General features: G+C 46.8%; 2 protein-coding genes and 2 long non-coding RNA genes across 11 annotated transcripts; 1 reads left to right on the top strand and 3 right to left on the bottom strand.

Moving 5' to 3' along the window:
• Positions 1-3,648: 3,648 nt before the first annotated feature.
• LOC142871890 (uncharacterized) lies at positions 3,649-6,690 on the bottom strand. Its single transcript, XR_012920062.1, has 2 exons — positions 6,420-6,690; positions 3,649-5,753 (listed from the first exon to the last, which is right to left on the bottom strand). It is a non-coding gene; the product is annotated as an uncharacterized LOC142871890 (long non-coding RNA).
• Positions 6,691-13,620: 6,930 nt separating this feature from the next.
• FAH (fumarylacetoacetate hydrolase) lies at positions 13,621-33,894 on the bottom strand. Of its 2 annotated transcripts, XM_012752198.3 has the most exons (14): positions 33,751-33,894; positions 29,277-29,387; positions 27,673-27,794; positions 27,382-27,431; positions 24,910-25,000; positions 23,407-23,504; positions 23,268-23,320; positions 20,913-21,012; positions 20,152-20,282; positions 17,961-18,036; positions 15,672-15,718; positions 15,271-15,372; positions 14,461-14,578; positions 13,621-13,831 (listed from the first exon to the last, which is right to left on the bottom strand). In XM_012752198.3, exons 1-14 carry the CDS (start codon positions 33,829-33,831, stop codon positions 13,752-13,754), a joined length of 1,260 nt encoding a protein of 419 aa, XP_012607652.2. In that variant the 5' UTR covers positions 33,832-33,894; the 3' UTR covers positions 13,621-13,751. The 2 variants fall into 2 exon arrangements, with proteins under 2 accessions (XP_012607652.2, XP_075860802.1); XM_076004687.1 differs by lacking the exons at positions 20,152-20,282; positions 20,913-21,012.
• A 796-nt stretch (positions 33,895-34,690) lies between these two features.
• On the top strand, positions 34,691-69,903 carry LOC105864352 (uncharacterized). 2 transcript variants are annotated; one of them, XR_012920063.1, is made up of 11 exons: positions 34,691-34,945; positions 35,862-36,079; positions 36,394-36,571; positions 38,352-38,478; positions 39,481-39,577; positions 40,000-40,135; positions 42,640-42,720; positions 51,475-51,566; positions 52,877-52,952; positions 61,407-61,556; positions 62,961-64,515. It is a non-coding gene; the product is annotated as an uncharacterized LOC105864352 (long non-coding RNA). The 2 variants fall into 2 exon arrangements; XR_012920064.1 differs by lacking the exons at positions 35,862-36,079; positions 36,394-36,571; positions 38,352-38,478; positions 62,961-64,515 and adding an exon at positions 69,670-69,903.
• On the bottom strand, positions 46,767-116,726 carry ZFAND6 (zinc finger AN1-type containing 6). Of its 6 annotated transcripts, none has more exons than XM_076004688.1 (8): positions 116,624-116,726; positions 89,856-90,001; positions 64,344-64,514; positions 62,994-63,162; positions 62,010-62,110; positions 56,426-56,470; positions 53,014-53,127; positions 46,767-47,692 (listed from the first exon to the last, which is right to left on the bottom strand). In XM_076004688.1, exons 2-8 carry the CDS (start codon positions 89,914-89,916, stop codon positions 47,544-47,546), a joined length of 810 nt encoding a protein of 269 aa, XP_075860803.1. In that variant the 5' UTR covers positions 89,917-90,001; positions 116,624-116,726; the 3' UTR covers positions 46,767-47,543. The 6 variants fall into 6 exon arrangements, with proteins under 6 accessions (XP_075860803.1, XP_075860805.1, XP_075860804.1 ...); XM_076004690.1 differs by having other exon boundaries at positions 62,994-63,102; XM_076004689.1 differs by lacking the exon at positions 56,426-56,470.
• Positions 116,727-123,565: the final 6,839 nt, after the last annotated feature.

Below are 123,565 nucleotides of genomic sequence, written 5' to 3'. Positions count from 1 at the left end.
GTTTCCAAGGCAACGCCCCCCCCCCAGATGTCCAGCCAGAGCCCCGGGCAGAGGAAGGCTCACGGCAGCCTCCCTGACACCTGACCGCCAGGAATGTGTGTCTCCAACCCACATGACTGTCACTGCCGCCACTTTGCTCCCCAAGTCCCCTCCCTGCGCCCATTCCTCCCTCCCTCCAGGGCGCGGCCGCCTTCCCCATCCCTGGAGACTCGCAGCTGTGCAGGCACAGGGCTGCCTTCCCGTCACCTGCCCCCAGACACGGGCCCCTCCCCGCCTCGGCCACCGGGGAACTGGGTTTCCAGAGCACCGTCCCCATCGGTGACCCCCGAGGGCGGACAAGGCAGGAGCTGCCCAGGCAGCGCTGGAGCGTGCGGCCGCCTCCCCTCCGCCCCGCCCACCGCGCGGACACACAGGGACGGCCGGCGAGGGCCAGGACGGCTCGGGACAGGCGGGAGGCTGCAGCCCAGAGCCCGGGCGCGGCCCGGAGCCCACCTGGGCAGCCAGGGGCCTCCGTGAGGAGCCGGACAGGGGGCCGGCAGAACAGCTCAGAACCGACCCGGGTCAGCGGGCAACAGCCCAGGGACGTGGAAGAGGCCAGCGGCCTCCCCTGTGGGACTCGGGAGGGAGGAACGGCACCTGCCACGCGCGGGGCTTGTAACACCTGGGGCTTGTGGGCCGCCCAGAACCCCCTCCGGACCAGGGTTGGAATCTCCGGGACGGAGCCAGGAACCCTCGTTAGCAGCAGCAGCCCCAGGTGTGTCGTGTGCTCAAGAAAGTTCCAGAAGCTCTGCCTGGGGCTCCGCAGGTCCCAGTTACTTCCTTTCCACGCGGGGATTTGCCAGTGTTTCCTATTTTTACCTCTTGGCTCTTTTGGACAGCGAGGGGGAAACAACGACGCCCCAGAAAAATACAGACGTGGCGCCCAGCCCAGGCCTCCCCCGACAAGACACGGCGACTTTCACTCTGTGTCCGCGCTCCCTTCCGACCACCGTCCCCGTGCAAGGTGTGGTTCTCGCGGAGGCCGCCGCCCGAGACTCGACCTCAAGGTCTCCGTCCCCTCGGTGCGCCCCAAGCGTCCCCACGCGCGTCATGCCCACGGCCACAGAGGGCGACGCCCGGCACGCAGGGGACTGTATGGCAGACTCCTGCGACCGAGCGCTGGGACCTTGGTCATTCTCCCCGAGGCACGCGGACCGCGCAGACACGGACAGGCGGGGACGCTCTGGTGCCCTGGGGGCCGCTCGGGCCGGGGAGAAACAACATTTACTGCACCCCTCCCCCAAGAGACGGGAGGGAGGCTGCCCAGGATCCCAGCCCGGTCAGGGGAAGGGGCCGCTGCAGTTTGGGCTAGCGCAGTCGCGTGACGCTGCGGACCGCGCAGGACGCGCAGCACACGTGGCCCTCTGTGGCCAGGCGCCCTGCCGGGTCTCTGGCCGAGATGGGCTTTGGGGCCGCAGACCGGGATTCAACTGCTGCTTAGAGAAAGAAACGGACAGGGGAGGGGAGGCGGGCGGCGGGAGGCCGGGAGGGCTGCCAGCGCCCTGCGCCTAGCAGGAAGGGGATGCGCACTCCACGCTTTGACTGGAGGGAGTTTTGTTGGTTTTTTTTGAGACAGTCTCACTCTGTTGCCCAGGCTAGAGTGAATGCCGTGGCATCAGCCTAGCTCACAGCAACTTCAGACTCCTGGGCTCAAGCAATCCTCCTGCCTCAGCCTCCCAAGTAGCTGGGACTACAGGCATGCGCCACCATGTCTGGCTGAATTTTTCTATGTATTTTTTTAGTTGGCCAATTAATTTCTTTCTATTTATAGTAGAGACAGGGTCTCGGTCTTGCTCAGGCTGGTCTTGAACTCCTGACCTTGAGGAATCCTCCCGCCTCGGCCTCCCAGAGTGCTGGGATGACAGGAGTGAGCCACCGTGCCCGGCCGACTGGAGGGAGTTTGATGAGAGAGGATTTGATTGGGCGAAGTTAAGGGGAACAACAGGGAACAGCAAACACCCGGGACGGGCCCAGGTGGAGCCATTACCACCTCTACAGAGAAGGCAGGGCGTTTCAGGGCACAGGGAGAGGATCAAAACCCCCCTAAACCGCACCCAGTAGGAAGGGAGGCAGGGAATAAATGCCTTGACCCTTGACCTCTCACCTCCTGCCCTGCAGTGTCCCGTCTGGGTCCCCACTGGTCCCAAACTACAGAAGCTGCAGCCCAGGGGACGCCGGGCGGCCCCCACACGTCAGCACCCTGGAGCAAAACCGGAGTAACCGGGCGACCCCCCCGTTACCATTTAGTGTCTGTTCACGAACTTTGCTTAGATGGGTGGGGGGATCTGTCCCCAGGAAAGGGGAAACAAAGCCCCACCAGCCACCGTGTTGTCTGGGGGTGATGCCTGCTTAGTCCTAGCCCACCTGGAGCTGAGTCGTCATGCAGCCCCCACCAGGGACGGGACTCACTTTGTGGAACGCACACTGGGTCTCGGGGCCCAGGGAGGTGGCCTGGCCTGCGCTGCCCCACCGTCCCACACCCCTCGCCCTTCCAGCCGCGCCTCGGCTGACCCAGAGCTCCATCCCCAGAGGGTCCAGGTTCCTGGTGCACTGTCCTCACTGAGTCGCCGGAGGGCCCCCAGATCCCCAGAGAACATGGAGAAGCCTCGAGGGGCACACCTGGACGCCAGGTGCTCTCGGGCGGAGCCACCCAAACCGGCGTCCGACACGGACACCTCGGCATCTCTCGGAGGTCTGCTGGGAGTCTGGACGCACGTCCCCGCCCCAGACCGCAGACCGGAGCAGGGGACCGAGGTTAGAGAGAGCGCTGGTCCTCTCGCCCCCACTGCCCAGCAGAAACCCCACTCCCCGTGGACGTGGGGTGAACCGCCTGACAGCACAGCGGCCCCTCTCTGCCCCCTGGTTCCGCACGGGGAGCCCCACACGGCACAGGACCCCATCAGCCTCTAATCCAACAGACCTTAACTGCGTTCCCCGGGGGCAGCATTTCCCCCTGGTCACCAGGGGCTCCCAAACCCACCACACCTAAGGCTATAGAAGAAGAGAACACAAAATCCCGCAGGCGGGTCACTGGGTACGACGGTGAGAAGAGTCCCTCCCGCCGCCGTCCCGTGGGTCCCAGACTAGGGTCTCCCAGCGAGGGGCAAGATGGCGCGTGGCCTCCACGTGGGCCTCCGGGCTAAGACCAGCGCCGCCCCCTGCAGGGCAGCCCCCAGCTCCGAGCCTCCAGAGGCCTTTCCAGATCTCGGCCACCCAGCCGGCTCCGTGGCACACGAGTGGGTTTCGTGGGTATGAGCCGCCGCTGCCGCACAGGGGGGTCCCTTGATTAAAAGCCACGTGTGTGGGACGCTGAGATGGTTTGAACGAGTCGCCCGAAGTTCACGTGTTGGAAACCCGACCCCCCCCCAAGCAACAACATCGGGGGGTGGGACCTCACGAGATTAGGCCACGAGGGCGGAGCGAACGGATTAGTGCTGTTATCTCGGGAGCGGGCTGTCACAAAAGGGGGAGGGGGTGGCCCCATCTTCTCTCTCTCTTGCTCGCGTGGTGCCTCCCACGAAGTCACCACGCTGCACCGAGGCCTCACCAGGTGCCGGCCCTCAGTCTGGGCTTCGTGGCGCCCGCCACCGTGAGCCAAGAAAACCCCAGTTCACTGTAAATCACGAGGTCTGCGGTGTTCTGTCACAGCACACAAAACACACCAAAGACCACGGACGGGGGCGAGGATAGGGACGGCACGTCCACGCCTAGAACGGGGGTCTGTCCCTGCCACCCCCCAGTAGGGAAAGGGACCCGACGTCACACCTGCCCCCCGGCGGCTGGCCCGTGTCCCCACCTGCCTGACAGGTGCCGTGCCCGGGCAGCGGCAGACACAGTGCACTGCAGCCCAGTGAGGGCAGGCCTGCGCTGCTGAGCCCACGGACGGCCTCTGTCCCCTCCACTATTGCCACTGTGCTCGCGGTGACACCGAGCAGACGGCAGGGTGGACCGGCTGGGCCATCCGGCCCCCCTGATCATCAGAGCCTCGGCTGCGGTGGGCGCCTCTGGCAGGGGCGTCCGTGGCCCCTTGAGTACTTGCGAGCATGGGGCCCTTCAAAGACGTCCTTTGACACGCGGCTCCCAAGCCCGCCCTGAGCCTGCGCGGCCGGGCGGCGCCACTATGGGGGGCGGCGGGTTCTACGCAGCAGCGTCTCCGTCTGCAGTAGGCGCCCAGGACCCCAGCGCCTGCTGGTCTGAGGCCCGACTGGCAGGCGGCTCTCCCCAGACCTGTCCACAGCCCTTCACTATTCCGGGCGCCGCTCAAACCAGCAGCCTGTGGTGTCCGCAGGAAATGCACCAGAGAGCCGCACAGACGTCCCGCGCGGGCCTCGGAAATCAGAGTCCCGTCCAGCCCTGGGCCTCTCTTCACGGTTGACGATGCCAGGTGAAGCAATGTGCTTGTCACGTTAGAGTACGATGTCAGCCCCGGCCCCAGATTGCTAGAACCCAAGAAACCTCGCCAACGTGGCAGGTCCCTGGACTTACACACGAGCGGGCTTTCTCTCCCCTTCTAGCAAGCACGAGTCATTTACAGCACTTGCTAGCTCCCTCCCACCAGATCCCATCAGCACAACGCCATAAATGCAACAGGAGGTCATGAAGTTCTGCAGGCTGTCCGGATCATGGGGTCCCACATCACCTGGCAGACAGCAGGAGAATCCACAAATCCCCGCGGCAACGCAATTAGGGTGCACCGCGCTCTCCCGGCAGCTGGAGCGAACTCCTTCCGATCACCTGTATTGACTGTGGTGCAGTAGAAAGTACTTGCTGGCGCAGTGGTTGTCGGGCTTTAGCTTGCGCCAGAATCACCTGGGCAGCTTGCTCTGACACGACCTCTGGCCCAGCCCCAGATTTAACTCAGGTGGTCTCGGATGTTTAGCAGGTTCCACGGCGAGGCTGATGCTGCTGGTCCAGGACCACTCTGTGAGTTCCGCTGTCTAGTCAGTCACCAGGTGCACGCCAGGTGCAGGCCAGGTACATGTCAGGTATGTGGCAGGTGCATGGCAGGTGCAGGCCAGGTGTGTGGCAGGTGCATGGCAGGTGCATGCCAGGTGCAGGCCAGGTGTGTGGCAGGTGCGTGGCAGGTGCATGCCAGGTGCAGGCCAGGTGTGTGGCAGGTGCGTGGCAGGTGCAGGGGCTGAACAGGTCTTCTCTAGCACAGATCCCAGATGCAGAACCACCTCTGGGATTGGCGTCCATTCCCGATGGTGCTCGTGAAAACATGGTCATGCTCTAGGACCCAGCCAGACAGGGGACTTGCACGCTGACGGTGAGCCACTTGCCCCACACCCCTCAAGTCCCTGTTGGGGGCCCAGCCCCATGCCCTGAAGACGCAGTGTCGCCTCTGGCCCACTGCTCTGGCACAAGGAGGCAGCTCCAGGCACTTCCAGGGGCCCCTTCTGCAGTGGCAGCCGTCACCCCACGGGTCGAAACCCCCGCGTGGCGATTCCACCAGTCACTGAGCACAGCTCTGCCCACGGCACATTCCGGAACCAGGGAAGGAACCACAGCGGTGATCCCGCTGGACCCATTAGGAGGCACTGTCGCTCCCTGACTCTGATAAGCCCCTCTGACCAGTGAGTCCAGGTGGCACGTTGGGTCTCCGGGAATTAGCTTTAGTCCTGACCGTTTGCAAGGACCGCTGCGAAGCCTTGGTATTTCCTTCCAAGGGCACGATCTCCCCGGCAGACGGCCACGGGTCCCTCCGCGAGATGCTTAGAGGAAAGTTAAAATATAAACTTACGGCCAAATCAGAAGGCCTTCCTCACAGGCTCCACGCCAATCGAGGGACCCAAGTCTGCACATGCGGTCAGGTGTGGGCACGAAGTGGTCACGAGGGCTCGCTAGGACGACTCAAGTCACATTTTGGGCCACAAGACCTAGACTTTTTCGATTTCATTCCTAGATACTCCTTGTTAATCCTCGGAGTATCCCGAGGTCCAGTAATCCCGGTGGTCCCACTAATCCCAGTGGTCCAGAACTTTCTTTTTTTTTTTTTTTTTTGAGACAGAGTCTCACTTTTTTGTCCAGGCTAGAGTGAGTGCCGTGGCGTCAGCCTAGCTCACAGCAACCTCAAACTCCTGGGCTCAAGCGATCCTCCTGCCTCAGCCTCCCGAGTAGCTGGGACTACAGGCATGCGCCACCATGCCCGGCTGATTTTTTTTTTTATATATATATCAGTTGGCCAATTAATTTCTTTCTATTTATAGTAGAGACGGGGTCTCGCTCTTGCTCAGGCTGGTTTTGAACTCCTGACCTTGAGCAATCCGCCCGCCTCAGCCTCCCAAGAGCTAGGATTACAGGCGTGAGCCACCGCGCCCGGCCTCCAGAACTTTCTGACTGCCGCTCTGCTCATGCCGATGTCGTGGGAGTTTACCCACCTGTCTCGTACGATTAAGCGCCAGCTGCCCCGTTCCAGGCGCCGGGGGCCCGCGTGACGGCTGGAACACGGGAACCAGACACTGTGGCACCATCTCCCGCCGTTACCCCAACCTACGGAGCATCACACTTCAAGGACGTTGGGAGCCCCCCTCTAGGCCGGGCACGGTGGCTCACGCCTGTAATCCTGGCACTCCGGGAGGCCGAGGCGGGCGGATCTCTTCAGCTCAGGAGTTCGAGACCAGCCTGAGCAAGAGCGAGATCCCGTCTCTACTATAAATAGAAAGAAATGAATTGGACAACTAAAAATATATAGAAAAAAATTAGCCGGGCGTGGTGGTGCATGCCTATAGTCCCAGCTACTCGGGAGGCTGAGGCAGGAGGATCGCTTGAGCCCAGGAGTTTGAGGTTGCTGTGAGCGAGGCTGACGCCACGGCACTCTAGCCCGGGCGACAGAGTAAGACTCTGTCTCAAAAAAAAAAGAAAAAGAAAGAGGGTTGGGAGCCCGCTCTCCAATACGCTTCTCAGTGAAGAAATTGTTCTCGGAGTTCTCCAGATGCACGTACTAGACCCCCCGACCTTTCCCGCCCCCTGGGCCGTCAGACTCCTGCTCAGTTCCAGGGAAATCCCAGGCACCCCAACCTCGCTGACCGAAGGCCACTTACTCAGTTTGGATTTGGACTAAGCAGGTCAACCGAGTAGACAACTTACACCACTCCCAGGTGCTCATGCCAGCGTGTAAAATCCAGAACCTTCCACGAGCGCACGCACATCAGCATATGACTTCCCTGGATTTTATCCTCCCCGGTCTGCCTCTCTTGGGACCCGTCCCCACACGTGCACCCGGCCCACCAGACTCCTGGCGTCGCGAGCTGGCAGCGTTCAGCAATCTCTTGTGTCTGGCCCTCCTGCCTGCAGCCAGCGTAGGATCTAACCCTAGTTACGGTCAGTCCCTGGGGACGACCGGGCTGTGCGGGAGGGAGGGTGGGCACCTGCCCCGGGAGAAGTCACAGAAAGGTCTTCTGCAGAGAGAGGCAGACGGAGACCTGCCCCGGGAGAAGTCACAGAAAGGTCTTCTGCAGAGAGAGGCAGATGGAGACCTGCCCCGGGAGAAGTCACGGAAAGATCTTCTGCAGAGAGAGGCAGATCTTCTGCAGAGAGAGGCAGACCTGCCCCGGGAGAAGCCACGGAAAGATCTTCTGCAGAGAGAGGCAGACGGAGACCTGCCCCGGGAGAAGTCACGGAAAGATCTTCTGCAGAGAGAGGCAGACGGAGACCTGCCCCAGGAGAAGCCACAGAAAGATCTTCTGCAGGGAGAGGCAGATGGAGACCTGCCCCGGGAGAAGCCACAGAAAGATCTTCTGCAGACAGAGGCAGACGGAGACCTGCCCCGGGAGAAGTCACGGAAAGATCTTCTGCAGAGAGAGGCAGACAGAGACCTGCCCCGGGAGAAGTCACAGAAAGATCTTCTGCAGAGAGAGGCAGACGGAGACCTGCCCCGGGAGAAGTCACGGAAAGGTCTTCTGCAGAGAGAGGCAGACGGAGACCTGCCCCGGGAGAAGTCACGGAAAGGTCTTCTGCAGAGAGAGGCAGACGGAGACCTGCCCCGGGAGAAGTCATGGAAAGATCTTCTGCAGACAGGCAGACGGAGACCTGCCCCGGGAGAAGCCACGGAAAGATCTTCTGCAGACAGAGGCAGACGGAGACCTGTCCCGGGAGAAGCCACGGAAAGATCTTCTGCAGACAGAGGCAGACGGAGACCTGCCCCGGGAGAAGCCATGGAAAGATCTTCTGCAGAGAGAGGCAGACGGAGACCTGCCCCGGGAGAAGTCACGGAAAGGTCTTCTGCAGAGAGAGGCAGACGGAGACCTGCCCCGGGAGAAGTCACGGAAAGATCTTCTGCAGAGAGAGGCAGACGGAGACCTGCCCCGGGAGAAGCCACAGAAAGATCTTCTGCAGACAGAGGCAGGTTCCCCAGACGGAGGGGAAGGGGCTGCTTCCCCTGACAAGGAACGTTCCGGGGAATCTGGGGGCCAAAGTGCTCAGCCCCATCTGTGTCTGCCCACGTGTCCCCGCCCCACGTCTCAGGCCCCTCCTTAGCTGTCCCCGCCCGTGACGAGAGACCTGGGAGGCTCGCACCCGTCACGGACCGCGGCTCTGCAGCCCAGACCTCGGGCCAGGTCCTGGGCCACGGCTGTCCCGTGGCCACGTGCAGTAGGAGGCTCCTCTGCTGCAGCCCGGGTGCGGTCCAACGCCCAGCGCAGCTCGGATAGCGAGCTCACGGTTTGGAGCCGGCTTTCTCTCTGTCTGTGCGACTTCTCCCGGGCGATGGTGAGCAGTCGGCCCACCCTGCGCTCCTCGTAACCCACGGCGATATTCTCTCTGTCCCACTGCCCCGCCTTATGCCACCACCACCGGGGAAGCTTTGATGACTGTGACATCGCCACATCCACAGGCTACTGGCGCCCCACTTCCCGAGCAAGGGGGCCAGCCCTTCGCCCATCAGACCGGCAGGGACTCCTTTCCAAACCCCCACTGCCCGTCTGTGGCCTGTGGCCACTGCTGGCGCCGACGGCTGTGTCAGCCAGGAGACGGGCGGCACATGCAGAAGGCTGAGTAACGAGGGTTTAACGGGGGGACTGTTTTCGGAGGTGCAGGCAGGGCTAAGAGGATGGGCAGGGGCTGGCGGAGAAAGAACCCGGGGTTCACAACTACAAGACGCTGTTTCCACCTCTCACCTGGGGAGAAAACGGCGGCACCTGGAGCCGGCGAGGGTTGTGGCCGTGCTGCCCACGGGCGCAGTGGCCATGGGTCGAGGGACACAGAGGGGCACAGCCAGCCGCTGCCCAAAGCACAGCTCGCAGGGGCGGGGGGTAAGGAGAATCCCCCCAGCCTCTCTCCCCCTCTGCAATCCGGTCTGTGCCACGCCTCCATTGCCCAACCCCAAGGAGAAGCCAGAGGGCAGGGGCCTGGTGGAGCCGCCCGCCCAGGTCAGCCTCCCAGGGCACCAGGGCGGGGAGGACGGAGGATGGGCCTGCAGGGACGGGGGGAGCCCAGGCCTCAGAGAGCCCTGGGCATTGTCCCCCCTAGCTGGGAGCAGCGGGTGACACCCACGGTCCCAGCTACGTGGGAGGATCGCTCGGGCCCCAGAGTTCAAGGCTGGCCCGGACAACACAGGGAGGCCCTGTCTCAAAAAAATAAAAAAATAAAAAAAAATTTAAGAACAAACAGATTTAATTAAATCTTCAAAAACTAAATTTAAACATTTCATCTTGATTTAAATAGTTTTGATATCAAATGTTAGAAAGCTCTTTAATTATAATTTGTACCTTGCCTTTTCATCTCAATAGACACTTTTGAATCTTTTAAAAAAAAATAACTGAAAATGCATATAAAATAAATTTGATGTTTACCGTTTAGAGTTTTAATGAAAATATTTACATTTTGTACACCGAGTATAGTTCAATGTACTCTTTAATCTTTTATACCGGCAGACCCCAACCTTTTTGGCAATACACACCAGTTTCATGGAAGACAATTTTTACAGGGCTGGGGACGGGCCGTAAATGCAGGTGGAGTTGCGTCCCTGGCTGGGCCGCTCACCCCTGGGTCCTAAGTTTCGTGGAGGACAGTTTTTCCGCCAGAGAGGCAAGCTCAGGGGGTGATGCCCGGCCAGGTTCCCAACAGGCCACGGCCCCGTACTGGGCCATAGACGGGGCTTGGGGACCTCAGCTTTATATGGTCGATAAAACACAAATTATGTGAAAGTTTGGGACAGCACAATTTGCCATTTTAGAGAAATTAAGGCAAGAAAAATTAATTTCATTTATTTATTTTATCATTTTTTTCAGAGACAGGGGCTTGCTCTGTTGCTGCCCAGGCTGGCCTGGAACCCCTGGCCTCAAGCCATCCTCCTGCCTGGGCCTCCCAAAGTGCCGGGATTGCAGGTGTGAGCCGACGGGCCGGGCAAGAAAAATTAATTTTAAAAAATAAAAATTTTAAAAAATAAAATTTTGTTTAAAAAATGTATAAAGTCTATAACGCATGAATTACATATGTCTAATGCTCACATGAACATTGCCCTCCCCTCAACATTCAAGTGCAATTATAATTAAGTTTGGCTGTATATTCTAACAATGTTCAATCATATAAACACCCCAGTGCTGCACATATTTTTTTGTAGCTATGAAAGCACATACGTCAAGCAGGAGAATAGAAAGCACCGTGTTTCCCTGAAAATAAGCCCTCCCCATAAAACAAGCCCCAGCAGGATGTCTAAGCATGTGCGCCATAGAAGCCCCACCCCGAAAATCAGCCCTAGTGGCGGGCGTGGCTGCGCAGCGCGTCTGCACAACCCGTGCGTGTCGTCGAGGAGCGGGACAGAACACGAGCAGCCCTTCTCGTCCGCCCCGTCGTGACAGCTGCTGTCCCAGAGGTGACCGGAAAGGTGCGGGCAGCCCCACCAGCAAGGTCGGCTCCCCCTGTCGGGTCCCGGCCGCCCTGTGCGTGCTGCGAGCTGAGGCTTTGAGGGGAAAATGACACATCCCCTGAAAATAAGCCCCAGGGTGTCTTCTTGAGGGAAAATAAATAGAAGACCCTGTCTTATTTGCAGGGAAACACGGTATCCCATTTAACAGTTTGCAGGTTGATGCAATACAGTTCTCAAGTACCGAGACACGGCGGGTCCCCCTGCCCACTCTCGGCTCAGCACGAACGTCACAGTGGACCTGTGAGTGAGACACGCTTCCTGCCCAGGTTGGCCCCGCACTCCTCACCCAGCCAAAATGCACCGGAGACCCTCGGTGAGCTGAGCACGCTGTCCTCAGAGCGCAAAGTCAAGGCTGGCAGACCTGAGCAGGGCCTGCCCACTGCTGGGACCACGTCCCTGGGGGGGGGGGGGCGCCGATGTCCCGGGCTCCACCCCACCCCCGCCAGGAAAGGACCGGCGGCTCCAGCTCTGGGCTATGCAATCAGCAACGGTCTTGAAATAAGACCGGCCCCGGCCTCGCTTAGTCTCCTAGCGCAGAAAAAAGCAACGACAGACAGACATAGGCTCTGCAAACCAGCACCGGATCCCGGCTCATGCCCGTGGTCAGGGGCGTCTCCGGGTCCTTTACTCCGAGTCCGTCCTCTGCAGGGGGGCGAGCAAAGACCTCCGGCCTTGGGGTCCTGAGGAGGGACGGAGCCAGGAGGCAGCACAGAGAACCGGCCAGCACTCCGCGCACAGCCTGCCACGGCCGCTGCTCCGGGGCTGCCGAAAGGGACACGCTTCCAACCTACAGAGAGGAAAAGCAGCTTCCAACGCAGCCACTTTTGAGGCTGACTTTGGTGTCAGAAATCTTCGAGACGATTTAATTACGACGCTTCAGGTCCCCTTGTCCTGGAAAACATGCCCGGCTCAAGTCTCCCCTCACTCTCCCGAGAGCTCCGTCCAGCAGGTGTCTCCAGGTGAACCGACAGGTGCGGACGGGTCCCCGCTGGGAGCAGGGAGGCTTCTCTTCCCCCTGCCCCTCCGTAGCGGGGACAGGGGCTCCCGCGTCCAGCCGCTGCCTGTCACCCTGCACCGAAACCCCAGCAGGCCCCGTCCTGCCAGAAACGCCCCTGACCTCCCTCCTCCAGGCCAGGTCAAGTTCAAAGTGGGTTCTTTATTCTCAGCCACAGTCACATCCCCGCCCACACGGCTGATGGGCCGACGGTGGAAAGCAGGAAACATCAGTGAAACAGGAATTTAACAGGAAACACACAGTCATAATTAGGCCAGCTGGCCTCGGACGCTCATTCCAGATCTGAAAGCTCCATCCACCTGGGCAAGACGCCCCTAGCTCTTAAGACGCCGCTGCTGAAAAGAGGAAGTTTGGGGCCGGGCGCGGTGGCTCTACACCTGTAATCCCGGCACTCTGGGAGGCCGAGGTGGGAGGATCGCTCGAGGTCAGGAGTTCGAGACCAGCCTGAGCAAGAGTGAGACCCCATCTCTACTAAAAATAGAAAGAAATTAATTGGCCAACTAAAAATATACAGAAAAAATTAGCCCCTCCTGCCCCCCCCCCAGCTCAGGTGTGACGGCCACGCGGGCTGGGGCCCAGCTCGGAGATGTGGCAGGGTGGCCGTGCAGCCACAGGGCCGTGAACCCAGGCCGCACCCCGTGTGCGCCCGTCAGTGCCCCCAAAGTGCCGGCGAGTGGGGCGCCGTGCCAGGCAGCCTCCTGCTCGCGCGTGGCTGGACCAGGGCGCCCAGGTAATCGACCAGACACCCTTCTAGATGTCTCTGTGTCTCCAAAGGCGAGAGCAGCATCCGAACCAGCAGGCGCTGAGTGAAGCGGATCAGCCTCCATGGAGGACTCATTCCAGCCGCCCGGCCCCCGGGAGGAAGGGGAGGGAGTTCGGGCGGCCGCGGCCTTCAGACCCCGGCTGGGCCTTCCCGGGTCCACCGCGGCCGACCTGGCACCAGCCACCCCCAGGGTCACAGGAGACAGCGTGTGCGACCTTTCTCCCGCTGTTCCTCCCACCCCCGCCGCACACACAGACAGACGCAGACACGCAAACACACGCAGACACACACAGACACGCAGACACACACACAGAGATACACACAGAGACACACACACACGCAGACACACATACACACAGACACACACGCAGACACACACAGACACACACACAGACACACGCAGACACACATACACACACAGACACACGCAGACACACACACAGAGACACACACAGAGACACAGACACACACGCAGACACACGCAGACACATACACACACGCAGACACACGCAGACACACATACACACACAGACACACGCAGACACACACAGAGACACGCAGACACAGGCAGACACACACACAGAAACATGGAGACACATGCAGACACACGCAGACACAGACACACAGAGACATGCAGACACGCAGACAGACACACGCAGACACACACACACAGACTCGCAGACACGCAGACACATAGACACACACACAGAGACAGACGCAGACACGCAGACACACACACAGAGACGCTGACACCCCCCACACGGGCTCCGTGTCTCTGAGCGCGACTCACGGTCGGGCGTCCTGGGACGCCGGCAGCAACTCCGCAGCGCCCCGGCCCCGCTGGCTGGGGAAACGGGAGACAGGCGCACGGGCGCCCGCCACCCAGGTACGCCCGCCTCCGCCCAGGGGTCAAGGGTCAGATCAAGGACACAGGTGGACACAGCGGCGGCCCCGGCAGGGCACGGCGGGCGTTTATTGGGCGCCGAGGAGGGACGAGGCTCGCAGCAGAGGGAGGCCCCGGGCGGGGCGAGGCTCCAGCCTTCGCTTCCGGAAGGGTCCGGAGAGCCTCACGCTGGCGCGAGCGCGGGCAGCACTTTTCCGGCGCACTGGCCAAAGCCGACGCGGTACCCGTCTCCCTGACAGTGTCCTGCAACGGAGAGGGACGGGTCAGCCGTGAGGATACCCCGCCCACGGGGACTCTCAGGGACGCCGTCCCCACGCAGAGGGACAGGAGGACGGGTCAGCCGTGAGGACACCCCGCCCACGGGGACTCTCAGGGACGCCGTCCCCACGCAGAGGGACAGGAGGACGGGTCAGTATGAGGACACCCCGCCCACGGGGACTCTCAGGGACGATGTCCCCACGCAGAGGGACAGGAGACAGGTCAGCGTGAGGACACCCCGCCCACGGGGACTCTCAGGGATGACGTCCCCACGCAGAGGGACAGGGGGACGGGTCAGCCGTGAGGACACCCCGCCCACGGGGACTCTCAGGGACGACGTCCCCACGCAGAGGGACAGGAGGACGGGTCAGTATGAGGACACCCCGCCCACGGGGACTCTCAGGGATGACGTCCCCACGCAGAGGGACAGGGGGACGGGTCAGCCGTGAGGACACGCCGCCCACGGGGACTCTCAGGGACGACGTCCCCACGCAGAGGGACAGGAGACAGGTCAGCGTGAGGACACCCCGCCCACGGGGACTCTCAGGGACGACGTCCCCACGCAGAGGAGCAGCCCCCCGGGGGAGGAGGTGGCACCTGCCCGCAGCCCTCACCTGTGATGACGACCTCATCCCCGTCCAGCAGGAACCTCCGCGTCTGCCCCTCGCCCAGCTCGATGGCTTTCGTGCCCCGCCAGGACAGCTCCAGCATGGAGCCGAAGCTCTCGGGCTCCTTCGCGAAGGAGGGGAAAGGTCACCGGTGCTCACGTCTGGGTGGCGGGCACGTCAACCCCGGCGCGGACAGCACTCGGCGAGGCCTGTGCCCCCGGCCTCAGTGGCGCCCCCGGCCTCAGTGGCACCCCCGTGGTGGAAGTGCCCCCCCCCCCCGGGCCGGGCACCCGGCACCCCGTCCCTCCCTCCGGCAGCCAGGGCGGCTGCCCACCGAGGGCTCCCGCCTTCGGGACCCTAAACCCTGGCCGGCTGGGGGGCCTGACGCCGCCAGGCCCTTGCTGGGAGTGACGGACGCTTGCCCCGACCCAAGGCCATCGTCCCTGAGGCTCTGTGACTCCCCCCTGGGTCACCCCGGCTTGGGGGAGGGCGGGAGGGACCACCCCGTCCTGGGAGGGGCAGGGGGAGGTGGTGACAACCAAGGCACTGTCAGTTCCTGACTTTGTCCACCTGTCGCCCTGACTCTCCCTGTGGAGGCCGAGACCGGCCTCCGGCCTCACGCCAGCCTCCCCCGGCTGGACTTGAGGGGAGGGGCACCCCTCCTGCACCCCGACAAGGGTGAGGCTGGGGGGAAGACGGAGGGGTAGGTGCGCCCCCCGCCCAGGCCTGAGACCCCTCTGGAGGGCGAGCGGGGCCCCCGGCCTGAGTGGGGATGAGTAGGCCCCCCCCCCCCCCGCAAGGCCGCGGGACACTCACCGGGCCGCTGATGGTTCCGGAAGCCAGCAGGTCCCCGGGCCGCAGGTTGCAGCCGTTGACCGAGTGATGCGTGAGCTGCTGTAGCATCGTCCAGTACATGTGCTGGGGGCAGGGGGGCGGCTGGGCGAGACCTGCCTGTGCACCCCACGCAGGCGCCGGCCCTCCCCCGCCCGGCCGGCTCACAGCAGCGGCAGCCGTGCCCCTGCACCCCGCCTCTCTCCACCCGCTCCAGGACCCCGACCTCCGACCTCCCCACCGCGGCCTGCCCCACCACCCCCTCCAGGAAGCATAAGGAGCGCCCACGGCTCCCCTGGCTGGCTGCGCGGGACCCACACGCGACGCCCTTCCCTGCCCCCGACAGGGAGGACGACCCCCCTCCCCCGCCCAGCCCCAGAGCCCACCTTGAAGTTGGACCTGCATATGGTGGCCGCGCGGCTCATGCCTTCCCCTGTGGGACGGAGGAGAGCCGGCTGTGAAGCCGCCACCCCGCCCGCCAGGGAGGAGGAGGGGACGGGCGGAATTGTCCCGGGTCCAACGCGGTTTCACTTAGTCCGTGGAGCTGACAGCCCCTCGGACGTCCGAGCCCAGAGGCTTCCACGAGGCGGCCGGGCCTGGGAGTGGCCGTCCACGCTCACAGCCACGCCTCCTGCCCCCACCCCTGGTAGGCGGCGTCAGCCCATCAGGGCACGTGTCCTCTGAGTCCACGTGCAGCCTCGGAATCCTTCTTAACACCGTGCTCCCGGCAGCCACGAACCGGCTGGAGAGAGTGTGGCCCGCGGACACCTGCCCGCCACCTGTGACCGAGGACAGCCACCACCCCCTCGGAGGCCCTCTGGGTGGCTGGGCCATGTGTCCCCTACCCAGCCCCTCCTGTGATGGGTGGTGTGCTATTTACTAATTCAAGGTCTTTTTTTTTTTTTTTTGAGACAGAATCTGGCTTTGTTGCCCAGGCTAGAGTGAGTGCTGTGGCGTCAGCCTCGCTCACAGCAACCTCAAACTCCTGAGCTCAAGCGATCCTCCTGCCTCAGCCTCCCGAGTGACTGGGACTATAGGCATGCGCCACCATGCCCGGCTAATTTTTTCTATGTATATTAGTTGCCCAATTAATTTATTTCTATTTATAGTAGAGACGGGGGTCTCGCTCTTGCTCAGGCTGGTTTCGAACTCCTGACCTCGAGTGATCCTCCTGCCTCGGCCTCCCAGATTGCCAGGATTACAGGCGTGGCTTAGGGCCACCGCGCCCGGCCCTAATTCGCAGTCTTTGCTGAGCACCTAGCACATGCGAGGGCACTGGGCGCCGTTCCAGGCCTGAGCGGCTCTGATAAGGAGAAGGGTCCTCCCCTCCCTCAACACCAGGCGCCCCCTGGCCCCGCCCGCCTCTGAGGGGCTCGGAGCCAGCTGCTGCTCAGCCAGGGAAGTCTGGGTCCCCGCTGCCCCCCCCAGGCCCTTTCACCCGCCCCGACTCGGAGCTCCGGACTGCAAATTCGGGGCTGCGGCCCTGGGTCATCTGGTCCTCCCCACAGTGGCCTCTGGGCGTGTCACCCCCAAAGGCGGGAGCCATGCCCAGGAGGGCACCATGGCAACGAGGCTGTGGGTGCAGGGGGAGCCCGGAACCCGTGACACTCGGACTCAGTCCCCACCTTGCCTCTAGCTGGCCAAGCGACTCGGTGGACCCTTCCCTCTCTGGGCCTCCCTCTCTCTGGGCCTCACTCTCTGGGCCTCCCTCTCTCTGGGCCTCGCTCTCTGGGCCTCCCTCTCTCTGGGCCTCGCTCTCTGGGCCTCCCTCTCTCTGGGCCTTGCTCTCTGGGCCTCCCTCTCTCTGGGCCTTGCTCTCTGGGCCTCCCTCTCTCTGGGCCTTGCTCTCTGGGCCTCCCTCTCTCTGGGCCTCCCTCTCTGGGCCTCCCTCTCTCTGGGCCTTGGTCTCTGGGCCTCACTCTCTCTGGGCCTCCTTCTCTAGGCCTCCCTCTCTCTGGGCCTCCCTCTCTGGGCCTCCCTCTCTCTGGGCCTCGCTCTCTGGGCCTCCCTCTCTCTGGGCCTCCCTCTCTCTGGGCCTCCCTCTCTGGGCCTCCCTCTCTCTGGGCCTTGCTCTCTGGGCCTCCCTCTCTCTGGGCCTTGCTCTCTGGGCCTCCCTCTCTGGGCCTGGCTCTCCTGACTCGGCGCTGGGAGGGGCCGGCACAGGCTCCAGGCAGGCACTGAGGCCGCTGCCAGGCTCCCTCGGACGGCCCCTCCCTCCCAGAGCCTCCCGACCCCCCCAGACAGCTCTTCCCCTCCTGGGGGGCTCCGAGCCTCCCGCTGGGAACCTCCCCCACGGAGGGCCGAGGCCCAGCAGTGAGAAAGACGCAGACAAAGGAGGCGAGAAACCGAGGAAGGAAGGAGGCGTGGCCCCGCAGGTCTGCGTGTGGCCACCGGGCACCGGTGGGCCCCCAGGGGACGGAAGGTGGCACCTGACTGTCCCTACCACAAGCACCGCGCTGGACCTCCACGGGAGCTGCCATGCTCAAGGTCGACGCCACACAGCTCAAGGTCGACGCCATTGTCACCCCGTTTCGCAGGGACAAACCGGGGCAGGGACAGGTTGGGGACCCGGCCCACGGCCCTGCAGCCGGGCAGCAGCAGGGGAGGCGGCCCCCCACCTCGCCGAGGCCCAGGTGCCTGCGGGGCCCTGGGCACGCCCCTCCCCCACAGCGTACCTTTCAGGGCCACGGAGAGGTGGATGTCAAACGCGTAGGGCCGGTCGTGGCGCAGGTACGGCAGGGGCTGGGGGTCCTGGGGGGGACACGGCACAGAGGTCACCGGAGCCCCACCCCTGGCAGGAGCGTGGGGTGGGGGTGGCCTCGAGTCCCAGACTCCAGGAAAAGCGGCTGAGAGAGGGGACCAGCAGGTCAAAGGTCGAGGGGCCAAACCAGGAAGTCCCAGAAAGCCGGGGAAGGGGAGGGCTGGGGAAGGGGTCGGTGGGGGCGGAGACGGGAGCACCTGAGGCCTGTGGGGGTGGGGTGGGGGGCGAGGCGCTGTGGGCCCTGGGGGCGGGTGGCCCCGCCTGGAGCCCCAGCCCTCCAGATGAACGTCTGCACCTCGGCCCAAGGCTGTGTTTTCCTAAAGAGTGACGCGAGTCGCCAGGGGGACAGGACGTCGTTTTTTGGCGAGTTTGGTAGTTGCGTGTTTCTTTGTGTGATCAGAGGTGCAGCTGGTGACACTGGACACAGAGCTGCTCTTCTTGACACGTGGTTTAAGTGTTTTTTTGGTTTTTTTTTTTCAGACAGAGTCTAAATTAGCCTCCCAAGTAGCTGGGACTACAGGCATGCAAAACCATGCCTAGCTAATTTTTTCTATATATATTAGTTGGTCAATTAATTTCTATTTTTCTTTTTTTTTTTGAGATAGTCTCGCTTTGTTGCCCAGGCTAGAGTGAGTGCCGTGGCGTCAGCCTCGCTCACAGCAACCTCAATCTCCTGGGCTCAAGCGATCCTCCTGCCTCAGCCTCCGGAGTAGCTGGGACTACAGGCATGCGCCACCATGCCCTGTTATTTTCTTCTATATATATTAGTTGGCCAATTAATTTCTTTCTATTTATAGTAGAGACGGGGTCTTGCTCTTGCTCAGGCTGGTCTCGAACTCATGACCTCGAGCAATCCGCCCGCCTCGGCCTCCCAGAGTGCTGGGATGACAGGCGTGAGCCACCGCACCCGGCCATGATTTAAGCTTTAACATGAAACAAGTAACAGTTCCGAAGGGGCAGGAGGCGGCGCACAATCAGCGTTTGGGAAGGGCCGGAGCGGGGGAGGCGGAGCCCAGACCCATCTGTCTGTTTGGGGCCGGGGAGGAAGTGATGCGCGGGGTCTGGGTGACTAGGCAGGCGTGGTGGGGGGAGCAGGGAGCAGCGTGAGAGCCCGGGCGTTCCCGGGAGCTGCCTGCAGGGAAAGCCCCCGCGTGTCTGCAGCCCAACGGGGTGACCTGACCCCAGAGGGGGGTCCAGGTGGCAGAGGGGCCCCAAGGGCAGGGCGTGGAGACGGGCAGGGAGGACGTGCAAAGGCCCGGAGCCCTGCCTGGGCCCCACAGGCGGGACGGGGTTGGGGACGGGGTTGGAGGCACTGCAGGACTCAGGGACAGGGGAGAAGCAGGGAGCTCTGGGGACAGAAAGGCAAGAAGAGCATGCCAGCTGGGAAGAGTGGGGAGGGGACACAGGACGTCAGGGTGCAGGGGGCTCTGGCTAGTGGCTTCTGCTGATGGGGGTGGGGCTGGGGCCCAGCACTGAGAAGGGGGGATCCCAGCAAGAGGCCGGGCCTGCTGCAGGGAGCTGGGGGGCTGCCGGGCAGGGACCCCTGCCGCTGGGCTGCAGGCTGCATTCTGGGAGCTGGGCTCCAGGGGGCGCCCTGCACAGACGCAGTCTGATGGCGCCTGGGATTCATGCCACTTGGTGTATTGGGGACCCCTCCTCCTGCCAGCCCCGGCCACAGAGAGTCTCCTGGCGTTTACACAGGTCTGTGCTTTCCCCGAGAGCTGTGCTGGGGGCGAGGACACCAGGGAGCAAGAGGGACCTCACAGCTGCCTGGCAGTCACTGCACCCAGAATGCCCCAGGGCCCCCCACGTGCAGGAGGGACCCCACAGCTGCCAGGTGGCAGTCACTGCACTCAAAATGCCCCAGGGCCCCCCACGTGCAGGAGGGACCCCACAGCTGCCAGGTGGCAGTCACTGCACCCAGAATGCCCCAGGGCCCCCCTCGTGCAGGCCAGGTGGCAGTCACTGCACCCAGAATGCCCCAGGGCCCCCCTCGTGCAGGAGGGACCCCACAGCTGCCAGGTGGCAGTCACTGCACCCAGAATGCCCCAGGGCCCCCTTGTGGGCAGGCGTGGGTTTCCCCTCCCCCGCAGAGGTGCGCTCACCTGCTGGGGACCGGGCACGGCGAAGGGCAGGAGGGCGTCCATGGGCACCACCCAGGGCGAGATGGTGGTGGCAAAGCTCTTCCCCAGGAAGGGCCCCAGGGGCACGTACTCCCACCTCTGGATGTCCCGGGCTGCGGGGAGGCGGGCGCTCGCTGAGGCTGGCGGGGCCCCGGGGTCGTGCCCAGCCGGGCTGCCAGGGCCGAGGGGCAAAGCAGTGGATGCCAGGGGGGACAGGGGTCCTCTGAGGGCGCCAGAGGCTCAGAAGCAGGACAGCAAGGTGGGGTCAGGACGGCCTCAAGGAGGGGACCATCTTCAGATGGGGAGAGGGACGGTCCCTGGGAGCTTGGGCACCAGAATCCTGTCCCACATGTGGCCATCTCGGGCTCAGGAGCTGGGCTGCTCAGCTTCTAGGCTTAGCAACTAACTGAAATCTCTCTGTGCCTCAGTTTCTCATCTGCAAAATGGGAATACTAATAACATCATTGGGGCCAGCAGGAGAATGCACATGGGCGTTAAGCACAGGGACCGACACATAGTAGGTGCTCGATAAACGTTAGTTATGACGTCGGCCACGGCCTGTCCCCTACGAGAAAACCGGAGCGCAGAGAGGTGAAGGGGCTGGCCCAGCTCTCCAAGCCAGAGTCTGTTTGATGCGGGGACCGGCACTCTCTGTCACCGCACCAACGGCCGCCGCTGTCCGTGACCGCCCACGGCTTCCCAGGGCCCCGCCCGCCCCGCCGCCGCCCCACCACCGCGGTTACCGCTCCAGTCGTTCATCAGCACCATCCCAAAGATGTGCTCGTGGGCCCTGGAGATGGGGACCGGCTCCCCGAGTCTGTTCCCGGGGCCGACGAAGAAAGCCTGCCGCGGGGGGCGGGAGAGCGGTCAGGGTCTGAGGCTCACCTGCAGTCCCAGGTCACCTGTCGCCTGGAGGGCAAAGGTCGGGGGCTTCCAAAGCCCGGCCGGGGAGCGGGGCGGCCGCAGGGGCCTGGCCGGAGCCCGCCGTACGTCCAAGTCACAGCCCACGCTCGAGCTGTGCGGCGTGGCCTCGGGGGGCAGGGCCCCCTCTGCACACCCAGGGCCACCTCGGCCCTCCCTCCTGCAGGGCGTCCCATCCCTGGCCGCCCCCCACACACACTCGCTTTGCCTCTTAAGCCCTGACAGCTACACCAGGTTCACGAGAAGGACAGCGCTGGGACTCACGCCACCACACACCAAAGGGCCTCGTCACTCCGCAAAGAGGGAAGAGCCCCTGGCGGGCAACCCCACAGCCCGGCCCGCGCCCCAGACCCTGCTCCGCCGCCCCACCCCCACGTCTGACGAAGCTGCACCGACGTCAAGTCCGGGAACCAACAGGACACCCAGAGGCGTCAGGGAAAAACCTGGGACCTCTCTCTCCAAAGCACCAAAGCACGCAGACTTGGCTAGGACATTTGGGGAACTTTAGTCGCCGTTTCATGTGTTCCGTGGCAGACTCCAAACATCGCACATTCTTCGTTAAGATAAAAACAGAATCCCCAAGGGCCCCGTCTCACAGAGGAGCCACCTGCCAGGATTCGGACCACGCGTGTCCTCTGCCCAACCCCCCTGACGGGAAGGCACAGGGGAAGCACCTGCCTGCAGAGTCCTTCGTCCCCCAGAGCGACGACCCCAGCCCCGAGCAGGGCCCCAGGGGCACCCTCGGAAGGCAGAGGAGGAGGAGGGGGGCTGGCAGGGACGCCCCCTCCCCAGGACTGTGCGGAAGAGCCCCCGACTCCCTCCTCTGCCGGTCTGGAGAAATCACAGGGCAGCCAAGGGTGACAGGCGGCTCTGGACAAGCCAGCTGGGTCCCCAGCCTCCCTCGGCCACCCTGATCCCACTGCCACAGCCGACGTGGCCCCACAGCCAATGTGGCCCCACAGCCGACGTGGCCCCAGGCCCTTCTCCTGCACCTGCGGTGACGGGACCCTCAGAGCGTCCCCAGGCACCTCCACCTGCGCCCCCCACCCGGCCCCGCCCACCACCAGGTGCGGCCTGCCAGGTGCCAGAGCCCTCCCCTCCCGCTCAGCCCCTCCTCTGTCCCCGTCCCCTCTCTCCCCCAGCTGCCCGGACGTCAGCGTCCCTCTTAAAACCGGCAGTCCTGGGCACGCGGGACCGCCGGGGGGGACGGGCCGACGGCAGAGCGTCCACACCCTGTTGTGCCGTCGCCCCGGCCACGCGGGACGTTACGCCGGACAGGAGGCCGCGAGGAGGGTGTCGGCACCTCTCGGCAACACGGCTCACGTCCGCGTGCCAGTCTCTCACGGCCTCAGAATGAAAACTTCAATTTAAAAAAGCCTGCGGCCCTGAAGTGCCCACGGATCTGTGGTCGCGTGGGCCCAGCCACGGTGCCACGGGGCGGGTCCCGTGGACTCTGTGGCTCAGGCAGCCACGCTCTACAGAGCGGCCACAAGGGCGGCGCCGTTGCCTCCTGGGGGAACGCCAGGCCAGGTGGGTAGTTACCAGCCCCCATCAGCGCACGGCCACCAGCCGGCCCACCTAACCGCGCAGCCCGGCTTCCGGCGTCTCTGCTTGAAGAGCCTCAGCTAGCGCACCTCGTCAGCCTGTGCTCGAGAACAGCGAACTGAGCTCGCGCCCACACGGAGCTGTCTGACACGCGTGCGTCCTCCGTGAGGCACGCCGGCCCTGCTGCACCGAGAGGCACCGTCAGCACCCAGCCCTGCACTGGGGGCCGTCAGGAACAGCGAAGCGCCCACGAAGCACAGAGACGGAAAGCGTGGCGCCAGGCAGGCACGGAAAGGCCGCGTGCGCACAGCGTGAGGGCCGAGGCCAGATGGCAGCGTTTGGTGCCTGGTTTGGTGTCGGCCGGGAACGCGCCCGCCGCCCGCCCGAGGCTCGGGTTTTCCCTGCCCGGCACACCCAGGAGCGCCCCGAAGCCCTGCGGAAGCTAACTGGAGGTCGCAGGAAAATGCTAATAAGCAAGAAGCGAACTTGCAAGGACAGAGTCTGCGGCAGCGAGGAAGGGGGACTGCGCTCCCCGCGGCGGGCGGGAGGGGCGCAGAGCCCGGGGATGTGGCTGGAGGGGTGGCCGCCACGGAGCTGTCCGGGGAAGACGCGCGGTGGGCGGCGGGGCTCACCATCTCCAGCTCCAGGTCCAGGAGTCGGCAGGGGCCGTACACGGGCGGCTGCGCTGCGGGGACAGCAGGGAGGGGGCTGCCGTGAGGCCGCGGCCGCGGGACGCAGAGCTGGCGCCAGCAGGCACGCGGGGCCACTCACCGTCGTCGGGCCTCGTCTGTCCCATGGGCCTGCGGACCGGGGTGCCGGACACCACGACGGAGGAGGCGCGGCCGTGGTAGCCCACGGGCAGGTGCAGCCTGTGCAGGCAGGGAGGACCACAGGGCATCAGAGCCGGCGAACGTCGCGACACGCAACACGTGAAAGGTAGAAACTGAGTCAGCACGGACGCTCGGCTCCGAAATCGGCAGGTGCTCCTGAGTGCCCGCCCACGCGTGAACGGACAGCTAACTCGTGTGCCTGCACGCGGCGGAATGTCACGGAAGGATAACATGCCGGGTGACATCGGCCAGTCACGGAAGGACAACATGCTGGGTGACATCGGCCGGTCGGGGAAGGACAACATGCCAGGTGACATCGGCCGGTCGTGGAAGGACAACATGCCGGGTGACATCGGCCGGTCGGGGAAGGACAACGTGCCGGGTGACATCGGCCGGTCGTGGAAGGACAACATGCCGGGTGACATCGGCCAGTCGTGGAAGGATAACATGCCGGGTGACATCGGCCAGTCACGGAAGGACAACATGCCAGGTGACATCGGCCAGTCGGGGAAGGACAACGTGCCGGGTGACATTGGCCGGTCGTGGAAGGACAACATGCCGGGTGACATCGGCCGGTCGGGGAAGGACAAACATTGAAGGACTCCTCCTCTGTGAGGCCCAGAGTGGCCCGAGTCGCAGAGGCAGAGCGACTTGTGGCTGCCGGGCACGGGAGGGACAGAGCTGCAGTCTGCAAGACGGAATGTTCTGGAACAGGAGGGCGGTGGCGGCTGCACAGTGCCAACTGCACTTACCGTTGTCACTAAGCGCTTAAAGATGGGGACGGCGGTAAATCTTGTGTTTATGTGTGCACCCTGCCACAATGTCTTAAAAATCAAAAGGCAGGTAGGGGTGAAGCCTGACTGCCCCGCACCCCGAGGGCCAGCACTGGGAGGACACTGGGGGGACAGCGGGCGGTGACGGTCACCACGCACATGGCACCACCCAAGAGGTGGTCTCCTCGCTGTTTCCCTTCGCGCCGGCCTGGGCACCCTCACAGAGCACACTGAGCTCAGACGGGCGACCACGCAGACCACGCCCTGGGGGAGGGACAGCCCCGAGCACGCTGGGGACCCCTACTCGCCGGACAGTTGGGCACGGAGAACCCGGGGTCTAGGACTCGCCGACGGGACGTGCCCCACGGCGTGCCAATGAAGGGCTCCCACGGGGCGTAGGGCGCGGGGACTCTAGTTCCCACCCCGTTCTCTGGATGAAGGAGCTCAGGGGACCCGCCTGTGACCCCACAGCTGCGAGACCAGGGCTGGGGCCACTGTTTCCAGGGGCTGCAGCCTCCTGTCCTTACGGGTCCCCCAGGTCGCCCTTACGGGGTCCCCCCCTACCCGACCGCCACCCCAGAGGGGCCTGGCGCCCCCCCCCAGCAGACATGCTTTGCAGGTGGGAAGACGGACCCTGACCCCGCCCAGGCGCCTGGCCCCTCGCGACATACCAGTTGGGCATCAGCGCGCTGTCCTTGCCCCTGAACATGATGCCCACGTTGGTGGCGTGCTGCCGGGACGAGTAGAAGTCCGTGTAGTCTCCTGGGGAAAACCGGGGAGCCCGTCAGTGACCCAGACGCCCGGGCAGGAGCAAGGATCGGGGCGTGGGACTTGCTTCCAGGGCCCACAGCCGGGACACCAGATACGGAATCCGGAGCCAAGAGTTTCTGAGGCCCACGGCGGGACCTGCATGTGAGTGGCAGCCGCCGCGCCCCCCGGGCATGGCCGTCCCAGGGCAGCCCGCCCGCGCGCCCAGTGCCAGGACAAGGCCTCGCCATGCTGGGCGGGCGGCGTGCAGGCCGGGGCCCTGTCTTCCGCAGGAAGAACCAGCTGGGGCAGTCTGTCCGTTCATCTTCCCAAACCTCCCCTCTGGGGGAAGACACCTGGGCACGCCCAGTGCCCGCGGCCCACACTGGGGCGCAGGTGGCGAAGGACGGGAGAGGACGGGTCAGAGCCACAGGTGGACCGGCCGGCCGCGCTCCCCCGCTCCGCACAGGGCAACAGCCGAGACATTTGCGGAAGACGAGATCCGAGACACAGCACAGGCGCGAGGAGGAATCCCCGAGACGACTGGCCCCCAGCGTGCGGGGACGGAGGGGACAGGCTGGGGCAGGGGACTCCGCCCCGCCCCACCCCACCTGGCCCGGCCCACCCTCTGGCGAGCTTTGTCCACGCAGCGGCGGCGGCCGAGGACCCAGCCCAGGCTCGAGCGCCGACCCAGGGCGCCCAGACGTCCCCGAGCAGGGCGGCCGGCTCCTGGGCACACGGTGCCAGGCCCGGCCGGGGAGGTGGCCTCACGGGCAGACGGACGGACAAGGGGACAAGGAGGGAGGCCACAGGCCGCTTCGGCCTCTCTCTGCTTCAGGCTGGGAGAGTTTCCACAGCTCCAGCTTCCTGCCTGACACTCGTCCAGACTCCCCGGCTCGCTCCACGGCCCGCACGGCGGCCGAGCCCCTCAGAACTGCAGACTCACAGCTTGGGGGAGCCGGGAGGGGGGATGGGGGTGGGGGGGAGAGAGAGATACAGACAGAGGGAGGGAAATATATATATACACACACACAGAGAGGGGGGAAGAGAAAGAGAGAGATAGAGGGAAAGAGAGAGAGATACAGAGAGAGGGAGAGAGAAACAGAGAGGGATATATATATCCACACACACACACAGAAGGAGACAGAGACATACAGAGAGAGGGATATGCATATATATAGAGAGAGATACAGAGAGAGAGGGAGACAAACATACAGAGAGAGGGAGAGAGACAGAGAGATACAGAGAGAGACATACAGAGAGAGGGAGATATATATATATAGAGAGAGAGAGATACATATATACACAGAGGGAGAGAAACAGAGAGAGGGAGAGGCACAGAGAGAGGGAGAGACAAAGAGAGGGAGAGAGACACAGAGAGGGAGAGACACAGCGGGAGAGAGACAGAGAGAGGGAGAGACAGAGAGAGGGAGAGACACAGAGAGGGAGAGACAAAGAGGGAAAGAGACAGAGAGAGGGAGAAACACAGAGGGAGAGACACAGAGAGGGAGAGACACAAAGAGAGGGAGAGACACAGAGGGAGAGACAGAGAGAGGGACAGACACAGAGGGAGAGAGACAGAGAGAGGGAGAGAGACAGAGGGAGAGAGACAGAGAGAGGGAGAGACACAGAGAGGGAGAGACAAAGAGGGAGAGAGACACAGAGAGGGAGAGACAGAGAGAGGGAGAGACACAGAGAGGGGGAGAGACACAGAGAGGGAGAGACACAGAGAAGGAGAGACACAGAGAGGGAGAGACACAGAGAGGGAGAGACAGAGAGAGGGAGAGACACAGAGAGGGGGAGAGACACAGAGAGGGAGAGACACAGAGAAGGAGAGACACAGAGAGGGAGAGACACAGAGAGGGAGAGACACAGAGGGAGGGAGAGAGACAGAGAGAGGGAGAGACACAGAGGGAGAGACACAGAGAGGGAGAGACACAGAGGGAGAGACACAGAGGGAGGGAGAGAGAGAGAGAGAGGGAGAGACACAGAGAGGGGGAGAGACAGAGAGAGGGGAAGAGACAGAGAGGGGGAGAGACACAGAGAGGGAGAGACACAGAGAGGGAGAGACACAGAGAAGGGGAGAGACAGAGAGAGGGAGAGACACAGAGAAGGGGAGAGACAGAGAGAGGGGAAGAGACAGAGAGAGGGAGAGACACAGAGGGAGAGACACAGAGAGGGAGAGACACAGAGCCGGCGAGTGCCGGGCAGGCAGCCGTGTGCAGCACCCGCAACCCGAGCCGTGGCACAGGCCGCGTTAGCTCTGGGCCTGGGTGCTGAGGGCGGGCAGTGACGGGCAGGGGACGGTCCCGGGCCCTCCATTCCCGCTGCCCGCATGGACTGGCCGCCCCCTGGGCCCCGGCCCCCCGCCCCTGTCCCGGAGGACACGCACTCACCGATGGTGGCCGGAAGGTGCATGGTGGCGGAGGCCTGGGGGGTGAAGGCGCTGCAACAGAGCGGGCGCCGGGTCAGGCGGGGGCAGCGCGGCTCCCGGCTCTGCCCGCCCACCGCAGGCTCAGCCCAGACCCCGACCCAGGCCCGCTCCAGTCTCCGGGGTGGGCACGGGCCGTGCGGGGAGGGTTTGCGCCCAGCGGGGCCGCAGCGCCTCCTTCCCGCCTCTGTGCCCACCCGGGCGGGCAGCAGGACCCCCCACCGTGCCCCCACCCGCCAGCGCCCCTGCTCCTCACCGCCTGCGCAGCTCCGCGTCATCCCTGAGCCGGGCCTGGCCGGCGGACAGCAGGTCCTGCAGGAGCGCCCTCGCCTCCGTCCAGGCGGCCTGCCCCAGGCCCATGAAGCTGTTGAGCACAGGCTGGACACACGGGGGGAGGGCAGCGTCACCCCCAGGGAAGCCCCGGGACCCTCCTGCTGACCGACCGAGGCCAGGCGCCCGGCCCGGCCCCGCCGCCTCCCTCCCGGTCACACCCACCCCAGGACCTCCGCTCCCAGTTTTGCGATCTCTCTCTCCACCAAGCCGGAGAGAACGGCGTCACCTCTCTCCACGGTGCCTCGGCCCCTCACGGACACGCGCCCACCGCCCAGGCCCAGGAGCTGCGCCCGGGGACCGCGACCGGCAAGCCCTGCCCGGCCTGCGGCTGCAGGCGGCGCCTATCACACGGGGCGGCCACAGGCCCTGCAGCAGGGGTGCCGCAGCCCGAGCCGCCCTGGAGGATCGCTGGGAAGTGGTGTCGCAGCCGGCGAGGCGCGGCAGAGAAAGCGCTTGCCGGTCCTGAGCTGCCGCACGCGAGGCCCGGGAGAGTCATGTCTCGTCCCGGAGGCTCGGGGCCCCGCCCGGCTGGTGACCCCCTACGGCAGGGGGTCCTTGGAGGGGGCCCCAAGGAAAGGGTGTGTGTGCTGCTCCTGGCATGCGGCAGTGCCCGGTGGAGCCACCCGCCTTCCAAGGGAGCCCACGTCTAAGGACGTGCGGTCACTCCATCCCGAGGGTGCACGGGCTCCGGGCCGACCCCTCCCGGCTGTGTCTGCAGACCCGGGGGCAGGGCTCGTAACCCCCTCCCCCCCGCCTTGTCCCTGCGCACCCCCAGGCCTTGGGCGCTGGCGGGGGCTCAGGCGGCCCGGTGCGGAAAGGAGCCGGGCCGCTGGAGAGCTTCGTCTCAGAGACGGCGGCTGGAGGGACCCAGCACTGCAGACACTGAGCTCTTTTCCCCTGGGAACCCCCCTGCGTGAGAAGCCACCCCGGGGAGCCCCGAGGCCACCTCCTGCCAGCCTGTCTGTTCCAGAACAGCCCCAGCCATACGTGCCGTGTTCCCCCGAAAATAAGCCCTCCCCATAAAATAAGCCCCAGTGGGATGTCTGAGCATTTGCACCATAGAAGCCCCACCCCGAAAATCAGCCCTAGTGACGGGCGTGGCCGCGCGTCGCGTCTGCACAACCCGTGCGTGTCATCTCGGAGCGGTAAAGAACACGAGCAGCCCTTCCCATCCGCCCGTGAGAGCTCTGTGGCTCCACAGGAGAGATCGGGGCCGGTGGTTCTAAAGGAAACAGAGTCACAAGACATTCAGGACGGGATTCGGGGTCTGGAGAGTGAGGATGATGTTCTCACGGAAGACGGCTTCACTCTATTTGAATCAATGTAGATGGCTGTCCCGTACTTAAATAAAATAACACATCCCCTGAAAACAAGCCCTGGGGTGTCTTCTTGAGAAGAAGTAAATATAAGGCCCCGTCTTTTTTTCGGGGAAACGCGGTAAGTAAAACCTCCAAGACCTCAGAGAGGGTTTCCAGGTGGCGTTTGCAGTAAGTGAGATCGGGGACGGGTCATCTCACAGTGTCCTACCTGATCGAAGACATCCTGGTGTCGGGAGAGGACAGGCCCGGTGAAGAGGTGTTTGATGACGCTGAGGTCCAGGATCTGGTCGCCGATGGCCACGCCGATCCTCGGTCTGGGCTGGGAGGGAGACGGCGCGGTCAGCACTAGGCAGAGCCTCCGACCGGGCTTGGCCCACCCGCTAGAAAGCCGGTCTCCCGAGCAGCCCGTGGCTGCCCCTGTGGACGGCGCTTCCTGCAGAGGGGACCAGGAAACTGGACCCACAGACCCTGTGCCACCCTTTGTCTCCGCTTCCGAGACAAAAGGGAAAAAGAGGCTGTGTCCCTTGAATGGGAAATAAATCAAACACCCCTTGGAGTGGGGGAAGAGCAGGCAGCCCGGCCCGAGCCCCTTGTCTAGGCAAAGTCCCCTGCAAAGTTCCCCAGGCATTGCTTAAATGCCTCCAGTGATGAGGAGCTCACTACCTTAACTGGGAAGCCGGGTTAATTTTTGGGTTGAACCCAGGCCTTCGCTCAGGGCAATTCATTTGCGCAGCCTGGCAGCGAGTGCCCCAGGCACAGCGCTGAGGGTCAGGTGGCCGGGGCCGGAGGGCCCTGCTGCAGCTCCGGGGGAGGAGGGCTCAGGTGTGAAGGAACCAGGCTGATCAGAAAATGGGGGGCACAGGGGGGTCCTTTCTGCTCCATCAAATCCCAGTGAAGTAGATAGACTAAAGATGGCTCCTGTAAATCTAAAGTGGAGTCGGTCTTGCTCTAACTATTAGTAAAAGTTCCCAGAGGAAGTTCCCAGGAGAGGGAAGGGGGAGTTGAGCAGGCCTGTTCCCAAAAAGAATAGAGAGGTCCTTGTTCCAGGAAAAGCCCCTTGTCCCTCAATGAACCTCTCCACTGTTCGCTTGATTAACGACTAACGTCAAAGTTCTGCTTCTGTGATTGCGCGCTTGCTTAGCCGCCAGCCCCAAAGGTATCAGAAAGCCGCAAGGGCCTTGTTCGGGGCTGCTTCTCCCTCCTTGCATGTAGTGGTGGCAGCCCCTGCGCAGGTAGAAATAAACTAATTTGGCTGATTGGATTCTGGTGTCCGAGTCCCCTTGATCCGCTGGCTTACAACACCAGCAGCAATGCTGACTAATACAACGTCCTAAACATCCGGCAAAGCGTGGCCTTTGTCCCCAGGCCCCTGAGCTCTGCTCTCAAGGAGGAACCAGAGAGCGTGTTTGCAGAGCCCCCGCCGGGCCGTCCCGAGCCAAGATCCGGGCTCTCCTGAACCGCCCGCTTTGCCACGGCAGTCCCAGGAGCACAGGGGTGGGCTGTGGCCACTTTGGTGGGCTGAGAGAAGACGGCCACCTCCCCATGCGTGTCAGCTCCCGGGGGCAGGCCGACCGGAGCTGTAACCTCGAAGCGCCGAGGCCCCGGCAGAGTCTGCCCTGGAGGAGGCTGCCCCCGAGAGCCCAGCTACCCACCCTGGAAAATGGCACAGCTACTGCAGGGGACAGGGCTGACCCACCAGGCCCCACGTGGCCGTGCACTCAGGGGACAGGCAGAGCAGACACCGGGCCCATCTCCGACCCTGGCCCCACACCCAGCTGGAGCCGGGAAACAGCCACTGAGCAAACTGCAGGGTCTGCTCACAGCGGCCGCCTGCTTCCTCCGCTACAAACCAAGCCTAGAAGCACCGGGTGGCCAGTCACCGCCCTTGTGCTTCGAACTGCAACCCCAGGACCTGGAAAACCAGTTTGAGGGAGTGAGTCCCTCCACCTGCAGCCTTGGGAGTGATTTTCTTCCGTGCTAGGCTAGAAGGGGCTCCCCGGGTGAAATACAGGATCCCGGGGGACGCCGGCCTGCTCCCACCATCCTATCCCTTCCAACAAGTCCCCGGTCCTCTCTGAGCCTCAGTTTCCCATCCGTAACTTGAGGGAGGAGACAAAGTAGGGAGAGATAGCCCACGTGTGTAACTTTAAGGACCGAATGGGCATTGCCTCTGTTTTGCAATGTTTGGCCGTATCTAATGCACGATTGCCCAAAGCAAAGCTTTCCCTAAGCCCCCGCCTGACAAGGACAGTGTGGGGTGGGGAGGCTGGCAGATGTGGGGGGTCCAACCCCAAACACACACGTTGCTGGCTGCGAGAACTGGAGCCTGACGCTTAGCCTCTCTGAGCCTCAGTTCCCCATCTGTAAAATGGGGACAGTAACACAATGGTAGGTTTGTTGCGAGAATTCAATGAATGTCTGTACGTAGACACCGGTCATACCATAAACTCTTACAGGGCCTCCTCTCAGCGCCAGCCCTGCGCGGAGGCTGCGGGAGGCTCTGGGGACAGAGGAGTGACTTGGTTTCCGCCCTCCAAAAGCAACAGGAGGAGACAGTGCGGGGCGAGAGACAGCCAGGGCCGGGCGTGGAGGGAGCTCATTCTGAGCGGTGCCGAGGGGACGCCTCTCTGTGGAGATGACATTTGCACCGAGTCCTCAAGAGTGAGAAGGACCCAGGCTTGCAGAGACAGAAGGAAGAGGATCCCGGCCAGAAGGAACAGAGAGTGCGTGGGCCCTGAGGCGGGAAACCACGTGTCTCAGAGCCCGGCTGGAGTGGGCAGAGGCCAGGAGGCCGGGCAGGGCCGGGTCACAGGTATGTGCCAAGGCACTCAGCAGATCAGCCCCAGACCACACAGTCCGTCCTCGGGGGGCCCCCAAACCTGCCTCCACAGAGAGCACTGTGCACGCCCTGCCCGTCCCGAGTCGGCGGGAGGGAGTCCCCTGTGTCTTTGGTGCCCAACTCCCAGCCCAGAGTCCCGCCCAGAGTCGGGGTTTGTGAGCATTCATGGAGTAGAGGAATGAATGAGGTGACGGCCGCATTAAGTCACTGTTGTCCCACCCCACGGAGGACGGCCCAGCTGCCGACAGGGGTGAGGGGGTTTTGCCTCGGCAACTAGGCCGGCCTGGAGAGGCAGCCGAACCGCCGGAACGTGGAGCACCGCAGTGACAGCTTTGGTCGAGGCCTGTTCAGCCGGATGGCCCTGAGCCTCTGGGAGGCCAAGGGCCCCTCTGCCTCCCCGGCACTTCCCCAGGGCCTCGTGCTCCTGGACTTCCCCCAGGGCTGCTCCCCATGCTGCAATGTCAAGAAAGCAGGCCCTGGCAGGCGGCTCACGCCTGTGATCCTAGCACTCTGGGAGGCCGGGGTGGGCGGATAGATTAAGGTCAGGAGTTCAAGACCAGCCTGAGCAAGAGCGAGACCCTGTCTCTACTAAAAATAGAAAGAAATTATATGGACAACTAAAATATATATGTAGAAAAAATGAGCCAGGTGTGGTGGCGCATGCCTGTAATCCCAGCTACTTGGGAGGCTGAGGCAGTACGACTGCTTGAGCCCAGGAGTTTGAGGTTGCTGTGAGCTAGGCTGACGCCCCAGCATTCATTCTAGCCCAGGCAACATAATGAGACTGTCAAAAAAAAACACAACAAAAAAGACAGCAGGACGCGCTGTCTGAAGGCCCCTAGCTGCACTCCGAGAGACAATAAATTGATTCCCCTGGGAAAGCAAGTCAGGGCGCCCTACGTGTGTGTGGGGGGGTGCACCCACCTCCCCCCAGCGCTTCTGTCCAGGGGTTTTGCTCCCAGCAGGGGTGAGGCCAAGGACCCGCCTGCTGAGGGCAAAGTGTGAGGAGGCGGCAGAGGGCGGCCCTGCCTGCAGAGGGGTGGTTGGCCAGCCGGGTTAAGGTTTAACGGCCTCTGGTTTGTGTCCTCCGGGATTGAATGTTAACTTTCTGAGTCCTTGCGACATCTGGCCGGGTCTGCCAGTTGTGAAACCACGAGTTGGCCCTTGCAGAGGGAGGCAGTGCCACAGGCGGGCCACGGAAGGCGGGCCACTGCGGGCCGGTGGCCAGCCAGGGCGGAGGGGCCTCCCTGCCCAGGACGGGGCCTCCCTCCGGCCAGGCACCGGTCAGCCAGCCGGCGCCCCCTGCACACTGGTGGGGTCAGGCAGATCCTGGGGCGCTGCGGCTCACAGGCCGAGTCAGGACCGTGCCTTGAAAGCTGGGAGCCAAATACCATAAAGGAATCCAAGGGAACCTGCCTTTCTCGCCCAGGGCCCCCGTTTTTATCTACCCGCTAAGAGCCCCCCGTTTCCAAAGGTTTCTTTCTACCGACCAGACCGCACCTGGCCAAGCCCGAGCTCCGTTCCTCTCCCTCTGACGGGCGGGGGAAGCCAGGCGCCCGCAGGCGACAGGACCGCGCCGACACCTGCTCTGGGCAGGAGCCGCGCCCCTGAGCCGCCCAAGTGCGGGCTCTGGGTCGGGACCGACCAGAGACAACCAGCAGCCCGGCCTGGGCCGCGCGGGCGCACGAGAGGGACCCGCCCGGCCACGGCGCCCGCCCCGCGCCCCGCGGCTGCGGCGTGTCCGGTGTCGCGGGCCGCGGCCACACGACGTGCACAGCCGGACGCCGCGCGGGACTCGAACCCGCGGCCCCGGGCCCGGCCGCCCCACCCCCCGCTCGCTCACGTTGCCTGCGGTGCTGAACACGCCGTACGGCAGGTTCTGGATGGGGAAGTCGCAGTCCTCGGCCACCGGGATGAACGACATGCTGGCGGCGCGGCGGGCGGCGGGCGGACTGCTCTCGCCCCGGCCGGCGGCCGGCAGGCCCCGCCCACTGCCCCGGGCCCGCCCACTGCCCGCCCCTTGCCCCGCCCACAAGCAGCTCATTGCCCGGGCCCACCCACTGCCCCGGACCGCCCCTTGCCCCGCCCACTACCCCGTTCACTGCCCCCTGCCCCTCCCACTGCCCCAGACCGCCTGCCCCGCCCACTGTCCGCCCCTTGCCCCGCCCACTGCCCCGGACCGCCTGCCCGCCCATTGCCCCGCCCATTGCCCCCGGCCCCGCCCCGCCCCGCCAGGCCCGCCCACTGCCCCGCCCATGCGCAGCTCACTGCCCCGTCGCGCCCACTGCCCCGGCCCGCCTGTCCCGCCCATTGCCCCGCCATTACCCCTGTCCCGCAGCCGCCCGGCCCCGCCCATTTCCCCGCCCACGACAGTTCATTGCCGCGGTCCCGCCCACTGCCCTCGGCCACGCCCATTTCCAGGCCCCGCCCACAGCCAGTTCATTGCACCGCCCCAGCCTGGGGCCGGCCCCGCCCACTGCTCCAGCCCGCCCATTTCCCCGCCCCGCCCACGGCCCCGCCCCCCGCAGGTCCCAGATTCCCCGCCTGTCACTCTGTCGGCCCCTCCCCAACCCGCCCCTTCTCGGCTCCGCCCACAGTCCCGCCCCGCCCATCGCCCGGTCCCGCCCGTCGCCCCGCCCCCACAGGTCCCAGATTCCCCGCCTGTCACTGCCAGCCCCGTCAACCCGCCCCTCCCCGGCCCCGCCCCCCGCCCGGCCCCGCCCCCGCCCCGCCCCTCCCCGGCCCGGCCCCGCCCCCCGCCCCGCCCCGCGGGTCCCAGCCCCGCCCGTCACTCACGCCCGCTGGAGCGCCGTCCCGCCGTGCAGGCCCGAGGCGCGGGCTCGCGTCCCCAGCGCAGCGCCGCCCCGTGCCGCGGGGCTCTGTCCGCACGGCCGTGCCCGCAGGAGAGGAGCGCGGCGGCCGGGCCTCCTGAGCGCGGACGGGCCGGAAGCCGCGCCCAGCCCTGCGGCCTAGCAACGGCGCCCTTGAAGAACCAGCGGAAGGCACAGGCTGCAAGATAGACCCCGACATAGAAACCGGTATTTGAAACTCTTCTTTTTTATTTTTTTATTTGTTTTTTGAGACACAGTCCCACTCTGTCACCCAGGCCGGAGTGCAGTGGGGTCATCACAGCTCACTGCAGCCTCGAACCCTGGGCTCAAGCGATCCTCCTGCCTCAGCCTCCCAGGTACCTGGGACGACAGGTTGCATCCTCACACCCGGCTAATTTTTTTGTATATTTAGTAGAGACGGCGTCTCACTCTTGCTCAGGCTGGTCTCGAACTCCTGGTCCCGAGCGGTCCTCCCGCGTCGGCCTCCCAGAGTGCTGGGATCACAGGCGTGAGCCACCACGCCCGGCCCTGAAACCCTTACTCTCCATTAATTTGCTTTGGACATTCTCAAAAATGCAATGAATTAATTAGAGTCAAAAGTTAATGGATTAATGGACACATCAGAGCTGCCTGAAAGTAAAAAAATGAAAAAAAAAAAAAAAATCAAGCCGAAATCCTACATATTGATTTTAAGGAACATTTTAAAGGTTGAATGACCACCCCAGGATTTGTAAAGATAACTTCTTCCTTTATGGGCGTTTTTAGATGATTAATAATGATAAACAGGCGGACGACTTTCAGGTAAGTAAGAAATGTCATGCAACTCCTCTGCCCGCAGCGTCTGGTCCCGCTTCTCCTCTCATCCACTGTCCTGCCCCAAGTCACTGTAAATCGTCCCCCTTCTTGGGAGCACACGTGCCAACAGCCCCTCACGTCTCCCAGCAGTTCCTGTCTTCCTTCCCTTGTGGTCACCTCTAGGACAACTCCAGTGTGTGCCGAACAACTTGTCCTTTGAATAAAGCACCGTGTTTCCCCGAAAACAGGACAGGGCCTTATAATTATTTTTTCCTCGAGAACACACCTGGGGCTTATGTTCAAGGGATGTGTTGTTTTCCCCTCAAAGCCTCAGATCGCAGCACGCACAGGACGGCCGGGACCCGACGGGGGAGCCGACCTTGCTGGTGGGGCTGCCCGCACCTTTCCGGTCACCTCTGGGACAGCAGCTGTCACGACGGGGCGGATGAGAAGGGCTGCTCGTGTTCTTTCCCGCTCCGCGACGACACGCACGGGTTGTGCAGACGCGCTGCGCAGCCACGCCCGCCACTAGGGCTGATTTTCAAGGTGGGGCTTCTATGGCGCTCATGCTTAGACATCTTGCTGGGGCTGGTTTTATGGGGAGGGCTTATTTTCGGGGAAACACGGTATTATGACTGTGAACAGTTTGCGTTAAAAAAAAAAAAGGAAGAGGAGGCAGAAGAGACAGGAGAAGAAGGGAGGAAGTGAAGGGAGGCGGCTGTCCTGGGCTGCACAGGTCTTGCCTAATCGCCTGCCTGCGGCCAAGCACCCTCTGCTGGGCCGCGTCTCAGCTGGGCCGCGGGCGCACGCCTGAGACTGTCCGACTGCACGGATGACCCGGGCGCACCTCTGATCAGTAGGACGCCGCCAGGTGCCGAAGATGAAGACGGCAGCTTGGACGAGGGGCCCCTGAGGACCCCTCAGGGGTGACACGGTGACTGCTGAGTTGGAGGGTGCTGGGCAGTGCAGCACAGACGGCAGGACAACGTGACCCAAGCAGGCCTTGAAACCAGAAGGCCCGAGACGGGCGTATTTCAGGTAAAGCTGGCCGCCCAGCCCCCCCAGTCCTGAGATGGCCCGGTGCCAGCCTGCCGGGCCTGACCAGCGGGCAGCGGTCGAGGAGCTCACTCTGGGCACAGCTCTCGGCTTCTGTCCCCTGCCCCGGGCGGACCCCAGTTCTTGTGTGGCTGACGTGACTTGTTCCCATAGGTTCCCGAAAGGGGAAAAGGAAGAGGAGAGTGTCCCAGCTCTGTTCTGTGGCCTCAAAAGGAGGCAACCCCAGGCAGCACTCGGCACCTACCGTGTTTCCCCGAAAACAAGAGGGGGCCTTATGTTTATTTTTCCTCAAGAAGACACCCTAGGGCTTATTTTCAGGGGATGTGTTGTTTGTTTAAAGCACAGTACAGCCATCTACATTGATTCAAATAGAGTGAAGTCGTCTTCTTCTGGAACATCACCCTCACTCTCCAGACCCCGAATCCCGTCCTGAATGTCTTGCGACTCTGTTTCCCTTAGAGCCACCGGCCCCGATCTCTCCTGTGGAGCCACAGAGCTCTCACGGGCGGATGGGAAGGGCTGCTCGTGTTCCTTCCCGCTCCGCGACGACACGCACGGGTTGTGCAGACGCTGCGCAGCCACGCCCGTCACTAGGGCTGATTTTCAGGGTAGGGCTTCTATGGCACACGTGCTTAGACATCCTGCTGGGACTTGTGTTATGGGTAGGGCTTATTTTCGGGGAAACACAGTACCTGACTCTACTCCTCAGCCACCAGGCAACGAACCGCTCACGTGTCCCGCGGTGGCCCTGCGTCTCCCCTGAAAGGCGGGGTAGGGCCTGTCTTTCTGACTCTGGGTGCCGTTTTGTCAACACCCAGCAAAACACCTGGGGCGGAACAGAGTCTCCTTCCTCTTCGGGTAACGGAGAGGAAGCCGTTGATGAGAGGCAAAGCCGTGGGTAAGCAGCGGCCCTGCTCCACGCCAGCAGCTCGGCCCCTCCAGCCCCGGTCACGGAGCACGCGTGTGTGGGGCGTCGGGGCCTCCCAGAGCACACGCGAGTTGGGGTGGGCCTGGAGGATCCCGGCCGCGTCGTGAGAAAACCGAAACCCGCTCCGGGGGCAGGGGTGGGGCAGACGTGTTGGGGAGGGGTGTGGGGAAGAGGTGGCTGAAGGGGAACTATGATGTCACAGCCTTAAAACAGGTTTGCCGCCCGCTAAGCACGCGCAGAGTCCGGAAGCGCGAACGAGAAAGCTGTTCTGTTTGGAAAACGGCGTGTGAAGTGGCTCGAGGGCGCGCACACTGCGTTTCCTTCTCCTCTTTTGGGAGGGGGCATGTCGGGCATTAGGACGGTTACAGGAAAGAATTTTAGGCCGGGGAGGTGGCTCACGCCTGTCATCCCAGCACTCTGGGAGGCCGAGGCGGGAGGATCGCTCAAGGTCAGGAGTTCAAAACCAGCCTGAGCAAGAGCGAGACCCCGTCTCTACTATAAATAGAAAGAAATTAATTGGACAACTAATATATATAGAAAAAATTAGCCAGGCATGGTGGCGCATGCCTGTAGTCCCAGCTACTCGGGAGGAGGCTGAGGCAGGAGGATCGCTTGAGCCCAGGAGTCTGAGGTTGCTGTGAGCTAGGCTGATGCCATGGCACTCACTCTAGCCTGGGCAACAGAGTGAGACTCTGTCTCAAAAAAAAAAAAAAAAAAGAATTTTAAGGAAAAATATTGCCCCTAATCCCACCAACTTGCAGTCTTCCCGTTCCCGTGGTTTTTCTCATCCTCTTGGTGTGCATGTGATTTCCTGCCTTTGCAAACGCCGCGTAGACGCAGTTTCCGTGTTTCTCCTCGTCGTTCTCCCGGCATTTCTCCGTGTGGCCCAGCAGGCCTCCTCGGTACCATTTTCATCGGCTGCGGAAGTTGCCATGTTCTCGCTGGTGATTATAGTGGGGCGGTGAGTAGGCGCTGGCTGTTTTCCTTTCTCTAGAGTAGGGGTCCTCAAACTTTTTACACAGGGGCCAATTCACCGTCCCCCAGTCCGCTGGAGGGCCGTTGGAGAGAGCGGGCACATTCCACACGTGCGTGCGCACTGTGGGGCCGGGACGAGCCGGCTGCTGAGCAGGACAGGCAGCGGCGGCAAAAACACCCGGCGGGCCGGGTAAATGTGCTCGGCGGGCCGCACGTGGCCCTAGGGCCGTAGTTTGAGGACGCCTGCTCCAGACTGTTGTCTGGGGTAGATTCTCAGTCTCAGGGGCCAAGGGCTGTGAAGACCAGACCCGGAGTGGGTGTCAGCACCTCCACACGGCGGGCCGGCGCGGGTCTCCCTGGTGCCATGCACGCCGGCCCTCTGACGCCTGCGCCCAGCTCGCTGCCTGCAGGCCTCGGCCCGCAAGCTGCCCTGCACCCCCTTGCAAGACAGCCGGGGGTGGGGGGTTGGGGGGCAGCTTTCCCGACCCCAGACGCCCATGTCATGGGAAGGCTCCTAGAAACCGATAAGCAGGGCGAGGAGGACAAGGCCTGCACGGGGAGGCAGCCCGGTGGCCTTTCTACCAAACCTCAGAGTCACCCTTCTCCCCCGCCCCTACAACACGCACTTGAACTTGAAGTGCTTAAGGTCAGTCCTGAGGTCCTCTGACTTTTGAGCTCCTTTGAGCAAAGAGAATGTCACATGTTCTCGCAGGACAGATGGCCCTCTGATGCCAACACGCACAGGGCACACGCCAAGCACAGGGCGTCCGCTGCAAAGTATCTGCAGGGACCACTACTGAGCTCGGAACTCAGGGAGAAAAGGCATCGCCTTCCTCGGCACGCCTGGCCTCGAACACAGTTCCCGCGTTTTCTCCACGGCCGGGAAGCGGAACTCAGCGAACCGAACCGGCTGGGGCAGAGCTAGTTTTTTTGCAGATTCTCTTCTTCCTGCATCCTTTGATTCTGCCCTCGGTGTGCTTTGCCGCAGGCTCCTCGCGTCCACGTCCTGAGTTCCGAGGGGCGCTGCGCAGACACGCTTCTTATTTAAGCTGCAGCCGAAAGACTCACAGACAACAAGGAGCGTGGTGAGTAGAGAGTGTCACTGACGTTTGACCTCGTGACCACGTGCACCGCGCACAAGCTCCCGCTTTCTGCTATGGAAGCACCAGCAACGTTTCAGAGTCCCCCTCACTGTGATTTCAGCCAGACACTTCCAACTGTGCTTTGGTCTCTTGTAAATGACCACACAGTCAAGAGTTTTCCCACCCAAATTTTTCCTGTTTTCCCACCCAAATGCTCAGTGCCTTTTTGAGGGTTCCGTTCTGCTCCCAGAAATGCAGAGAAGTGTTGACACAGCTGTACCCCGCATGCCACCTGTATGGTGCAGCTGCAAAGATAATTTTCAGCGCCCTCTCGTGCACCGTGTTTTACTCTGTCCGTGGTAACCGCGCACGGAAATCCCTCTCTCGCTCTCCCTCTGTCTCTCTCCCTCTCTCCCTCTCTCAAGGTTGGCCGGGCATGATTTTTCCTTGTGGTCCCTGGATGCTGAACAAAAGGAGACTCTGTGTTACGATGTCAAACAAGGAGCACGTCAATTCTCTCCAGAACATCTCCGGCTCCAGAACACACATGCCTGAGTTTGGGTAGGTTAGTGTACCTCACTCCCCCCATCTTAATTTCATGCATTGTGAAAATGAAATAATAAAAATGATTATCAGCCTTGTTACTGTTTTCCATAATGGCTGTGCTACTTTACATTCCCACCAACAGCGAGTAAAGGTTCCCCTTTCTCCACGTCTAACATTTGCCTTTCATCTTTCTAACAACAGCCATCCTAACAAGTGTAAAGTGGCATCTCGTTGTGGTTTTAATTTGCATTTTTCTGATAATTAATGATGTTGAATGTTTTTTTGTATGCCTGTTGACCATGTGTATGTCTTTTGAGAAATATCTATTCAGATCCTCTGCCCATTTTTTAATTGGATTGTTTTCTTACTATTTATTGAGTTGTTTGAGTTCCCTATACATTTCGGATTTTAACCCCTTACCAGATGTGTGGTTTACTAACATTTCTTCCCATTCTGTGTGTTGTCTCTTCAATCTTTTGATTGTTTCCTTGGCTATACAGGTTTTTAGCTTGACTGTAATCTTATTTGTCTATATTTGATACAAAAAATCATTGCCCAGGCCAATGTCATGGAGCTTTTCCACTAGTAGTTTTATAGTTTCAGGTCTTATGTGTAAGTCTTTAATCCGTTTTGAGTTGATTTTTGTATATGGTGTGAGATAACGGTGATAAGGGCCTAAATTAATTCTTCTGCATGTGGATACCCAGTTTCCCTAACACCATTTATTGAAGAGACTGACCTTTCCCTATTACGTATTCCTGGCACCTTTGTCAAAAATCAATTGACCATAGCATGGATTTCTTCCTGGGCTATGTTGTTCTTCATGCTGTTTTGATTACTATAGCTTTGTAGTAGATTTTGAAGTTAGGTAGCATGATGCCTCCAGATTTGTTCATTCTTTTTGCTTGAGATTGCTTGGCTATTTAGGGTCCTTTGTGGTTCCATACAAATTTTAGGATTGCTTTTTCTATTTCTGTGAAAAATGTCATTGGAATCTTGATAGGGATTGCATTGAATCTGTAGATCACTTTGGGTAGTATGGACATTTTAACAATATTGATTCTTCCAATTCATGAACATGGGATATCTTTACATTTATTTCTGTCTTCTTAATTTCATTGATATTTCAGTTTCCAGTGTTTTTCACCTCCTTGGTTAAATTTATTTCCAAGTTTTTTGTTTGGTTGGGTTTTTGGTAGCTGTTGTAAGTGGGATTGTTTTTTGATTTTTTTTTTTTTTTAATGGAGAGCAAACACTGAGAATGTTTTTTGATTTCTAAAGATTCCCTGTGCTTCCCCTATTCATTCCCTGACCAATGGCAGCCACTGATATTTTTACTATCTCTATAGTTTTGCCTGTTCCAGAAAATCATATAATTGGAATCATACAGTATATAGCGTTTTTGGACTGGCTTATTTCACTTGCCATATGCATTTAAGTTTCTTCCATGTCTTTTCCTGCCTTGAAAGTTCATTTCTATTCTCACTGAATGTTGTTCCATTATATAGATGTGCCATAGTTTTAAACATTTACCTATGGAAAGACATCTTGGTTGCTTCCAATTTTTTGGCAATTAAAAATAAAGCTGCTAAAAACATCTCTGTGCAGGTTTTTTGTGTGGACTTTTTTTTTTTTAACCAAGTATACTTTATTAAATTCTTAAACAAACAAACAAAACTATTTTAGTGGGGTCTCGCTATTTGCCCAGGCTGGACTCCGATTCCTGGCCTCAAACAACCTTTCCATCTCAGCCTTTCAGTTAGCTAGGATTACAGGTGTACACCACAGTGCCCAGCTATGTATGTGGTCACAGTTTTTAACTCACTTGGGCAAATACCTAGGAGTACAATTGCTAGGTCATAGGGTAAGACAAAAATGTTTAGCTTTGTAAGAAACTGCCCGTCTTCCACAGTGGCTGTACCATGTTGTATTCCTTCTAGCAATGAATCAGAGTTCCTGTTGCTCCCCATCCTCAACAGCATTGAGTGTTGTCAGTGTTTTGTATTTTAGCCCTTTTAATAGGTATGTAGAGGTAGATCATTGTTTTAATTTGCATAAAATTAAAGTGACATAGGATGTTGAACACCTTAACATTTGCTTATTTGTCATTGGTATATCTTCTTTGATGCACTGTCCAGATATTTTGCCCACTTTTAATTTGGATTGTTTTAGAGTTTTGAGTGTTCTTTCTTTGTATGTGTTGTATAAAAGCCCTTTATCGGATATGTTTTTGATGTTTTCTCCCAGTCTGTAGTTTGTCTTTTCATCTTTTTAATGGCAGCTTTTTGCAGAGTAGTTAACTTCAATGAAATCCAATTTATCAATTTTTTCTTTCACAAATCATGCTTTCAGTGTTTTATCTAAAAAATTATCACCAAACCCAAGGTTACCTTCAATTTCCCATATATTCTAGAAGTTTCATATTTTTGTGCTTAGGTATATACAAAGATCCATTTTAATTTTTGTGAAAGGTTCAAGGTCTATATGTAGGTTCACTTTTTTTGCATGTGAATGTACAGTTGACCACCACAGATTGAAAAAAGAGCATCTCTAGGAAGAAGACTATTTCTCTATGAACTGCCAAAGGTTCTTTGTCAAAGGTAAGTTGACTATATTCGTGTTGGTTTATTTCTGGGCTGTTTTATACAGCTGATCTATTCTTGTGCCAATACCAGTCTTCATTATGGGAGCTTTACAGTAAAAAGTCTTGCTTGAAGTTGGGTAGTGTCAGTCTTTGACTTTGTTCTTTGATATTGTGTTGGCTACTCTGGGCCTTTGCCTCTCCGTATGAACTTTAGAATTACTTTGTCGCTATCCACAAAATAACTTGCTAGGCCTTTGACTAAAATTGCATTAATTTATAAACCAACTTGGCAAGAACTGACAGTATTGAGTCTTCCTATCAATGAACTTAGAATAGCTATTTAGCTGATTTTTTTATTTCATTAGTTTTGCCATCTTCCTCACATATATCTTGTCACAATCTATTAGATTTTATACCTAGATATTACCTTTTATTGGTGCTAATATAAATGGTGTTTCTAATTTAAAATTTTCATTGCTGGTATATAGCAATTGGCTTTTGTATATTAACCTTTTTGATTTTTTGCATTTACCTTGTATCCTGCAATCTTACTATAATTGCTTATTGTAATAGTTCCAGTTTTTATGTTGACTCTTTGAAATTTTCTATATAGACAATATATTCTCTGCAAACAAAGACAAGTTTCTTTTTTCCCAATCCGTATAGCTTTTCTTTTATTGTATTTGCTAGGAATTCCAGCACAATGTGGAATAGGACTGGTGAGAGGGGACATCTTTGCCTTGTCCTCAGTCTGGAAAGTGCCTTGTTTTTTACCATTAAATGTTAGCTACGTTTTTGGTAGATGCTACCTAGTTGAGAAAGTTTCTTTATATTCCTAGTTTGCTGAGTTTCTTGTCATGGATTGATGTTAATTTGTCAAATGCTTTTTCTACATCCATTGATATGATCATAGTGATTTTTCTTCTTTAGACTGCCAATGTGATCACATTGACATTCAAATGTTGAATAAGCCCTGCATACCTGGAATAAATCCTGCTTGGCTGTAGTGTATAATTCTTTTCATACACTGTTAGATTTAATTTGCTAATATTTTATTGAAGACTTTTGCATTTATGGTCATGAGAGACATTGGCCTGTAGTTTTCTGGTGAAGTCTTTGTCTGATTTTTGTATTAAGGTAATGCTGGCCTCACACAATGAGTTAGGAAGTCCCTCTGCTTCTATTTTCTGGAAGAGATTGTAGAAAATTGGTATGATTTCATCAGCCTTTGGTAAATTCACCAGTGAACCCACCTGGGACTGTTTTCTTTTTCTTTTTGGAAGGTAATTGATTCAATTTCTTCAACAGAAACAAACATTAAATTATCTATTTCTTCTTATGAGTTTTGGTAGATTGTGCCTACCAAGGACCCATTTCCATTTCATCTAAATTATCAAATTTGTGGGCACACAATTGTTCATGGTAGTCTGTTATTATCTTTTAACACCTATGGGATTGGCACTCATAGCCGCTCCTTCACTATTTTTGCTTACTGTACTTACTATACTCATTAAGACTTTTTCTTTTTGCTTACTAGACTTCTATTTTGTTATGTCACTACAGATCATTAGTTTTGGTTACTGTATAATATTCCATTGTACAAATATATCACATTTTATTCATCTAGTTCTTCAGTGGGGACTTGGGTGGTTTTATCTTTTGTAAACATTATCATGAAAATTCTTGTACACGTCCCCCATTTAATCTATGTGCAAGTTTTTCTTGGGTATACACTTAGGGAGTGAAATTTCTGGATTATAGGGTATGTAAAAGTTCAACTTTAGAAGGCAGTATCAAACTTTCTGAAGGATTGAACTACTTTCCACTAACATCAGCAATGCATAAGAGATTATGTGGAAACCCTCTAACACTACTAGCTATTGCCAGACTTTAAAATTTTTGTTGATCGAATGGGTATGAAACAGTATCTCATTGTGGTCTTGATTTGCATTGTAACTTCTCCCACTTTCTAACTTGTTTTTTCACATTCTTTGAAGAAAGATACCCTAAGGTATATTTTGGAAAATAAAGATAACTATCTTTAATAGAAAAAAATCATTAATAATGCTTTCATAGTTAATGCTTTATGTCTTAAGAAGTCCTACTCTATCTTAAGATCACAAGTAGTCATTTTTTTTTCCTTTGAGAGTTTTAAAGGTTTTTTAAGTCCTTTACTTTTTTCTAGGCATGAGATTGGAATCAATTTTCACCTTTTTCCATACAGATAACCAATAGTTCCAGCCCCAACTATCCAATAGCCTACCTTCCCTGATGTAACATGCTACTTTTCTTATGCCAAAGTTCAGACCATGCATAGGTCTTTATCTGGGCAATCTAGACTATTCCATTGGGAGATGTCTGTTCCTTAGCTAGTAACATGCAATTTTAATTAACATACGGCTTCACACTGAGTCCTAACATCTGGCAGGGCAAGTCCCCACCTCTCTGATCTTTCCTAAAATGTCCTGGCCCTTTACTCTTTTACCTTTCATTTATTTTTTGAGACAAGAGTCTCATTCTCTTGCCCTGGGCTAGAGTGCCGTGGCGTCAGCCTAGCTCACAGCCTAGCTCAAACTCCTGGGCTCAAGTGATCTGCCTGCCTCAGCCTCCCGGGTAGCTGGGACTATAGGCACATGCCACCATGCTCGGCTAATTTTTTCTATTTTTAATTGTTTGGCTAATTCTTTCTATTTATAGTAGAGATGGGGGTCTCGCTCTTGCTCAGGCTGGTCTCAAACTGAGCTCGAGCAATCCTCCCGCCTCCGCCTCCCAGAGTGCTAAGATTACAGGCGTCATCCACGGTGCCCGGCCTACCTTTTATTTTAGAATAACCTAAACAAGTTCCATGAAAAAGCCTGGTGGGATTTTGATTGGAATTGCATTGAATTTTTAGGTTTACTTAGGAACAAATGACATCTTCATGATATTATCTTCCTATCCTCAAATGTTTCTCTTTATTGAGTTAATGTTTTAGAATTCTTCCTTTAACAGATCTTCGACATATGTTGTCAATTTCCTAGGTAATTGGTGTTCTGATACTGTTGCTAAATGGTATCTTCTGGTTCTCTAGTTAACTGGTGTAAAGAAATGCGACTGATTTCTGATAATTGTTATATCTCACTACCTAACTAAACCCTATCGTTTCTAGGAATTGCTCTCTGGATTTGCATGTGAGGTAATGTGAAAATAGCGAGTGCTTCCTCCTTTCTTCCTCTGAATGTCTAGTCCCGCTCCACCAGTCCAATGTGGATCTCCAACACAATTATGACCATAAGCAGTAATAGTGGGCAGTCAGTCATCCTTTGTTTCTGACTTTAAAAGGAAATGAGATTCCTCTTTGTGGCACATGCTTGGCTTTTTTGTTTGGATGGATCATTGGTTTTACACAGAAACTATCAGCTTAAGAAAATTGATTTCTAGTCCAATTTATCAAGACTTATTTTTAAAGTCATGAGTGTTAAATATTATTAAATACTTTATCTGAATCTATTAAGATAGTCATATAGTTTGCTCTTTTTAATCTGTTGTGATCAATTTAGATTTTAATATTAAATCCTTATTTAAATAGAATATATAATAAGTAAAAAATTTTTAAATTAGAATTCATACTGTAAAATACTGCCTTCATCTATCTTATATATATTGTGTTAAAAAAGGTTGACTGCCAGATAAATTTGAAACCACAGGACAGAATGGTCTCTTGAGGGTCCTATGCTCCACAATTCTCCAACTATCCTATTTGAGAATTACCCTCTCTCGACTGCTCTAACCCTACCAGAGAAGGAGGCTTCTATTAGATGTTAATTCAGTGAGCGTGCAGAAGGAGAATCAGACAAGGGCTAGAAAACACAACATGTAAGTGACAAAGAGAAGTTCTTTCTTGTCTTTGAAGATATGGTGAGGTCTTAAACTCACAGGAATATAAGATTATAACGTATCAGCATAAGATCAGTCATAAGCAGATGTGAGACAAACAATAGTAGGTATCTTACAAAAATAGGAAAGCATAAAACTAAAAGACCAAATTAACTAAAATTAACTACCAGAAAGAACAAGGGACCATTCTGGTTTTTCCTTTTTATTTAATCAAAGACTGGTGGATAAACATAAATACAGCACAATTACTTCAGATCATTCTTCATATCTTATACACACAGACTCATGAGCGTAATCTGGAAGAAACCGGCAGTCAGCAATGAAATGCATGCAGCTTTTTCTCCCCTTGCTCAAAAAAAAAAAAAAAAAAAAAATTAAAACACACAAACTTAGAATCTCATCAGCACACATTCTCCTGTGACAAATGATTCTGACATAAATAGTGGGTGCAAAGAAACTATATGCTAACATATGAATAACCTTTGTTAATGAAAAAACAGAAGCAGCCGTAATGACTAAGATACATTCAGTTACTGATAACTAGTTGTGCCCTTCGGGGCATTATCAAAAGAGAAATCGTGCTGCAGAGAAAAGCTATATATACACACAATGAGAAAATAAACTGCAAGATTAACGCATGCATGTTTAATACTGGAAAAATCACAGCCCTCCAAAATTTCTCCATGTTTGTTATAAAAGCCCTCTGCACTCAACTAAAATTAAAATGATCTCAAAAGGATAATACTTGTAAAGTTTAAGTCTTTTCAGCCACAGAAACTGCAATGGAAATAAATGTTCAGAGTCATTTTCAAAACAAAAACAAAAATCTATTCTTCTGATGACATGCATGATTAAAAGGTCTATGCAAGATACATTGCTCTACATTCCCAATGACTAGGAAAAAAAAGTCAAGTCAATTTTTAGTTTGCAGATGGTCAAAGGATTTTGTATTCCAGCAGGAGTTCAAATCTTCTGGATCTTTTCACCAACAACTACTGGATTTTCTTTTCTGATTTTCTCAGCAGCATCAGCTTTGTAATTGTAAGAGCAATTGTGTACGTCTGAGTAACGGTGTACACCACAGTAAACATTTCCACACCGGCATTCAAACCCTGAAAATGGATTAATACACATACATGAGTTGGATGGAAAGGCGACAGATTAAAGTCTTTGGCACAATTAATGCTAAACAGCACGATCTATTTAGGACAGAAATCTAAACTAAAGAGTCATTCTAAATAAACAGTTTCACAAACTACATCCCCAAAGTTCCCTACCTGATAGCTTCATTTCTTGTTCTGACCTATAAACTGTTTGCACTAGAACAACTCTTCTCTGAGCTCAGGTTTTGCACCTGTGACATGGCCACAATTATTTCCTATCAAAAACGGTTGCTTAGACTGAAGATGCGAATCATTCTTCAAATCCCAATACTGCACTGTGAAAACTATGCCTACTATGAAAAGGTAGTCTTAAAATTTAATGAAAGATCAAATAAATCTCTGAAAGAATGTTAACAAACAACGCAGTATCCACCTTAGCTTTCCTGTGCTACCCTCCGAGGGAGATGCAAACCACCCCTCGGCTAGAGATTCGGTTGCCCAAATAGGAATCTACCTACGACGCAGGCAAATTACTCAGCCTCTCTGAGCCCCCATTTCTGCATCTGTGATGGTGGAATAATAAGTTACTGTAAGAATTAAGTGAGGAACGTACTCAATGCTTAACATGCAGTAAACACACAATAAATACTACTTTAGTGAAATGCCCAGAGTTGAAGCTGAAACAGAGACATAATGGGTGCTGAAAGTCCTTATGCAAAACTGGTCCTTGGAACTGGAGGTCATTATCTTCAGTGAAACGACTCAGACACAGGAGACGAATACTGCGTGCTCTCCGAGTGGGAGCTCAGCAACGTGTGCACGTGGAGGCAGAGTGTGGGGTGATGGCCACAGAGACTGGAGGGCGAGGGTGGGTCACGGGAGGTTGCCTGGCGCGCACACTGTGGCTGACCTCACCACACTGCAACACACCAACGAGGCAAAGCTGCGCTCCGATCCCACAGGTGCACACAAATAGAAAAACAAAAAATAAAACCGGCCCTGATCCTCAAATTAGAATACTAAGGCATGATGAAACTGTTGGAGATCGAGCATAGGAATCAGTATTTTGAACACTAACATTTGATGTTAACCTTTAGAAAGAAAATTGATTTCTAGTCCAATTTATCAAGACTTATTTTTAAAGTCATGAGTGTTAAATTTTATTAAATACTTTATCTGAATCTATTAAGATAGTCATATAGTTTACTCTCTTTTTACCACATTTTTTACGTCAGAAACATATGCTGCTAATTTCATAACAGTGAATGAAAAATGAAGCAAACACTAGGTCAGACTGACAGATGGACAAGACGGAAATAACAATTACTATATCTCAGCCTTCTAATCATGAAGTCTGACTTTTTGTGAGACTTAGAAAGACTATCTCTGACACTAAATATGTATATTTTAAATGTCTACTTCGTCCATGTCTGTGTTCTATAATTTGCCAAGGTATGGGCCACTCTGACACATCGGTGATGTCAAACTCTGACCTTTCCTCTTTGTTGCTAGCCCATCCCGCAGTGTCTGGGCAAAGCCGGCACGGCGACTGCAGCTGCTCCCACGTCAGCCACAGCACAGCTGCCCTTTGAGCAGGTCAGGCGGGGCGCAGACCTGTGCCGTCAAAAATTCAGTGTGACTTTACGCCCCCAAAACTTAACTCTGAATAGCCTGATGACTAGAAGCCTTACTGATAACAGAAACAGTCAATTAGTATATAGAACACATATTCTGTATGCTAATGTATTATACACTATATACTTACAACAAGGCAAGCTAGGGACAAGAAAATGTTATTAAGAAAAACGTAAGAGAAAATGTATCTAATATTCATTGAGTGGAAGGGGATCATCAGCAAGGTCTTCCTCCTTCTCTTCATGTGGACAGGCTGAGGAAGAGGAGGAGGAGGAAGAGGAAAGGTTGGTCTTGCTGTCTCAGGGGTGGCAGAGATGCAGGAAACTTTATAAAAATACATGGTAATTTGTCTGACTTTTTTGCTTTTTCATTTCTCCAAAACTGTTTCCACATGGTGCCAATCCTTCTTCCACCATTTGCTTTAGTTTCAGTGCCCGTATCATGGAAGGGTCCACGTCATGAAAGTCGAACGCAGTCCTGAGTAACGGACCCTTCTGCCAGACTGTCTGATGAAAATCCGTCTTCTGGCACTGCTTCTTCTACATCTCCTTCCTCCCTGTCTGGCACTGGGTCGGGAGACTCCTCTCCGGCAAGCCGCCTCTGTCACTTCCCCTGCTGTGGTGTCTGTTAGCTCTTGAGTTTCTCCAAGGTCCATACCCTTCACCCCCAACCCTGTTTGCCATATCCAGGATCTCTTTCCTGATTTCCCTGGCTGGCTGTCATATAAACCCCGCAGAGTCATGCACAATCTGGACGTAGCTTTCTGCAGGAATTGCTTCAGGGTTGATGGCTTCCACGGCTTTATCCACAACAACAATGGCATCTGCAGTCGCCCGGGGCATGTTCTCTATCGGGGCTCTCTTCCGTAGTGCTGACAGTCCTTTCCACAGGGCACCACGTGCAGTGAGCCTTAAAACCCCCTTGACCCCTGATCTAGAGGCTGAAGTGGAGACCCTGTGCCTGGGGCAACCAGGAGACTGGCGCAGGTGTGTGTCTTCCCCTCCAAGGCCCCGGGGTCAGCAGCTCTCCGGATAAGGAAAGTCCTGATCATAAACCCACCTGCATTTGAACAAAGCAGAGTTAACCTATCCTTTCCTGCCCTAAATCCTGGTGCTCGCTTCTCTTCCTAATAAATGTTCCTTGTGGCATATCTTTCCAGAAAGGACATTTTCATCTGCATGAAAAACCTGGTCAGGAACATATCTTTTCTCCTCAATGATTTCCCTAATGGCATCGGGAACTTGTCTGCTGCCTCTTGTCAGCAGAAGCTGTTTCTCCTGTGATCTTGACATTTTTTAAATCCAATCTCTTTTTAAAATTATCAAACCATCCTTTGCAGGCATTAAATTCTCCACTTTTAGAGCCGTCACCTTCTTTTTGCTTTAAGTTGTCATATAATGAATCTGCTGTTTCTCAAATCTAGAGCAGAGGTGAGCCCTTTCTGATGGCAAGCCTGCAGCCACATAGGAGCTGCACTTCCAATCAGAGATAAAAAGATAATTCGTAAGAAATGCGAGGTTTCCACGCCTGCTGACGCAGCTGTAACGATGGCTCCACAAACTTCCTTTTCTTTTTTTGCGGTGGTTCTTACGCCGTATTCGTTTATTTTGAAATGGTGGGCAGCTACAGACCTCACTCAAACAATTCAACTTTTTCTCATAATGTCCTGACTTCCCTCTGCTTTCTGGAACACTTATGGATGGCATCATTCGTGCCACTTCAAAGGGGTTCCACGGTGTTAACTCAAGGCTTATGGTACTGCGCTACACACAGCCAAACAAAACACACGAGCACTGCCGAGAGAGCACTTTTTACTACGATAATGCGATTTACTGGACAGCGAGCTGCTTCCTCAGAGATGACTGTCACACGGCATTTAAGTGGAAACTCCAACACGGGAGCTCACCACAAAGCACCAGGACACAGTATGTGCTACAGTGAATCTCATGCAGTTATGATTTTATACATCCTTACATTTACTAACTGCGAATGGCTCCACGTACAGTCTGCAGGTCGTAAGTTTTGATAAATTTTAACTTATATACCAGATGTGTGTATATTTTATGGTAGTAAATGATAAAACAGACTAATATCTACATATATTTTATGCATTCATGACATAATTAACTTTTTCTTAATTTTTCTTTTATCTCTAGGCTATGTGGTTCACCTTTGAGTTTTTAAAAATTACTGAAAATCTCCAAAAATTACTGAAAATTTCCAATATATTACTGAGAAAAATGCACATGTAAGCGGACCTGAGCAGTTCAGATCCAGGCTGTTCCAGGGTCAGCATGTCTTTGGCTGCATCCCAGCACTCCCGTCTGGCTGTGGCGTGTGGCGCCCCCTTCTCCACACACACTCTGTGCTGCGCTGCAACCCCTAATCCACGGCCCCTGACGCGCTGTGCTCTTGTCTCTGACTGTGGCTCAGACGTCAGTGCTCCTCTTTGTGCAAGGCCCAGCTGAAACGCTGTCTTCATGATCCTTTCCCTGCTGCATCTCTGAGAACTCCCTTTTTTTTTTTTTGAGACAGAGTCTCGCTTGTTGCCCAGGCTAGAGTGAGTGCCGTGGCGTCAGCCTAGCTCACAGCAACCTCAAACTCCTGGCTCAAGCAATCCTGCTGCCTCAGCCTCCCAAGTAGCTGGGACTACAGGCATGCGCCACCATGCCCGGCTAATTTTATATATATATTAGTTGGCCAATTAATTTCTTTCTATTTATAGTAGAGACGGGGTCTCGCTCTTGCTCAGGCTGGTTTCGAACTCCTGACCTCGAGCAATCCGCCCGCCTCAGCCTCCCAGAGTGCTAGGATTACAGGCGTGAGCCACCGCGCCCGGCTCCTTTTTTTTTTTTTTTGAGACACAGTCTTGCTCTGTCTCCCAGGCTAGAATGCATGGTATCCACCAGAGCTCACAGCAATCTCAGACTCCTGGGCTCAAGCGATCCTCCTGCCTCAACCTCCTGGGTAGCTGGGACTACAGGCGTGCGCCACCATGCCCAGCTAATTTTTTCTAGATATTTTTAGTTGGCCAATTAATTTCTTTCTATTTATAGTAGAGACGGGGTCTCGCTCTTGCTCAGGCTGGTTTCGAACTCCTGACCTGGAGCAATCCGCCCGCCTCGGCCTCCCAGAGTGCTAGAGAATTCCCATTCTTTTATGTAAATTAGTTACTCCCATCCCTGAATTCCCAAGCAATCTCACTGCACTTACTGTACTTTGCTTGCTAAATACTTAGGATCACTTTTCTCTGTCTCTCCGAGTAACAACAGCCTCGACAGCTCTGTCACAGTAGCCAGCATGCGTCGATTTTTGCTGTGCAGCAGTACCGGCTAGCGTGTCTTCATTCACTGAACACACGCGCTGCCTGCGACCCGCCCGCTTACATGCAGGAAGTGCTGCACGGCGCCCGCAGCCGCGTCCTTGCCTTTCCACAGCCCCTGGCACACTGACTTCGCTTGTCCAACACTCTCAAATTCAGGTGAAATAAATTTTTAAAAGAAAAGCTACTCATTTCACTTTTAGGCATATAATTAAAGCTGTTTTTATTTCTTTAAGAAGATTCAGAAGCTGAAGTGTATCCAACATTAACTCTCATGGGAAATGAAACAATCTTAGTTGAAGTCAGTAACAGGTAAGCCATACATTACTTTAAAATATAATCTTAATTTGAACCACCTGATTTAGGCCCTTACCAGTAAGTCCCACTTTCTTCCTGCACATGAAACAGCGATTCTTTTTTTGTTTTGGTTTTTCAAGAGACTTGCTTTGCTCTTCAGATGGCTGCTGTGCCGTGTCTGATACTGAAGCTGACAAAAATAGGAAGGTGATAAAATAAAATTTAATTATTCAGTAAGATTTTCCTACTTGGGTGGTTGCTGTCCCTCATGCCACCCCCATGGATCTGTCATTCAGAGGATAACAGAGGAACATATCTATTGATTAGCATGAGAAGTGGTTCATACTCAGTTACAAAGTTGTTTATAAAATATAATGTCCCTTTCGTTGAATGTGTGTGTGTGTATGTGTGTATATATATATATATATATACATACACACACATGCAGAAAATGATCTAGAATAATCTGACACATTAACAGTGACTCTAGAAAGTGGATTATAGATTTTCTTTTTTTTTGGTTTAAGGTATATTTTCTAATTTTTTTAGTAATTATATATTTGACCAATAAAAGGCACATACAAAAATACTTGGGCATTCTACGGGACTGTGTAAGACAACAGCCACATGCAAGCTCCTTAATATTGTCTGGGGTCAGAACTATTCCAATTTCTCAGAGAACAAGGGAATAAAAGGTAAAAACAAGATTCTGTGGAATACTAAGCATTGTATATTTCACACAAAAACATTTAAAACATTAGAAATAAGATAAATTGATGCAAAGAAGCTTTAAAATGTTGTAATTAAGATAATAAATTAATGCTTTTATGTACTGAAACCAAGGCCAGATGTACCAAGATTCAGGTGAAATTACTATTCCTATACCCTAACTAATGTGCTTACCACCCCCTTCCTGTTCCTCACCAGCCTGGCCCTTCTCAATGCTGCCACTGGAGTCAGAGTCCGTAATCTGACCTGACACAGTCGGTATCTTGCTTCGTAACGGTTAGTGACTTGCTATGGGTCAAATTATTAACCTCTCTGATTTTATCACCCAGGAATCCAATGTTCCACCAATCTATACTGGGAATACGCCACTCACCTCTGCTCACACTCCCACTTCTCACTACCTATTGCAAAGGACTTCCTTTTCTCCCTCATCATCTAGATCCTTTTCTTTTTTTAAGGCCAAGATGCTCATTTCAATTCTCTGCAGCTTCTCACTCTAGTTACCCTTGCCCGATGCTGGGGTCCCCACAGGAGCCCCCTCTGCAATCCATGCTCCACACACTGCATATAATCGTCTGCCTTAAGTGAAAATCGCATGATGTTCTCCCTGATGTTTACGATTCTTTGATGGCTCCCCACCAACCTCCCCAGGATAAAGCCAGAGGTCTTTCGTGATTTTCTTCATGTTTTTCTCTAGCTTCATCTCGGACCATTCCTCAGTGCTACTGCATGCTTCAGCCATACTGAAGTACCTGTCGTTTCCCTGGACTTACCCAACTCCCACCTCTGCGCTCTTGAGCAATACTCATTCCACGTCCCTCTTGTCCTCTCTTCACCTGGCTAACTCTAATTTGTCTTTCTTGTTTAAACTTATATAATCAACTCTTACTACACTGCCTGGGACTGGGAAACCCTACTAGGTGCTCCATGGCACTTTTCACATTATTATACTTGCCTGTTTGACTTAACCTGTTTAACTGAACTCTCCGAGGGCAGGAACCTGTCTTACTCATTTGCATTAGCAGGCCTGCCCCAGTGCCTACTACCACGTAGCAGCCACTCAACAAACAAATACCTGCTGACTAAATTACTGAGTTACTCACCTACTGTGTGTACGTGCCCCTTTCCCCAGCTACACTGTCAGCCTGCTGAGGACACGGATGGTATCTTACTCCGTTCCAATCTCCAGCGCCTCGCACAGTGCCGCACACAGAGGAGACACTCAAACATTTGCTGTCACGGATTCTAACCTACTCATGTTAACACGTTATCTCATGTTTTGACAAGATATGACAAAAGGTAAAACACCACACACTAACAAGTAAATACGCACTAATGAAGAACTCTATAGCATGATTTCTTCACCTAGACATGCTGAAGCTAGACAGGAGACAGTTCTAGTAATATACTGTGAACATTTTATTTTGAATATAGACCATAAAACCTTTTATTTTCAATAAATAAATATTCCTAGAATGTAAGCTCCATCAAGTCAGGGGCTGAATGTCTTGTTTACTATTTTATCCCCAGCTCCTAGAACAGTATTAAATAAGGTTTGACTATGTGTCCATAGCTTAAAAATAGTTTAGCTTGTAATCAGAAATAAAACTAGTACATTTATTATCTTTAAAATCTATAAGCCATACTATCTGACCTATTCTCCAAAAGCAGTCTGATATTAAAGTAAACTAATATATATAATCCTATGATGGCAGTAACACTATTACAATATTTATTTTTAAACGAACTGGTTTAACTACTGAGACAGACTTTGAATGGGATCTGGAAATATAGAAGAGTGAAAATGCATTTACCTGATTTGCACACAAATTCTATTGCATACCTCAACAAAGACATTTCACAATTTTAACCCTAAAGACCTAAGGCAAATGGTTTCCATTTAACTAAGGCAAATGTGCAATTTTAAAGTTAAGGATCAGTAGGCTATCTAAAAGCTTATAAGCTAGGGCTCAAATGTGGGATCAATGAACATCAATTACGTACCCACGAGACGAGGGTAGCCCCAGCTTACCTGAAACTAGTGGCTGACATCCCTGAACTTAACAGTCGACAAATGAATTCATGGGCAAAATGACAGACTTTGTAAAAGTCTATGATTTCCCAAAAGTACATTTCCTCAGTTTACATGTAGTCTTAAGGCCAAAGAACACCTCACCTCTTTGAGGCCAAAGAACACCTCACAAGGCCAACACCTTTGGCCTTGTTCTTAAGGCCAAAGAACACCTCAACTGAGGAAAAGTACCATTTCCTCAGTTTACATGTAGTCTTAAGGCCAAAGAACACCTCAAGTTTTATTAACTTAACACCTAAGTTAATAAAATTTAGTTCATTTTATTAACTAAAATAATTTAACTAATTATTTTAGTTAAAGCAATTCAATCTTTAAAAGGGCCATACAATGACTAAAATGCCAAAGGACCATAATCTTATTGAACCTAAAGCCAAAATAAGGACAGTTTCCTCAGAACTAGGTGGGTGTTCGTATTCTGAAATGAGAACTAGAATGGAGATGCCTGCTTGTTAATGATTAGTAGGTGAGTGCCTTTGTTGTATCCACCAGTCCCGCAGGTCTATCTGGGAGGCCAATGGGATGGCATGAAGGCCATGAAATCAACTGTATGTACAGCACCTGCTGAACCGATTTTTAGTGGGCATCCCAAATACACAAAGTCTACTGGCCAGTACTATTAAGATACTTGACAAAGCACCAGGCAGGTAAAATTAGTTTAACTACCCACATGGAGGATCACATTCAAGAGGAATAAGGCCCTCTGCTCTGGGTCCTGTAAAAAACAAAAAAGAAAAAGAAAAAGTGCACAAATATAACAATAAGTACATAAAACCATTTAGTACCACCTCTTTTGGGGGCACATTCATGCATATGGTAAAAAATAAAATTGAACATCACATTAATAGGTAGCCCCCAAACATTATCTTTATATATCTAATTGGTCTTGGCAGTAGATACAGTATCTATGTAATTAACATGTATCCTTTCCTCCAAAGTCACGACAAATCTCATTCTCGAATGGGCCCGCATGTCAGGCTGGTGACGGTTCTGCTCCACTGTACACCCGGTGCCAACACAAACCAAGGGACCAACAGATACTTACTGAATGGAATGTGTAACGTTTACAATGAACCACTGGGATAGAATTCATTTCCCCTCTCTGGCCCTTATTTTCTTGTGTGCAAAATAAATGCTTGAACCAAATGAACTTTAAGCTGCTCCTAGCTCAAGAATTCTTTACAAAATGAGAAAATTTTAAATAGTTAAAAGAAAAAAATATGCCTGTATTAGTATTAAGCATCCAAAATAAATTAGTCATATAATTTTATACTTTTTAGTAGACACATTAGAAACAGGTAAAATTTTAATATATTATTTCAAAATGTAATCAATATAAAAAGTTTTAATTAAATATTTTACATTTTGGGTGTATTAAGTCTTTAAAACCCAGTGTATATACATTATACTTAAAGTGTAACTAGCATAACATGTACTAAAAATCTCATTTTGGATTAGGTACATTTAAACAGCTCAATAGTTACATGAGGCTAGTGGCCACCACACTGAACAGAACAGCTCTACAGAAGAGATCAGTTTCTGTAGCATTTATCTGTGAGTGAAAATCTGTTAATTAATCTTCCCAAAACACTCTCCCTCTGTCATCCAGGCTGGAGGACAGGGGTGCAATCATAGTCACCAACTGTAGCCTCCAACTACTGGGCTTAAGTGATCCTCCTGCCTCAGCCTCCTGAAGTGCTGGGATTATGGGTGTGAGCCACCACACATGGCAACCAAAACACAGCTTTGTGTCATCTTAGAAAAGCAAACCAAAACAACAAACAAACAAACAAAAAAACCATTCAAAATGACTCCCTTCCCTTCACACTCATTAGAACCAAAGACCTTAGTGATTTTCCATTATCTGGTTCCAAACCACCTTTCCAGCTTTAATTCCAACATACATTTGTCTGAATGGGCCATTTCAGCAACTGGTTATCTCACTATTTCCTAAATTTCATGTTTTTCTACCTGTATGTTTTTGTTCTCACAATTTCTCCTCCAGCAAAAGCCCTCTTCAACGGTCTTTAGGAGTAGTGTGTGTGTTTGTGTGTGTGTGTGGGGGGGATATAATTTACATATAATATTCACACTTTAAAGTATATAATTCAATGGTTTTAATATATTTACAAAGTTGTGACATCTCACCACTATCCAATTCCAGAACATTTCAGTCACTCCAAAAAAAAACCCCAAACCCATTGGCAATCACTCCCTACTTCCCACTTTGCCCAGCTCCTGGCGACCACTAATCTTCCTGCACGTGTGTCCTCCCGTGGACACTGCGTAGGGATGGACTCATACAGCAAGTGGCCTTCTGTGCCTAGCTTCTTTTATTTAGCATGTTTTCAAGGTACATTCATGCCGTGGTATCAGAATTTCCTTCCTGTGGCTGAATAATATTCTAGTGTATGGATACTGCATTTTGTTTATCCAATCATATGCTGTTGGCCAACTGGGTTTTTTTCAATTTTTTGTTTTTATAAATAATGCTGCTATATAAACATTTGTGTACAAGGTTTTGTGTGGACACCTGTTTTCAATTTTCTTGGGAATTAGAAGTAAAATGCTGGATCATATAGTAATTTTGTTTAGTTTTATAAGCAACTGCCAGACTGTTTTCCAAAGCATACCATTTTACATCCCCACCAACACCATACAAGGCTTCTCCGCATCCCTGACAACTTGCTACTGTTACTGATTCTAGCAATCCTAGGGGGTGTGAAGTAGTGTCTCATAGTTTTGATTTCCATTTTCCTAACGACACTGAGCATCTTTTCATGTGCCAATTATTGGCAACCTGTATAGCTTTTCTGGAGAAATGTCTATTCGAATCCTTCGCCTATTTTTTAATTGGCTGTCTTTTTATTGTTGAATTATAATTATCCATGTTTTCTTATCAGATACATGATATGAAAATATTTTTTCCCATTCTCTGGGCTGTTTTTCCACTAATGCCCTTTGAAGCAAAAAACTTTTAAATTTTGATATAGTTCAATTTACCTATTTTTTCTTTGGTTGCTTGTGCTTTAGGTGTCATATCTAAAAAACAACTACCTAAACCAAGGCTACAAAAATTTACACTTGTTTTAGGAGTTTTATAGTTTTAGCTCTTACATTTTTTTTGGTCTTTGATGTATTTTGAGTGAATTTTTTGCATATGGTATGAGGTGGAGAGGTACAATTCATTCTTTTCAGTTTGCAAATCTCATTTTACCTCCATTTTATCAGTAACTTTTAATGCCCTGTAAAGGGGACATGCTTATCATTCTCCTTTAAAAGTAATACAAATAAGACTCAGAGTGGTTAGTGGCGCTGTCAACATATGAAAACAGAAACTATGAATCCAAATTCCACATTTTTTTTACTATGACCCAAGATATGAGTGACTGAGACAGATTAACCAAATTTAAGCATATTATTCAAAAAAGGCAGCCAAGTATGATAGTTTTAGAGTATACCAAAATGCTTAAGTCTGTTTATAAAAGCTAGCCTTTGTGAATTAGAAATCTGACTTACATTCCTAAGTGACACTATGTGAGGTACTATTTTTTTAAATTAAAAATCATAATTAAATGAGAAACATGCTGCAATATGCCAAATTCTCAGTTAAACATAAAAATTCTTCAGAGCGATGAGGCCAAAATGAAAGCAGTACCACCCACCTGGTGGCAGCATATCCTAATTATAGGCAGAATACCTGCAGAGAAAAAAGCTGTTCTGAAAACTCCAATAAAAAATGTTAGGAAATTCTGGCTGAGTCACACAGGCACTACTCATATACCCTCCTCCACCTGGGAAGGTCTTCCATCTGGGAAGGTCTTCCTACCTACATAAACGTCCTCTGAGGGAGGCAAACGACTGGCAGGAAGAAAACAGATACCTGTGTAGCTTGCCAACCCAGCTGGCCCTACTCTGGGAACCGCAGGGGACTGGATGTGCCAACAGAACGTACGTATCCACAACCCAGTCCAATAAGCAGCACAACTGCCCGTGGAAAGACGACGAGTCTAGAGTCGGGTTCCGGGACTCTAGTTCTAGCTCATACGACCATATGATTGAATCAAAGAGACTTTTTCTCTGTCTTCATCCATCTATTAAAATAGATGAAAAAATTTTCTCTGTATTTGTCCTACTGAACAAGGAAATCATCGTAAGAGTGTGTCTGTATACAGTATATATCTATCTATATGTACACAAACATTTATATTTGTGTATTGCTTATATTAAGAGGTATCTTTAATTCAACAACATAAAACATTTTTTAAAGCTAGGCTATTAAAAAAGATTTTACGTTGAAAACTAATCCTCTCTTAAACTCAGATGAAACTTATACCTAATTTATCAAAGATTCTGCTATGCTGAAATTATAAACACTAAGCTTTTTTAAAGGGTACTTAAAAGTTAATACTGGTTTAACCTGAAAGTCAGTCAAATTAGTCAGTCTAAGTTTTAAAACCCTCTACAATTTTTCCTAAGATGATATCATGAGTGCAGTTTGAATTAATGTACTGAGGCTAGGTGGAGAAAACTACGCTTTTCTCCACACACCATGAGCAGTATAAAAGCACTTCCTGTGATGACAGCTCACTAACCTACAATCTCTATTCTTCGTCAAACCTGAACAATTGCTATTGTATCCTTAAGCCTTATACATTTTTTTCACTACCAACATTCTAAAATTTGTTCTATCATAAAAGATAAATAACATTTTCATGATTAACAGCCTGTTTTCTTCCTAACTTCTTTCTCTCTCAAAACTGATACACAACCCTTGCCTCCTGAAATTCTCCTTTGGCATCTATGGTCTGAAACCAGCCAGGATCCAGGTAGCTTCTGTCTCTGCTCCTTTGCTGGCTCATCCTCTTGCCTGCTTCCTTGTTTTTAAACTCTCATTTTTCAACCTACGCTGGCTGAGATTCTAACTCTCAGGTATAATACTGATCACTCTACACATTACATGGCTACTATCCATCTACAACCTCCAAATGAGCTCTTTCAGTTCTGAAAGTTGATAACCTCCAACTAACTAATTGCATCTAAAATTTTGTCTAATCACATTACCTTTTCTAGCCTCCTTGTCTAAGGTGACCACACCTTTGCCACTATCATAAAATTGGAAGCTCTGATACCGCCCTGTCTCCTTATTTCCCATGTCCAGTGATAACTGAGTCTTGGAGTTCTTTTCTTTTTTCTGCTTTTAAAATATCCATCATCTCTGCCCTTCCTTAAATTTTTCTATTTAACTAAAAAATATTTTTTCACTTAAAATATTTATGAATTTATAATAATATATGCTAGGTGGAGTAGAATATTTATGTTGACCACATAGTAATCTTTTGCTACAGCAAAATCTACACAAATAGGCAAATTATGTCAAGTATTAGTTGGGCATGAAATCAAAGCCGGGTAATTAGCTTATCTAAATTTAAATTTAGCAACTAAAACCAAGACTGCCAGATCTGTCACCATAATGTGAGCACCATGCACGATGGAAAGTGTCACTGGTCAGACAGAACTGCACCTGCTCATCCCTGGGCTTGTCTTTCCAGACTATCTTCCTCGGTTAACACTGTTTCCACACATGCTAGAATGTAACTAATTAAGCACGTATTATTTCATGGCCTCCTCTGCACTGTCTTCCCCACTAGGAAAGCCTTCATACAAACACAAAAGTCCTCCTGCATCGTTTTGCTCCAAATGATGCGGACAGGAAAAGCACCAGCACGTGCAAGGACATGAGACACTGGGAAGTGGACACGAGGAGCAACTGCAAGTGGCTACTGCACTGTCAATCGCAGGTGGGGAAGGCGGGGTGACTGCCAGCCAAGTTGTACACAGTATCTCAAATAATTTGAGTCAAAAAACAAGAGAAACAGATACCCCTCAAACCAGCAGATCCTGTTTGCTTGGAGAGTAAATAGTTTTTAGATTAAACTGATCAAAATAGTAAGAGAATACTGCCACATGTTCATCTAATTATATTATTCAAGCTAAACAAAATTTTTGATTTTTAGATGTTTATGCTGATGAAATAATTACTTGTGATAAATGGCTCCCAACATTTCAGAAAATTAAATACTTGAGGATATAAACTATTATGTTCATAAAGAAAATGAGTAGAAAAATATGTACTTTAGGTAGGCAATTTTTTTTAGGTAGGCAACTTTTTACACATGTGCCTAGGATAATGTCTGGCCTACAACACTGACATGTTATATAATGACAAAACACATGCGAGTTCATGTGCAAACCTTGCAGATCTTCTGTTTCAGGTACTGCTTTGTCCACAGATGTACTGTCCACTTGGGAAGATGCTACAGATTCTGATAAAAGTGACTGATTTGATACAGGGCTAGAAAGGCAAAAATATTTCATTTTAAAAGATGATCTTCACACATGAATATTAACTAAAGTGATATAGTAAGAGTTTAACATATCTAAGTAGATCATTATGGTAAGAGCACCAATATACTTTTTTATAACTTAAACATAACCACAGAGCTTTGAAACTAGAAACCAATTTGGATGAGAATTTTATAGCCTTAGAAATAAAGCAATAGCATATATCCTTTGTGTATTTCAAGTACCAGATGAATTCACTAAACGAAAACTAGCATGATAAAGGTGTGCTTAAGGAACCCTAACGCAAAGCTGCAAATGATATCTGTGCGAAGAGGACTGCACATCTCCTGTTATGATCTGGAAAAAAGGAACCATAGTATAGAAACTTAATATATTGGTTCCTGACAGCAGAATAAAAATGAAACACGTATTTCTGTATGCAGGCTTCTAAATGGTGTGATTTCAGAGTTAAAAAGAAAAATATATTATGATACAAATAAAAATGAATACTGCATCATGATATTAAACAAAGAGAACCTGTGACAAGATTGTTTTTTCTAATACAAGACAATACTTGCAAAATAAAACTAAATTTAAAGAACTTAACATGCTTCAAAAGGACTTCAGGGATGGGTCAGGATATACTATGAGAAAGAAAAACAGAAAAAGATAACTGAAAAGGTAATCTAAAGACTTAAAACAAAACCCCTACCCCATAATGTAATAATAAGAAAAAGCTTTTTCTAACTAGTTAGTAATCAGACAGATACAATTTAAGGCCAGTTAACCCTAAAGTGGCTTGACACAGTTTTCCTTAACAGAATAGATCAAAACCAGAACGCACTCTTCCCTTTCCTCAGCAGTGCGGCTGCACTCCAGAGACTGCGTCTCACCTTGGCTGCGTAGATGAAGGCGTGGCGTCTGGCGCTGACCGGGCTTCTGGGACACTGCCATCTGTGCACTGAGCCGGCAGAGGCTCGGACAGACTACTGACAGAGGTTGCTGTAACAGTACCACATTTCACATTAGTGATGCTATGCCCAGGGCAGTCTAGGGCCTTATCTAAAAAGAAAAATCAAGGTCAATTTTCCACACAATATAGTATATGAATTTTGTTTTACTATGTAATATGTCGATTATTTTTAGTTAAAAAATTTTTAATAGCTTACAAACAAAAAATATGTAAATTTTAACCAAAAAGGAAATCATTACAAGTTATTTACGTTAATAAACTAAATTCCTATTTCTCAGGACCAAATGTCACCCAAACCCAAATCCTTTAATTCAAACACATCTTCCAAGTGCTAGTATACAAATGAGAGATTTAAAATATAAGATAATTTAGCAGTAAGGCAGACATTCTAAACCTTAGAATTAAACTTGGGCTTGGCACATTATGTTATATTATTTTCCCTGTACTTCATAAAGCAGAAATGTAGATGATGACTTAATTTAAAAACAATAATTTATATTTATTAGATCTTAGCCTTAAGAAAATTTGGACAAGTTTCTAGTAAATGCTTGTAGTTTTTGGCTTGAAACAATGATAAGAAAGACCTCATACAAAATTTTAAATGAACTAAGTCACAGCCTGAGTCTTCATTAAGCACAAAAATCTATGACATTTTAGGCACTAACCTACATGAGAACTATTCTATATAAATACTTCTGACACTTCCCTTATGCAGAGCTTATATTCAGAATTTCCTCAGTTCCAGGAAAACCCTTTGCACAACAAAAAGGCATGAAAAACCCAAGTGAACTGAGGTTGAATATCCCTTACTCTGAGTAAATCCATTACGCCCTCCTGCTGAAGGCAGGCTTTCTCTAAAGTCAGTTGTAGTTACTGATGATCTGCTCTTTTCTTCAATAACTAACTTAGCTGCAAAAGTCACCCAGATCAAAGAACCAAGGTTCTTTTGTAGGCTTCACTCCCTTCACCGTACTTTCTAAGACAGCTACATAGACATCACGTGTCTCTCTATTTAAAAATAGTACTAGAGTTCTGTAGCACAGCAAATAGGACTACAAAATGGATTTACAGTATTTTCAATGAGCGATGATACTCTTATTCCTGAGTCCCCTCCATTGACCATATCACAGTGTGTAATGAAGAATTTTACTGACAGAAATGTGGTAATGCAAGTACAATGTGAGAGCAGGAAAAGGCACTGGGGTACGACAAACTACCTAAGACCTAAGTGTATTTCAATTATGAATACTGTTTTAGCAGAATTACTCACCAGGTGGGCTTATTCTACCATTACTACTATTCTGTCTTTGAAGATGTTCTTTATAGCACACTGAACACATGCCATTTGTACGAGGGTTTCCATAAAATCCGCAGCCAGTGGAACAAAGCATAGGCACTTGGCTGTGATTAGTTTCTTGAGCCATGTTCCTCTGCTGCACACCTGAAATTTACATAGAATTAGCAAAGAACTCAAGACACAAAACTCCCACCATACATTATCCAATAAAGGAAAACATCCACATATATTACCCCTCAAACCACTCTCTATAACTGTCCCCCGACCTGGGGCTAAAGATAAAGAGAAAAAATAAAGACCAAAAGGATACACACTGAACTTTTCTCTCCACCTCACTCTACACAAGCAGGTCTGCACAGGCTCAGAAAGAAAGTACAAAGAATTCCTAAAGGAAGGTATCACCAGAAGGTTAAGGAAAATCCCTTACATCTAGTTCAGTGTGGCCCCTCCTAGTAATAAGAAATATAAATTATGAGTTTTGCTATATAACTCTTTAATTTCTATGTATTTAAACTTTTCCTGGAAGTTCATATGCTAACTTCTACACAGCAAATTTATAATGATAAATTGAAAATAACCTAAATGTCTAACATTAGAGAATGGATTTTTAAAAAAGTATTATACATATTAATGACAGAAGTTATGCAGTCACTGAAAATATAGAATACTTAAAAACCCAGGTGACCCTGGTTAGAATACTTTTGCTGGGGGAAAATGCTGATAATGAATGAAAAGGCACAATATGAAATGTACATAAAATATGTTGCCAATTAGGAGGAAAAGGAGCATCTATTAATCATCAAAAAAGTTAGTAAAGAACATGTGCAAGGATGGAAAAGCTAGTGATTCTTTTTCTTGATTTGTACCTTTTCTGTCCTTTTAAAATTCTCTAAAATGAACACACCACTTGCCTAATTTGGGGAAAACTGATTTATTTTTAAGTATTTAAAAACAAAAGCTAAAATTAAAAACAGGACAGAGGCATTAGTCAGCCACGGAAGTGATGCTGGGACTAAGGAACTGTTTGGGAACCACATTAATAATCAATTACAGCAGATGGAAGAACCTCATGTGTCAATTTCTCCCATAAAGCAACTGGTTCTTTGGCATAAATAACATGACAGAAGGCACTAACAGGCTCTCTCTCTTATTAAAAAGCAACTTCCTAAATGAAGGTTGACTCCAAAATGTGTGTATGTGTATTACAGATGAATCTATGTTCAAAGATCATGAAGAGTGAGACTAACCAAAGAAGGAAAATGTTTTGCCACAGAAATTCCCTGGAATTGACAAACACCTAAGGAAAGCAGTCACGGCTCACTATTATCAGATTTCTCTTTGCCTAAATTATTTGAAGACTGTTGAGGGGTGGGAAGAATTTAATGCAAATTTCACAATCAAGAGCAGTAGTAATGCAATTGAGTGCAACAAAGCAGCAGGCTTTTTGTTTGCTTTTAAATAGAAATGTCCTAAAACTGTAGGAATATTTAGACCTTTAGCCTAGGAATACAGTTTCCCTGGGATTTTGACAAGCATCTTCCTTACTCCATGATGACAAGTCATTTCAGAATCCAGATCCCTCCCTCTTCTGTAGTGCTGTAAATATACATATTAAAAAAAATAACGATGGTATAGAAAAGCTCATGGCAAATATCTTTGTTTATTTTTTTCTTGCCTATGTTCATGAGGGATACTGATCTGTAGCTTTCTGTTTTTAAATGTCTGTCTGGTTTTGGTATTAGGGTAATTCAAGGTCATGTAGCTAATTAATAAGTGACAGAGCTGGGATTCAATCGAGGTAGACTGGCTTCACCAAAGTCCACACTCTGAATTAAATCACTGGTCCTCAAAGTATGGTCCACTGACCCCTATGAACGTCAAAGCTGTTTTCAGAGTAACACTAAAAAGTGACTTGCCTTTCTCACTGTCACGGACACAAGCACTAGCGGTGCAAACGACAACGGTGGAAAAACAGCTGAAGCCTTATCAAGGAGTCAGATCAAGGCAGTGGCACTAAACTGCAGTTAGCAGGGTACTCTTCAATGTCATGCTCTCATAGTAAAAATTATTAATTTTATTAAATCTTGACCCTGAACACAAGTCTTGTTAATATTTTGCACGACAAACTGGGAGGCAGGCATGAAGCACTCTTGCTGCACAAAGTAGGATGGCTGTCTAATGAAAAAGCATCTGAGCAACCGTTCAAGCTATGAGCTGACCAAGTCACCTTTTTAATGGGACATGGTTTTTATTTGAAAGCATGACAAACTGATTATACCGACCTGAGTATATGGCAGACGTTTTCTTATAAATAAATGAAGTACATTTGTTACTTCAAACAATTAACAGTATTCATTATCAAAGACAACATTCAAGCAAGCATTCAAGTGAAAAAATGCTTAACAAGCATCTCTAATATTTTGAGTTTTCTGGTAAGATCAGTGGTGATATTAATGAACTGTGATTAAAAAATACTGTATCAACATTTCAAGGCTCTTCAAAAGACAGTGAGTGAACCAGTATTTTCCAAGTGACCAATGTATGATGGTACAAAATTATTCATGAACAAAAGACCCATTCAAAGTAGAAGAGACTTGGGAGGCCGAGGCGGGCGGATTGCTCAAGGTCAGGAGTTCAAAACCAGCCTGAGCAAGAGCGAGACCCCGCCTCTACTATAAATAGAAAGAAATCAATTGGCCAACTGATATATATATATAAAAAATTAGCCGGGCATGGTGGCGCATGCCTGTAGTCCCAGCTACTCGGGAGGCTGAGGCAGAAGGATCACTGGAGCCCAGGAGTTTGAGGTTGCTGTGAGCTAGGCTGACGCCACGGCACTCATTCTAGCCTGGACAACAAAGCGAGACTCTGTCTCAAAAAAAAAAAAAAAAAAAAAAAAGTAAAAGCAAAGTAGAAGAGAGACCAATGAATTTTAATGTAACAGGACAAAAGGTTTTTACATGGTTTCAGATTCCATGTCAAAACCATCCTTTAAGAAACTGTCAAGTTTTGGTGTATTATCAAAGAACAACCCCTATTATCGGAAAAGGTTATTAAAATGTTCTTTCCTTTTCCAGCTACATATTAGCCCAGATTTTCTTTATAATGCTGTAACAGACTGAATGCACAAGCAACTATGAGAATCTTGCTATTAAGCCAGACCTTAAAAAAGATTTGCAAAATGTGTTAACAATGTTACTCTTCTCAGAAAAGAATGCAGGGAAGGGGGAAATAATTATTTTTCATAAAATATTCTAAAATCAGTATTTAAAATTTTTCTCAGCTTTAATCTGCAATATGATAAACACCACTAGCTGTAACACTCATAAACAAAAGTTCCTCACGGCATTCAATAGTTTTAGAGAACGTAAAGGGTCTGAAACCCAAAACTCTGAGAGCCCACTGCTATAGACTATGCATTCTCAGCACAGGCAGTGGCGCCTCAAGGGGCAAACGCCGATTCTTGGGGAAAATGGGGCACAAAAACCCTTACTCTTTATGTATAAAATGCATCTGTACATACAATACATAAACAGACATATAGTATGTGTGTGGAGGTGAAATTTATAAAGGTGGGGGCCAATCTGTAACTCAAGAGGCATAAAGGAGTTCATGGATTACTTAAAAAAAAAAGAAAAAGAATCAACCTTACTTATTCATCTTTAGGCCACAAAATGTACCTTTACATGAAGATTCAGGAAGACGAAAAACCATGAAAGGGTGAAGTAGTTTATCTGAATGTCTAATGGCATCGATGGGGCAGCTATGGCGACACTGAAGGGCTGCCGCCCCTTGCCACACTGCAGGGCACACCAGATGGCATTCACATGACCAGGGAGGAAAGGGTCAGAGAAGAGAAATGAGAAGACAGAACAATCCCTTCATTGCTGCACTGTCGCATTCATTACGAAGCCACAAATCCAAGGACACAGAAAGCAAGATTACCCTACCCCTCCTAAGAAAATCACTAGCATGGTAAAATAAACGAGTCTATGAATTAGAGAAGATTCATAAAATGTGAGTTCTGACTCTTCCTAACATTCATAAGCAAAACTATAAACCATTACTCCCCTCAAGCCCCCTAGACAATACTTACCACTTATTAAGAGTTTATTATGGGCAAGGAGTGGCTTTTATTGTTTTATTTATATCTCAATTAATCCTCCCAAGAACCCTATGATGTTGGTGCTACTGACATCCCATTTTTAAAATTAAAAAATGAGACTTAAAAAGACTTAGTAACTTCCCCAAGGCCACAAATCTAGTAAGCAGCTAAATCAGAGCCTTTTGATAACTCTAAAAAATAAAAAAAAACTGACTTTCAAAGTCCATCATATCTCTATGAAACTAAAATTTTGTGAACATTCATGAATTCTTACTACTTTCATTTAAGGAAGAATTTTAAATTTAATTCATTTGCTCAATCTTAAGATAGTATGCTGCTTTAATTAACTGTAACCATGCTCCCGAAAAAACTTGTTTTTCATTTGTGTCTTTTTACCTAAGAAGTTCTTACCAGCACAAAAAATTCAAGATTAAATATTTTATGACTACAAAGAAAATTCATTACCAATTATTAAAACTCTGACAAAAGAACTGTAATGAATGAATGTCACACAGACTCAATTACAACAACAAATACATATCAATTAAACTTATTTTCCTTTGCTTTACTCCCTAGAGTTAAGTCACCAAGTTCTAATACTTTTCATTTTGAAATGTCTAATGCTCTTTTATTTCCCATTCCAATCATGGTCCTCATCACTTCACACCTGGGTTATTTTAACAACTTTCCCTTTTTGTTTTACTGCCTTTCATCCCAATCCATTTATCTAAATTCTCCTAAAACATCCTATTCTCCTTATATTACTTCTGCTTTAGTTATTGTACAGTAATTGCACCATAGAGGAGTACTCAAGCTAGCACTCATGCTTTACATAGTTTACCCTAGCCAGCATTTCCCTAGAAAGCAGGCTGTGTGTAAACAGAATAAGCTTGGAGTCAGGTCGGCAGCAGTCTGAATCCCAACTTTGCCATTTTATTGCCTGTAAGAGCTTGGACATGTTATGAAACTTCCCTAGCCTCAGGTCTCCAAGAGGGTGCTTATATTATCTATCTAACCACATCAAATAATGCCAGGCACACAGCAGAAGTTCAATAACTGTTCTTACTCTGCTCTTCCTCGCTTCCATCTGTTTGAAACAAATCATGCTCACTCCTTGACACAAGCTTCTAGCTCACATTGTTCCTTATTTAGTCCACTTTTGCACTCTGTGTATAACAATTCTATCTATTTCAGGAAATCAGTTTAAATTCTACTTCCTCTGGGTCCACTTTCTGCTCTGTACTCCTAAAGCAGCTGGCTGAACCACCCTACTGGAGCGCTTAACCTCAGCGTCACTCAAGTGCCTCATCGGCCTGCAACTCCGTTCCCAGTGGAGCTCTTGCTTCCTCGAGCCCTCTCTTTAATGGCTAATATGAATCCCACAAAATATTTTGTTGAATAAACCGTATCTCATTATTGTTAAAAGTATTTATATCAGGCAAAAAAAAAAAATGGTTATATTCTGTTGAAAAGGGGAGAAAAGAGATTGATAAAAAAAATGTTTTAAGCCAAGCACAGTGGTGTGCGCCTGTAGTCCCAGCTACTTGGGAGGCTGAGGCAGGAAGATCACTCAAGCCCAGGAGTTCCAGACCAGCCTGGGCAGCATAGTAAGACCTTTCTCTTAAAAAAAGAAAAAAAAAAAAAAAGGTTTCACACTGCAGTATTCATAATTTATATATTAAAACAGCTATTCAGCAAAAATGACCTAAGACAGTTACAAAACACAAACATTTTTTTTCTCATTTCATTGTTTTTCTCCCTCCTCCTGAAAGAAATAGAGAGAAAATACAATTTTTGGTGATGAGTTAGTCTAGAGAAGTTGTGAACTGGAAAACTTGAGTTAAATCTGATCCACAGCCATGTCTGACCGGCCAGCATCTATCAATTTTTTAAAAAATTAGTTGTTAGCATTTAAAAATTAAGAAATATCATACAAAAATTACAGATTTCCAGCTTCTCTTAAAAAATAGGAAGGCTTGACAACATCAGACTCATGTTTTCAAAATTAAAACCCATTGGTTAGGGCCCTATACTCTCCAATTCGAGACCACCTTCACTTTTAGTTACCCAACCACTCTTAGGTTTTTAATCCTTAGGTTAATGTCTATGATCTTGCCAATCTGGGATCTTCACTATTAATTTCAAGAAGAAAAAGAAACATAACATGTTGAGTTAAATAAGAACACACATTAAACTCTGAACTCCTACGGCAAGACAAGCCCCTCCTACCTCCTGTCTTCTTTTAATCACTGGGAAACTAACCCCTCAGAGTTAGCTAATTCTCTTTGCAATTGTATCAAATGGAGACCTCAGAAGAGACCAAAGTAGAGTTTATGGTACCATCCCAATATAATTTTTTTTAACTTTTGTAATAATAATTGATCAAAACAGGAATCTGGCTTAGGTACTTGAGATTCCTGGAGGCACATGAAATTCCCCCAAGTTCTGAGAATTTGGCTCCCCATCTGTCGTATGGGGTGGAGGAGGAGGAGGAATTCAGGGAAGTTCCTAGAGCAAATAGGTCAGAAAATATGACTTGCTACAAACATGTGAGAAGAACGCTACTCACTCTGATAAAAGAATGGGGACTGGGACTAGGGCTCCTACTGCACTGGGGGTGCTGGTGGTGCTCTGTATAGCAGTCCCCAGTTCCCTACGTCAGGCTGTCTTCCCTGCTGCTGACTGGGCTGAAAGACAAAATGTACCAGTCTGGCTAACATGAGGATAACATCTTTGGGGATACTACATATTCTTTCCCAACAAATAATTAATTCATCATTTCCAACATATTAGGCTGGCTACATAAATGTAAGAGAACCCAAAGTTAATTCCAGTAAATACAAATCTCATTTTTCCAGCATTGACTGGTATGATAAATTTCATTGAAACAGGCTACCGAAGAGATTTTATTAATAGAGTAACTCTGACTGGCCTTCCTATCTTAGGTGGCTCTCATGTACTACATTCTGCACAACAATCTTTAAATCAGGGGTTGGCAAAGTTTTCTGTAAATGACCAGACAGTAAATATTTTAGGGTTTGCAGGCCATATAGTCTCTGTTACAACTACTCAAAACTCTACTGTTGCCATGCACACGTAGCCACAGACAACACACAAACACAGAAGCATGGCTATGTTCCAATAAAATTATACCAATGGCCACTAAAATTTGAATTTCACAGAATTTTCATGTTACTAAATGTTATTCTTTTGATTTTTCCCTCAACCACTTAAAATATAAACACTATTCTTAGCCCATGGGTTGTACAAAAATACGTGATAAGCCAAAAGCTTGTCAACACTAAATTAAATAAGCAATGACTTCAATGTAATCATCACTATCAATAAGGGGGTGGGCAGAAAGACAAAGGACTGAATCGCAGGTACCATTCACTGTAGGGCTCTCTAATCCAAAGCTGAATATAAATTTTAAGCATTATTTATTCTTGTTAAGCCTCTTGTGTGTCTTGGTTACTTGGTTAAGTACTCTTGGTCCCCCATACCTGTGGGTTCTGCATCTGCAGATTCAATCAACCTCAGATGTGAAATACAGTATTCCCAGGACAGGAAACCTGTGGATGCGAAGGACTGACTTCATATCTGAAGGTTCCACAAGTGCATGACTTGAGTGTCCACAGGTTTTGGTATCCACGGGGGAGGAAGAGCATCCTGGGAACAATCTCCCATGGATACCGAGTGATGACTGTGTATGTTCATCGCCCAAGGAGGGGAAAGGACTACAAAAGGCAGTATCTCACCCAAATCTGTAACTCTAAGCACAGTTTACATGGAGAGTTATAGCTATGACATGACGTCATAAATGACGGACATGCTCTCAGTACAAACACACCTCAATTTAGCACACTAAGGCTAAACAAATCTGTGGTGTCTTAGCAATTATGAAATCATTCAATAATTGAACCTGAAGGGTTGTATCGGTGAAACCCGACAGTTTTTGTCTGCCTAGTATGTTTCCTTCCTTGTCCTTTCAGGTAACAGAACCTCTTCCTTGTAGGAAGACCATTTCATTTCATTTGCTTTGGGTTCCTCCCCCCGTGCTGACCTGGCTCAGAGGTCAGCACAGGAGCCAACCTGGGCACGCGGCTCGAGCTGAGCCAGCCGGCCCTCCCTGGGTTTCCTGGTGCTACTGGGAAAAGGGCAGACTTTTCTCTGGGATTACTGGCTCAGACACACAGTGTAAGCCTGGTGTTGCTGGCGGCCATCTTTGCCTAAGCAAAGCAAAGGTGGGGTGGGAGGGGGAGGGGAGAGACAAACCTTGAAAGGGCCCAAGTCCTGCGCCTACCTTGCTGAGGTCAACTTCACTCCTTAAGATTCCTCAGTTATATGAGTCAAAATTCTGGATTTATTTTAGTTTGGTTTGGGTTGCTGTCACTTGCAATTTAAAGTCCTTAGAAATATCAGAAGCAATTACTAAATGCTGCCTTACTAAAACTCTCAAACCTAAGAGAATAATCAATGCAAAGCAAAATGGAAGACATTCCATTAGTTCAATCCAAAGATGTCCTATAGTAAAGAAACCTACAAAAGTAGCGACCAGCAATTCCCACTTATTTTTCTTTTTAACATATAAAAAGTACACAAGTCCTACGTAAGTTTTAAATTTTCACAAACTGAACACAACTGTGTAACCAGTACCCAGATCAAAAAGCAGAACATACTCCAAAAGCTTCCTCATCCTTTTCCGGTTACTATCCACTCCCATACAAGAATTACAACTACGTTGACTTCGAACACCCAAGATTAGTAACTTTTCCTGTTCTTTTATAAATGGAATTATACAGTATACACACATTCTGTGTCTAGCTTCTCTCAAACTATTTGTGAGAATCAACCATGCTACTGTAGCTAGTTGTAGTTCATTCTTATTGCTATGTGGTGGTGTATCCTATCATATTAACAAACCACTATCCCTTCCAGTGTTGATGAGGATTTGAGAACTTTCTAGTCTAGGACTAGTAAAAATATTGCAGTTATAAGTGTTATTTTATGTGTCTTCTAACTGACACACACACCTAGGCATGGAAATGCTAGGTCCAAGGGTATATTTATCTTTAGCAGATACTGCCCAACAGTTTCCCAATATATTATCATTACACAAATTTACACTCTGCTGGGAATGTACGAGAATTCTGGTTTTCTTCCTCTTACCAACACTTAGTACCATCTGTTCCCTTAGTGGCCCCAAAGACATACCCACGTCCTAATCCCTGGAACCTACAAATACTAAAATGATATGATTCAATTAAGGATCTTGAGAGGAAGCTCTTATCCTGGATTATCCAGATGGGCCCTAGATGCAATCACATGTATCCTTATAAAAAAGAGGCAAAAGGAATTTGAGATAAACACATACTGACACCTTGATTATGGACTTCTCAACTCCAGAATCATGGGAGAATAAATTTCTTTGTTTTTAAGCCACCCAGTTTATATTAATTTGTTATAGTAGCTCTAAGAAATTAACATATCTGCCTTTCTATTTTAAATATTCTTGTGGGTATGGAGTGATATCTCACTACAGTCTCACAATTTTCACTGTCATTAAGATTAATGCTGCTGAGCACATCTGCATATGCTTATTAGCCATTTGGGTGTCCTCTTCTGGTAAGTGCCTGTTTTCTGTGCTTTTTTTCTGTTGGATTGTTTGCCTTTGCTTATTATGTCTTCCACTTTGTGGCTTGTCTTTTCCATTTTTAATTGTGTCTTAGACCAAAATTCATCTTAATCTAAATTTTGTTAATTTTCCTTCGTAGTTAGTGCCTTCTCCATGTTATCTAATAAATCTTTTCTACTCCAAGGTCATAGAGATGTTCTGTATTTTATTTCTAACTTTATTATTTTACTTTTCACATTTAGATCTATAATCCATGTGGAGTTGATTTTTTGGTATGGAATCAGGCAGGGATTAAGATGCATGTTTTTCTGCATGTATTTATTTGCGTGTACACACACATATCTAATTAACCCAAAACCACGCACTGAGAAGAGCCTCTCTTTGCTACGACACTGCGGCCTCACCTTTGCCCGTACGTCGGGTGCCAGGTGCGCGTGGGTCTCAAGCCTGTGCTACCGGTCTCCCTGTCTACCCTGTTTTAAATTACTGTAGTTTTTGGATATCTTTCATCAGCTTTGGTTTAGGTATCTGGTACCTGTTTTTTTCTTCCTCATGATTTTGTCGGCTATTTTTGGCTCTTTATATTTCCATATGTTTTAGATATAGTTTGTCAATTTCTACTTTAAAAAAATAGGATTTTGATTGGAATTGTGTCAAATCTCCAGATGTGCATACACTGTAGATTCCCTCAATTTATTTAAGTCTTCTTCAGGTTTCCAATGATCTTTTACAGTGTTCAGTAAAGAAGTCTTGCCTATCTCTTTTTAGGTATTCCTAGGAATTTGTTTAAAATCTACTATAAATAGTATCTTATTTTAGAATCTCATTTTCTATTTGTTTGTTGCCAGCCTTCAAGGTGGCCCCAGCTTCCCTGAGCCTGCTGGTGTTCAGGCCATGTGTGGCCCCACACGCATCAGTGCTGGTCCGGGAGAGCCACAGAACACAACAGAAGTCATGGTTTATCACTTCCAGGTCTAGGTCACAGGAGCCCTTGTGGCTTCTGCTTTGTTTTCTCTCTTGGTAACTTACTTTGGGAAAGCTGGCTGCCACGTCATAAAGAAGAGTATGTATGGTGAGGAGCTGAGGTCTCAGATATATGAGTGAATTGGAAGCAGACCCTACACCTCTGGTCAAATCTGTGGATGTGTGGCCTTGGCTGACATCTGGACTGCAACCTCAGGAAAGACCCTGAGCCAAAACCATATACAGCTAAGCCACCCCTATATGCCCAAAACAAACTGTGTGAGATAATGTTTGCTGTTTTAAGCCACTAAATTTTGGGTGACTCCTCATGCAGCAACCGATGACTGCTGGTTACTGCTATCTGTGTCTCCCTGCTTCTGCTCTCGCCCTCCTCTAGTCTATTTTCGACACAGCAGCCAGTGATCCTGTTAAAATTTAAACCACGCACATTGTTTGCTTACTCAAAATGCTCTAATGGTTTCCCAACTCACAAAGAGTAAAAGCCAAGCTCCTTCCCATGCCTGGAAGGCTCTTCATAATCTGGACCCGTCACTTGACTTACTCTTCTGCTCCGACCCGTCCTGCACGCTGCCCGGTGTGTCGGGCATGTTCCCATCTCGACGCCTTCGTGCCTGCTGCTCCTCCTACTCTCCAGAAACCCTCACGACTAGGCTCCCTCACCTCCTTCAGGTCTTTACTCAAACATCACCTTTTCAGGGAAGCCTTCTCTTACACCCTATTTAAAATTGCCCACAGCATCCTTCATAACCCTTTCTAGTTTTATATTTCTTTAATGCCCTTATCCTAATCTTAATTTACTATTAAATTGTACTTATTTTGTCTGCCCTTTCTTTACTAAAATGTTACCTCCATAACAGCAGGGATTTTGTCCGTTTTGTTCACTGATGCTTAAAATAATGCTCTGCGAATGACAGGTGTACAGTATTTGTTCAGTGCAGGCACGGAACCGCCCTGCCATCTCACCATCGCACTACCACTAGTAGCCAAGCATTTATCTGAAGCCAAGAGACCACAAAGGCTCCTTTTAAAGCTGAATCTGCTGTTTAAGAAGAGATCTGGGTCTGGTGGCAGGGTCCACTACATATGGTTATACAGTCTGTGCACTAAACAAAGACACCTGGCCTCATGTCCCAAGACTTTGGGCATCTTTTTCAATTCAGACCACTTAGAAATAGGTTCACTTAGCAACTTGCCTAATTTAGTGTACCAAATAATAATTTTATGAGTGAAATTAAATTGCAGTCAACTTCACATTCTCAAACTGATCTGGGTTCCATATTGCACACCCTAAAGAACCAGACACCGTTTGCACCAGCACAAGGCCACCCAATGTCCACTTTTTCAAAAAGAGGGGAAATCCACTTGAATTTTCTCACTGGCTTCCACATTCATGGACACTCATTTACTTTTATTCTCATGGTTCACAAAAGGCCTCATTGCTACACAGAAAATAATAACTTGTTAGGAGCTCTCCGAGTATGCCACACTTCCACCTAAGAGAATACCACTTTTTTGATTAAAAGTGTGAGGGAATTTTTTCTAAAACCTTCCTCTCAAAAGTTTATAAAATGATGTATCAATTATTCTGGATGTGTGCCAACAGAAACTTACTAAGTGCTTAGGCCCAGGATTTATAATTGTGGGAGAGGATGAAAGTATGTGGTTTATCAAGGGAGAGAGTTCTGTGTGCCTGGAATATAGGATGGTGGGAAATGATCTTAAAAACAGAGTAAGGCCACATCATGGAAGCTCTCTATCTAAGGAGTCTGAATTTAAACCTGTAGGCAATGGGAAATCCCATTATTCCAGAATGAAAAGGTAAACAAATGCTGTTCATTAAATATTTTATTACCATTTTCATATACCTTACATTGTTCTGAACAGACTTCAAGGCGACTTTAGAAATGCATGCTGTATAATAATATCAAAAGTAAGCAGAAATGGTCAATGCAAGGGAAAACAGTAGAAAAAAATAAAGAGAAGTCAGAAATACTGTCAATAAATAAAATCCAGGCCGGGCGCTGTGGCTCACGCCTGTAATCCTAGCTCTTGGGAGGCCGAGGCGGGCGGATTGCTCAAGGTCAGGAGTTCAAAACCAGCCTGAGCAAGAGCGAGACCCCATCTCTACTATAAACAGAAAGAAATTAATTGGCCAACTGATATATATATATATAAAAAATTAGCCGGGCATAGTGGCACATGCCTGTAGTCCCAGCTACTCGGGAGGCTGAGGCAGAAGGATCACTCGAGCCCAGGAGTTTGAGGTTGCTGTGAGCTAGGCTGACGCCACGGCACTCACTCTAGCCTGGACAACGAAGTGAGACTCTGTCTCAAAAAAAAAAAAAAAAAATAAAAAAAAATAAAATAAAATCCATGCCCATTAAGGCCTCTTCGCTAATTAGAAGCCATTCATTTAACTCTATTCTTCCTAGCAGCCTCACTCTACAGACCATGCACTGAAACATGTGCCATGGCCTTACAAAGCCCAGAAACTTCATCTTACTCATCTGCGTAACGCAGTGTAAAAGAAGCTAAACTACATTTGCACATCTAGGTAAAACTCTGTCACAGGGGTGGGCACAGGAACAATGAGAAGCCTATGCTACTGTGGTAAGGTGAAGGGCAGGAAAAGACAGAGGAGAAAGAGTACCAGAGCTTTATGCATGGTGTTCACACACTCCCACACGTACTTTATATCCCAGTAAAGCTAATTAGCTTCTTAGCACTTTCCTCTACCCCCTTGATAGAAGAGTAATATAGAACACATAGAATCATCTCAGAGAGATAAAAGGAAATTTGGGACCAATTTACTATCACGCAATTTCCCCTAAAATCCTCTATAGTTATAAATGCTTCTCCCTTTCCCATTGTGTGTCCTTTCTGCCTGAACTCATTTTAAAAACCAAAGTTTCATTAGTATGTTTCAAAGACTGCTTTCACCTTGAATTTTCTTTATTTTTGACACTAATTAAAAAATAGAAAGGAGAGAAGAGTGTTGAAGAACTGTACACAAAATAGCAGCACCAAATTAAAGTTGGCTTTACAGCCAAATGACTGTAACTGGGGAGTTAATCTCATGACAGACTAACATTTCACCAAAGTGAGGCTTGTCATCATTAAACAAGGAGATTTTAATATTTCTTCTCTAGAGCTATGGAATGATTAGGAACTAGATAACCTCTGGAGATCACACACTACTACTATATGTGTACTGACTAACACAGAAAGAAAAAAATGGGGCACACTGAAACCTCTGAGTTTTTCACCAGTTTCAATGCAGCTACATCTCACTCCCCTTCATTTCTGCTATACACCCTTTGACTACTTTCAAAGAATATCCATATTCAGTGTGTACTCTTCATGTTTCAAATATCTTCTCATTTACTGATTCTAAAGACAGTCCATTTTAATTTTCCTCCAGCCAACACATTTGTGACATGAAAGAGAAAGTAATTTCAATTTAATGCAAATACACCATTCCAAACAACTCTCCTTCTACTCCCCATGCCTCACTAAGCAGTTAACAACATTTTATAAATCTTTATCTACATTCTCATCATTTTGCTCAATACAACGTTTTGTATTTTGGTTACCCCATCTGTACAAACCATGCGTTCTTCTAAAGGGGGAGGAAAACATCCAATTAAGAGTCTCACTGCTGCACCCACGAAGGAAGAAAGGGAGGAAGCAGAGAAAACAGACACTCCCCCCCAAATGGATTCTTAAGGTGGTAACTTTTAGTAAGAGAAAAGAATTTTTTAAATAGGGATTTATATTATTAAAGCACTTTAAAAAATAAAATTGGTCCTGGTGGTCTAGTGGATAGGAAAAAAATAAATAAAATTGGCAAGCTTTAAAAGACTTCCGACTGCATTAGGAAACAAGAGTTCCTTTACTTTGAAATGCATATGCTCTCTGATTAAAGCTATTTTTTTGAAATATTAACTTTAAAAATTATTAATTATAATATAAAATATTTCCAGGAGTAATTTTCTACATTAACATCAAACATCCTATTCCCTAAATACATTTTGTATGCTTGTTTGGTCAAAGTATTAATTTCAAAAGGCTGAAATCAACTGCAAAATAAACAGCAATCTGAATTATACTCTTTTGCTTCACAATAATAAATTTAGTAATACAGATTTCAATGCTTAGAATAATTCTAAGAAAAGATGCATAGTCATTAATGACATTAGTTATAAGTGTTACTGCACAAAAATATTTTATAAATAAAAAGTTACCACCCACTCCACCCTTGGTATCCTACCCACCAGAAGAAAAACAGACCCTAAATAACGTCTCACCATGCTGACTTAAGCATATCTTTAAGAATTTTTTTTAAAAAAAGTAAGTTACTATGCCCAATTACATAGGGTGACAGGCTTAAATCTCTACTCACACAGTTGAGGTTGATGAGCAAACAGCTGTCCTGTATCTTGAGACAGACATTAGCTTCCTGCCTTCCCTATCCTCATAAGCAGCTACTTAAAGTTTGAGTTTTATGCAAGAAAACATTTTAAAGCCTTCAGTGTTTTACTGCAGCAGACTTCAGATTCATTCCTGTAACACATTTAATATGAAACAGAGTTGAGACAATTAAAATTTATTATGTGCCATATTTTAATCATCTAAAATTTTAAGGAGTGCTTTCACTACTATAGCTACGTAGAAAGGGTTGTTGAGGTAAAATTAAGAAATAAAAACATCCATTTGGTATTTGACACTAATGTATACTGTAACATGTAACAACATGTATGTAACTTCAACCTACAGACTTTTTACTGGCCACAGGCTAGGTAAGGATTACTTTTTATAATCTGTCCCCAAAGTAAGCAAAAGCAAGTAGTTTTCTGTTTTTCTAAAGTCTGGCTAATTTCTTTAGAACAAACCACCACCAGCTAAAGGGCACTGTACAAACAGTGAGTGGAGTTCGGTCGGTGTCCCAAGGGGTCTGAGTTAGGGCTCCTGACAGGGGAACGGGCCTCTGGGTCCTGTCGCAACAGCAGGAGCAGCCATGTTTCTGACATTCCCGGGGTTTAAAGCGCATTTCCTGACAGACGCCAAAGTCTACCGCAGCATTATTACTATACGTTAATCAAGTGTTAGAAGGTTTGTCTACAAAATAAAAATGCATTCCCATAGAAAATATTTTATCCTACTCAAACTGAATTTTCAAAACAAAAAACCAGAAGGTTTGTAAATTAGGAACTACAAAAACAAGATTAAAATCCTTATTTTTCCATCCCATTAACAAGTATGTATTACACAGGCAGTCACAACGATAACTTGCACTGCAGAAATAAACAGTAAAATTTTTTAGAAAGTAGCTGGGAGTGGTGACGCACACCCCAGCTACTCCAGAGGCTGCAGGATCGATCGATCACTTGACACCAGGATTTTAATTTAAAAGACTTAATTTTTAAAAAATTCATTTTAAATGAAGTATCATTCAAAAATTCAACACACATTACTCAATAGATTTATTGTTCATATCCTTATCCAATCTAAGTTTTAAATAATAATCTAACACCATTATTATGTATAAACTTTAATGCATCAGGAAGCCATACACAGAGGCAAATTTTAGGCTTGGGTGTTTCGATGGTTTTCATTTTCATGTGCATTTCCCCCTATAAGTAAATTTCAATCAAAATATGTACACTTCCATCAAAATGTCCTAGAATACTAAGATAACTACGTTTCCCCTATATGTACACTGGCCTAATACATATATTGGTCTCAATTTCTATGGTAAATTTTATTAAAGCCTTATTTCATGAACATAATAAAGGCACTATATATATTAGCCACATGATTTTAAAACACCATGAGAAATAGCATCCAAACATTCCAATTTCATGGACTAATTTTAAAAGTATTATTTAATGCTGAAATATTACACATTTGCTATGTTGTAAGAGACTATTTATTTATTTATTTATTTTGTAGAGACAGGCTCTCTCTCTGTTGCCCAGGCTAGAGTACAATGGTACAATCACAGCTCACTGTATCCTCAAACTCCTGGGCTCAAGCAATTCTGTAGCCTCCTGAGTAGCTGGGACTATAGGTGTGTGCCACTTTGCCCAGCTAACTTTTTTATTTTTATTTTTGTAGAGATCACACCTGGCTGACATAATGTTTTAGGGTTTATTCAAAATAACTCAAATGGACCAGGTGCAGTGACTCACGCTGTAATCCCAGCACTCAGGAGGCTGAGGCAGGAGGATTACTTGAGGCCAAGAGTTCAAGACCAGCCTTGGCAGTACAGCAAGACTCCATCTCTACAAAAAATTTTTAAAAATTAGCTAGGAGTGGTGGCGTGCACTCCAGCTACTCCAGAGACTGAAGATCACTTGAGACCAGGAGTTCAAAGCTCCAGTGAGCTATGATGGCACCACTGCACTCCAGTCTTCACAGCAGAGTGAAACCCTGTCCCTAAAAAAGAACAAAACAACTCAAATGTTTCTTTATACTCTACATATACTGTACATATATAATAAAAGATTTAAGGCTGGGTGCAGTGGCTCACGCCTATAATTCTAGCACTTAGGAAGGTTGAGGTGTGAAGATCACTTGAGGCCATGCGTTAAAGACCAGCAAGGGCAACAGAGAGATCCTGTCTCTACAAAACATAGAAAAATTAGCTGGACATGGTGGCACATGTCTGTAGTCTCAGCTATTTGAGAGGCTGACACAGGAGGATTGCTTGAACCCAAGAGTTTGAGGCTGCAGTGAGCTATGATGATGTCGCTGCATGCTAGCCCGGGAAACAGAGGGAAAAAAAAAAGATTTAAAAAATAATTCAAAATATCTTAAGAGTTGTAACTTGATAAAATATCTTTCACACAGTTAAAATATTTTTCCAAGAGTCTAACTTTGCTTTAGTAGAACTTACTAACATTTTCGGATTTTTACTACAATACAATGGCTAAACACAAAATGTACCAATCTTGAGCTGTAAAACATAAGCATGCTTCCTGAAAATAATAATTAATATTTAATGAGTATTTATGACATAACAGACACCATCCTGAGAGTTCCACATGTACACTTAATCCTCATTCCACCCTAAAAGGCAGGTACTATTATTATTAATACAACTCTACAGATTATAAAACCGAGGTTTGGAGATGTTAGGACCTATTCAAGATCAGAGAGTTATTAGTAAGTGGCAGAGCTTGGACTTGGCACCAGATCTATGTCTCCGAAGTCTGGTGCTCTCAAGTATCAAGCTAGATTATAGGCAAATAGTGATCCATTGACTGATAGATCAAACTCTACCTGGAATTATTAACAGTATCCAGATTCAGGTACCATATGTTAAGTGTGACGTTGATGAAGAAGTATTACCAGGAAAACAATAGGGTGATTATAAATTTGGGAAAGCCATCTCTTGTAAGAAATGACTATATGAAATTGGAGCAACTAACCTAGAGAAAAGACAAAAAGGAACACATTTTGAAGGGCTGTTAGAGAAAGAGAGAAGCAGGCTCATCTCATGTAGTACAAAGCACAGAACTTGAAACAAAGTATAGACGTCTCAGGAGACAAATTCCAATTCAATACAAAACACTTGGCCGGGTGCGGTGGCTCACACCTGTAATCCTAGCACTCTGGGAGGCAGAGGCGGACGGATTGCTCAAGGTCAGGAGTTCGAAACCAGCCTGAGCAAGAGCGAGACCCTGTCTCTACTATAAATAGAAAGAAATTAATTGGCCAACTAATACATACAGAAAAAATTAGCTGGGCATGGTGGCGCATGCCTGTAGTCCCAGCTACTCGGGAGGCTGAGGCAGGAGGATCGCTTGAGCCCAGGAGTTTGAGGTTGCTGTGAGCTAGGCTGACGCCACGGCACTCACTCTAGCCTGGGCAACAGAGTGAGACTCTGTCTCAAAAAAAAAAAAAAAAAATACAAAACACTTTCTAATGCTGAGGAATCAACAGCTGTAACAGGTGCCTTTCCACAGTACTGAGCTTGTGCAATTAAATGTCGAAATCCAATTAAATATCTGAATTGTTACCATCTTAGTAATAACTGATTCAGGCAAAATGATCAGAGAATGAATGCTAAAATTCTTTATGAATTTAAGTTTGAAGGGGACTGGTATATATTGAGTCTCAAAGTGTCTCTCTACAAATTACTTACTATAAAAGGAAAAATAATAACAAGTAGAGAAACCTGGCCAATATCATATTAACCAAAAGATCAAAGTCAGTCAGTATTACCGATGACGGAACAAGTGGACAAGTGTCTCCTGATGTGATGCACTGATAACCACAGATCACAACTGTGACATTTCTGGTGATACCACATTTCCTAACTTTAATCATGAGGACGCATCAGACAAAGCCAAACTGAGAGAGATTCACAGAGAAGTGGTCTATCACTCTTTGCAAAAATAATCAATGTCATTAAACACACACATACACAAAGAGCTGAAGAAATGTTCTGATCAAAGGAGAATAAAGGGATATGACAATTAAATGCAGGGAATGATTCTAGGTTGGATCCTGGGCTGGAAAAAAGTTATTAAAGAATATTATTGGAAAAACTAGTGAAATCTGAATGTGGACTGTATATTAGATAATCATATATTTCCTTCATTTGATAACTATAATATAGTTATATAAGAGAATATTCTTGTTCTTAGAAACTATTAATATATAGTGAAGTGTTACATGGTAAAGGGATATGATGTATGTAACTTATTCTTAAACTGTTCATTTAAAAAAATAACGGAATGACTAAGCAAATGGGGCAAAATATTAACAATGGGTTAATAATGTTGCTAACACATCTGGAGAAATTATTTGTATTATAATTGTAGCTATCTATAAATTTTAATTATTTCAAAATACAAATGACAAAGAAATAACTGAACCTGATGTTACAAGGATGCCAAATATCTAAGAAAATCCAATTTCCTATCTCATCTCCACACACTCAAACTCCAAGCCAATAGCAATCTAAACTGATTTATGGTGATCTACTCAATGAGTTACAATAAACAGTGCTCTGGTTTAAAACATCAAATATGAGTGCCAAATAACATGTACCAGTCCACCAATGACAAGGTGTGACTCATGGATCTAAATAGGTGAATGTCTGTCTTCTCCTTGTTATTCTATTCTTCACCTTGTTATTCTATTGCAACCTTCCAAAAATTACAAGCAGTTAAAAGAGAGACAGACAGACAGACAGACACTTCTCCAATAGAGCACTGCTATTCTTCAATTGGGAATGCAGTAGCAAGTGTGTCTCCTGGCTAAAAACTCCAAATTAAGTTCATTTCTGGTTATGCCAGGTAGCAAAGCAGAACCAAAGCAAGAGCTAACGTGTGATCAATAACATATATGGGAAACATTAAAACAAACCTCCTACTTTAAACAAACTTAACTTCAATGCCAATAAAAAGCTGACCAAGTACACTACACATTCACTACAGAGAAAGAAAAAAAAAAGACCAAATAAAAGAATGTTAATCACTGAGAGACTAACACACAGATGAATAACACAGAAGTATTTCAGTGGCATAAAAAAAATAAATAAATAAAGAGCAAGAGGAAAGAAAAGGGAAGAAAAAAGAAAAAGAGAAGGAGAATATGAACAAATATGAAAGAAAACATGTTAGAAAAGAGAAAGTCCTGATGGCTACACATTACCATAATCGCCACGCCCGTCCTCCCTCCCTCCCTTCCTTCCTGACAGGGTCTCCCTCTTTCACCCACTAGAGTGCAAGTGGCATCTTCACAGCTCACTACAACCTCAAACTTCTGGACTCAAGCAATCCTCCTGCTTCGGCCTCCTGAGTACCTGGGAATACAGGCGTTGTGCCATCACCCTCAGCTAAATTTTCTATTTTTCACAGAGATGGGGTGGGTCTTGCTCTTGGTTCAGGCTGGTCTCAAACTCATGGCCTCAAGCAATCCTCCCAATTAGTCCTCCCAAAGTGCTAGGATCACAGGTGTAAGCCACTGTACCAGGCCCACCATACAATTTCAAGTTTCCCTTCCTCTCCAATGGTTAAACAGATTTTTCCTCCACATTTTAGCTCATCTTCCATTGTCTTCTGCCACTGCTACTCTACGAGTCCATCTCCATAGACTGCAAGAGCTGTAAAAGCACAGCTTTGGCTGCATCTTATGCCACATTCCACTTTTTCTAACTTATCAAGAAGCCCCAAAACCAAGAGGGCCCTTAGTCTACTAAGAAATTCTCACAGACAATTCACACTGAAAAGGAGTGGACCGACTGACACATCACCTAGTTCCCTGTTTATGAGAGACGGAAGCAGGAACTGGAGAGGTCATGAAGGAGAAAATCTGACCTGGGAAGAAGGGAAGAATTTCAGCTTCTTATACTCATCTGGATGTACTCTACATCAGGCATCAGCAGCCGATGGCTCAGCATTTACTGGTGCCGTAGCTAGTTCCAGGCCCTGAGCTCTGCTGCCCAGCTGTGCTCTCCATTCAGGCAGGCTCTCTGTCAGATTACTCTTTGCAACCCCCAGAGTACCAAACACCACCTTATTTAAAGAAGCATTTTAATAGTTCTTGTATTATAGAATGCCCACCTGCAAAATAAGCAACACTGTTTTATCTCAATCCCAATGTCTGTCTTCTCTCCCATCTTCTCAGGTAGTGGGTTGTTAAATCCTCCACCCCTGCAAGATACCTCTATTAGCTCTCTGTGTTTTCCCATCTCAATTTAAACTCTAATTCTCTGAATGCTGCATGTAAATGATGCTAAATAAAAGGATCATAATAACCCACACTGTATATGAAACTTAACAAACTCAAACCTAAAATTTAAGCCAATTTAAACCTGAAATCCCTAATTAAGAAATACAGGATGTGTATATGGGCACATGTATGTAAACAGACAAATATACCTGCGAGAGCAGGGACCAAGTTTTCAGGTATCCCTTGTCTTCTAAACTAATTCTTACACCTACACTGCCAAGGAGATTATAATATACACATACAGGTCAGCAAATATGGGTCACTTCACAGGCTTCAATTAAGTCATTAGTCATAGCAACATGGTCATGAAGTGGAATTTCTAACAAACTCCTAATATATGACATTACACATCATAAAACTTGGTCTGTAGCTTCTCCTTTATTTCCTGTAATTCAAATTGCACTGATTCTCAAAACTGAAGAGAAAGGAGGTGATTTAGAAAGAAATACAAAAGGCTCCTAACAATAAAACTGAGTATAAGGTAGAAACACTAGGGAACAGGGGACAGGAAGTGTTGCAACATGGCCAAGGGTCAACCAACCCATTCAAAATCCAGCCTATTTTTATAAATAATAGTTGAAAATACGGAATACCATTTTAGGAGTAGTTTAAAGGAAACAGCAGTAGCTTTGAGGGCAGGGGATAAAGAATAAAACAGAGTAATAGCTGGCTATTTAATTCTTTCCCTGAGATAAGTATTAATCTTTTGGTTTAATATACTTTTCTATCTTCCCTACCAAAACTAAGAAATGAAATGTTACATTTAAAATAGAGCAAAGTTCTCACTCCTATGTCTTTACATACATGTCCACGCAAAGACTTGCACTGAAATGTTCACAGTGATCTTATTTTTAACAGCCAAGAACTGGAAACACCCCAAACATCCATAAGACGGTGGAAGGCCATGGGAACTGTGTGCTACTCAGCAATACAAAGGAGTAACTACTGAGAAACACAGTATGAGTGTATCTCCAAATTATTATGCTACTTACAAGAAAAAAGATACAAAAGACTACATAATATGATTTCATTTATATGAAATGCTACAAAAATGCAACTTATAACAGACAGCAGATCCAGGGACCACAGGATTGACTTCAAAGAGATACAAGGAATCTTTCTTAGGTGATAGAAATGTCCTACTATCATGACTGTGGTGGGAGTGGGTACACAACTATGTATGTCATAACTAAAATTGCACACTTAAAATTAATGAATTTAATTTTATGTAAATTTACCTCAATAAGGCTGATTTTGTTTTTGTTTTTGTTTTTTTTCTTTTTGAGACAGAGTCTCGCTCTGTTGCCCCGGCTAGAGTGAGTGCCGTGGCGTCAGCCTAGCTCACAGCAACCTCAAACTCCTGGGCTCAAGTGATCCTTCTGCCTCAGCCTCCCGAGTAGCTGGGACTACAGGCATGCGCCACTATGCCCGGCTAATTTTTTTATATATATATCAGTTGGCCAATTAATTTCTTTCTATTTATAGTAGAGACGGGGTCTCGCTCTTGCTCAGGCTGGTTTCGAACTCCTGACCTTGAGCAATCCGCCCGCCTCGGCCTCCCAAGAGCTAGGATTACAGGCGTGAGCCACAGCGCCCGGCCATCAATAAGGCTGATTTTAAAAGACAAAATAGGACATAAGAGTGGAAATAGTCATTTTTATTTAAGATGTTACTTAGTTAAATCTATAGTAAAGGATAAGTATTAAAAGTTTCAACTACACCAAGAGGAGTGACATAACTGATGAGTACAAGTTTCTGCAAGTATTAGTTTTTTACTAAGTAATTTTTTAGTTTTTTTATATCTTAAAGTAAGTTTCTAAATAATTACATTCATTTAGCTATAAGCAGAGAAAACTTTTCCTTTTAACTTCACCTCTATATCCACTTCTTACATCATTTTAGTATCTTGAAATTTCTGACTTGTTACCTTGGACAAAATCAACCTGGACTGCTTTTAAACATATGTTATTATTTTATAACAAGCATAAAGCATGAATTAGACATTAAACATGTTTATCATCAATTTTTAAAGTAGGGTGTATAAAGCTTATAATTCTACTAACCATTTGTAAGTCCTAGATTTTAAGGTGTAACTGCCATTAAGTAATTTATTGCATTCAACAAAAGACACCTCTCATAGCCTATTCCTTCAATAAAGAATCACTTCTAAATGTTTTCCAATTCAAGTTCCTAATTTTAAAATAAAGTCTTTTTTTAAAAAAAGTTTAGTAGCCAATATTTAAATATAAAACCTAAAGATTAACTTATGGTAAATTGGGTTATTTGAGACTGAGAGACTTCATTAGAGAACTGAAAATTATTAAAAAGTATTTTGAAGAAAAAATATAATTTAAAACATTTTTACTTGTTTACCACGAAATTAAAATGTTCAAAATAATAGCTATTTTTGAAAGAGCAGCCTTCCATTTTAAACAATTTTTCTCAATTGTATCAGTATTATGGTTTTAACAATGTTGCCAAGATAAAATACTCCAGGGTAAACATCTTCAATGAACCCATTCACTCACCAGTATGTGCAACAGCCTTGAGGGATACAAAATATAAGACACAAGGTTAGCTTGGGTGAGTTTGGTAGGGGGTCTCTTCTCTCTTAACTTCTACCATTTAAAACTTTAAATAAATTAAAATGTTATTACCCCTTTAATAAAAAATGTTAACATAGAATAATTGATATGTTTTAAATACCATGTTGTTTATCATATTCTTTTAAATGAGAATACATAGTTGATTTTAAAAAAAAAAGCTTACCACCACAACCAAACCAGTTTCTTTCTATAAATTCTCTTTGATCATTCATTCTGGTTAAAAGTTATCTTGCAGATAAATACTATCTGCTGCAAATAGGATAGACACATGTGGAGAAAACTAAATACAAAAACATCACAACTGCTCAGAAACAAAGCACATGTTAATACATGTGTCTTGTCTCTTAATTTTTTTTCCCCATTCCAACCTACTTCAGAGGCAAACAAGTCGTTTTTCCTGGCCAAAGTTAAGCCATGTAATTCAGCCTATTACATTTTGATAATACTCAATCTTAGGAGCCATCTCTCTTGCACACCATTGTATTTCCAGTATCTGGCACACCTGCCTAGAACAGGTGTTTAAGGCATTCGAGTGTTTATGTAATAGATGAACACTTGACTTGCATTTATCCACAGCACAAAAAGAAACCCTGAACTCCTATGTATCAACTATAGGAAATCCAATCACCCATGCAAAAATCAAATCAAATTACCAAAGTCTTTTCCATCTTTAATTTTTAGGATCAATCAGAGAGTGCTTTAACAGTGTAGACCATCCCAATCTGGTCTAAATTAGCTCCTTTCCTCTTTACAGGTCATTAAATAGTCAGCAGTAGATTAATCTACGATAATCTAAAAATAGTATTCCAGATGATATGTCCTTTTTTGTTAAGACTTTCTAATTTGTACTACATTCTCTTCAAGAATTTAATGACACTCATAGGTCATTTAAGAAAAACCTATGGATAAAACTGTTTACAACTGCAATCTAAGTAGTCTCCTTTTTCATATCATTAAAACATCTTACATGTATATTTTCACTACTTCTAAATTCTGAAAAAGCACAAGGAATCTGACTAATTTTCAGTCTCCCTTAATTAAAAAAATTAAAACTACTTAGAAGTCAATCGAAACTGAATCTGAATTGATCTGGTTTCAACACTGCATAAAGATCAACTTGATAACATAAGTTTCTACGTTAGTGATACCTGACCTATAAATTATTTGACAAGTTTAAATCAGTCATTCCAAAACCAAGATTTTTCTCTTCTATGTGTAGTTATAAAAGCCACAGTATAAATTGTTAGGTACCATATTCTTGAAGCCATTTAGTATCCAATGTTCCACTAATTCTGAAAGCCTACTTTGCAGCAAGCGCTGTAAAAGGCACTTGATATACTTCAAAATTCTCAGAGTTCAAGGGGCTACAATTTTCAGCATATCACATTGAAAACATGTCTGCAACATACACTTCTCAAAGTCTTGGACACAGCCATGTAGCTCGTGTGATTCACGGAAAGTGGCTGCCATATCCTCTAAATGGCAAAGCCAGTCCTCACGGGCCTCACTCCAGCTTCAGTACCACCGCTGACGTAAAGTAGGAAAGCTGTGGCAACTGGGAAAAAAAGAAAAAGTACTTTTGAGAGAAAAAAGTCCCTGGCTTCCCTCTCTCTGCTCGATTATTCCTAGAGGGTGAGAACGCGGCGCACAGGGAATGCTGGCAACGCCACTCTCCCACACGCGGAAGACCCGGCAAGCCCTTCTGCACTGACAGGGCCTCTCACCGAGAACTGAGAGTCCTGTAAGCTTTTCATTTGCTCCTTCCTTTTCTCGTAAGACAGGCAGCATATTAGCAGCATGTAAACAAGATGTTTGACTTCACAGACAAAGTTACAATGTACCTATGCTTATATTATTCCAAGATGTTCACTTTTTGCAGAAAATGAGAACTTCCATGGTTAAATTGGTTTTTCTGCTTTTTCTCTTTCTAAACTTTAAAACCAACTACTATGCAATAAAGGTTTCCATCAAAAAGATGAAATGCCCATTCAGAAGACACATTCTGATTAGGTAAATGTAAGTCATGAAATAATTAGATCTCTTGAGATTACCATCTTTTAAAAATGCTCAGCTGGGGCTAACACTTTATAAAACCCCTGGAGTACAATTATCTTGCTACCTAGATTCTATGTACTTTTAACATTACTTAATACCTGTTCATCTCTTTTATCCTGATTAAGAAGCAAGGTCTAACAGATGACACACAATATACAAAATATAGTACTCACAATACAAAATAATTCTGCCTCTTTTTATCAATCCACACTCACTTTCTCTCTGCTAAAAAAAGTGGCGGTCATTAAACATGGAAGAGTTCTAACTAACATAAAACGTTTGTCTTCTCAAAGTTATTCATACATATTTTTTTATTTTGCTTTCAGACGTACCATAAACTGGAATCAAAAGACTACAACCAGCAAGGCAGGATATCATTCTCTCCCTATTAACAAGCACTCTAAGTTATGTAGCTCTATCATTTTAAGAGTTAAAGTAGTGAATTTATAAAATGGCTTCTATTCTAATCTGTCAAATGAATAATAACTGCAATGATTTATTCTTGGAAAATAAAGTTTCTGCATTATCAGGGAGCAAAAGCTTAAATTCAAGAATGCTATCAGCTGTTAACATTAATGGTCATAGTCTGATATTAAATACATACATTAAAACTTGGGATGTTTCTTTTTAGAGACAATGAAAAACAAATCAAGGATATGGATGACAAATCAGCAATTTTCAGTGTTATTTTTATCTAAAATATTTCACTCTTGATTTTCATAGTAAGATAGCATTATAAAGATATAAAAGATTACCATTTTATCTAATAAAACTCTTCGTAAAAGCAAATAGACAAAAGGCCCTGGTAACCCATTTTCTTCAAAGGAGCATTTTATTATTCTAAGAGAACTATCAAAATTATGAGAACAAAATATGGCTTGGAATTTAGTCATATACAAATCATCCACTAAGCATCTAGATTCAGACATTCCTGTGGTACCCTCTCTTCTCACACTTTGTCTAGTTTCATGTGCACCAACTCTTCTTACTCCTTGCTCCATTCTCTGATACAAAATCATCTACTAGGGTGATAAGATATATATGTATGTGTGTGTATCAGTAAGACATATCTTATTGACTAAAAAGACAGCACAATACTAATGAAATCTTTCTTTGCAAGTATTAATATTTCCTTTGGCAACTTCTCTTCCTCCTACTTGCCAAATGTGGTCACACCTATGATAATCACATCTTCTAAAGCAAAACCTAGGATGTGTGATCTAACAATAAGAACATTTTAGTAGAAAAACATAAACCTTTAGTGGGTTGCAGCAAAGGGGCACTTTAAATTTCTGTCCTGCTCTTCTAAGTGTGTGATCCTGTATTTTATGGATGTCAATAGATAATTAGAAGGCCTATAAAAAATATTTGGAAACTGGGTTGCCCAAAGACATGGCTCCTGGAACCGTATTTCAAAATCCCATGGCGTGCTATGTGTCTTTTCATATATACTAGCTCAGGCTTCCAAGTTCTAACCAACATCTACCAAACACAACTGTAGCTCAGACCTTTCTCCAGGTTCTCCTTTTGCTAACTGTCTACTAGAAATGCACTTAAATGTCTCATTGGCTCTGCTAGTAAAAAATAAAAATAAAAAAAATCATGGAGTGCCAAGGGGCAGGAAAGACTAAGAAGCTAATAGCTAAGTCAGAGTAGCAGGACAAGTACTATGAACAGAACTGAGTGGTCCCAAGATAAATGATTTACCTGTACTGTCTCCTTAAAGATAGGAACTATTTAGAGATGGAGAAACTAAGGCTTAGAGAGATCACTTGTTTGGGTCAAACAACTGGCAAGTAGTAAGGCAAGAATTTAAACCCAGACAGTCTGACTCCAAAGCCCAAGCACCTAAGTATGTTAAAACCCCAAGAAGGGGCCGGGCGCTGTGGCTCACGCCTGTAATCCTAGCTCTTGGGAGGCCGAGGCGGGCGGATTGCTCAAGGTCAGGAGTTCAAAACCAGCCTGAGCAAGAGTGAGACCCCGTCTCTACTATAAATAGAAAGAAATTAATTGGTCAACTGATATATATATAAAAAATTAGCCGGGCATGGTGGCGCATGCCTGTAGTCCCAGCTACCCGGGAGGCTGAGGCAGAAGGATCACTCGAGCCCAGGAGTTTGAGGTTGCTGTGAGCTAGGCTGACGCCACGGCACTCACTCTAGCCTGGGCAACAAAGCGAGACTCTGTCTCAAAAAAAAAAAAAAAAAAAAAACCCCAAGAAGGGCCAGGCAAGGTGGCTCACGCCTGTAATCCCAGCACTCTGGGAGGCCGAGGCAGGCGGATGGCTCAAGGTCAGGAGTTTGAAACCAGCCTGAGCAAGAGCGAGACTCCGTCTCTACTAAAAAAAGAAAGAAATTAATTGGCCAACTAAAAATATATAGAAAAAATTAGCCAGGCATGGTGGTGCATGCCTGTAGTCCCAGCTAATCGGGAGACTGAAGCAGGAGGATCCCTTGAGCCCAGGAGTTTGAGGTTGCTGTGAGCTAGGCTGACGCCACGGCACTCACTCTAGCCCAGGCAATAGAGTGAGACTCTGCCTCAAAAAAAAAAAAAGTACCCCAAGAAGAAATAAGATGTAGATTCTACAGAGAGCTATGATCACTGGTCAATTCAAAAGGCATTTCCTGAGCACTAAGTATGTACAAATACTGGGGATACAAAAAAAGCGCATAAGGATTCAAATTCTTGCTTTACCACTTAATGGTATATAATCTAAAGTGAAAAAGTTCCTGAGCTATATGACTTGAGTAAGGAATGACCACTACTCTCAAAAAGATAGGCAAGTTAACAAGTCACACATAATATAAAACAACCCAAATATAAACAATGAAGACAAGCTATAGAACAGAGTGACTAGCTTTGTCACAGGGAAAGGATTGTTCTGCTTGCGGTGGGTGTTGCCCGACTAGTATTTTGAATGAGGATGAAGGACACTCCAAGCTAACCACAACATGATCCCATGATCCACACAGTGCGCACAGAACCACAAGAGGACTGATCCTCCTAAAGTGTAAGTGTGTAGGAAGCTGGAGAGTTGCCCTGGATTCTGGGTGATTAGAAAAATAATATGCAAATCGTCATTCAAGCATCCAGACAGAAGTCAAGGTCCAGGACTCGAACTCAGCTAAAAGGGACTGGGCAGGAAGCAGAACTCAGGCAGTGCTCCAGGGAAGACTATTCCAGGTGAACACGACAACCATCGGCCCGCAGTAGGCAGCCAGTGGGTAGACTATATCCTCATTTCAACTCAACAGATATTTGAATGCCAGGTCATGCAGACACAAAGATAAAGTACACCCCTACTCATCAAGGATCCCGCAGCTTGAGTGCCAAAAGCAAATGTGTGAAATTGTTACAATCTCGTATGATTAGTGCAGTCAGAAGAGGCTGTCAACTCCGAGTAGGTCTGTCAGGAAGCTGTGGGAAGAGCACAGCAGGCAGAGGTCTACAGGAGTGAAAAGGCATGAAGCAGGGTATTTGAAGAAAACACACATGGTTTGTTGCGACTGCAGCACAAGGTATGCGAGTGAGGAGGGAGACAAGAGAATACAAAGATGAGTAGAGGCCCGTTCACAGCGGCCCATGGATGAAGCAGCAATAGAGGACAACCCTTCAAACACTGGGAAGAAAGGAATCTACAGATGCGCCGTCCCATAAAGTATGAGCACTTGAAATGGAGCTAGGGCAACTGAGAAGCTAAGTTTTTAATGTGACTTAATTTTAAGTAGCCACTAATGGCTACTATATTAGACAGCACTAATCTACAGCATACATGAAGGGAATTTTCTATCCAGGAAGAATATATCTTCTACAAAGAAAAGGGGCAAAATGAACATACAAGTATTTGCACATTAAGGAAAAGAAGGGGCAGGAAGTTGTGAAAACTCACAAAATAATCTCAGTGATAACAATGAAGTAAAAGGAAAGAGTGATCAAAGTCTTAAAGAATGAATAAGTTGGCCAGGTGCAATGGCTCATGCCTGTAATCCTAGCACTCTGGGATGCTGAGGCAGGCGGATCACTTGAGCTAAGGAGTTCGAGACCAGCAAGACTGAGACCCCATCTCTACTACAAAAAATAGAAAGAAATTAGCTAGACAACTAAAAACAAACAAACAAATAAACAAACTATATATATATATAAAAATTTGGCATGGTGGCGCATGCCTGTAGTCCCAGCTACTCGGGAGGCTGAGGCAGGAGGATTGCTTGAGACCAGGAGTTTGAGGTTGCTGCGAGTGAGGCTGACGCCATGGCACTCTAGACCAGACTGAGACTCTGTCTCCAAAAAAAAAAAAACCTCATTGAGGGACTTACTACCTCCCGATGCCCTCTAGAGCAGCAGAAATAAAAACACGGACGATGTCAAGTGTGACAAGGGTGTGGAAGGGTGTGGGAGGACTGGGACTCCCACGCACTGCTGGTGGGTGCGCAAAACAGCACAATCACGTCGGAGAAGAGTCCTGGCGGTTTCTTGTAAGGTTAAGCATAAACTTACCAAACACCCTCACAACCCCACTGTCAGTGTTCTACTCGGGGGAAAGGAAAGTGTGTCTACACAAGGAAGCGTATTCAAATTTCCACAGCAACTTCATTCATAATAGCCCAAAGCTGGGGACAGTCTCCATGTCCCTTAACAGGGGATGAATAATTCTACCTGCATTTTATAGTCATGAAGGTCAATATTTATATGATTTATACTATTCACATATGCTTGCTTCATGTTTTCAGCATAGCCTTTTAGCATGGGGGTTATTTTGGTATTTTCTTTGATTAAATACATTGCTGAAAATAGAGGAGATTGCATTAAGGAATAAAGTTAGAGACTATCATGTCAACTTTTATTGATGAGGCCTGATTGCTCATGCCTGTAATCCTAGCACTCTGGGAGGCTGAGAGGGGAGGATCACTCGAGGTCAAGAGTTCGAGACCAACCTGAGCAAGAGCGAGACCCCGTTTCTACTAAAAAATAGAAAGAAATTAATTGGCCAACTAAAAATATATAGAAAAAATTAGCTGGGTGTGGTAGTGCATGCCTGTGGTCCCAGCTACTCGGGAGGCTGAGGCAGGAGGATTGCTTGAGCCCAGGAGTTTGAGGTTGCTGTGAGCTAGGCTGACACCACGGTACTCACTGTAGCCTGGGCAACAGAGTGAGACTCTGTCTCAAAAAAAAAACCAAAAAAAAAAAAGACTATCGATAGTAGATTAAATACTATCGTATAAATGTTAAATTCTCTGTTTTTGATAAGCTAATTTTACTATGTAAGAAAATATTCTTGTTCTAAAGAAATACACTGAAGTGCTTAGGGATAAAAAGTCAGTCTCCAGCTTACTCCCGAATGAGTCAGAAAAAGTTAATCTACTATATATTACATATATCATCACATGATGCATGGTAATTTATTACATATGCTATGTAATACACACAGAGAAAGAGAGAATATAATAGAACAAATGAGACAGAGTGTAACAATTGGGAATCTAGGAAAAGGATATGAGTCCTTGCACTATTCATACAACTTTTATGTAAAAGTTTGAAACTAAATCAAAATAAAAGTTACAAGGATGGAAAAACAGGCACCACATATACTCGCCATCAAATTGGTACTAACTGATCAACACTAAGGTGCTCACATGGTAGTAATACTCATTGGGTGTTGGTCAGGTGGGGACCTGGGGGCGGTAAACTCACAACTAATGAAGGTAGAACACACTGCACGGGGGAAGGGCATGCTTGCAGCCCTGGCTTGGGAGAGGCAAAGGCATTACATGTAAGCAAAATGTTTGTACCCCCGTAACATCCTAAAATAAAGAAAAAAAAACAGTTACAGAAAAATTCATAGTGGCGTTATAACATAAAACTGTGATTTTCTCTGATACCATCAGCAGCTAAGGTTTAGAAGCACAAAAACTCTAAAATTAAGCACACACAAAATATACTTGGATTTTTAAAATACTATGTACAATATGATCCCCTATTAAAAAAATTAAAAATATGAATGCATGTTTATAGGAAAATGGCTAAAAAGATATATAGGGCATGTTTATCCATTTTTACCTCTAGGTAGCTAGATAATGGATGCTTTTGGTTTTGCCCACCCATTTTCTAAATTTTCAATAATTAACATGTATTATAATTCTATAATCAGAAAAAAAGTTCAGAAGTAGACTTGTTTCAGGTAATGATAAGGTCAAAGGCTTGATCCTGGGAGATTTCAAAACTCTGGAGACAGAAGTCATAGGAGTTTTAAAAATTAATTTACTTTTGAAGTTTAAAAGCATTCGTGTATTCAATAAATATTAATTAAGCATTTCCTATGTGCCAGCTACTGTTCTAAGATCTGAGGATACAGCAACAAATAAAACAGGCCAAAATCCCAGCATTCAGAGAAGTGAAGAGTCACTGGAATGGCTTGAATGGGATGAAGAACTCAAACCCAGCGTGCAAACCCTCAGTGAACATGAGAGAATGATGAAGGGAAGAAGGGTGACGACAGGAGAAGTAGCCTTGACGGAAGAGTGGATCACAGGGTTTGTTTCCTAGAAGAGTAATGGTCTGAAAACAACAAAAGGAGCTAGAAAGCACAGACTTCACTGCCCTTTTCAACTTCTGGTGTGGAATATGGAAGAATCAGCTGTCACCACTTAAGAGGACCAGAGGGAAAGTGGTATCCTTTGTGGGAAGAAAATGTGAGTTGGGGCAGGAGACAAAGCAATATTCTGTTAAGTACCTTGTTCACTGCAGAAAAGAGCTCTAGAGCCAAAGGGGGAGGAAGAATAAACTGCATCTGGTATGGAACCGTGAGGGCACGGCAGGAATTACTGACTTCAAAATCCTTAAACAGGTTCATTGGGTCTGTAGCTCAAGAGGTATTTTGAGGTGTGAAGATGCAAGGAGACACTGACCTGGTGCTCAGAGGCTGGGACAGCATGTATTATTTATCCCTGTATCCTCAGTGTCTAAAACAGAGCCAGATCTGCAGGCTAGTACAAACAAAAACCTTCAATGATTTGAAGAGAAAATCCTAAACCTCAAAATTCAACATAGCTCCATAACTTGTTCCAAAAAGCAATTTTGCCTAACTCAGTAATTTTTTTCAAGGGAACTATCATTCTCTTTGCCAACTTGGCTTAACACGTTAGTCATTTCTGATGTCCCCCAAACATAAAATACTAACTAGGTCAATATTTTTCATCTGGCCCTTCTATGCCATATAACAACTGGTTTAGGATCTCATCCCTCCCATTTATTGGTCAGTCATGCCTCAGTTTATTAGGTATGCAGGTTGCGTGCATATCCTTTATCCAAAATGCTTGGGACCAGAAGTGTTTCAGATTTTGAATTTTTTCAGATTTTGGAATATTTGCATTATATGCTCAACAGCTGAGCATCCCTAATCTGAAAATCTGGAATCTGAAATGCTCCAATAAACATTTCCTTTAAACATCATGCTGGCACTCAAAAAGTTTCAGACTCGAGGGTATTCTGAATTTCTGATTTGGGATGCTCAGCCTATACCTCATGATAAATCTCATTTAATCTCCTGGCTCTCTCAACTGAATTCCAGTAACTCTGTGTGTGATGAAATCACTCCCCCTGCCTATGTTCCTGATCAATGGGCTTGAACACACTAGGCATCTTAAAATAATCTAGGCTTACACAAACTTACAGAGTAACAGAGGGCTGTAATATTGCCAGGGCCTGGATTCAAGTTTGAGCTGTTTCTTACTAGCTGTGCAACCCTGAACCCCTACCCACACCACTTTATTGCCAAAGAAGATACTCAAAGCAAATAAATACAAGATCAGATCGCTCCCCAGATCAACAATCCAAAGGTTCTCATCACTAAGAAAACAGGCTTGGCTCCCTGCCCATGCAGACTCAGTCTCCTGCCATTCCTTCTCCTGGGTCTTAGAGCACTCGGCTTCCATCCTTTTAATCGTCTCCAATTATAAGCTTTTCTCTCAGCTACAAGGCCTGCCTATCTCATCCCTTTCATTCATTCTGCTTCACTTTTATTTATCTTTTAAGTCTTAGCACAGCCACTTTCTCTGACTCTCTGTGCTCCTGTCTAGGAGCCTGGTCTCTTTTTTTCCTTATATTATTTGACATTTTAATTCTCTGCATGTTTCCCCAAAGTATCATACATTTTAGCATAGCACCTAGTAGGTGCTTAAGAAATCAGTGGAATGAATATTTCATGTTATGGATAACACCACTACTGACTCACAGGACTGGGAGGTTTAAACATGCACATGGTACACAATAGGTGCTCAGCCCACCATCATTCTTGTCTATACCAAATCCACCTCAGAGGGGCATTTATAAAAGAAAATTAGGGAGATGTAGATAGTTCGACTGATTAATAAATTTCTAAAAAGAAATTCTGATTTTAAGCTCATGGGAAACCAAAGAACCAGAAAATGTAAACTCAGTGAAAGCAGGTCCAACCCTCACAAAATTCTTAATAATCTGGAACTCTAGAAATTTCTATCAGTTGATGTTTAGTGAAGTAAGAATGAATAATCCTTGCTGCATGCCTCTGTCAATCTTTTCTGCCTTTCCCGGGAAGACACTTGATAGTGATCTTGAGATCACAGACCCAAAGCTCAGTAGCATTAGTAAAAGTACTCAGATTACCATGGAGCTTCAAAAACAGCAACTGGTTGTCTCCCTGTCTTGAATTTCTCTCCCTTTCCAAGCAAAGCTGAATGGCAAGCTCATGCTCTGGTTTGAATACAGGCTCTGCCACTTAACCAGCTGTTTATTCTTGTCAAATCGGCTAACCTCTCTATGACTTAGCATCATTACCAGTGACATAAAGAAAACAATAGTGGCCATCTCATGGTACTGTTCTGACACAGTGTTCCATACATGAGGTGCAGTTATTAAATCAACACTGACACCCTCTTCGCAGTTCTCTGCATAGAAGCCTTCACCTCTCACTCACCACTGCTCAGTCCTGCCATTCCCACACCCTGAGTATCCTCCATGCCTCTTTCCCACCTCAAGAATCCCAGGAAGTCAGGGCTTACTGGACAAGTGGAAAATCATATGACACCAGCTAAACCAGTAAAACTTGAGTCGAAGTATCCAGAATCTCTCTTCATTATTTTCTCCACTTTACCATCCCGGGGTTGTCCCTCTTCAGGTAAATAAAATAAAGCTTTTGCTCTAAATCCAAAATTTAAAAGAGTAAAAATTTAAAAAGGCAGCAGCTCACTGTCACCAGGGCAGTCTCAAAACAAATCTAACAAATCTTCAAGGCATGTCTTAGATTTTACTTTTTCTAATTTCCTGATTATCTTGGCTTATACTGACTGATCTTTCTCCCCATTGAGCTTCTACAGCAAACCTTTATAACAAACCACAACTTGGCAAATTAGTAACACATTACACTGATGTTAAACTGAATTAAGTTTGGCCTAAAGCTGCCACCATACATATTTTCAGTTTGGCCTAGGTTTCTCCGTACAGAGTAAACTATAAGCTAACTTTATGTGTAAACAGACTGGAACAAGCAGAATATCAGCCAATCCCAGGAGGCCAGCTGTTCACACCCTGATCAAACAGAGCTGTAACCAATCCAGCTATCTCTGTACCTCATTTCCCTTTTCAGTATGTCACTTCCCTCCTTCTGTCCATAAGTGTTAACTGGCCATTGGCAGCCTGGAAGTTGATCTGAACTACTCTGGTTCTGGGGGCTGCCTGATTCTCGCTCTCTGCTTAAACTCCATTAAATTTATTGATAATTCGTCTAAAGTTTTTCTTTAACTGACTTATCAGATAGGAAACATTCGTATCTCCCAACTTTACCAAACAGTATGTGAGCTTCCTTCAGAAAAGGACTTTTGCAAACTCACTGGAGTAGGTAGTTTCATTACCTGACTAGGCTCCAGGCACACAACTCAACAAGAATTTGCTATTAAAACAATTATTTTAGGCAATTAATGGGAACTTTTTAGTGTAGGTTTTTATTTTTTTAAATCTGCTAAGAACAGATTTTCCTACTAAAGGTAAATATATTTTATAAAATTCTATAGCTACTGAGATTTGGTATTCATTGAGAGAAAAGACACCCTACTGTAGTGCCCCATCCACGCTTTCACTATCAGTGGCTTCAGTTACTTGAGGTCAACTGCAGTCTGAAAATAGTAATATATTTTGAGAGAAAGAGAGAAACCACATTTCCATAATTTTTATTACAATATATTATAATTATTCTGTTTTATTATATTGTTGTTAATCTTTTACTATGCCTAATTTATAAGTTAAACTTTAACATAAGTATGTATGTACAGGAAAAAACATACATATACAGGGTTCAGTACTATTCATGGTTTCAGGCATCCACTGAGGGTCTTGGAACATACCCTCACAGATTGGGAGGCACCACTGTATATATGTTTAAGCAATTATCTAAAAAATTTAAGAAAAATGGTTGCATGTTCTATTTATCAAAGCTAAGTAAAACACTTTCCAAATTTATATTATATAAATCTATAACTCAAAATCTATTAAATGAACTTACTTTTTTATTATTGAAAAAAAGATTATTTTGAATAGTGAAATATGCCACATTAAAACTTCTGAGAGTAGTACAGCATTTCCTGCCTGTAAAAAGCTTTAAATGTTAAAAAAACAAACAAACAAACAAAGAACCAAACCACTCCTCCTTCTATAAGGGGCACTCCACGGATTTTTTGTAAGTTTATGATTACCTTTAACTCCCACCCACAGTTAAGAATTCAATCCTTTCAAAGAAACAAATACTGGTAATATTTACATATTTTGAAAGTTCTATCCATTTGAACTTTTTCCTTTACCACTAAGTTGCTTTCAAAGTTATGAATGAAAAGTCTATTTTCCCCCATTTATTTTGCTTTAAAATAACATAGAAGGGGCAATACATGGCAAAGGGAGATAAAGAGAAAATATTTCAAATGAAAATGATTCCAAATCAATTATGCCTCAGACATCTGTGCAGTATTTAACTTTTTTGATGATATGATACCAAACACAAAAGAATGCATATAGCCTCTCCACCCTACCTGTAAGTCACTCAGCAGGTTATCTGACTTGTGTTCACAGGTACGTGCTTCACACACCTGGGTGCGAAATGAGCGAAGTCCGGTCTAATAGCCATTTCAGGAGTCACTAGCATTTCAGATCGCTCACATGAAGTGCTTCCCCACTTTGCCTAATCTTCCCATCACGCAGCTTGGTCTCAAGCTTTTATTAAATGTGAGGAATTCAACAACTTTGAAATTCAAAACTAATTAGAGAAAGAAAACTGCCTTTACTTTTCCTGTGTCTCATTGTTTTACCTTCTTACATTCTGGGGATACTAAAGCACCGTATCTTTTTCAGAATGACCCAAAAACTTGTCAGAAATGCTTTTCTGAAAATGTTTGTTCTCAACTTAAAGCTTTTTACCCTTGGGCAGCAACTTTTGAGTATGCATTAGAAGCAGGAACTGCAAATAGCTGATTAAAGGGTAAAGTAGTGTAGGGGGAAAAAGGATGGAAAAGTTTAGGAAGGCACATAGCTCAGTGCTCAAGGGAAAGGATTTTGGCCCAGTAAACCTCAGTTTGAAGTGTGCTAGCCACTTACTAGCTAAAGCACCATTAGACAAACTAGTTAACCTTCCTAAATTTTGTCACTTGTTCAAGGACAGCAACAAACTTAACTCTTCAGGCTGTTTGGGGATTACCTGAGAGAATGTACAGCACCGAAGTAGCTGGTATTATTACAGACCCTAGATAGTTAAAGTTCAAAGGGCAATACGGAATCATTAATGTGAAAGGAAGAAAAACAGATTTAACTGCGCAGTAAAGAATGTGTCATACAGAACCAAAACTAGTAGTGAGGATGAGTCAAGTGGTAGCTGTGTTTTGTCCTTTTAGAATGGAGGTAAAAATGATACAGGGGGATATTAAATGCACTCAAAGTCTCTATTGGTAGTTGTCATTCAAGGGGAATGCAGTGATTTTTTTTTCAGTGATTGTTTTTGCTTAGTAATCTAAGCAAGAAACCATAATGTGGCCTGCGCTAAAAGAGGAGAAGAAAAAAAAGTACAAGGATTCTTGAGAAACTATGGATTTAAATTAACAGGACTTTGTGGCTAATTGGGGGTGAAGGAAAAGAAAGAATCAGAATGACACCCAGGTTCTGGCTTGGATGCCAATATCATCCATTTACTGAGACACCTGGTGCTGCACATATATGGGTCTTGAGTGCAAAAAAAAAAATCTGAATTTAGATACAGATCTTAGAACCATTAATACTTATAGGATGTTAATTAAAGATATGGCACAGATTACTCACGGGGAAGTTTAGAGTGAGAAGACTTATAATCAAAATCCTATGAAACTGCATTACTTAATGGCTGTAAAGAGGGAAAATGTGCAAAGGACACAGAGATGGCAAATAGGAGGAAATACAGGTAGTGACATAAAACTCATGGAAGAGTCCAAGAAGGGAAAGTAGTCAACAGTGCTAAATGTTGCTGAGAAATTGAGTACTCACAAAAATCCATGGGGTGGCTGGCCTTGGTGGGTGGGTGACCCAGGGTGCTTACACTGGGTAAGGAAAAAAAAGGTATAAGAGGGACAGATGGATCTCCTCTTCTACCAAAATATGGCTGACCACAAAACTATTTGTAGTTCATTTTTCTAATGACATCCAAACACAGAAAACCAAATTCAAATAGGTTCACAGACACATCAGTCCACAAATAAACACTTTCCAAGTTATCAACAAAAAAGATACTTCCTAAAACATTTACTTACTTTTATAAACAAGCCATATAGGAAAAACACTGTAAAGCTGTTAAAGTTCTCCTATTATAAGAACAGAGAACTTATAAACACTAAGCCACTGGCTCTATGTTCTTTCAAGTTTTATCAACATTAAAATTTTTCCCATTAAATTTCCCATTAACATTTTTCCTTACATTATTAGGAGGAAATGAACTACCAATAGAGACTTTGAGTGCATTTAATATCCCCCTGTATCATTTTTACTTCCATTCTAAAAGGACAAAACACAGCTACCACTATTCATGTTGTGCCCCAATATCTAGGTCAATTTAAGAGTTTTCTTCTCCCTATAGAAAACTGATTTTTACTCTCCTCATGAAATGAATGTACTAAGAGGTTACTCCTAGTTCTGTCAACCAGAGATCAGTACAGGACAGAGTAGAGAAACCACCAAAAAACAGTTTCTCAAAGATCTAGTGTTTCCCAGGGTATAAGAGTAGGCAAATCTTTACCTTGGGATACCCACTAAAATATGATCAACAGCCAAACTTGAAATGACTTTCACTAAAATCATTTTTATAATTATCTTCATCTCTTCCTGGTAGCAATAAGATTAAATTTTGTTAAGAAGACAATCAAATACATGTTCTCATATTCACAATAAAGGAAATATTTGTGATATAAATATGAAAAATTTTAAGTTTCTCTTTTCTATTCCTAATTTTCCAGACATTAACAAAGTAGACATTAAAAAAAAAACTTTTCCCTGAAAAGAACACAGACATACCAACATTATCTCTGAAAGTTAGAAATACTAAGTTATCAGCAAATTGAAATGAATGTTTACAGAAAATAAATTTTTCAAGTTGCAAAATGAGCTAGACTATTTAATTCAAGAACATACTGGCTCAACTACACTGGTTCCATGAATGAGTTATAGCTCAACCTAGGGCTTATTAATTGACCCTCATTTACAAATTAAATTAGTATTTAGAATTGTCTTGAATTTTATGTTAACACAACTTAAGTTTATTCTGGACCCTTAGTCAACTAGTTCATAACCCAAACAGTTACAGCCTATGCCATTTAATAGACTAGCTAGTAAGAGTATACACTGTCAGCAGTCGTTCCCAAACAAAGTGACCTTAAGTCAAACAGAAACAACACATGCTCAGCGCCATTATGTGTCCATCCAATCTTCTTACCTTTAACTAAAAAAAATTCAATACTGGGAAAATGCTGATATGCCATTTCAAAACCTAGAACTACAGATACAAATTCTCCATTCTTAAAGTGTATTTTTAAAAACTCAAAATTCAGAAATACACAAATATTGACAAAGGCCACTCATACAGGTTTAGAGATAGGTAAAGTAATGTAACCGGCACCACTCCAGTCCCCTAATGTTAAATGGCACTGCTCCAGTCCCCTCTCTAAAAATATTTCTGATATATTTTCTCAGAAGAAAATATTTCCTCTGGTATATGTCTACCCAGCACATGCTAAAGAAAAGCTGGCCTGAACAACAAGGCCAGTATAAAACATTAAGCCCTGTATTTATTCATAGCAATGCATATAATAAATAAATACCTAACAAAGATATAATTGCTCATTTAAGTGGATGAAAAAAACAAATCTTTCCAATTTCCTTCAGCTGATTTTAATGTCCAGAAAATGGATTGAGATCCCTCTACATATTGAAAAATGGAGTTTAAAATAGGCTATTAGTTTAGGCAAAAACTAATCAACAAGTCAGAGTGCTCCATAGGCACACTTTAATAGAACATTTAAAGGGCTACCCATCAGGAATATTTTGGAGCACATCCTGCTGGTGGCAATATAGATTAGTATAACCCTTTTGAAAAACAATTTGGCCAGTGAAGTGTTCATATCCTTTGATCTAGATAAGCCCACTCCAGGGGGTTTGTCCAAAAGAAATCAATCTTTTTTAAAAAGGAAAATATTCTAAAGCTATACACAGAAGTGTGTTTAACACAACACCATTTAAAATGGTGAAAAATCAGGAACAGCCTGAACAGGCGAAAGACGAGGTTAAGTAAGGCTGCATCGACTTAAGAGAAGTATATAGCTATCAAAATCAAAACAATTTTAACAACATATTTTTTGTAGAAAAAACATAAAACCAGACTTATTCACAATTATTAGAAAAATGTGAGAATATAAGATATACAAAGGAAGAGGAAAAAAATAAAAGATCACCATACAATGATCTCCTTGTGGGCATATGTGTGACTTTTCTTGATTTTATTATTATAATATTGTTTAAGCAACAGATATAGCAGAAAAGCATTAATTTAAAAACCTTTGGATGATCTGGATTAAGTAGTATAGCAAATAAAAGTACAATGGCTGAAAATGCTTAGCTGGCATTTGGTCTGCTTACTGAAATGAACTTTCATACCTTAATTTCTATGAGAGCAAAGAGCAACGATATAAAAAAAACAGTTTTCTAAAAGTAATCTGGTACTGAAACACACTACAATCATTTCTAAGTAAGAATGTTAACAGATTCATAGATACTTTTTAAAAAAAGTTTTGGTAGTCTACGTATAGCTTTGAAAAACATAAATCCATTCATTTCCTGTTTCAAAAGGGTGTTACTTATCTCCATATTTGAAAGAAATGAAGAGTTTGAATGAAGTAAAAAAGCTGTTTTACTTTGTTCATAACATCAATCAATGACCTTTTAAAAAACCAAGCTAAAATTATGAGCATATAAAAACGTCAATATTGCTAAATTTAAAATATATTTAAGTTAAAAGGGGACATGTGCTAGGAGTAAAAAAAAAAAATTAAACAGGCATTTCAATTCTTAAGGAAAAAAAAAACAAATTTAAGCTTACCACATTTATCTGTCTTTTAGCAACTTAACATCTTAAGTTTAAGAAAAATGACATATCAAATAGACCTCCTCAAGATGTCATTTATAAAAACTGACAAATGACTCCTCAAATATCCAATCCAAGAGAAAAGCCTGTTATGGGAGATGATTTTGATTCAAAGATTTTTTAATGACACTCAAATTCTGAACGAAAAATAATGATAGTAGAAAGTCAAGTTTGATTCTCTGAACACCTATTTCCTGTCCAAACAGCCCTTTTGTTCTGCTTCCCTGCTTAATTTTAATGTTCAGTTTGCATCAGAAACTAAAAACAATGACAAAACCTAGCACATACAAAAGCATAAAAGAGCAAAAGTATAAAATAAAGGATCATAAAAAGATTAGAGCAAAAATCCTACCAACAAAACCTCCACAATTTTCTGTTTGCTTCACCTCAGATTAACTTCACTTGAAGCTGTACTCCAAAGCAACCAAGCCTGAATACCAGGCTCCACCTTCTCCAATTCTAGTGGCCGAGGAGTAAAATCTCCTCCCTGTTAGTGGAGCTGGTAACTGTGATTGGACACGGCTAATATCCATTATTTTAAAGAACTTTTCCTTGCTAGCAGGTTAGGTCAGACACACTAAAACCCCCCGGATAAGCTGGTTTCTTAAAGAAACAGTATGCAGTGTTTCAGTTTTCCCACCACATACTGCTTGCTTACTCTTTTGTCTAGGGGAAAAATAAACAAACCAAGTAACATCAATGAAAATCTCACAGAAGCAGCTTTCATTTGGAGTTTAGTGACCAACTGTTTAAAATACAATGCTTTTAACCTAAATCACTTGATTATTTTTATAGAGCCATGAAGGTGAAGTTATACTTTAAAAGATTTCTTTTTTAATAGAGTTCACATTTCATCTGAATATTTTAAAATGGCAACAGAAAACCCACTACAAAATTTCACCAAGAAGAACAAAACAGTATTTTCTCCAAGATTTAAAGACCATAACTTAAATGAAAATATACAGCACTAAAATATTGAATACAAAGATTCAATTCTAAGCTATCCATCAAATTCACTGACACTTAACATTCTCAATATCACAATAAAGTAAAAATTTCACTGACATCAAAGGTAGATATTTCCACTTAAAACTGAAGAAAAAACTGGGCAGAAATATTATTGCTATATTACCACATTTAACAAGTCTGACGTGTAAACATTTTGCCAAGCAAGATATTAAGCTTATCTATTTGCAAACTGAGATCAAAAAGGAAAAGGCTTTTGTTCTAATGACATGTTGACGTATAAGGTTTAAGATTTTTGTCTTTTAAAAGGCTAGAAACTACTTTGCACCCTACTTGAGCATGACTTCAAGGTGGCACGGGCACCCGAAGGTGCAGCTGCAGTGCATATTCCTCGGAAACCATTCACTAAGCTACCTTAGATGATATTTCTACTACAGAGGTTCTCAAGAGGTAACATATAGGCACTCTGATTTTTTAACAAAAAAGACCTACTGTCACTTTATACATTATTAACTTTATTATTTTATGATATAAGTTTACATGTTTTAATTAGAACTGCTTCTGTTTTAGTAGCTTGGCCCATTAAACATTATTCTGACATTAATCACCCTACTGATTCAATCACATTTAGTGTGTTTACTAAAGTGTAATTTTTACCTCTATCAAACATTTTGACTGTTTCATAAAAATAAATTCAAAATTAAAGCAAATAGGGTGGTATCTTCTTAAAATATGCTTTCAATAAGTTTATATATTAAAATTTTTAAATTTAAATCTACGGTTTTCAAAGCTCAAAATCTTACAACCATTTTTCCTCAGAAAAAAAGTCATATATTAGAACACAAAGCCAACAAAATTGTTTTGAATACAAAGGAAAGTCTTTGTAACAAACTGAAAATTCACATAATTGCAACTAGACATGAATATGGAGCAATACCCTGCTGAAGCCCAAACAGCTGCATAATCTATTATGCCCTTTAAGTGGACAAATTGAAAGAGCCAATTCACCGAGATCTAGTCCCAAGATCCTTTGCAAGGACTCACTGCTTTGAATGCCCAGCACTTCATGAGTCAAGTTCAGGTTTTCTTCCCACTGTGTGGACACTCTTGCAAAAGAAACTTGGAAGCTGAAGAGGTACAGGAACAATCAGCAGAAAGAATACATAACTTGAATTACAACATAAGACTTCAGGAAAACAGGTTGTAGATAACCAAAATTTTTAGAGAAATTTTCTTCTTTTTGTATTTTTATAGGAAAATAGATGACAGATATTTTAATCCCAAAGTTAGGCAAGCATAAAATTAGTAGATAGTTATGGGAATGAAATAAACCTTTGCTCTGACATCAGTTTTTCACTTCAAAGTTAATTATTTGTATGAAACAGACACTAATCACACACTAATATAACCAAGACCACTATCAATCTATAAACAAGAGAAAACAGGGACATGGACTTAGCAATTCCAGATTGTTCAAAGATCTTCATCCAAGACCTATCTGAAAGAACTTCAAGATGATAATTATAATTTTAGGTGGCATACAGGTTAAAGTTAAGAGCATTTGAATTCCATTTCTAAATCAGCAGAAGAAAATAACAGTAAAAATAAAAGGAAAGCACTATCACAACCATAAAATTTATAACTGAGATTACATGAAAATAATATTGCTTCATAGGAACAAGGAGCCTGCAAAAGCTCCAAAGTTCTCTGACTGCATGCAATAATACCATTTTTTTGAGCATCAGGTATTCAAAGGATGTATTGTATATTCTTTGCGGAAGCCCAGAGCTTTTCCTGAACGCATCAGCTCAAAAACAATTCAGAAGAGAACAAGCCACTGAACAACTTGGTCCAACTTCACTTTTGATTAAAAAGATCTTATATAAACAATCAATACCTAGACAATCAGAACAACTTTTGGTAGAGTATATACACAGCAAGCAAAAACTTTTTTAGAATTTAAAAGTCCTCAGAATAGCTCAAACTGCTCTTTGTATGAAAGAAATTAATCCTGAGCACTCTCCCTAGGTACTACTGGTGGTCTATGCAGTGATTTGATAAAAAGACTACCCAGACATTAGCAAAACATTACTGGGAACACTAAGGTAAAGTCTGAAAGCTACCATCCAATGGAGAAAAAAAATAAAAACTATTTCTCTCGCAAATACACATTGCCTACAAAAGTGAGGTATGTATTTGAGTTTGCACCTCCCGGTGTATCTCTTCTAACTCATTAAGGGGAAAAAAAATATTAAATACAAGGTGTCTAAGAGGAGTTAGGGAGGGTGGTAAATAAATAGCCCATTCAGCAAAACAATGAACACAAAGGAAACATTAAGGAAACACACAGATAAGAAGGCATAAACCAAGCTGATAGGAAGAGATATCTTTCTATAAGAGACAGTAAATCGCTTTGTTTTAGGTCAAAGGGATAAACAAGGCCACCAATAAAAAGCAAAATAAAAAGAAACAGTGATCACAATAGTGGGACAAAAGTAAATAAAAGGCATTCATAATTCTCAACTATTAAGATTTAACAGTCATAAATTTTTGAGTGCCAAATAACATGCCATGGGATCTAACATTGCTAGACATAGAAAAATGGACAGAAAATAGTTGGGACATACTAAGTTTCTTCTCCCTCCTTAGCAGCTTAAATCAGAAAAAAATAAAAGATTAAAAGACAAAAATTAATTTTTTATATAGCTATCAAAAGAAAAGTTTTTCTTGACATTCAATTTTTAAAAAATCAGTCACAAAGAAAACAATTCTGAAAAGCAAAACTAACAATTCTGAAAAGCAATTCTAAAATTGAATAGGTAATATTCCCTGTCAATTATACAGTAACATCCAAAATAAATAGAGTCTGTTTACTCACTCACCCAAATCTTTTGAACATCTACTACTGATATGTGCTCAGCACCACTAGCTGCTGTAGACAGCCTGGCAAACAAAATGGAACAGTCCCGACCACTGTAGAAACTTACAGGCCAGAGTCAGACTAGTGCTGTTTCACAGAAATATAATGGGAGCCACAAGTGATTTTTGATTTTTTAGTACATTAAATCGTTAAAATAAATAGGTAAAATTACCAGTTATATTTAACACAATACATGTAAAATATCATTACTTTAATATGTAACCAATATTTTTAAAAGGAGATTTTTCATTCTTGTTTTACACTAGAAATCAAGTTCATATTTCATACTAATAGCACATCTCAATTCAGACTTGTCACATTTCAATAGCCAATGGCTATTTAAATAAAACACAGTAGCCATTAGCCACATGACCATAAATTAAGATAGATTTCTATTTTTGCAGAAGATTCTATGTCTGCTGTCCAATACAACAGCTACTTAAACCACATATGGCCATTGAGCACCTGAAATGTGACTAACATGAATGAGGAACTGAATTTTTAATACCATCTAATTTTAATTCATTTAAATAGCCACAAGTGACTGGTAGCTACCAGACTGTAAAGCACAGCTCTGGAAGAACAGACACTAAAACAGATCACACACACTTGATGAGTTGCAGTTGTTGCAAATGTTTACAAAAGAAATGCCCAATATGAAATAAGCTGACATAGCCCATAGAAGGATCTAATCTATTTTGCAGCATCAAGGAAGGATTCCTGCAGGAAATCACAATTAAGGAAGAGAACAATATATGCAAAGGCCTTGAGTAGAAACTGAAAACATATTAGAAATAATGAAGAAAAGAACCAAGGGGCAAAATAATGTAAGTTATTTGTAGGAGACTGATTTGGATCACAAAATCTAAACTGGATAGGAAGGTGGAGGGGTGGAAGCAGCCCTCCCACTTGTAAATAATATCTCCAAAAAAAAAAAAATTGAAACAAAGTTTGTCCCACTCTCCACACTCAATAAACTCCAGTCATTCCAATCTCCAGTTAAAGTCGAAACCGAGCCAAGCACTTTCCGTACCCTTTGTGCTAACTGTTCCCTTCACTTGGGAAACTTTCTCCAGCTCCTCCTCTAGCTTAGAACTCAGAATCATAGTTCCAAATTTTCTACACCAGACAAGCTTTGGAGGAGTAATCTAGTTGGAAGATGGAAGAGGGACTTGGAACTGTTCGAAAAATAATTTTTACAAAAAAAAAAATTTACCAAAAAACTGTCATTATTTCTTGAAAATGTTCTAACAAATTGAGGAAGCTAAAGAGACTCTCAAACACACCTTGGTACCACTTCTCAAATGCTACATCCTAAGAGAGACATTCTCAGAACACTCAATTAGCACCTTCCATTTCTTTACTTCCTAGGCATTTAGGTGATTAAATACCTGCTGAACGAATGAAAACTGCAAATGCAGGGACTTTCAAAATATATATAAAATATTATGCAGCAAAATTTAAGGAATATAGCTAAAGCTATGCCCAGATGGAAATTTAATTGCATTAAATTTTTTTCATTGTATAACATAAAATATTAAGTGTAGAAATAGCACATTCAACTTTTTAAAAAAAGTTAAAAAAATTCAAAACCAAAACCAATTTGAGGCCCTAAAGGAATCATCTAAAAAATTTGAGGACTAAGAAAGCAACAACCAAGAATTTGGGGGTGGGGGAGGCTTACAATAGCAAAATGAAAACATTATCTGTTTCACTAAATAAAAATATCATGCCCAATGCATGCAAGAGTGCACTGGTACCAAATCATTGGTATTTCAGTAAAACCTAAAAAGAACCAAGTACGAGTACATTTAGTATATGAAAAATGTAGCTTTTATTTCAAAGCAACAACAACAATTTTTTAATGAGGCTGAAATAACTGGTTCGCTATTAAAGAAATATAAGAGAAATTACTTCACTTCACTAGACAAATGGCACTAGACAATGGCAAAGTGCTACTATCCTAAGGCTAAAAAGGATATCACAAATATAAAACACCACCCAAAATGGGGAAAAGGCAAACTAGAAGATGTCCAATATCTATATCTCTAATTACTATCATAATTAATCAAAAAAGATTTAATAAATCTGAAAAAAAGGGAAGGAAGGATGGATAGATGGGTGGATAGACCACAGTGTCAGTAAAGATACACAGGAAATGTGAGCTGGGTGCAGTGGCTCACACCTGTCATCCCAACAACTCTGAGGCTGAGGCAGGGTTTCACTGAGGCCAGCATCACTTGAAGCCAGGAGTTTAAACCAGCCTGGGCAACACAGTAAGACCCTGTTCCCCCCAAAAAAAGAAAAACAAAAAAGGAAAAGAAGATAAAAGAAAAAGAAAAAAAAGGAAAAAGAAAAGAAAAGAAGCTGGATGTGGTGGCAAATGCCAGTAGGCCCAGCTTCTCTGGAGGCTGACGCAGGAGGATCCCTTTAGCCCAGGAGTTCGAGGCTGCAGTGAGTTCCAGCCCAGTTCCACCCTGGGTGATAGAGCAAGACCTTGTCCCTAAAAAAAATTAAAAATAATTATAAAAAGGAAATGTGTATTCTCTTATATTTTTAGTCAAACTTTATACAATAATGGTGGTCAAACTTTTAAGGATAAGATTTGGCAATATTTATGAAAAGATTTTAAGAAATGTTCTTTGACTTGGCGATTCTAAGACTGAGACTGAATCCTAAAGAAATAATGAGGAATACACAGAAAGAAGTGGCTCTTAAGATTATCTCCATTACATCGTTTATAGTAACAGGGAAAAAAAAATGATAAAGAACATGTTACACCCAATAGATGACTGGTTAAATTGCAGTACTTTTAAAGATGAAATGGTACGTACCCTTTAAAATCGCATTTTTTTTTTCTTGAGAGTCTCGCTTTGTTGCCCAGGCTAGAGTGAGTGCTGTGGTGTCAGCCTAGCTCACAGCAACCTCAATCTCCTGGGATCAAGCAATCCTCCTGCCTCAGCCTCCTGAGTAGCTGGGACTACAGGCATGCGCCACCATTCCTGGCTAATTTTTTCTATATATATTAGTTGGCCAATTAATTTCTTTCTATTTATAGTAGAGACGGTTTCTCGCTCTTGCTCAGGCTGGTTTTGAACTCCTGACCTCAAGCAATCCGCCCGCCTCGGCCTCCCTGAGTGCTAGGATTACTTGAGCCACCATGCCCTGCCCAAAAGTCACATTTTTAATAAATGAGGATCTAGTGGTAAACATGAGGAAACCCCTGACCTCAAGTAGTTTACATTTAAACAGGAGATACAGATAATAATAAAGAAATAATTTTGGATCATACGTTTAATTTTTAATTTTTTTTTTAAAGGTGATTGTGTGCTCCATGCAAAAGGAACAATTTTAAGGGAATAAGCTTGGCATGCTCAAAAAATCCACAAAGGCCAGGACAGCTGCAGACGCATGAGTGGGGGGGGGGTAAGACGGATGTCGGCGAAGCAGCCAGGCCGGGCGGACTGGAGCGGCACTGTCCATTTCCGTAACCACTAGGCACCTGAGGCTACTCAGCACTCGAAATGCAGCTAGTTGGAATCGAGATACACTGTTAAGTGGAAAACTGGATTATAAAGATGTAAACTGGATTACAAAGACAGTCTTTAAAAGGACACTATCCCATTAATAATTTCTTACACATTTAAATCATGGTATTCTGAGTTAAATAAAATATATGTCACCTGTGTCTTTTTTGGTAATGTGGCTACCAGAAAATTTTAAATTTCTTAATGTGGCTCCTATTTGTGCCTCACACTGTATTTATATTAGGCATTGCTGGGCTAGTATATACAAGCCATAGTAAAAAGTCTGAATTTCATTTTGTGTACTGAAAAGCCACAGGAGGGTTTTGAGCCTGGTAGTAAAATAATCTAATTCACACATTTAAATGACTGCTCTCCACAGGAGCAGCCAGAGTAACCCTCAGGGAAGCCAAAGTTGCAATGATACCAGTTAGAGGACCACTATCACCATCTAATATGAAACAAAGGTAGCAAGGCAGGTCATACTGGGGATAAGTTTTGAAGGAAGAGGTAGCCTAATACTGCTTAGAATTAACTTTTATTAATAATAGCTTAGGATATGAAGAATACACACAGAGAGACCAGGGGTATACCTGACAAAATGCTAATAACAATGGTTATCTACGGTAGTAGATAGCTACGGTAGATGGCTTTTCTCTGTAACTTTCTATTCCTTCTCAAAGTTTGGAGGAAAAAGCTACACACACATTACCCTTATAATCAAATACAAAAATGAATTTTGTTAAGCAGAATAATACAGCCCTACCAAAACACAGCACCCTGATTATCTGTCTGCAAGCTACATATATAAAAAATGAAGCCATCTCTATTTCCATGCCTTCAAACAAAAACAGGTTATTCACAGCCATACATAAACTCATATTCTGTACACATACACCATCTTCAGGATATTAAGGAAATACTGCGCCCTAGTTTGTCACTGCACTGCTGTCAGCATGATAAAGCAGATTGCTGTGGAAGCACACCTTGGAGCATCCTCAAATCTAAAAAATACATAAATGTGTGGTTTAAAAATCCTGAACTACCCACCACACATCTTTCTCCAAAAAGGTTTCAAAGGACACATAATGTAATTCCACAGAATAGTGCCTTGGTCCTAATGCTTCCACTTAAAGGGTCTGCCATTTGACAGGTGCTTCCCTTAAGTAAAGTCTGAGCAAAACTGAAAGGATAAGCTTAGGAGAGGTTTCTTTTGCAAGAGTATACTTAGGCACTAGAGAAGTTTTTAAGTACTATGCCTGAGATTTAGGGGAGAAGGACAACAGAAAGAGGGATTAATTTTACATACAATCCACTGTTTTTTCTACTATACTATTTTTGCACTGAAAAAGGAGATGCCAAATAGTGCTAGACTTTTCACAATGTGATCTCAAAGAAAGAAATTCATTATATGCTGATTAACAGGAATCCTGCTTTCTCATGCAAATATTCAACAACTAGGAAACAATCACTATGGCTATGACTCACAGAATCCTAATGTTTTTCACTCATTTTATTTTTAAGTATTTCAATTTATTTTACTCCTAGTTACCTAAAATTGTCTGATGCAATTCATATTAAGTAGTTACTCTAGAGAAACTTTTGCACAGCACTTGTGCACTAAGAGCCAGAAACAAGAAATGTTCATAGAGCATGCTGCTAATAGCAAAACAAAATCAAAAACAAAAATACAATCTACATGACCATGAGTTAGGACGGTTTAACACAATACTATAAAGCAATGAAATTAATGAACTACGGCCTCATACTACTTTTTAAAGCTCAAACGAAAAGCAAACTAAATATCACATTGTTTGAGCATACAAGTGACAAAACTATTTTTTTTTTAAAGGCAAAGGAGTGCTATACACAAAATCCACTGGACAGATGAGAAACTCACAGCAGATGCAAGTTTTGGTAATATTCCAGTTTGGGCTTGGAGGGAGGGGTCACGGATTTTTAGTGTATCTTATCTCTTTATACTCTCAGGGTGGCAAGCTTAGGCTTGGGGGAGAGAGATTTCTCCCCTTTCAATACTATACTTCTGTGGCATTAAGTATAGTCTGGTTGCTTTTTACAAACTTTATTGAGATATACTTGACATACAACAAGTTCCACCTCTGTGAAGTGCTTTGACAGATGCATTCACACGGGAAATTATCACTACTACGGGACAACCAATCCAGCAACCCCTGTGTTTTCTTCTTGCACACTGGCGGTCCCTGCCTCCCCCCCACACACGCACCAAATATATTTTAAAACATAAAAGAAATTTTAAAAGGCAAATCAGCTTTGGAAATTTAAATGTGCACAGTCTGCAAAACATTCCCCCTGAGCCCCCGAATGAGGACTACACCAAAGTCTGTCTGCCCCAGAAAGTGCCAGAAAACCGGTGACGTTCACTGTCCCCCGATTTACCTTTCAAGTGTAGTAGGGTATTTTACATTGGGGAAAAAAAAACCAAAACAATCAAGTTCCCGATCGGGCTGGAAAGAGGAATTGAGCCCCGCTCCCCAGGCCGCCAGGATCGCCCCTTCCGCCCCGTGCGCGGCCGGGGTCACGCACTCCCCGTCCCGGGCCCGGCCGGGCGCCGTCACCGCCCGCGGACGCCGGTCCCCAGCGGGGGGCGACGCGGGGCGGCGGGCTCGCGTCCCGCACCCGCAGAGCCGAGCGCGCCGTGCCGGCGGGGCGGAAGGGACGGCGGGATCCCGGCGAGCCGGACCCGGCGGGGAGCGACGCCCGTCCCCACAGCCCGCCCGTCCCCACAGCCCGCCCGTCCCCACAGCCCGCCCGTCCCCACAGCCCGCCCGCGGCGTCCCGGGCGCGGCGGGTGGAGGAACCCGGAACCGGACCCCGCGCCCGCCGGGGACGCGCCCACCGCCGCCGCCGCCCGCGGCCCCGGCCTCCGCGCCCTCCGCGGGAGCCCCGGCGCCGGCCGGGTCTGAGGCAGCCGCCGCCCGCCCGCCCGCACCGGCCGCCACCTGCTGCGCGCGCCCGCCCGCCGCGCGGCGTGGGGGAGGGGGAGGGGCGCCCGCGGCTCACCTGGCGGCGGCTCCCTCCGCCTGACGCGCCGCCCGCCGCCGCCGGTCGCCGCCGGTGAGTGGGCACAGGTGAGGCCGCCGAACCCCAGCTCGCTCCGGCCCCGCCGCCGCCGGCCCTCCGTCCGCTGTTTATCAAACTTTTCCGTGTGGTTGTTCGGCCTGTGACGCGGCGCGGGTGGCGCCCCGGATTGGCCGCAGCGCGGCGCCGACGCGGCGTCCCCCTCCCAGCGCGATTGTTACCGGCCGGGCGGGGCCGCCGCCGGGAGCGGGGCGGGGCGGGGCCGGGCCCGGCGCGCGCGGCGATTGGCGAGCCTGGGACGGGGGCGGGGCGGGGCCGGGCCCGGGGCGCGCGGCGATTGGCGAGCCTGGGACGAGGGGCGGGGCGGGGGCGGGCTGGGGCGCCCGGCGATTGGCGGCCTGGGACGGAGGCGGGGCGGACAGACGCTCCGCCCCCTCGCCCTCGCTGTCCCGGCCCGCCCGGCGCCCTCCCAACGCTGAGTCGCCCCGGCCTCGGCTGCGGGCGGCGGGCCGGGAGTCCGCGGACGCGTGAAGGGCCTGGGCTGCAGGTTCGGGCCCCTCCGCCACCGCGCAGGGAGCGCGCGTTCCCGTCTGAAGGAGTGCGCTCCGCCGGCAAAGGAGAGCCCGGGCTTCCAGTTTCGCGCGCAGCCGGTGCCGAGTCTTTGCAAGCGCGGAGTCCGAGCCCGCGGTGCGTCCTGGAAGGCCGTGCGCCGCCCTGCCCGGAGTCGGAGCTGGAAAGGGAAGAAAGACTGGAAGCGTGCACGCACACGCGTGCAGCATGCACGCGCAAGGGCACACGCGTGCAACAGACACACGCAAGGGCACATGCATGCAACATGCACACGTAGGGGCACGCACGAGCAACATGCACACGCAAGGGCACATGCATGCAACATGCACACGCGTGCAACATGCACACGCAAGGGCGCGCGAGAGCAACATGCACACGCAATGGCACATGCATGCAACATGCACACGCGTGCAACGTGCACACGCAAAGGCATACGCATTGCCTGTTCCCAGCCTTTTCCAAAAGCGCGGCTCCCTCCTCAGCTGAGCGGCTGCGCTGGCACAAGGGGTGACAGGGAAGGGTCCTGGAAAGTGCCTCAGCCTTAATTAATTCGCGCAGGCCTGCGGCACCAGCAGGGAGAACATGGGCGTTTAGCTAGCGAGGTCCTTCAATTCCACTGGCAGCGATGGGTTCCGATGGGGCGCACAAGTAGGAGGCGGACCAAATCCTGAGGATCCTGGTTTTATTTTAAATTTTGATATTTTATCATTCATGAATTTTTTGCATTAATTTTGATTTTTAAAAAATAGAGTGTTCAAATGTTATTCATCTTGATGACTTGAGTTTTTTGGTGCTCCCTTAAATTTTATGCCTGAAGGGAGTACCTGTTGCATTTGGCAACAGGAACAGCGCCTTGAGGAGTGTGTGATACAGTTTGGGTGGAGGGCAAAAGCCTGATTGGAGTGGTAACACCTGCTTATTAAGGGTTTTGTCAGGGTTTCATAAGATAATATATATGAAAGATCTCTGAACCAGCAGGGATATGAGTAAATTCGTATGAATTTTATCTCAGATGTATTTTTGTTCAGATTCTTGTCCTGTTTATCACTGTATTAGCTCCGGCACCTAACATAGTTGGGTGTTCATACATATTTGTTATGAATTTGCAGAAATTGGGTTTACATGACCTTTACTGTTTCCTTTTGTTCCGAATTTGCACGCAGAGATTGAGAGCTTATGGCATTGCACCATGACTTGGAATTCAAACAGACCGCTGTCAATGATTAGCTCTGTGGTCTTGGGATAATCATGTGAAATGAGGACAAAAACCTACCTCAAGGAGTTGTTATGAGGGTTCAAAGATACTAACATGGTCCAGCGCGGTGGCTCACGCCTGTAACCCTAGCACTCTGGGAGGCCGTGGGTGGCAAGGTCAGGAGTTCGAAACCAGCCTGAGCAAGAGCGAGACCCCCGTCTCTACTAAAAATAGAAAGATATTAATTGGCCAACTAATATATATAGAAAAAATTAGCCTGGCGTGGTGGCCCATGCCTGCGGTCCCAGCTACTTGGGCGGCTGAGGCAGGAGGATTGCTTGAGCCCAGGAGTCTGAGGTTGCTGTGAGCTAGGCTGACGCCACGTCACTCACTCTAGCCTGGGCAACAGAGTGAGACTCTGTCTCAAAAAAAAAAGACACTAATCTGTGTTCATCCCGGGAGCGTTGCATGCAGGCTTTCAGGCAGCCTGCGCTGTAGGTGCTGAGAGAGATAAAAGCCCTCCTCTCATCCACTCACCCAGGGGAAGGGGCTGAGCAGCGGCAGTGGACATACAGCCGGCCAGGCAGTGCACAGAAACAGTGGGTTTACAGTGCTAGGCACATAACAGATGCTCCATAAATGGTCGTTATTTGCATTATTATCTCCGGCCATCCTTTTTCTTGCGTTCCTGACCAGGATGTTCAATATTTGCTCGTCACAGCTGCTCCGTAGCTCCAAGGCTCATTTTCCCCCCAAACATTCTGCCTCCTGTGTGTAGCCCCAATGTTGGTTCACGGTTGACACCATGTCTCCTGTTATGAAAACTAGAAATGCATTCTTTTCTTACATTTTTAACAGCTTTGCTGAGATTCAGTGCACATGTATAGTCCACACATTTAAAGGGTACAAGTCAGTGGTTTCTAGTGTAATCACAGCTGTGCACGTATCACCACCATCGACTTTAGAACGTTTTATCTCCCCCAAAAGAAGCCCTGTACCCCTTAGCAGTCACACCCTCTTTTCCCCATTCTGCCCCCACCCCCACCCCCATGGTCACGCAGCCTTTTCAATGTGCTGTGTGCAGCAAGCCCGCCTCAGAAGGGGGGAGGGTGGTCGCCATGGAGGCAGAGACGCCAGCATCAGCCCACCTAGGGGACCGGCAGGTTCAGCGGCTGGATTTCACATCGCTGGTCTGGCTGGCAAGGTCATCCTTGTTATAAAATGAAAGTATTTATCCAGTTTATATTCTCAATGAGGCCATCTTGTTATTAATTGCTCAATTTAACTAACAGACTTCATTGTGAGTCGGCATGATTAGACTGCTTCCCAGCCTCAGTTATATCTCTCATTTTTTCAAAATAGCTAGAGGAGAAGATTTGGAATGTTCCCAACATAAAGCAAAGGTGGGTGTTTGAGCTGATGAGCACCCCAACGTCTCCGATTTGATCATTGCACATTAACTATTCCAGTACTAGCCAATATAAGAACTTATTCCTTTAATCTTTTTTTATACCCATGAATGTTGGTCCTTTGTAAGTTTTTCCAAAGTTGTAGAGAAATTCAAACAGCAAGAGAACATACGATACTAAGTGACATGTTTTGAAAAGGACTTGGATTAAAACAACGCAAATAATTGTAATTTTGCTGTGTAAACCGTCTACCTTAATAAAGGTGTTCTTTGTTACTGGATTAAAACGTAGTCCAGAGTATAAAACCCTCTTATGAGTTTTCTGATTACAAAACACTGTGTCCATCAAAGAGGACTACACATAAGGCAAACCCTCCTCTTGATTAAAAAAAAATACATTTTTAAGCCAAATGTAGCATTTAAGCCAAATGTAGTATTAAAAAATGCATTGTTAAACCATATCCAAGATGGAATTTAGCCAAATAACACCCACATATTCCAGGGTTTATTTTAATTTTCTTATTCTAGTGTAAATTGAACAAACTCCCAAAAAAAGATAGATTTGTTGACTCACAAAAGCTAACACTAGTAAGTTATTCTACGTCAGGCCCTAGGCTGAGGCCGTTGGTTGTATTATTTGATCGGAACTTCCAGGAGCCACACAGACACAGGCAGCTGAGTTTTGACAATGGTGCAAAAGCAATCTCAACGTGGGAAGGAGAGTTTTTCAACAAAGGGTACTGGAATAATTGGACATTCATGTGGGAAAAAATGAACCTACACACAGACCTTTCGCAAAAATTACTTCAAAACGGATCATGGACCTAAGTGTAAAACACAATTATTAAAACCTAAGAGAAAATTCGCTTGACCTTGGGTTCGCTAATGGGTTTTTAGACATAACCCCAAAAGCACAATCGCATATATGCAAAAAGAGGTGAGTTGGACCTTATAGCTTCTGCTCTGTGAAAGACTCTGTTAAGAGGGTAAACAGACAAGCAATAGCCTGGGAAAAAACGTTGCAAAACACAAAACACATATATTTTTTAAAAACCTTGTTTCCAAAATATACAAAGAACTCTTTAAAACTCAACAACAAGAAAACAAACAGCTAAATTAAAAAATGAGCAAAATATCCAAACACTTTACAAAAGAATATATGCAGAGGGCCAAGAAGCATGAAGAGATGTCCAGCGTCGTTGGTCATTAGGGGAAGGCAAAGAAAAACAACAATAAGGTACTGCAATGCACCTGTTAAATAAGGTACTGCAATGCATCTGTTAAAATGGCTAACATCCAAAAACTGAAAACATAACTTTCTAGCAAAAAGTGTGGAGCAACAGGAATTCTCGTTCATCGTTGACAGGAGCGCAAAATCATACAGGCACTTTGGAAGAGACCGTGGCAATCTTTTTGCAAAGCTCGATACGGAGTTACCCTATAATCCGGCAATCGCACTTGCTGGTGTTTGCCCAGCTGATGTGAAAATGTCCGTCCATGCAAAGAGCTGCACACAAATGTCTGTAGCAGCCTTGTGCATAATTGCCCCCAACTGGAAACAACTGAGATGTTTTGCAATAGGTGAATCCACAAACTGTTGTATAGCTATACAATGGAACAGTATTTGTCAATAAAAAGAAATGCGCTCGGCCGGGCGGGGTGGCTCACTCCTGTCATCCTAGCACTCTGGGAGGCCAAGGCGAGAGGATCGTTTGAGCTCAGGAGTTTGAGGCCAGCCTGAGCAAGAGCGAGACCCCGTCTCTACTAAAAATAGAAAGAAATTAATTAGTCAACTAAAAATATATAGAGAAAAAATGAGCCAGGCGTGGTGGCGCATGCCTGTAGTCCCAGCTACTCGGGAGGCTGAGGCAGGAGGATCGCTCGAGCCCAGGAGTTAGAGGTTGCTGTGAGCTAGGCTGAAGCCACGGCACTCCAGCCTGGGCGACAGAGCAAGACCCTGTCTTAAAATGATAATCATACATCAACATTGGTTCATTAGTTGTGACAAATGTCCTGCAGATGTTAATATAGGGGAAACTCGGGGTGGGGGTACGGGAACTCACCGTACAATCCTCACAATTTTTCTGTGAATCTAAAGCTATTCTAAAGTAAACATTTTATTTAAAAAAGTAAGACTTTCAGCAACAACTTAGACACTCTTCCAAACCCATCTCCTCTCCAGCGAGCTTGCACCCGGGGCCCTGCCCGGGCTGGGGCTCGGCCGCTAGACCCCACGCCTGGCCACTGCTCCGGCGTGTTCTGTCGGGCGGGCCGGGCGGCTGGGGACCTGCTGCTGCATGCAGAAGACAGCGTGCTGGGGCTCCCCGTGTGCGGGTCCCGATGTCCTTCTTCCTGTTCCCCAACTCCGTGTCCCGAGGGGCTGACCCACTCCGATTCTGCAGTGGAAGCTCTTGTCCTCTGGCCCCCGGCTGTGCTTGGTCGGTCGTAGAAGATGAGAGGGAAGGAGAGGGGTAAGGTCGGGGTGTGGGTTCTGGGTTCTAGCCCTAGCTGCTGCCGGTGGCCTTTCCCACCCAGCTACTCTCGTCGGGTTCCATTAACCAGCTCCTCCCTTCACCCCTTATCAGCCCAAAGCAGGCAGGTAACGCCCAGCGCCCCCACCGGCGCCCTGGGTGCCAGCCAGATGTGTGCTTGCCCCGCGTGGGCCCTCGGTGTTTATTAAATGAGGGAGTCAGTCGGTGAGTCACAGCATGCCACAGCCACGGGAGACCCCTGTGACAAGACAACTGAGGGGTCAGGCAGCCGGGCGGCCAGTGCCCGGCTCAGACTGGGACTCCTCCAACTCTCCGGGTGATGAACTCGGTTGTTTGGCTCCCTGAGCCTCAATCCCGGCCCTTTGGAGATAGTGACATCTTCTTCCCGAAATCGGTTCATGAAAAACATCTGCGTCAAGTGTTTAGCACAGTGTCTGGCACAAAAACAAATGCTCAGTAAACAGTACTTGTAAGTGTTGTCTAATTAGTTATCTAATCTGGCCGGGGCTAAAATTAGATGGTCTCTCGCAATAGGTAAACCAGCAAGGCCACAGCCAGATGAGTGGCAGGCAAGCAGAAGTGGCAGGCGAAGGTGTAAACACGTCCAACCTGCTGGTGAGCAAAGAAACTTGCAAAGTGAAACTACAGCGAGATCCCACGTCTTGCCTCCAAAACTAGAACATTGTTTTTTTAATAACACTTTCTTTCTGTAGAGTTGGGGTCTTGCTGTGTTGCCCAGGCTGGTCTCAAACTCCCCCCCAGCCTCAGGTAATCCTCCTGGCTTGGCCTCCCCAAGTGCCGGGATTACAGGCATGACCCACCACCCCTGGCCTGTTTTAATAATACTTAAAAGTAGGAAGGTCACACTAAAACAAGGACTCTGAGTCATTTAGCTTGGGGCTCAAAAATATCAGAAGGTAAGAGTTTTCAGAATTTCCATGCACCTGCCTCTGACCCAGTCATTGCCGTTAGAAGACCACAGAAATACACACAGATGTGTATAAAGAAGTTTCTAACACCATCGTTTGTAACAGCAGCAAACAGGCAGATAGACGATAGAAAAAAAAAAGAAAGAAAGAAAAATTACACAGTATAGTACTAGTGAGTGGATAAAGCAACTAGGCACTTTGTACCTGGAACGAATCTAAGAAAAACTAGAATTCGTGGGTGTTTGGATGTTAAAAACTTTCTTCCTCCTTTTCTGGCTTTTCCGCGCTTACTATTATGAATGAGCCCTAGCTCTGGTGCTAGAAGGAAGT

Source organism: Microcebus murinus, chromosome 7, assembly GCF_040939455.1.
Source record: "Microcebus murinus isolate Inina chromosome 7, M.murinus_Inina_mat1.0, whole genome shotgun sequence".
NCBI lineage: Eukaryota > Metazoa > Chordata > Mammalia > Primates > Cheirogaleidae > Microcebus > Microcebus murinus.
The sequence above is the reverse complement of the archived record's forward strand: the minus strand, read 5'-3'. Positions and strand labels throughout refer to the sequence as shown.

What these genes read in the sequence shown, in the direction of transcription:
- FAH (XM_012752198.3), bottom strand. Translation starts at nt 33,831, where the DNA reads ATGTCGTTCATCCCGGTGGCCGAGGACTGCGACTTCCCCATCCAGAAC. An exon ending in GACGCGGAGCTGCGCAGGCG is followed by an intron (nt 27,432 to 27,672) that starts GTGAGGAGCAGG and finishes GCTCTGTTGCAG; the next exon opens with CGCCTTCACCCCCCAGGCCT. An exon ending in GGATGAGGTCGTCATCACAG is followed by an intron (nt 13,832 to 14,460) that starts GTGAGGGCTGCG and finishes TCTCCGTTGCAG; the next exon opens with GACACTGTCAGGGAGACGGG.
- ZFAND6 (XM_076004688.1), bottom strand. Translation starts at nt 89,916, where the DNA reads ATGGCAGCCACTTTCCGTGAATCACACGAGCTACATGGCTGTGTCCAA. An exon ending in TGGTAGAATAAGCCCACCTG is followed by an intron (nt 63,163 to 64,343) that starts GTGAGTAATTCT and finishes TTTTCTTTTTAG; the next exon opens with ATAAGGCCCTAGACTGCCCT. An exon ending in GAAGAAAGTGGGACTTACTG is followed by an intron (nt 47,693 to 53,013) that starts GTAAGGGCCTAA and finishes ATCCATTTTCAG; the next exon opens with GGTTTGAATGCCGGTGTGGA.